The sequence below is a fragment of the Anabrus simplex genome, chromosome 7 (genome assembly GCF_040414725.1).
Source record: "Anabrus simplex isolate iqAnaSimp1 chromosome 7, ASM4041472v1, whole genome shotgun sequence".
In the NCBI taxonomy this organism is placed as follows: domain Eukaryota; kingdom Metazoa; phylum Arthropoda; class Insecta; order Orthoptera; family Tettigoniidae; genus Anabrus; species Anabrus simplex.
This window is the reverse complement of record NC_090271.1, coordinates 240,870,085-241,014,263: the sequence shown is the minus strand read 5'-3', so window position 1 is coordinate 241,014,263 and position 144,179 is coordinate 240,870,085.

Sequence of the window (144,179 nt, the reverse complement as noted above, 5' to 3'; positions counted from 1 at the left end):
ATGGCCTGGAATGACATCAGTAGACGTATACGTTTGAGTGGTGTCTTTAAAAGTAGGAAAGATCACCATATGAAGATAAAGTTGGAATTCAAGAGGACAATTTGGGGCAAATATTCGTTTATAGGAAGGGGAGTTAGGGATTGGAATAACTTACCAAGGGAGATGTTCAATACATTTACAATTTCTTTGCGATCATTTAATAAAAGACTAGGAGAACAACAGATAGAGAATCTTCCACCTGGGCGACTGTCCTAAATGCAGATCAGTAGTGACTGGGTAACAGTAAAAGAGCCCATAAGACTCACGAAAGAAGGAGAAGAAAAGGAAGGAGAAGAAAATGTGTCATACTTTCATAACGGGTGTACACCGGCTATCCCACTCCCTCCCACGCCGTCTCACATCATTATCATCCTCTGGTTTTCTCCACATACTTTCTTTCCATTCTTCAGTTCCGTTCTACTCTACCCTGGTGTCTTTCGTTGCATTTTATTGTATTAGTTTCCATTAATTTCTTCTACCACATTCGTCCCAGATTCGTCTGATGTCCTCTGTGTTACTTTTCACTCACGAACGGTGTGATAGAACATCTTAATTGGAGCACGGCCGACTGGATCGCTCGCTGCACTCGGAGCTAGCTAGAGTGACGCATCAAGTCGGCCATGATTGGAGCTTAATGTTGTCGTCAGCTCCCGCTTGGAGCGCTGTGCCAGCATACAGCGAGCCACCTGGTGACGAACGAGCGTACCACTACAGCTCCAATGGCTGCTATTGCTGCTGCTTATGGTTATTTCATTCTCCCTCTATGGGAGCGAGCCACCAGTCCAACTAGGGACTATTTGGCCGGTGATTTCGGTGGTTTTTGTGTGTTTTATTTATTTTTTGTGAATGTGCTATGGCACACGTATTTTTACTTTGTTGGTGTGGTATGGGTACTGGCGTGTGGATTGTCACAACAAGGCGTCACCCAGTGAGAGTCCCGCATCGCACCAACCCGGTTTTTACCCTGCTATCCCCCGTTTATTGAAATATTTGAATTGCAATTTTTACAAAATATACATTGTATTCATTTGATCTTCTTTTAGAGTTTTTGATAAAAATTCATCATTATTCGTATTATAAATTCACATAATTAATTTCACATTTTCACATAGTAATTTCACTTTTGACTTCTTTCAATGCACTTTTCACTGTGAGTCTCTCTTGATGTTGTTTTTACATTTTTGATATTTGTTCTGTGTAGTTGTTACATTTTGAAGGGGTGTAATGTGTTGTATTGTGTGTGACATATATACCAATGAGATTTACTGTAATATTATCATTCAATTTCAGTTTTTGATTTCTTTTGCTTGCTGTTTTGGTATAATACAATTTTTATAGTTGTGTTTTGTGTTTTTGTTACATTTTATATTCGTGTAGTGTGTTGTTTGTGTGTCTGTGTATAGGGATATAGTTTAGACATTTTTGTGTATTGTGTGTTTGGGTGTTCAGTTTGATTGGTGTATTTATACTTTAGTTGATGGCGGTGGTGTCGCCTTCAGTCAATACTGTGTTTGCCAATGGTAGAATTATTTGTGAGGCCTTTGCCCTATTTTTGCGCCATCTGGAGTGGTTTGTTGTAATATTTAATCGTTGGTTATTTTCGGGCAGTGGCTGGTGTTGGGAGTAGGTAAAACATTTTTAAATTCAAACCCTCGTTATTGCCGAATACAGATGGGTAAGAAGGACTGGTGTCAGACCTGCTCAGTCCCTGAAATGAATAGTTCTTTGGAGCACTTCTTTTAGTCCCTACTCTTCTCCCTCAGTAATAAATTTAGGTCAAGTTTTATGATTTCCTTACTGGTGTTTCGTATTGCAATCAATCTACACAAGTAAATTTACATTTCACTAGAAAGTTCTCTCCGCGCACTTCTGTAGAAGAGTCCCGGGCCAACTTCCTGGTTAGTCTTATTCCAACTCCTACTCCTAGCCCCATCACGTGCCACTCAAATCATATACAAACCTCTCATTGGTCGGTTGGGACTAAAAGAACTACAGCTCCGTAGCTAGTCTCCCGACGCGAAAATGTAAAAGATTATGTCGACACTTACATAAATATATACCAAAATTTATGGTTTCGCAACGTTGGGATGGTAGGAAGGAAGCGATCGTTGCCTTGATTAAGGTACAGCCCCAGCATTTGCCTGATGTGAAAATTGGAAAATGCGGAAAGCCATCTTCAGAGTTGCGGACAGTGGGGTTCGAACCCAGCACCTCCCGAATGCAAGCTGACAGCTACGTGACCCGAACAGCGCAGCCACTCCCTCCGTTTATTATTTATATTCATTATTGAATCCGTTTACCCTCTAGGGTTCGTTTCTCCCCCGGACTCAGGGAGGGACCCTACGTCTAGCGCCCCAAGGACAGCGTCCTGGAGCGTAAGACTTTGGGTCGGGGGTACAACTGGGAAGGATGACCAGTACCTCGCCCAGGCGCCCTCACCTGCTATGCTGAACAGGGGTCTTGTGGGGGATGGGAAGATTGGACGGAAGAGTGAAGGAAGCAGCCTTGCCCGTAAGTTAGATACCATCCCAGCATTAGCCTGGAGAAGTGGGAAACCACGGAAAACTACTTCCAGGATGGCTGAGGTTGGAATAGAACCCCATTTACTCAGTTGACCTCCCGAAGCTGAGTGAACCCCGTCCCAGTCCTTGTACCACGTTCCAAAAACTACGTGGCAGAGCAGGGAATTGAACCCGGGCCTCTGGGGGTGGCAGCTCATTACGCTAACCAGTACACGACAGAGCTAATAGCGCTCTCTGCAATGCGAACACATCAAAGCAGGCAACAGGACTTGGATCAGTGTAATGCCATTAGTGTTAATGTTGCTATTTGCTCCAGTATATTTTTAGTATGTACTCTAAATACCTTGTGAATGACGATAGACTTAAATTTAAAATACTATCACCGGGGGAAGCTTCTATAGCAACTTCTCCAGCATTTTGAAGAAAGATAACTTTCTAAGATCCCTTACACACAGATTTTATTACAAATTTGAACATTGACTTGTTGAGTGTTTTAACTCAATATGAAAGAATATTTTATCTCATCATCATAAGTGTTTTTTAATTTTTATATGTGCCAATTTTTGTAACTTTATACACGCTTTTTACCCGAAGATGTTCCAAATCAGAGGAACGAAACATGTACATTTTTTGTCATTTAACTAGACTTTAAGCTAGAATATGTTTGTGATTGTATAGACTAGCCTTAACCCTTTCAGACCTGAAATAAAACTGGAGGCGTGAATTTTTGTTTGTATGTCAAAAACTAACTAAAATGCTCCTCAATACACATATTGATAGTTTATTTTACAAAATAAAAACTAACATCCGAAAAAAAGGACCCACACAATTGTGCGTATCAAAATTCAAAACCTCGTTGTATCACATACGATGATGTATCTTCAAAATTTACGTTCACTAACCAATGTACACACTTCATTGAATATATTCCGGTATTCAGTAAAGCTTCTAGATTAATATAAACGCAATAAATAAATACTTACTTTTGGCACTACTGCTTCTCGCCATCTCGCCGATCAACTGTGCTTTTTAAACTCTTCTTCCTTCGCCCTGGCGGTCAAGTGCATACTAAAAACAATTGAAATAGACGCCACGTGTCCCGCACAATCACTGCAGTCCGGTCTAGCGCCGAAAAAACATAAAATACGGTCAGGGATAAACAAAATACGAACCCGCACAATTGTGCGTACTCAGTCTGAGCAAGTAAATATTGGAAGGTGGGATTCTTCCTTCAACCCAAACCTTAATTGAGTTTATGCCAATCCGGGATAAACATGAGGTTTATAAGTTGTTCGATGAATAAATGTATGGTTTTAACGAGTCCCTGGTGTTTCACTGTGGTGAAGACTTAGTATTCACTCGCTGTCCTAGGATGCGACTAAGGCATTCAGCTGGGAAGCATGTTTTGTTGACCACAGGGCAGAGCCTGATCCACTTAAGTGTGTCAAGCTCCTCACTTTCACGACCTCCCATGGTCAGCCTTTGTTCCCTTCCTAACCCGGCTGTACTGGGCTCGCGATCCCTCCCTGATATATTAATTCTTGGAGGGCCGATCCTCTTCCTTTTAAGATCGACTTGTACTCCCCCTTAAAACAGGCGCCCTCACTCAGAGACATCTCTCGGAATGTGCCGCGAGTACAAGTGTGTCTCCACAACAATGTATTCTCCAACTGATGTGCCCCCTGGGTGTGTAGGCGACTGTCAGACTGCAACGCCGTCGCTCTGTTTTCCCCCGAGTGCTTTGGCTGCCTCATTACCGTCTGTGACATGCTGCCTTATCTCCTGCAGAAACATTTCAGTTCAGAAGGATCCTATTTACGTACCAGTAAATGAAGAGATCGCATTGCCATTGTAGATATACTGTAGTTAGTGACGTATGCTTTCTTGATTTATTGATGCCAAAATTCCTGTACACAAGAGCTAATTTTACAATAAGGCAAATAAGGAAATACTGACGCAAAATTAAAATACGTGTATATCCTCTGATTATGAGTTGTAATATTTAATAGTCATTAATGAAGTATGAAACACAAAATGGATTTTGAAACACTGTCTAGAAATACACTCAATTCCAAATTTAGAAAAAGAGAAATGAGTACCGGCGCATTAAGTTGGGTTATGTATAACGGAAGCAGTTTTCCTCCACTCCTACATGTACCTTCTGTGTATAAATTTGCCTGATACTTGTACAGTATGAAGGCAGACCATCATAAGTCTCATTTGTCTGTATTTATTTATACACTACCAAATGTACCTGTGCTTCGCTACGGTATTCTACACTGTATACGGATTTATATGTAAATTACTATACACGCAGTGAGTAAGATTACATTAAATTGCATGTCCTTTAGCGTTATCTGAGAAACACCACGAGGAAGACGTTTCTGATGTAAGGTGCGCGTTGGGGTGTTTCGATTATAATGGCAAGCCAATCGAGTTTCTACTATAACGGCAGGCTTATTCCCCTATTGCCATTCACAATGGAGTTGGGGATTTTTCATTATAAAAACAGGCTCTTTTCCTAATGCCAGTCACAGTCGAATTGGGGATATTTGATTATAATCGAGAAATGTAGCTCTCTTTATCGTATGAAATGAAATGGCGTATGGCTTTTAGTGCCGAGAGTGTCCGAGGACAAGTTCGGCTCGCCAGATACAGGTGTTTTGATTTGACTCCCGTAGGTGACCTGCGCGTCGTGATGATGAAAAAATGATGAAGACGACACATACACCCAGCCCCAGTGGAATTAACCAATTATGGTTAAAATTCCCGACCCTGCCGGGGATCGAACCCGGGACCCTGTGACCAAAGGCCAGCACGCTAACCATGTAGCCATGGAGCCGGACCTATTTACGGTATAAGGGATCGAGATACAACACAAGTCATAGAACCAAAGTTGTAGATCTCTATAAATTGAACGGCGATTGCGCTATCTGTTTTGTGATACGACTTACTGTTTAGCCATCAATTACCCAGAAACAAAGGTCTACACTGTCATTAAAAATGACTACATATTTCGAAATTTTTCGGGGCCAAAATGATGCACAATTCAACACCTTGGAGTTTTTCCTCAAAGGAAAAAGAGTTCAGTTCCCATACATACGGAGAAATCAAGGGAGAAAGTAATACAGTTAAGAATGTTGACATTCTTACTGAGGAAGCCGGATAGGACAAATATGTAAATACCAAGTGGATGTACTAGAAAAATGGAATGCCTCTCACTAAATTGTGATGGTATGAGGTATGGATTTAAGAAAGTGGTAACAGAGGGGAAATTTAGGCGCAGGGAATCTTAGGTAATCAAATAAGAAGATGACTCATGGTGTTAAGCATAACGAGGGACGGCAGGTGCAAGTACAGTAATCAAAGTAGAAAACGTAAGTAGAAGAGGAATACAGTAAACATTATAGCAAATGCCAGGAAACACCTTGCGGTGTGAAATAATGGGCCACACTCCGCGGCACTTTGGAAATATTAACAGCTACCCTTAGTACTGTTCGAAGACGATTGTAATCTCCAAAGGTATTCCCCAAATATTCCGCAGATTGGTAACTTGCTGTCTCTCGCCTTCTATACAACGAACAACCACGTGTTTACAGGAATCATGACGAAAATGGCATTATGTTACTTCCCTGCTGCCAAGCAGCTAGAGGCGTTGCCATGGTAACAGGTAGAATCGCTGTCGGTCTGCGAGCGGGTCCGTCAGTCAATGCAGAGCGTGAAACCTACAGAAAATAGTAATTTTCTCAGTCATTTGAAGAGTAAGCGAAATTATGCACATAACAAAAGTTGTTTAAAATGAAGGGAAGTTTCACATATAGTCCACGGATTATACAGAATATCAATACTATAAGTGAACATTGAAAAAAAAAAAAAAAAAAAAAAAAAAACACTTGTCCTGGTCTTCTTATCAACCCCCAGTCTGTTCAGAGATTTTTAAATCATATGCATATCTAAGCCTGTTCCTGGATGAGTATACTCCAAATATGAAGTTTATCCGTTTATCAGTGATGGTGAAACAGACAGACAGACAGACAGACAGACAGACAGACAGACAGACAGACAGACAGACAGACAGACAGACAGACAGACAGACAGACAGACAGACAGACATGAAAGCTAAACTCCACTGATACGGTCTTCAGTTGCCCTAAAGGTGATAAATATCAGAAAAATTGGCAAAATAAACGCAATTACATATAGCGGACCGCCTACAACTTTATTTAGATAGATTTAACTACTTAGAAAACACTATGATTAATTATAGTACGCGATACTTCACAATTAACCACTTGGCGTTCTTTTCAGATATAGTACTTCTGCTATCTGTTACATTGCCCCTCTAGGAAAGGACGATTTACGGCCTCCTAAGGTTCTCTTCAGGGCATCAAGGTATTCTAGTGATTATAGTAAGCTCGATACATAGAACACATTCTCAGTGCATTCTTTAAATGTCAGAAACGAAGATAATAAAATGAAATGTTATCAATCTAATTCAGTTTAAATGTCGTCACTGAAGCTGGAATTCTCTACTTCAGAATCGAAGTTCCCGTTTTTTTTTTTTAAAAAAATTTACACCTGACTGCTACCCAGGTGGCAAATGCCCTGTCAATTGTTTACCTAGTTTTTATTAAATAATTTCAATCCGCCTCTGGGTGTAGTGGTTAGCGTGATTAGCTGCCACCCCCGGAGGCCCGGGTTCGATTCCCGGCTCTGCCACGAAATTTGAAAAGTGGTATGAGGGCTGGAACGGGGTCCACTCAGCCTCGGGAGGTCAATTGAGTAGAGGTGGGTTCGATTCCCACCTCAGCCATCCTGGAAGTGGTTTTCCGTGGTTTCCCACTTCTCCTCCAGGCGAATGCCGGGATGGTACCTAACATAAGGCCACGGCCGCTTCCTTCCCTCTTCCTTGCCTATCCCTTCCACTCTTCCCATCCCTCCACAAGGCCCCTGTTCAGCATAGCAGGTGAGGCCGCCTGGGCGAGGTACTGGTCATTCTCCCCAGTTGTATCCCGGACCAAGAGTCTGAAGCTCCAGGACACTGCCCTTGAGGCGGTAGAGGTGGGATCCCTCGCTGTGTCCGAGGGAAAAGCCGACCCTGGAGGGTAAACAGATGATGATGATGATGATGAATTTCAAAAAAGTTAGAACATTATCGAACACCTGTGTTGATAAATTATTCGTATCTCTAATTCCTCTTTCTATGAATGAATACTGGCCGTAACTAGCGCTGCTGAATTCCAACTTTTTCTTCACATAATGGTATTTCCCACTCTTAGAAACTCTACTGGAGCTTCTTGATCTACTAATGTCATTCTACACCAACTCTCCACCGACAGCTCGCAATATACCGCTTAGTCGTCCAGCTCGTCTCCTTTCTCCATTTCCAAGGAGTTTCCACGTAAAGCACGGATCAGACATCAATAGCAAGGGGTTCTTCTTGTGTTTAGCTTCCAGAGATAGACATATTTATTAACCATACCTTAAATAGTAATTCTGAGCATGGAATAACTAGCTCAATATTATTACAAGTCTAACAATAGGTATATTCACACGTATCTTCTTCTTAATCTGTTTCTTTCCCTCGGAATCAACGAGGGATCTCCCCTCTACCGCCTCAAGGGCAGTGTCTTGGAGCTTCCGACTTTGGGTCGGGGATACAACTTGGGAGGAGGACCAGTACCTCTCCCAGGTGGCCTCACCTGCTATGCTGAACAGGGGCCTTGTGGGGGGATGGTAAGATTGGAAGGGATAGACAAGGAAGAGGGAAGGAAGCGGCCGTGGCCTTAAGTTAGGTACCATCCCGGCATTTGCTTGGAGGAGAAGTGGGAAACTACGGAAAACCACTTCGAGGATGGCTGAGGTGGGAATCGAACCCGCTTCTACTCAGTTGACCTCACAAGGCTGAGTGGATCCCGTTCCAACCCTCGTACAACTTTTTAAATTTCATGACAGAGCCGGGAATCGAACCCGGGCTTCTGGGGGTGGCAGCTAATCACGCTAAACACTACACCACAGAGGCGGACTTCACACGAGCCGATATAGAAATAACGGGCACACTAATGGGAACAACGAAAATGAATACTCTTGTAATATCAGGAAGCCAACATATGCATTAGCCAAATGTCGACATCGCGCGAGCCGAATGAAATATTTTCCGTCCTTCAGAAATCCCATAATCTCTTCAGGGTTTGAAACTAATCGGTTATGAATAGTTTGATAGGTGACCAAATTATCATTGGCTCCATAATGTTAGTGAAGTTAATGAAGCTGGTTTGTGCATTGAAATAAGACTGAATTTACGGAAGCTAGACAAAAATATAGTTCATGCAGAAATTCAGACGGACTCAGCTTTAGGAAGAAAGTGCTTTAATCCAAGAATAGATTTAGCACCTTTGAATACGGGTATACAATTCGTTTTTAAATGGAGGCAATTTCCTCTCAATTTAGCCTTCTCTGTTACAATTAATAAGTCGCCAGCATAAACATTAAAGTTGGGATAAACCTCCCCACTTCAGTGTTTTGGACAGTCGCATGTAGCTTTCCCAATAGTACGCAGACACATAGATGTCAAAGTACAGTACAAGTCCGAGCTATGACTGCACTCAATATGGTTTGCAAGGAAATTCTACAATACCTGCTTTGATTCCATTTGAATAATTCATAAAACCTGGAAAGTGTAACTTCTATTAATAAGATGTGTTAATAGTCCATTTATAATTTCCAATTACTTCATAAATAGTAATTTCGACTGTCGAAGACAGGCTTATGTACTAGTATCATTCAGGCCATGGCCTATAAGAAAATATAGAGTTCTAATAATACTGACTTGAGGAATTCCCCTTTTAATGATTACAGGAACAGATAAAGCTTCACCTGCTCTAATTCTCTGAGTTATACATTCTAGAAACATAGCCATCACCACCACCACTATCACTACTGCTGCTACTACTATTACCACCACCACTACCACTACCACCACCACCACTACTACTACTACTACTACTACTACTACTACTACTACTACTACTACTACTACTACTACTACTACCACCACCACTACCACCACAGAGTAGTCTCTTTACAGAGGTCGTAGCTCACTCGAAATTCAACCAATTTCAAAATGTTCTTCACCTTAGCCCATGCATTTTTGGAGCAGCTGGCTCTTTTTGAGTTTTTGTGGGGAGTGAAGCCGTTCTTGACACCACTGCCACATTAATATAAATGATGTATCGAACGCAATAAGAGATATTAACTTCGACCTTCAACAACTGAGTATGTACGCCAGGGAAAACTCTCTCTTCCTTAAGCCGTATAAAACTCAAACAATCATAATCGGTTCTAAGAAATTTTTAAACATTTCTCCGGTGACATTAGATGCCACTGTAATCCCGTTCGGTAAGGAAGTGAATAACCTAGGTATGACCCTGTCTGAAACTCTTGATTGGCCTACACACGTAAGAAATACATCTAGAAAGATGTACGCGACGCTTCTCACCCTCTGAAACGACATAAGGACAATTAGCACAAGACGTAAAGATAAAACTTCTCCAAATTTTGATACTATCCATACTTGTCTACTGCGACATTGTCCTCGTTGATGCGATCCTTGAACAAACTATGAAACTTCAACGAGCATTGAACTCAGGTCTTCGACTTGTTTTTAACTTGAGTTATGATGCTCACATAACCCCTAGCTACACATTTATTTCCTGGCTGAAACCCGAGAGGCGATGGAAGTTCCAAATACTTACGTTGATATATCGAACTCAGAAGGGAAATCTACCCAAACGTATTTCTGCAAAATTCCATTTATTATCCTCGTTCCATAATTGTAACACAAGATCTGGCAATTCTCTCGCTATTCCCGTCAACCATTCTTGAATTTATAATAGATCCTACGTTGTGGCTGGGTCGCAACTTTGGAATTCACTTCCAGCTGCTGTCAGGAACTCTAACTCAATATTAAAATTTAAGACTGCATGTAGAGATTACCTGTTGAATACCGCTGATTATTTCGTGTGATTGTTTCGTGTGAATGGTGACGTATTATAGGTTATGTGATTGAAGTAATTATTATTAATAGTATTATCATTACAGTGTAAATGTACATATTATTATTGTACCGTGGGTATGCCTCAACTCCGCTCATTCAAAATAAGAGCCTTAATAAACTCGTCTATCTATTAAAAGGTGAAATCGATACTACACGAACTTGGAACTTTAAACAGAAGATGTCACAACTGAAATATTTAGTAATTGTGTTATTGTGAAGTTTCCTAAACTGATTGAATTTATCCTTGTTTTGTTTTGCTATACATCAAGAAGTTTGGACATTTTTCCACAGATTTCCACTCTGGTGCAAGGTGGAAGAACTTATAACTTAAAGAAGTTTCGTATTCCTAGGTTTTCCATAAGTGAATCTATGTTAATTTATTTTTGGGTTGGCAACACTTCTTTTTCTTTCCACCGGTTCTGAATCTGTCCAATCATTAATTTTTGTAATTCATTTTCAACCAATCCCGCATATCTTGTTCACTTTGAATTTGCCAATAAAAATTGAGAGGGTGTGGCCGGAGTAGTCCTGAATTCTCTCGAACCTTCCCTGAGGGTATATAAACTGCGGCTTTTTGGGCTACCTTGTCAATTGATCATCGTCTTTCAGTGTGCGTGTGTTAAGGCAGGAGTCGGTGCGCCTTTTTCTTCGGCCGGCAGAACATCTACAAGGTAATGGCCACATATATTCTCTCTTCTGTAGCTACCTCCGCAGCTGTAAAAATTTCATAAAGTTTTAACTGTAAATCGGGGCTAGAGAGTGAGTTACCCTCTTGGTTTGAGGTGACTACGTTTTCGTAACTGTTTTCTTCCTGTAATGTGTTAATGTGATTTCCATGCGAGCCACCTTCGTAGTTTGGGAATAGCCCATGTTTCATAGGCCAAGAGCCCTGTAGGATTTTATATTTCATTATCTGTAGCGCAGTGTTCGCCTCCATTCAGTTTGTGTTCGGGCCGTTTATTTAACCTGTTCTTTTCTCGCAAATGCCCAATAGGTTGGGTACTAGATACCCCTGCGTAAACATGTTTCAATTTGTAAATAGTGCCTTGAGAGGCCAGAGATTGTCAGATTTTCATGTAATGTTGTCTTGAGTGGGGTAAAGAAACTAAGAGCCTGTTAGCTCTTTTCAAAGTTCTGTAATAGTGAAGGGTGCCTCTGGAAGGCTTGATATTGTAATTTAGGCAGCGAATTCTCTTGAATTAGGGGATTTCTGCCCTTGAATAAATTAGTTCTCATTTTGAATTGTAAACTTGAGCTGGTAGCTCAGAATTTGTAAAACTAGGGGCTTGAAGCCCAAAATTGTTAAAGTTCTGAATCTTCGATTTTTCCAAATCTTGTTTCAAGATTGCTAAATTGTACTTGTCATGTTGTTATTTGTTAATTTTTGAAATTCTAAAGAAATATAACCTTTGTTAAAGTTTTAATTCATTTCTTGATATTGTAGTTAGACCCATTCAAACCCGCACCTTCTTTTACTTCTCTGCGTTCCACAAATACCCCGGAACAATTATTATTATTATGATAATAGTGTAAATGTACACAATATTTAGCCTTTTACTCATGTACATAGATAACTTTTAATGGCCATGGCCATTTTCATTTACTTTATTAAGTATTGTATTTTCTTTATGCATTGCTTATATTTTTAGGTTTGTATCTTACTTTCTCATTATTTTGTCTTTACTTTTACCTTTATTCTCCCGATTTATTTTATTTGTTGAAATTTGTTTTTTTCTTTATTATATGTTGTCCAAATCTGTAATTTTTAGCTTATCTTTGATTTTATAATAGAATAGTACATTTCCTTTATATATGTATTATCTGCAAATTACGTGGTTAACTTTAGGAGAGGGCCACGAACGCTAACTTCGCCACTGCTAAAGTCAAATAGGTAGATAAATAAATAAATAAATAAATAAATAAATAAATAAATAAATAAATAAATAAATAAATAAATAAAAATTATATTTCAGGTGAAAATTCCAACACAGAATCGACCGAGTGTCGAACCTGAGCCGCCCCTACAGAAAGGCACTACCACATCATAAGATCTCCAGAGACAGGAGTGTTTCATATCTTAACGGCGGGAAGATAGAAACAGCCCAGTATGAGGTTTAGTTTGAACACACGCATGGCGATGGTATCCGTGTTTTGTAAATGAGGTTGCAACTCACAGATTGCCCACAAGATAACGTGGCCTTATGAGGTGTTGATCACTGACTCTGTGTTAAAACACGACATTAATTTGCAAGAGCTCCTGTGGAAGTTATGAAGTCCTGCTCCTGCTGCGGGGAATCGATCGAGCATGGACCGCCCGCGAACTGCCCTGGCTTCAGGATTAGCTCTTGTGATTTCAGGTTTTTGGACATGGAACTAAATGTGCTTTGCAGGGCTGAGTGGCTTACATGATAAAGGACTGGTTCCCTCAGCCCAGGATACCAGGTTCGTTCCCGGTTCAGTCCAGTTGTCTAACAACGTACTGAAATACGCCAGCCTGTTGTCAGTGCTGGAACAGTAGCTAGTAATACGAAAGTCAATAATATCATTGATTGAATTTGGATTGTAAATACACTTTGTTCAATATTTGGTAAGATTTTTGGCAATAATAACAATAACATAGGTTCTGTTCGAGCGATGATGCTGGGGATGGCTATGTTTTATTGAAAAAATTAACATCCTTCTCGGTCTTAAGGATGATATAATCTATCTATCTATCTATCTATCTATCTATCTATCTATCTATCTATCTATCTATCTATCTATCTTATGTCTTCCAGTGCCGGGTGTATCCGAGGATTTTGTTCGGCTCGCCTGGTGCGGGTCTTTCTATTGGCCCATAGGCGACCTGTGCGTCTGGATGTGGGATGATGATAATGAGCTAGGGAGAGGGTGGAACTCGGTGCTGGCACATAGCAAAATTCTGTTGAATACTAGCAACAAGGAATCTGCTCAAAGCTTTACGTCCCCATCCGACAGATGTCACCATCAACAGTGTCATATTCCCTCACTCCATATGAACACTGCGGAGAGGTTTTGAATTTAATCCAGGGTTTTGGCACGCAATTTTGTGATTAGAAATTGTATACCACCACCTCCCCTAACCTGCCGGTGAACATTCCGATGGTGAAAATATTTTTACCAACGGGACTCGTACCGGCTAACCACGGTTAGACTATGTATATAGCCTTCAACTCGTTAACGATCATGGCCACCGGACGGGCTGACATAATACAGGTCATAAGGCTCAGGACTGAACAAGAGAAATAATAATAATAATAATAATAATAATAATAATAATAATAATAATAATAATAATAATAATAATGATAATAATAATAATAATGTTATTTGTTTAGTGTCTCTTCAATTGTTACACTTTTTAAGCGATGTCAACGTGTCAGAAATTTTCCCGCAGGAGTTCTTGGACGTGGATGAGTTGTCGTATTTAACCTTTTCCATTCCATGCCCGAGTTAACTTTGATGTGAACATTTGCCCCGCTGACTAAACACGACTTAGTCGATATTAAACATTGCACTCTTCTCTACTTTCGAGTTGTAGTTTTTTTCTTCATCACAAGGCGATATAATCTGAAATGCTCTGTTCAGTCGATTCATAAATCCCCTGGCCGAATTTTGAATTTAAATTTTCTTTCCCTTCTGTCTTTCAAGATGAAAGCACAGAGATGTTTTTTAAAAAAAGCATGAAATAAGATATTATTTTACAAGTTTTAGGGAATGGTAATGAGCCTGAGTTTTATGAGTATAGTAACGATGATTTGCAGTGAATAAAGTTGATGACTGGTAAGTTTTGGCAAAAGCCTTAAGTGAATGCAATTGCTATTGTCTTTCCATGGCAGTTCGGAAGCTGTGTAAATATAAGCTGTTGTTTTTACCTCTTTCAACCATCGTCGAAAAAGACAGAAATATCCGGTATGGGATATACATACTGTAAGGCTGAACAGAAGGAACGACGTTAAACACTCTCAAATGTCACCAACTTAATGCAGGTAAATCCACAAACTTGCGAACCGGAGAAGAATGTCAACGAGGGGTGTTTTCTCTTACAGTCGAATAAGCAGATGCTACCTAGGTCTTTCTGGAAATGTAAGAAAAAAGAAAGCTAAATTAATATTACTTCTCTAGAAACGAGAGATACCCTTTGAAATGAGACGTCTGATCTACCTGCTATTTGATGTGCTCTCTCGTTTACTTACCTCGACCACTCCGCTTTTGATTGGGAGACGGGGGGAAGAACATTCTCGGTTGTCATGGCAACCTTTCAGTCTTCTCTCCGTCAAGGAGGTGAGGTGTGGTAAAGTTTGCAGGAACAGCTGAATAGGCCGTAGCTGCCAAGTGCTACACGAAGTCAGTCAGGAGTTTGGTTAGACTTCTTGCACATCGGGCAGTGAATGACGCGCAATCACAGTACTGTCCGTAGTCTGGTACTACAGGGCGTGTTGTGAGAGTGACCTGTTGTATTTATGAAGCTTCTCAGACGCAATGAAATCATGATATTCATTAACTTATGATACATATCGAAAGTAAAAGTAAATCTTTCATGTTATATTGCAGGTACCTAGTATTTTTTCTTTTTGGTATTAGCTGAAGCCATCTCTTCTCAGTTTCGACTCAGTGTCCGGCTCCATGGCTAAATGGTTAGCGTGCTGGCCCTTGGTCACGAGGGTCCCGGGTTCGATTCCCGGCAGGATCGGGAATTTTAACCTTAATTGGTTAATTTCGCTGGCACTGGGGCTGGGTGTATGTGTCGTCTTCATCATCATTTCATCCTCATCACGACGCGCAGGTCGCCTACGGAGTCAAATCAAAAGACCTGCACCTGGCGAGCCGAACTTGTCCTCGGACACTCCCGGCACTAAAAGCCATACGCCATTCCATTCGACTCAGTCAATTTACAGAACACAAGAATCTCGTTTATCCGGCTCTCATTAATCCGGATCTTCGGTTTATCCGGATAGAAAATAATAAACATTTATTTTTACTTGTACAGTATTTCTTTTACGGCGTCGACTCTTCTTGAATGTCTTTTCCGCCAAGGATAGTTAAGGACAGGAATTGGAAGTAATTCGGTTACCGTCTATCAAATGTACCGTCCCGGGGTTCGCCTGGAATTGAGAATGGGAAACCGTGGAAAACCATTCTCAGGACGGCCGAGGTGGGATTCGAGCCCACGCTCTTCTGAATGCAAGGCACTATTAATTCACTGATGGTGAATTCGAGAATGAAGCCGGCGCTCTATCAGAAGAAACAGTGACTCATGGAGAGGCAACAATGGAGCTGGACAAACTGATGGCCTATTTAGAGTCCTTGACTGAAACCACACCGGAAGAACTGTTGTTAGTAAAACGTCTTCGTCATCGTGCTGCCGCGCTAACGCTATACATATCTAAAGCAGAAAAAACTCGCACATTATTTTAGTGCATAAAACAGAGTCGTAATTGTGAGAAAGGTTTTACAACTTATGTTAATAGACTACATGTACTGTATTTGTGTTTTAGTTTTCCGGATTATCCGGATTTTCGATAATCCGCATCAGCTCCGGTCCCAATTAATCCGGATAAATGGGGTTCTTTTGTAGGCCTACTTAGGTTCTTCTTCTTTTTTTGCTAGTTACTTTACGTCGCACTGACACAGATAGATCTTATGGCGACGATGGGACAGAAAAGGCTAAGGGTGGGAAGAAAGCGTCCCCTTAATTAAGGTACAGCCCCAGCATTTGCCTGGTGTGAAAAGGGGAAACCACGGAAAACCATTTTCAAGGCTGCCGACAGTGGGATTCGACTATCTCCCGAATACTGGATACTGGCCGCACTTAAGCGACTACAGCTATCGAGCTCGGTCTTAGGTTCTTCAGTGTGGCGAAAATAATTTTGAGCAATACATTTATAAACTACAGTACGTGGAAAAGGAAACATATGGTAACAATATTATACCATACTTGACAAGCACACAAATTATTAAAATTATTTTTCGTTAATTATTTAGTAATATTAATTTCGGCAGACTGAAGAACCTAATAGTTTTATATGCGGGACGTATGCATGTTGATGTTGCAAACGTTCAGGGATGATGGAGGACTGGAAATATATCAATTTGAGATAAGGAACCATATTCCGGAAAAGTTCGAGTCAAAAGTTATTAATAATCCAAGTTGTTTAAAGACCGTCCGTTCTTAACAGCAACAGTGTACACTATGGTGCTCAGATATGTACTACCCACATTCCTGGAACACATCGCACTTGCCCTTCATCCAGCATGATGGAGCCCCACCTACCTTTGGACTGAGGGTACGTGAACACCCGGATCAGACACTTCCTGCAAAGTGGGTAGATAGAGGAGGCCCTGTTTCGTGGCCCACTCGTTCACCTGATCTCACCCCACTTGATTTCTTCTTGTGGGGCCATGTGAAAAGCCTTGTGTACGAGACACTTGCCGAGACTAAAGAGGATCTCTTGGCAAGAATTGTCGCTGCCTGCAACGCTGTTCAAACGACACCGGGGATATTCGAACGGGTCCTACAGAACTTTGTGCGACGTTGCACTGATACAGGAAGATGCCATTTCGAACACTTGTTGTAAATGGAGTAGCTTGTGAAACTTGCGCAGGTAAACGGACTTAAATGAGTAGAATTTTGCTTAACTTTTGACTCGATCGTTTCCGGATCATGGTCCCTGATCTCAAATTGATCATCCCTGAGAGTTTGTAACATCATTACGGAAACACCCTTTAAAAGGTACCTAATTAAGAATTTTTTACGTGATGTTTACAAAATCAGGCTATGCACATTCCAACCTTAGTTTAACGAAATCATGGCTCACTGTTAGGGCTTATTGCTCTGGAACCAAAGATCTGGTCAGAATGGTTGAGGTAGCCTATTGTTTGATTCGGAATGTGGAGCATGAAATAAAATGCCACCTGGTAGACCTCAGTCAAATACGAGGAATGGAGGTGGCGGTAGTTAGGAGAGAGTGGGTTTCTGGGATTAAAAAGTGACACATTTGAGAAATATCATTTTGTTCGCGATTAATTAGTCAGAAAGCAAAAGGCATAAGGGGTGGTTAATATGTGTAAAGATACAGCGCTTACATTCACATAACAAAATGATGAGAATTCCGGAAGTTTAACACTGCGAGGAAGGGGTCCAAATGTTGAATTGGGGTTTTTTGAATAAATTGGAGTTTGTTCGTCTAAATCAGTACCACTAGAGGTACGCCAATTTATCGTAGCTTCTAACTGTTTTCAGCGTCCGGCTCCATGGCTAAACGGTTAGCGTGCTGGCCTTTGATCACAGGGGCCCGGGGTTCGATTGCTGGCAGAGTCGGGAATTTTAAACATAATTGGTTAATTTCGCGTACACAGGGGCTGGGTGTATGTGTCGTCTTCATCGCCATTTCGTTCTCATCACGATGCGCAGGTCGCCTACGGGTGTCAAACCAAAAGACCTGGACCTGGCGAGCCGAACTTGTCCTCGGACACTCCCGGCACTGAAAGCCATACGCCATTTCATTTTCATTGTTTTCTGTGTGCAGTTAAAGAAAGAGTTGAGCCTGGTCATTTTCAATAACATTTTGTTTTGATTGAATGTTTGTGTCTACCACTCCCCTCTCCAAACAATTCATATGTGTCAGTTTGTACCTGTCATTGATTAGGAATATGTGCTTACTCATGCTGCATTGCTATTCTTTATTTTTTGTGTTTTTCTTCAGTAACAGCGTACAATAGTCTAATTGTTGCATTAATAATCATACTCGTATCATCGTTGCTAGGCAATGCAAACCCCGTAATTCCACTCAACAGAAAACCATGTCTTGTGAAGGCTTTAACCGAATTGCCTGAAAAGGGAACAGAAGACTCCAATGGTCGAATAATTGGGCTGTCGTTAATCGATGAAAATGCCAGGAATAGTTCTCTGACCAATGCTGAGCGCTCAGTTTTGGGCTGCTTCTGTAAACTTTATTCCGAAGGAGTTACGAGGTTTCCTTTGGCCATCGATGTTTCTAATATATTAGTGTTGTTATTTTGGAATAGGGTAGTGTAGCGGCTTAGCTGCTTGCCTAGCTGCTTGCCTGTCATCCCGGCGCTTGGGTTGGGTAAAAATCCCATGCTGTCAGGAAGGGCATGCGACCTTAAATTATTACAGTTAATAATATTTGGCATCATTATACTTATACTTTGGGAGTCCGACTCATTGGCTGAATGGTCAGCGATGAGTCCTTCGGTTCAGAGGGTCCTGGTTTCAATTTCCGGCCGGGTCGGGGATTTTAATCGCCTTTGATTAATTCTTCTGGCCAGGGGACTGGGTGTTTGTGTTTGTCTCAACACTTTTATCTTAATATGTAGACAACACAACCATCACAGAAATACGCAATAGTGATTACATCCCTCAATATAGGGTTGTCGTCAGGAAGGGCATCTGGCCGTAAAACAGGGGCAAATCCACATGTGCGACAAAGTTCGCACCCGCAACCCAACAGGTGTGGGAAAAGCGATAGAGAAAGAAGAACAAAGATACTCGTACTTCGTGGGGTCAAACAATTGGATTTTTGGGGGTACGCCAACCAACAAATTTGAATAACACTGGTCTAGGCCTAGATATCACTTCCGACCCCACATATGGGGTTCCTCTGAGACCGAGATGATGATGGTTGGCTTAGGGCCAAAGTCACGCAGGGCTCGCAAACGTAAGAACTTCTTAAATGGGTTTATACTGAATGATCAGAGAACCCTATGCCTCATAGAACGGTACCAATTACCATTTTAGGTATCATAGGAAACAGGAACTCGAATGGGATTGAACCTTACCGTCCTTCCTATTCTCAGCTTTCAACTTCACAAGTTATAACCATACGGAATCATAAGCTTACGTAAGAGTACGCGGTGACTGGTACTGAATGTTACGATTCGCGCATGCTCGACCTACTGTAGATAACATCACCCATCCGTCACCAACGTGTGTTTCATTTCGCCGGATTGAGTGCCTCACACGGTTAAGGCTCTGGCTTTCTGAGCCCAACTTGGCAGGTTCGATCCTGGCTCAGTCCGGTGGTACTTGAAGGTGCTCAAATACGCCAGCCCCGTGTCGATAGATTTACCGGCACGTGAAAGAACTGTCGCGGAACAAAATTCTGACACTTCGAAATCTCCGCAACCCGCAAAAGGAGTTAGAGGGACGTAAAACCAGTAACATTATAATTGCCTTTCATTTCACCCAGCGCAGCCTTGCATCGCACGACATTCATGTAAACTAAGAATAAAGAACATAAATTGGTCACCAACAACAAAGAAGAGCATAATTAAACAAGCAGTTAAACTACTCCACAAAATAATATACAAGAAAAAATCCCCTCTTATTTAACAGTTTATTTCCAATGCCTCTCAACCACTCATAACATTGCAACCCGAGCTGCAGCTAAAATAGGCTTACTACTCACCCTCCATCCTTTACAATAATTCATTTTGTTGTTAATACGATTCGAACATGGAATTCGTTGTTCAATTATCTCAAGGACACCACATCGTACTCTGTATTTAAAAAGTCAAATCAGTACCGGTACTTGGACGGATTAAGTTGAGTGCGAAAATGAAAATCCACAGCCTCTTTCCAGTCATTCGACGAGGCGAGGATAGGAATTGTGTCGGCTGCTGTAGCCTGTCATACTCGCCTGGGGCAATGATTAATCAATGACAGATGAAATCCCCTGTGGGTGGGGGCGGTAGAATAACACCCACGGCATCCCCTGCCTGTCGTAAGAGGCGACTAAAAGAAGCCTCAGGGGCTCTGAACTTTGGAGCGTGACTTGGCGACGACGGGGCCCTGAGTTGAGTCCTGCCATTGCTTCCACTTACTTCAAATCAAATCAAAATCTATTTATTTTCAAATGGGGTGTCTACCTCGGTGGCAAATGGTACACTAAAATACATTATTGTCAAGCACTAAATTTTAAATTAACAGGAGACGAAGAAAATTTTCCTAGAATACAATATTATACAATTTACGCTAATAATTTTTTCTATTAAACACACACATCATCCTTAATAAATTTATATTGTTTACAAAATTCTACTTATAATATCTTACAAACATAGTCAACTCATATACAGTACGGTATGTGAAATTACTTCTAATAATACTACACAACTGGTATAAGATTAAAATTAACACTGAATTTATTTACATATTTATATTTTACCCATTTTGGAACCTAAGTAGCATAACGACCTGCTGCGTCTTAACCAGAGCCCCTTTTGCCACCACTTTTCAGAGTTCCTGAAGGGCCTTCACAGCTACCGTAGCGGTCCCAGGGCCCTCGAAGTCCCCACTGTACTTCACACCTACAGGCAGTCCCCTACTTGGGCTGTCCAAACTCCTTAGACCAGGGGATGGAATTAATTTAATCACACACATTTATTATTTACAATATCCTGCACTGGTCGAATGCCCTCTAACATTTAATTTATTATATCTGTTGTTGTTTATTCTCTTCTTGAATATCTATACAGATTTTGGAAAAGGATCAAACACTACCCCTGGTAAACTGTTCCACTCCTTCACGCCCTTCCCAATGAAAGAAAATTTACCCCAATCGCTTCTGCTAAAATTCCTTCTAATTTTGTACTTGTGGTCAGTTCTACCAATATAATTATTTTCCAACCGAAGCCTCTCACGGATATCTCCCCATGCTTCTTCTCCTGTATAGGCTCTATATAATCCTATAAGTCTAGTTTTCTCCCTTCTCTTACTTAAAGTTTCCCACCCAAGTTCCTTTAACATTTCTGATACACTACTCTTTCTCCTGAAATCCCCTGTTACAAACCTTGCTGCTTTCCTCTGCACACCATCTAGTTCTTTTATTAGGTATTCTTGGTGAGGATCCCAAACACTGTTTGCATATTCCAATAATGGACGAACCATACTTAAGTAACTTTTTTCTTTTAATTCTTTGTTGCATCCTTTAAGTAGTCTCATTATGACATGTAACGATCTGTATGCTTTCCCAACAATGTCATCAACATGACCCTTCCGGTGCAAATTACTTTCAAATCTCACACCTAAGTATTTGCACTTGCCATCTTTTGGGATAACTACCTCATCCAAAGTATATTCAAATTCAGTTTTAAAGCTCCTGTTTGTAGATGTTGTAACAGTTGATTTGCCTCCATTAATCTTCATATTATTTTCTTCAACCCATTCTTGGATACTGTCAAGGTTTCTTTGTAATTCTGAACAATCCTCAATGTTATTTATTTCCCTATAAACAATTATATCATCTGTATACAATCTTATTTTCGATGTTATATTGTTCCCTAAATCATTTGCGTATATTAAGAAAAGTAACGGACCGATTATACTACCCTGTGCAATTCCCTTCCAGACTTTCTCTTCCTGTGATATATTATTTCCTACTTTGACTTTCTGAACCCTTGAATTTAGAAATGTTCTTATCCAACGTATAACCCTTACATCCAATCCTATTCCCTCCAATTTCTTTAATAATATTCCATGTTCCACTCTATCAAAGGCTTTGGAAAGATCTATGGCTATGCAATCTAACTGACCTCCTGAATCTAACTGATCTGATATGTCCTGCTGAAATCCCACCAGTTGTGCCTCGCAATAAAATTTCTTTTTAAATCCATACTGGCTCCTCATGAACCAATTTTTATCATCACATATCCCTCTGATGTACTTTGCTATTAAACTCTCCAGTATTTTACAAACTATACTGGTCAGGCTGATTGGTCTGTAGTTCTCTGGTTTCCTTTTATCACCCTTTCCTTTATAAATTGGTATTATTATAGATTCCTTCCATTCCTTTGGTATCACACTATTATTTATGACATAGTCAAAAAGAAATTTTAAATAAGGCACTATATACCACCCCATTGTCTTTAATACCTCCCCAGTAATTTGATCACTTCCTGCTGCTTTTCCTTGCTGAAGCAGTTGGATTTCTCTGAAAATATCTTCATTTGTGAATGAGAAGCTTCTTGTTTCCCTCTGTGTCTCTCCCTCTCTATCTTCTGTTACGGTTTCCAAGTCCTGACAATCTTCTACTGAATCTCGGAATTCCCTACTAAAGAGGTTTGCTTTCTCAGTATCTGTTAAATAGTGTTCACCTCCTTCTCCCACCATTGTAGGAATTTGGATTCCTTTTCCTTTTTGATTCCTAATATATGAATACAGCTTTTTCCATTTCCCTTTGTGGTCATTACCCTCTTGAAGAATGCCATTCATATAATTCTCTTTTGCTTCCTTTTTCACTCTATTCAGTTCCCTCATTAGCTGTTTTCTACTTTCTCTACTCTCCCTACCTTCTTTGATTTTCCTGTTTACTATTCTACATTTTCTTTTTAATTTTCTTATTTCCCTTGTGTAATAAACAGGGTCTGAGGTCATTTTTACCCTTCTTAACAGGTACAAATCTCTTCTCTCCTTCCCAAATGATTCCTTTAAATTTAGCCCAAAATGTATCCACATTATTCCCTTCACTTATCCAACAACTGAATTGTGATTTAAGGTAAGTCCCAAATTCATCAACTTTAGTTTTTCTGTATAATTTCTTGTCTTTTGTGACCCTCTTATTAAGCATTTTTGGTACAAGTCCTACATCCATTATTACAGCCTTATAGTCACCTATTCCTTCAATTACCTCAGTTTTATCAACAATTTCCCATGGTTTAACCAAGAATACATCTAGCAAGTTATTGAGACGAGTTGGTTCTTGTACTACTTGTGTAAATCCTCCCTCCCAAATTAACTTATTTGCCAGTTTCTGTTCATGGGCTTCACTTGCAGCTCCATTCCATTCAACTTCAGGCAAGTTTAGATCTCCCCCAATTATTACCGTATCATTATTGTTTTTATGAGTATAATCTATTATTTTCTCAAATATTTCCATGTCTCTTTCCTCTCTTCCAGGCCTATATGTTCCTATAATTCCCACCTCCTTCATATTATCACAAACTAATTTTATCCCTAATATTTCATCCCTTTCATCAGTAAACCATTCATGCGAACAATAAGTTTCCTTCACCAGAATAAATACCCCTCCTCCCTTTTTATCTCCTCGGTCTCTACGATAGACTGTATACCCTTCTGGAAATACTTCTGTATTACCCACCCCTTCTCTCAACCACGATTCCACTCCTATCACCACATCTGTCTCATAAGATTCCATCAATGTACCGAATTTTAATTGTTTATTTACTACACTCTGACAGTTTACCAAGAGCAATCTCAGACCTCCTTCCTCCCTAAAACTTGACTGTTGCAATTGGGTAACGTTTGATTCATGAGTTGAGAACTTCCCTGGAACCCAGATCCTTGTACATAGATCTTGATTTAAGGGTCTGGGTTTTCTGGCAAGTTTCCCTGAATGTGCCAGTTTAGTGGTATGGGTTTTCTTGTACAAGACTCCTCACTTTCATCTAACCTATCCGACCCCTCTTGGTCAACTCTTGTTCTTTTCCGACTCCGACGCTATTAGGTTTGCGAGGGCTAGGGAGTCTTTGATTTTCACGCCCATCGTGGCCCGTGTCTTCCTTTGGCCGATAACTTCATGTTTCGAAGTGTCGGATCCCTTCCATTTTTCTCTCTGATTAGTGTTATATAGAGGATGGTTGCCTAGTTGTAATTCCTCTTAATACAATAGTCACCACCATCAGTGTGTTGCTAGAATGAAATGTAACAGGGAAAACCAGAGTACCCGGAGAAAAACCTGTCCCGCCTCCGTTTTGTCCAGCACAAACCTCACATGGAGTGACCGGGATCTGAACCACGGAACCCAGCGGTGAGAGGCTGGCGCGCTGCTCCCTGTGCCACGGAGGCTATGTAAGTTGAGTGTAAATACATAAATTATCCTTCCCTATTTCGTTATTTCATGCCGTGTGTTACTGACTTTCGTGATAAATTTATTTTTATTGTCAAATTGGGAAAACGTTTTTCATTGTAGGTTATTTGCATTCTTTATTACTATATAGATTACATAGTAGGCCTACACCGCGTATGTTTAATACCTGCTGCTTGTCCCGCTAACACATTGAAGGTTTTTCGGCGAAGCGAGGATGAGAAAGGGGTAGGAATGGGTAGGTAGAGGCCGCTGCCTTAAGCCTACTCAAAGAAAAAATCTCCCCGAAATTTAATGTGTTAATCCTATTCAAGGTGCTTCGATGCTATTCAGGATAATGTTAAAGGAAGCCAACCATACCAATGTCTTTGTTAGGTAAGCTGTTTCCTTCAGCGTATTTGAAGACTATCCTCTTGAGGACTGCTGGTGTTCGACCATAACAGATATTAGCTATCATAGGAAAATAATTCTTCAACTCACTTTCAATCGTATTGAAACTAGGCTGAACACCTAAACCAAGCTGTTGGGGTTGATGTAACTTAAGTTGGATCTTCAGCGTTGACTCAGAAATCCCACGAATTCTGCTTACTCTCCTTATTTTTGTAGCATTTTTCCTAATAGCTCCAAGGTCATTATTTAATGTTTCATCCGAGTAGAAGTTAATTTCTGTTCTCCTTTCGTAATAACGTGGCATCTGAGAATATAAATAGAAAATTGTTGAAATTATATCCCCTCAGGTTTTAGTAGGGTAGTTGTGCGCAAAATGCACGTCATTATCCGATCTGTTTCAGCACTTATCATTCTTTCTACCAGGTAAAATTATAAATTGTCCGCCTCTGTGGTGTAGTGGTTAGTGTGATTAGCTGCCACCCCCAGAGGTCCGGGCTCGATTCCCGGCTCTGCCACGAAATTTTTGAAAAGTGGTACGAGGCCTGGAACGAGGTCCACTCAACCTCGGGAGGTCAACAGAGTAGAGGTGGGTTCGATTCCCACCTCAGCCATCCTAGAAGTGGTTTTCAGTGGTTTACCACTTCTGCTCCAGGCAAGTGCTGGATGGTACCTCACTTAAGGCCACGACCGCTTCCTTCCCTCTTCCTTGCCTGTCCCATCCAATCTTCCCATCTCTCCGCAAGACCCCTGTTGAGCACGGCAGGTGAGGCGACCTAGGTGAGGTATTGGTGATTCTCCCCAGTTGTATCCCCCGCCCCAAAGTCTGAAGCTCCAGGACACTGCCCTTCAGGCGGCAGAGGTGGGATCCCTCGCTGAGTCCGAGGGAAAAACCGACCCTGGAGGGTAAACAGATTGCGAAGAAGAAGAAAATTATAAATTAAAATCATATATTTCGGCATGTGTAATATTATATAACAAACACAATCTGGTAAAAAATGTAGATTGCCTCGATAAAATAACTGTGAGCAGCTTGGTTCCTTCACCCACATTTGGCCGTGAAGAGAACTCAAATAGCGAGATAACTGCTATGCAGTAGTGTAACAGAACCAAAATACAGGGCGGGAACTGTCAGACTAACTTATCCCTTCAGTTTACGTCGAAACTCTTATGCCTGCGATTACCCGTCGCGCACGATTCTCCACTTTCACATACGTCATATAAACGAACAAGCACTCTCTCCAGCTCGTGGGGAATCATTCATATTTCCTCATCCATCCCTAATGCTCTGCTATTTCTTATATCTCACAATCTGCCTACCATAATAACTATTATTATTATTATTACTATTATTAATATTCTTCTTCTTATTATTACTATTGAACATCATGGTCCTGCAGACAGCAGCTGGATTAATTGAAAAAGATGATGGCTTATCCATACTCCCTCCATTTGCAACGTCTGGGCACCTTTCAGTAGTAATGGTGGAGGAATGGAAAAGTTTGCTCTCTTACGACAAACGTTGGGTGACAGTGACTGGAAACCTAATACCTCAGTGGCAAATCTACCTCCAATTTACAATCTGTGATGTGATAGGTGTTCTGCCAGAGTGCATTCCCCAATCTGTTGTTTTCACATTTACAGCTGTGTGATAAGCCTGTCCGAGGTGTTATTAGGGTCCAGGGTTCACTGGAAGGACGTGGGTATGATTCCTTGTTAGGAAGACGAAAAATGTAAAAACGTGAGGGCACATAGGGCGTTCTCTCAGTCATGTGCGAAATGGGATCGAGGGAAGGGCTAAATACTCACAAGAGAACTGTACCTGACAGACTTCAATGAAAAGCGAGTGAATGATTAACAACAGTAATCTCACCATAAAATAGTAGTATTCATGAAAACAGATCGTTGGCTCGGAACAGTTACCTCACATTGACGTAGGATGACCTTGCATGTGTGCCGATTGCTCTATTTTATAGTAACATGAAAACCTTATACCTTACATGTAATTTTTCCAATACGAATAAAAGCTTTCCACAAACCTATTTTACTAGTACTTAGAGTAAACGTAAACATACAAATTTTAAGGTTTTAATTATTCTGTAACTTGTCTTTTATAATATTATTAGCTAAAATACGGCATAGAGTATAAAGTGTTTGCCATCTATAAACATAATATTAACACAAACGAGCGCAATGCCACACCCTTTTTCCAGAATCGTTCAATTTATAATGCTATGGATGGCCTATGTGCGATCGTGCAGCGATGCTCTAAGTTTTATAGGTCATTCCACATTAAGAAAGCAGTATTGCTCTTATGACCACAGGGTTGCCACATCGAACGGCTCTGCTAAACAGCATCACGGGAAAACTCTGTCATATACTGTATATTGGTGAAACTCAGCACTTAAGTTCAAAATGAAAGAAAGAAGAAACTGAGCTGCAATTAAAAAAAATCTAAGGTACAGGAGTTCTAAAGGGAGCATGGGATGAGGTATTTAGGTTTTTACAGCAACACGGGTAAACTACTGCACATACAAAACCTTAGTATTGAAGTTCAAGGCAAACTGGGAGAAAATAGACAACAGATACGTTTTATAGACTCGAGGTGGGGGATGCAATTATTTGCATGTAATACATTTTGCGTAACGTCGTCTTATCACCCCACAAAAAGAATGCTAACAAATAAATGCGCTTGTGTAAAAGCGGTAAAAGTGTGGCAAAAATAAAATGCGCTTACGAAGCAAAAGCTAAATAACAAAACCAAACACAGATAAAAATCATAGCGAATTTCTGTGTCAGTACAAGTCACGCTGTGATGTGTCGCTGCACACCACAGTATCAGAATCTTCAGTAAGAACTGCTGTACAGTATAATAATATTAGAACACACACAAAAATAAACAGACGACTTTTCTTCGATAAGCTGCCGGCGATTCACAGCGTAACGGATTACGCGTTGCATGTACCAGAGCAACTCAGAAGGAAAATGAAGGAGGGCAACAAAGCGATGGCTGTTCCCGACATTGTGCTTCCTCCCTGCAAATGTATTTATTAAACAGAGTATATTAAGTAGTTATTTTAACAACTCACGGTCAAGAACATGCCTCATCCATTTTCTTTCGTTCATAAAACAATATAAAGTACACTATAATATTCCTTAATCACGGGGAATTATGAGTATCTAAGAAGGGGTGTGTTCACTCCCTGTAGTTCCATAAGAGCAATACTCTTTTTCTAACATGGAATAAGCTATACAGCCATTTTAAGCTTTCGGAGCGTTCGGAAGCAAATAATTTCCTTATCGGCAACGGTGGCACAGAGAAGCGATAGGGTTAGGAAGGGAAAAGTAGTGTCTTTAAATAAATAAAGGTGCTGCCCAAGATTTGCGTGATGCAGAAATTGAAATTCACGGAAAACCATCTTATGGCATCTTATGGAATTCGAACCCACCCAACCTCCACGAATGCAAGCTTAGAGCTATGCAACCAGCTCACTCCGACTCGTTAGATGATTGGTCAGCGTACTGTCCTTCGGCTCAGAGGATCCCGGGTTCGATTCCCGACTGGGTCGGGGATTTTAACCTTCATTGGTTAATTCCAGTGGCCGGGGGGCTGGGTGTTTGTGCTGTCCCCAACATCCCTGCAACTCATACACCACACATAACACTATCTTCCGCCACAATAACACGCAGTTACCTACACATGGCAGATGCCGCCCACCCTCATCGGAGTGTCTGCCTTACAAGGGCCTTACTCGGCTAGAAATAGCCACACGGAATTAAAAAAACTCAGTCTAGCTCTATATCATAGGATGGCAACATCCTTGGTAATCCTCATAAAATACAGTATATATTGATATCACTTCGAAGGGGCTAACTAATTTCCATTGTATCAAACAATGCAAATGTACCTCGTATCTTCGTGCACACAGCGAGGAAGACTGTACAAACAGTAAGAGTGAGAGTGACAAGCCTCGAGCAGAACAAACAAAGTCCCGCATAAGACCTGTCACTTCGGTGATATTCATTTTACAGGAACAAACAGCTGGATTATATTTCCAATGGGATTAAGACTTGTGAGGCTCCAATGGGGACCAAGTATCGTTTGCTGAGCCTGGCATTGTCCCTCTTCTGACACCGATGGTGTAGGGTTTGCGAGGTCTCGGGAGTTTTTCATGTTCACGCTATTCGCAGCACTTTCCTGATATTCTCGATCTTCGAAGAGACGGAACTCGTTCAAATCACCTACAAGTACTGTTTAGAGGATACGGCCTGATAATACCGCCGTGGGGTTAGGGACGCGCAGCTGTGAGCTTGCATCCGGGAGATATTAGGTTCGAATTCCTCTGTCGGCAGCCCTGAAGATGGTTTTCCGTGGTTTCCCATTTTCACACCAGGCAAATGCTGGGGCTGTACCTTAATTAAGGCCACGGCCGCTTCCTTCCCACTCCTAGCCCTTTCCTGTCCCATCGTCGCCATAAGACTTATCTGTGTCGGTGCGACGTCGTAAATCCACTAGCAAAAAAGAACAATACTACAGACAAGAAGTTGGTAGCGTGGTGCCTGAAATGCAGGCAATACAGCATACACCTGCGTACTACAGTTGATAAGTTCGTGGACTGGCGCCTTCTGTTCAAGCATCACGTCCTAGTCTTTGACTTGCCGTTTTGCGACCTTCTCCCGTCCTAGTGACAGGGCGATTTCGGCTTCATCATATCACTCGTTCCGCTTCGGATTTGCCTAACTTTTGGCAGAACTTGAAATTTGTCCATTCCACAAATTACGACATTCTTATGTTCCGCCGCTCTCATTCTACTACTCTTTACAACAGAGACCATAGTTTTGCTTGCACCCTATGTACGCAAATACCTCTTACTAGAACAGCAAAGAACTGTCATGGTACCATTCTGGTGTGTAGTGCACAACAGAAGTAGGCGGCCAGACCACTGCACTATTTATGAAAATTATTCCTTTTTTAAAAGGGACCTCAGGAGCGTCGGTTGGCTACCACGGGGCACTTAACTGAGTCCTGGCATTGCTTCCACTTACTTGTGCCAGGCTCCTCACTTTTATCTATCATATCCGACCTCTCTTTGTCAACTCTTGTTCTTTTCCGACGGTATTACGTATGGAGGGCTAGGGAGTCTTTCATTTTCACGCCGTTCGTGGCCCTTGTCTTTCTTTGGCCGATACCTTCATTTTTCGAAGTGTCAGACCCCTTCCATTTATTTCTCTCTGATAGAGGATGGTTGGCCAGTTGTACTTCCTCTTAATACAATAATCACCACCACCACCACCATCCTCCTGCAAGTCGTCCGTCAGTCACGTGGTAGTTGAACAGTACCAGCTCGTTGTGACCGCTGGACGTAACTTCTGAACCCTCCAAGGCACAAAAGACAGCTGCCTACTTACGTGACATTTTCCGATAGTGTGATAGAACTGTTGAATTATTTTGAATTATACCCACGTTATTAAAATGATGTTACCAGGCGAGTTGGCCATGCGGTTAGGGGCGCGAAGCTGTGAGCTTGCATCCGGGGGATGGCGGGTTTCGAACCCCCGACACAGATAGGTCTTATGGTAAGGATGGGATAGGAATGGGAAGGAAGCGGCCGTGGCCTTAATTAAAGTACAGCCCCAGCATTTGCCTGGTGTGAAAATGGGAGAGCACGGAAAACCATCTTCAGGGTTGCAGACAATGGGGTTCGAACCCACTATCTCCCGATTTGAATATTTCTTAGCTTTGGTGTCTGTTTGTCTGTTTGATTGTGTGAGTTCTTATAACCTGAAAACTACTGAATATATTTCTACCAAACTTGATATTTAGAATCTACCTGTCCTTGAGTAGGTTTTAGAGCCAATATTATTTCTGAATACCTAAATTTACTGGGGGTTTATCCGAAATCGAAAAACATGACTTTGCACTCCATCAAAATATGCACATCCGGAATTAATGGACATCTACAATCCTTAATGGAAATCCATTTCTGAAACTTTTTTCTCGTGTGCATATTTCGACAGGAGGATTAATAAGTGAGATATCATGAACGGTCGGTTTTGCAGGTTAAGTCCAGTGGACATAGCCCAAAATGTGTTGTACGTGGAGCAGATTCCTTATCTATCTATATAATTGAAATCGTAACGTCTGTGTGTGCCTGTACATTGACTATTTTGGTGAAAGTTTCGTACAGCTATCCATTTGAGGGGTAATAATGACCATCTACAAATTTTTGGTGTAGTTTCCTGAAAGTCCTAATTTTTACCCCCTCACCTAAAATCCAGATTGCGGCATAATCTGCCAGACGAGCAAGGAAATTGAAATTTGGCAAAATTATACGTTTTAGCCTGTAACGGACGGAAAACTTCCAAAACTTTAAATTTTTCACTTTTTATCCCCAAAGAATATCGAAATATGGAGACAATTTTAATGATGGTGCAGACCTTCGTTTCGAGGTATTTCGTGGGATAAACGGGAAGTCCTTTCACATAACGGATGGCACAATCACCGTTCAATTTGGAGTGATCTTCAACCCTGTTCTTATGACTTGTCATATCTGTATCCCTTATACGTTAGATTCGTCTCTGTTTCTAGATTTTAAGTAAACTTGGACTTTTTACATGCATAATTCATACCTTCTATCACTTACAGGAAAGATAGAATCATCAAACTCTATACGAACATTGGCCCAGCCAGTACCCACATGTGAGCCAAATGCTAGATCACATAATTTTCCGAAACGTAATGCAATGTAAGATAATATTACACAAATTACACCCTATTAAATATTTCTAACTCAGTCAGAACCCGAGAAAATATCATAGGACCAGCCATTTAGGCCGCTAAATACTGTGTCTTATGGTACAATCCTTTGTCGATATGACGTACCGTTTAGCAGCAGTTAATCTGTAAATGAAGGTCTGCAATATTGTACACATGTATATTCTTTCGTACGTCGATCTATATATATATATATATACACCGGGCGAGTTGGCCGTGCGCGTAGAGGCGCGCGGCTGTGAGCTTGCATCCGGGAGATAGTAGGTTCGAATCCCACTATCGGCAGCCCTGAAAGTGGTTTTCCGTGGTTTCCCATTTTCACACCAGGCAAATGCTGGGGCTGTACCTTAATTAAGGCCACGGCCGCTTCCCTCCAACTCCTAGGCCTTTCCTATCCCATCGTCGCCATAAGACCTATCTGTGTCGGTGCGACGTAAAGCCCCTAGCAAAAAAATTTATATATATATATTATTCATTGATGTCGATTTGTAGCTATCGAGAAAGGGTGTGTCTGCTTTGTCTTTGACTGGCATAGGATTGGGGCCCTTCTCCAACTCCTGTGTAACTGGCATTAGTACAGAGGGCCTACCATTGTAATGAATAATTCACTTCTCAATTTGACTTGCAGAAGGCAAGGGAGCATGCAATTTTGATCAAAACTCCCCTACCCGATTGTGTTTGGCTGTAGGTAAGGGTGCCCGCCATTATAAATAAATGTACCCATCTAAAATGTGACTAGCATTAGGCATTGTGGCCTGCTATTTAATGGAAACTCATCAACTCTGTGTGACTGGCAGTAAACTGGCTAGCAGAAGGAAAAATAGCCTGTCATTATAATGATAACTGCACAACTCAATTTTGACTTAGTAAGGAAGTTGCCTGCCATTATAATAAAAACTCCTAAACTGTAATCTGTCCTGAAGTAGGAAAGGGGCCTGCCATTGTAAGGAAAACACACCAAATTGATTGTGACCGCGCAGTAGGCAATGGGGCCTGCAATTATAATGTAAACTTCCGAACTTGATTGTGAATTTAGTAGGTAAGTGACCCTGCCGTTATTATCACAACTCCGCAACCCACACTTTACATTAGAAACAACGTATAGGGACCTCCCCATGCTATTTCTCGGATGACGCTAAGAGGCATGCAATTTTAAAACAATATTATTTAGTTCACGTACAGTTGTAACCGTCCAGGCTTCTCCAGCCATACTTTTACGCGGTATCACTCGATATCAAGAGTATCCGCCATCGGCAATTATTTATATGACATATTTATTTTAACTTCAATCATTTGTAAATAAGGCTTTTGGAATCATATTGTATATATTCGAACACCATTTATTATTTAAATTATTATATTACGTAGGATAGGAATTCATTATGTATTGTAAATATGGTCAATGTTGAGACAGAGCTGTTGTCATTTCATCTCATACTTGTGTACACGGAAAAGTTATTCTTGAAGCGGGGAAGTTGGATGACTCACTGGGTTAAATTCATGAGCAAAGGTATTAAATAGCGCCCCGCGTACAATGCTAGCCAGCAAACTACATCATCGCCACGCCTATTGGACTTGTCAAGAATGAGGCGAGGGAGATGATAATGCGATTTACGAATCAGATGCTTCGTTATATTGAGATTTGTTTTTGAGCAGTTAACAAGAGTGGGGAGAGCCCGGTGATATATTATCTAGCGCGGAGCAACCCTCGAGATACTTACATCACTACCAGAACGTCAACTACTTTATTGATTTTTGAGACAGCGAGTGGTCGCTACGAGACATAGTTATTTTTCGTACAGTGTGTTGTCGCTTCAACACAGTACTTAGCTGCTGTGATGCTGTCGGATCTGCGTGAGACGAAACACGCTTACGGCTTGTGATATATTCAGTAATTATTCTGGAGGAAGAACTACGTTTAGTTCAAGTCCATGGCATTTGGTACAAGTCTGTATTGTATCAGTAGAATAGCTAATTTGTATTGAGATTTCTACTAACATGGAAAAATTCATATCTCTGAATTTTCTCCTCCTACGATCAACGGTGATCAATTTTCACAACTATATGGACAATGTCTAATTTAAAGACTAGCCAATTAGGAAGTGCTAGTCTAGATAGCCCAAATCACATCACAGAAGGAAGGAAGGATGTCCATGGAGCCAATTCTACAGCAAGAAGAGGGGAGCGAGTAACCACGGAACACAGATGACCTCAACGGAAGTTGCAATTGGTGAGCTTCAATTAGATAAAGCAAGGAACAGTAAATTCATTAACGTAAATTCTAACTTCCCTCCATTCTTAAAGGAACTTTTCCGATTCATCTAATTTTTTTGTATAATCAATTCATTTGTATTTTATATTGCGTTAATTTCCTTTCTTAAGCGATACTTAATGGTTAATTATTTAAAATCCTACCCCTGTGATTTAAGTATATATCTCTATGCTAGTAAATATAAATTTTGCTTTACAGTTTTGTTTAAAACTATAACGCTGGCGCTCAAACATTACATAGAGAAATGGGAAACCATGGAATGATAATTGATTTTATTTGCGTGGCAATTTGCGGGCAAGCCACATATAGTTTATATTTATATTCATGTGTCCCCAGGTATTAACTTTAGTCTCCTCTAATGAGAACCTTAGGAGAGGGAACAGTTACAAAGTGTATACTTCGATATCCGTATACAATGTAGAAACCCGTAGCGAAGCATGGGTACATTTGCTAGTATACAATAATAAAAATAAAATTATGTTCGAGTGATTATGTCGTGGTGTTAATTGAACAAATGAATATATAGAGAATAAGTCCTTAATGATCGTGCAATATGTCTGATAAAAATTATTTAATGAACTGTTTACCATTTAATGAAATGGCCCCAGTACAATGGTAGAAAGAGTAGGAAGAAGAAAATGAGGAATAATATTTTATACTGTAGGCCTATGTTCATTGTTTACGAAATAAGTAGACGAATGATGGATTCTGCATATTTTTGGGGTACGAACCCTCTGTGGGTGGCAACTGTGGGGACATGCATGGTTGTCCCTGTCTGTCAAAAGAGCCGGCTGAAAGGAGGACCCCAAGGTGTTCTTGACCTAGGAGCGTGGAGTTGTGGTGGTGGTGATTATTATTTTAAGAAGAAGTACGGTACATCTAGGCAACCATAATACCGTCGGGGTCGGAGAAGAACAAGAGTTGCGCAAGAGAGGGTGGATAGGATAGATGAAGGTGAGGACTGTTGACTCACGTATTGCTTCCACTTACTTGTGTCAGGCTCCTCACTTTCATCTTTCCTATCTGACACCTCTCATGTTCAACTCCTGTTTTCTTCTTAAGCCGACCGTATTAGGTTTAAGAAGGCAAGGGGGTCTTTCATTCTTCTGCCCTTCGTAGCCCTGCCATTTTTGGCCGATACCTTCATTCTTCCAAGTGTCGTGCCTCTTCATTTTTCATCTGTCCGACTCGTTGACTGAATGGTCAGCGTACTGGCCTTCGGTCAGAGGGTCGCGGGTTCGATACCCGGCCGGGTCGGGGATTTTAACCTTAATTGGTTAATTCCAATGGCCCGGGGGCTGGGTGTTTGTGCTGTCCCCAACATCCCTGCAAATCACACTACACATAACACTATCCTCCACCACAATAACACGCAGTTACCTACAAATGGCAGATGCCGCCCACCCTCATCGGAGGGTCTGGTTTACAAGGGCTGCGCTCGGCTAGAAATAGCCACACGAAATTAAATTTTTCATCTGATTCTTGTTAATAGTGGAATCCATCTGAGTGGTCACACGTGTTAATGCGCCGCGGCTGTCGGGAGCCGCGAACCCCACCGTCAGCTGTCCTGATAATGATTTTCTCTGGGTTTTCTATTTTCACTTCCAGGCAAATGCCCGGGGCACACAGTTTCTATTCGTAGACCACAGACGATTCCTTCCACCTCTTTGCCCAGTTTCATTCACCATCGATCATTTTATTTTCATTAGCCTCTCAACTGAGGTTAGAGTCAGGAAGAGAATCCGGCCGTAAAAATATGGTATATAATTTCACTTCAACTCATCTCCGAGCTCGTACCACCAAATTGGAAGCGATACACGTGCAGTGTTACGAGAGGATGGTTACCCAGTTGTGCTTCCTCTTAAAAATCACCGTCACAGTCTTCGCCGAAAACCGTACGACTTAGTGAGACGTCAAACTAGCAGTAAAAGAAATTCCTAGTATATGTGGCAAGGTAGTAGATCCAGACATGTACATTACTTTGGCTTCTCTCTCCTCTAACAGAGTTTCTATTTACTTGTTCGCTCCAATAAACAGAAGCCATTCTTTCTTCCTTGACAGCAGTACGCACGTGGTTGATCTATAAGACCACTTTTAACTTGAGAGTACGAAGACGTATATTGATGTTTGCTTCCCTATTGTTTATCAGAAATGCATTTATATTTCAGAGAGAGAAGTAACTAACGCTGTATTCTAACGGTGTACATACCCCGTTCAACTATTCCGTTAGCTACTCGTAAGAGTATAAATATTGACCCGGAGACGCGTGAATAATGACATCAGCTGTGCAGAAGGATGCTGAGGAATTTATTAACGGTGATGTATGGCACACAATACATTGTCCTCTTAATTGTAGCAAGAGATGTGTCGTCAGTTGTTCCTAACAGCAGATGGCGCATTAATTATAAGAGATTGTTGTTAAACAACAGATTAATCCACCCTTCATGCTGCTTAAATATTAGCGTCATTAATCTACCCATTGTATGGACTGCTTCATAGAGTTTAGTCACGGAGATTTTCTCAAGGTTCGTACAAATGTAAAATAAAGCTTCGTTCACGGGATCATTAATGTATAAATACAAGGTGTAATAATAATTTACGTAGTAGGACACATATTATGAGAAAGTATTGTTACGACTACAATACTCCATCTGTTTCATTACTCCAGGATGATCTAATAATTGCACACACACATATTTAAACACACGTAATTCTAATCAGTTATGAATTGCCACGCTAATTACAGTCTATTTAAAAATCTCCCTTCTGTACACACAGTAAGAGGTCTAGCCCGCTCATCTACCTGCGCCGTGCGCGTAGAGGCACGCGGCTGTGAGCTTGCATCCGGGAGATAGTAGGTTCGAATCCCACTATCGGCAGCCCTGAAAATGGTTTTCCGTGGTTTCCCATTTTCACACCAGGCAAATGCTGGGGCTGTACCTTAATTAAGGCCACGGCCGCTTCCTTCCAACTCCCAGGCCTTTCCTATCCCATCGTCGCCATAAGACCTATCTGTGTCGGCGCGACGTAAAGCCCCTAGCATCTACCTGCGCACGCTTAAGCCTCACTTTCAATTCCACAAGTCCAGACAATCAACTCATACAGCGGCTGTACGTAGATAGCTGGATTTGAACACAGTGTCACTGGCTATACAACACTCGACGACTGTTCGTTGGCTCGAACTCCAATGATAGTCCGATACTTCACACAATCACATGAAGTGAGCAACAATGAGCAACAGCTCAAAAGTAACCAACAGCAGGACGATACTCACAACAGCGAATATTAACCCACATCCAATTTTCCTCACATTCACGATAGCTGCTTCAATCGCTGATTCACGGCAGTCCTCAATCCACAGAAGTACACATACACAGTACTCCTAAGGCAGTCTTTCGTTCTGTCGCTTCCACTTACACACTCACTGGTCTTTCCGACACTACAACAACCGCTCGCTCGCAGGGGCCATGTATTTATACCTCTCTGTTGGGCGACTAGAGCATTCAGGGTTCGGCTGGAGATCGAACCTTACCGTCGCATCCCAGAAATTGCATTGAGAAACTAGCTGAAGCAATAGAGGAAGGGCCGTGGCATGTCCTCGGGCGGGCTGAGAAGTTCTCCGAGCTGGCTTAGTCATTCCCTTTCAGGCAATACCAAGGGGGCTCCGACAAGGCTGACGGTCGCTTGAGCATGTAACAGTATGTTATATGGATATGGGTTTGGAAAAGCTTTGTTTCCATGTTAGAATTCATTTTATATAACTCTACACAGTACATTAATCACGGGGAACACATAGGAACAGAAAGTATCAGTACACCTCATGAGACTCTTTGTTACAGGAAATGTTAAAAATTCCCTCCGCTAGCATCGATACATGCATAAACGTGCCGTTGAATTGAATCAATGCACCCATCTTCAAACGACTTCAAGTACAGGGTCTTTCACTCAAAGTGGGGCCGGCCGGCGCAGTACAGCGGGTAGGTGGGCGAGTTGGTCAGACGAGCACATAGCAGCTCGCTGAGCTTGGGGCCAAGAGAGCGCCCCAATGAATCGCATGTAAATTACAGGCACACATAATAACGTATAATCAAAGTAAAATAATGGCTCACCTTGTCGCAGAATATGTTGAAAATGTCTTCCACCTGAATCTACACATTTCTGGCTTCATCTTTTCATTCATACGTATTAGTTCATGGGAGTGTTGGCGGCAGTAACTGTAGGCAGGATAATAGGGCCTATAGTCTTTAACCCCAATCACTAGGCAGAGATATAGGAATGACATTCTCGTACGGACAATGAATGCCAGTCTGGATATTTCTAGCAAGACTCAGCAACCGCGCATACGGCTAATGAGTCATTAAGTTTAATTGAGGAATTTGTTTTACAACAGAGTAATTAGTAAACCATTCTGACCAGGGAGATCCTCAGATCTTACGGTTTGCGATTTTTATTTATGGGAAAAATTGAAAAATAAGGTTTACGCAACAGATCCTCACACTGTAGATGAATTCAAATAAAATATCACGAGAGAAACTGAGGCTATCTCGGTAGATGAACTAATGCGTATGAATAAAAATGTCCTTAGATGAAGCCAGAAATTTGTAGATGCAGGTGGAGGACATTTTGAACATCTTCTGTGACAAGAGGAGAAATTATTTTACTTTGATTATGCGTTATGTGTCCTTGTTATTTACATGCGATTCATACGGGCGCTTTCTTGGCCCCAAGCTCAGCGAGTTGCCGTGTGCTCGTCTGACCAACTCGCCCACCTTTTTTTTTTGCTAGGGGCTTTACGTCGCGCCGACACAGATAGGTCTTATGGCGACGATGGGATAGGAAAGGCCTAGGAGTTGGAAGGAAGCGGCCGTGGCCTTAATTAAGGTACAGCCCCAGCATTTGCCTGGTGTGAAAATGGGAAACCACGGAAAAGCATTTTCAGGGCTGCCGATAGTGGGATTCGAACCTACTATCTCCCGGATGCAAGCTCACAGCCGCGCGCCTCTACGCGCACGGCCAACTCGCCCGGTCTCGCCCACCTACCAGCTGCGCTGCGCCGGCCAACCCCAGTTTGAGTGAATGACCCTGTAGAAGAATAATAACCAAGCTGCGAGTTAGCTACTTCGTCTTCCTCTTTTTTTTAATGCAGATTTGTTATTGGTTGTTGGCGGTATACAAGTCTTTATTTACTGCAGTTCGGAACAGTTTACAGGATGAAGTCTGAATCCACGTTCATATACTTTTCAGGATGACCTACCTACCGACCATTTCCCCTGGAGTATAAGATGAAGGAGCATGGTCCATGTGTTCAAGTTACCTTGTTAAAAATATCCTTGTAATATCTAGGCCTTTTAAAATTCTTCTCAGTGTTTGATTGTCGGATTTCTGGTAGACCACTAGTCATGGCTTCAAAACATCAGTAATACCGAACAACTCTTCCAGCTAGCTAAAGAAAAGAGTGCCTTCTCCAAGGTGATCGCCAACGTCTGGAGGACCAGATATGGCACTTGAAGCATGAGAGGAAGAAGAAGGAGAAGACAGATAGAGAATCGAAGAATATCCTGGCCAGACCCATGGTGTACGGGTAGTGAGTCTGTCTCTAACCCAGAGGCCGTGCATTGGACTCCCGGGACCTTAAGACATTTTTAGCTAGTTCTGACGGATAGTTCGAAGTTCTCTAAGTCTACGTGATTACAATTGAAGGGCTCTATGGTGGTGAGGTTGCAGCCCCGGTCTAGGGGGCAAAGAATAAAGAACGAGACGGGTCGCCGAACTGACCGTGCCTCACTTCGTAATTTTCAGCTCCTGGGGCTCAGCAGTGGTCTCTTGTTGTGGAGGTGCGGAGTTTTGCTCTTAATATTCAATTTGGAGTGGCACTTTCTAGCTAGATTAATAGAGACCTGATTAATTCACTGTAAATAACTTTAACTCTCATCAGGCCACAATAATTATCCTTATGGGTATTGAGACATCTCTTATTTATTCAGTATTAACTTTGTAAAACCTGAATTTAAGATTTTTCCTGTGATTTTATTCAATAAGTAAACAGTTCACCCATTCATCAGAAGCACATTTAAAGGTGTGAGTACTGAGTGAGTTGCCCGCGCGGTTAGGGTTGCATGGCTGTGAGCTTACACTCGGGAAATTCCACCATCGGCAGACTTGAAGATGGTTTTTCGTGGTTTCCCCATGTTCACACCTGCCAAATGCTGAGGGATGTACCTTAATTAAAGCAATGGCCTGTATCTTCCCATCCTAGCCCCTTTCCTAGCCTCGCGTCACCCGACACCTTCGATGTGTTAGTGCGAAGTTATGCCACTCGCTAAAAAATACGAAAAAAGAGGGTAAAAATAAGGCCAATAATCGGAACTGGTTTCCCGAATCATTGGACACGATGTGAGATACGTTGTTTGGGTTATCGGTCTATAGATGGTTTGATGCATTCATCATGCCACGCTATCCTGTGTTAAACTTTTAATTTTTATATATCGTGCATCTATTCTAATCTATTTTCTATATTCATAGCTTGTTCTACCCCTACTGTTTTTAGCACCTGCACTCCCCTGGACAAGTCTTCGGCATCTCAGAATGTGTCTTGTTAAACTATCTCTTCTGACCCCAAATCGTTCTCTTTTCAGCATCTCTTCATCTGTAGTAGTATAGCAAGAGGGTTCTAAACCACCTCGTCAGCATTTTTGTGGTGAGTCAGCACCCAAGGTCATTGACCGCGGCCAAGTCATTTACCCCATGACGTCATGACTACGTGACCGTGATGTCACGGCCAGTGCTATTGTTTGTAAACAAAGCCACGTGCTTTTGACAGCTGTCATCTTGACAGACCCTAACCTCACCTTTTTGGACAAGAGAACGTCGCTAACCTCACTGCTGCCATCTTGACAGGTCCTAACCTTACTTTTTGTGAATAAGTGAACGCTGATAACCTCACTGCTGCTATCTTAATCACGCGGGCGCGGAATTTGAATAAGTAACAGCTGTCTTTTGACAGGTCCTAATCACGTGCACTTATTTTCGTGCGGAATTTTGAACGTGGCTAACCTCACTGATGACTTCGGGTGCTGACTCACAAAAAATGCTGACGAAGTGGTTTAGAACCCCCTTGCTATACTACTAATCTGCGATCCGATACCCCATCTGAGCTACGGCATTCTTGTGTATCACCGCATTTTAAAATCTTGCATTCTACCTTATTCACTTCCACACCATACACAGAAACCTAAAAACATATTTCTGATACACTTATTGATGTCTGATGTTAGGAAATTTATTTTCTTGAGAAAGGCCTTCATTTCTTGTTCTAGTCCGAATTTTTAATGTCATCCTTCCATCATTAGTAAATTCTGTACTCATGTAACAATACTGTATTCATCTTCCTCCTTTAAGACTTCATTCCTAATCGAATATTTCCTGCATCACGTAACCTTATTCGGTGCTCTCTATTAATTTTGGTTTGAATTTTATTTATTTTCATCTTGAACTCCTTGAGTTAACAAAATTCAGCAATTTCATCACATCTTCTGTGCACTCAGAAAAAATACGATAAAAACAGCATCGGAAAAGTGCATGGTTTTGAATGTATTTCCTTCACGTGTGATTCCTTTTTTATTTCGTTCACTGCTTGTAACGGAGGCTTATAAACTTTAATTTGAAATACTTAAATTCACTTGAATTTTTTATATTTAATTGGAACTTTGTATTCGTGGCTTCCACTCTTTATTTTCAAATTTTTAAAGTCGCAACAAGCAATTAAAAACTTGTTCCTTCGTTTCTGTTGTTTAGATACCCCCAAATGCCACTACTGTGGTTGATACACTGTTTTAAAGCACCAACATGTTCCCGTTAAATTCAGTTACGGTCCCGTGATCAATTATTGACTGTTACTGAAATCAAACTCCAGCCCGAGGCAGTAAATGGCCCATGGCTGAGCCTGTGCTTGCTCGTATTGTATCTCCCTGGTAACCCACACATCTCAGACTAGCCCCTGGGGAGTTACAAGCCTCTCAGCAGGATTTACAGCAGCTCGTTACATGTGACCGGCAGAACAAAGAGCAGAATTCCCCAGATCTTTACAGTGCTAAGAGGAAACTAGAACGGGTAATCACAGTGGCGTCCTGCAGAATGGTATAGACTCGCTTGGGTTTCGACTTGTCAGGGAATATTATGCGACGCCTGCACTCGGGCAAGCATTTCATAATTGGCCGATGTTATCTCTGAGTATATCACTGCTTAAAGAAATAACACCGCGCAGTTAACAGAAGACAGCCAAATGTGGCAGCTCAATATCATGGAAAAATGCCTACAGATATAAAGATACTTCTGTTACTTACAAATTAAATTATATTAAGTGGCAGAGGGAAATTGAAGGCATGGAAATACGTTTAACGAAAGGTGAGGTAATGAAAATCAGTTGAGAAAACGGAAAAGTAAAGGATGCTAGGTGTAATGGAAAAGTTCTTAAAGAAGTGCATGCTTTTGAATACCTAGGAAGTAAGGTATCTGGGAAAAGAAACATCAAGTAAAATATTTCGGAGAGGATAGGAAATTGCTCCAAATTTTATCACTGTGTATTAGAGATAATTAAAATTTGTAAATTACCTACCAAAGCAAAAATCGTGATATACCAATCATGTTATTTGCCAATATTAACCTATGGAGTTGATTACAAGTGAGAGAGATGCGCTTTCTGCGAGGGATCTTGAGTTAAACGAGGTACAAGATAAGAAATGAAACAATGCGAAACAAGCAACAGATCAATCCCCTAAAAGAAACTATGGAGAGAAATAGGCTGAAGTGGTTCGGTCAAGTCAAAAGAATGGGACAAGAAATATTTCCAAGAAGAGCTCTGGAATTGGCAGGATCTGGAAGAAGACCAATTGGAAGACCGAGAACAAGATCGTGGGATCAGGTGGAAGATGACGTAAATAAGAGAGAACTACAATGGGAGAGAGAAATGAACGATAGACCGTGGAAGAAGTGAAGATTGGGAGAAGTTCTGTGAATGACCTGAATAAGCAGAAACGTTTCAGGAAGAAGAAGAAGAGTAGAGTCCTGGTGTAATTGGCACCGTTTCTGTTCTTTTATTTTAATGAGCTTCACTGTAGTCAATATTATTATGAAGGTTATTTACAGGAAAGAATCGTTCTTTAGTAGGTTTATAAAATTAAATTTAATCACATTTCATGAAGGTCACGAACAAACTGTAATTTTTTTCAGCCTTGACACGTTTGCCAACTTACACCATCCACGGGGAAAGTTCGCACAATTTCAACTATAAATTACTTAAAAAACTCAGTTCATTGCACCGTGAATTAAAATATTTTGACATTTCTGCAGTAAAAGTGTCACTAAATCACATGAAAGTCCAATTTAACACCGCGTATGCATTTTAAATGGACCCACATCGAACACTGGATACACTGAATCCATTCTCCACTCAAGTTTCTTGAAAAATCCACGCAAATCAAGCAAAATATTTCATACTCACTTTCATTATCATCGTCATGATTGTGATGACGATTTTCTAAATCTCGCTTCTGTTTGTGGTTTCTGGAAAAAATCTTTCTTTGGTTCGACTTTTGTTCTCGTTTGCTTTAGTATTTTGGCTTTCGCTTGAGGCTTCCTTCACAGGATCCCTGTACTTCTCTTCCTTCTATTATTCCTTGTGTTCTTCATGGGTGGAGCGTCAGCCAATGGTCGGATATATTTAGGTGTGGGAGGTATATTTGATGAACACAGCTGTTGTTGCGAACCGAAAGGACCAGGAGTTTCCGTAAAGAAGGAGCAGTTTGGACACCTTCAGTAGATGTGGGAAGTGAATTGGAAAGGTCAGACTTTTCAGTACAAGTGGGTTGAATACATAGGATATCTTCAGGTGTGAGAGATGCATTTTAAGAACATGGTTGTTTATAAATATGAACGGTGAGGTTAGTTGGCTCAGTGACTCCACTTACCCCGAAATAATTGTTCCCATTTCCAACTTACCCCGTTATAATTGTTCTCTTGTATCTCAATTAACACCAATATAAACCTAAAACAGCTCAGACGTGCTGATACAAGACTTCACTCAACGCAGACAGCAAAACCAAGCATTTCTCAAGACCGGTCTGCTGTGAACTGTATTTTTCAAAGGGAATACTCGCAGGTTCTCCGGGACTACAAAAGCGAATTGTAAGAAGAAGACTGCTCCAAACAAACTAGGAACTTGTGAGAATAATAATTATTTTGTATTCTTTCTTATGTAAAATTTGCATGTTCTCATTACACTTGTATTGGTTCTTAAGCGACAGGATTGACCTTGTATGTTTTGTCTTATGTCATAGGCTTAAATGACCTGTTTAAATGCAAATGATGATGATGATGACGATGTACATTATACATTGTACCATTGTACAGCAGAACCATTAAAGTTTCATATGCTGGGTCTAGTAGATCAGTGTGTGTCTTCATCCACAGAGATTATGTCACAGGTCGTAAAGGTCAATGGTGGACGAAGGTCCCTCAATCAGCCTCGGTACCTGAGATCGAAATGGAAGAGGAAACTAATGAAGAAAGGAGGCCATCGCCGAATCTGACCGCAGAGAGCCAGTGGAAAGAACGGTATATTTTATACCAACATGTGACAGTGAAAAATGCCTAATATGAAGCCAGTCTATCAAATCAAAAAAGTATAATGTAGAACGCCCCTATAAACATTAGCAATATAGGGGATGATCGAATAAAAATTGTTGAAGATAAGTTTAAAACACTATTTTCAGAAGCTCAATGAACAGGATAACTCAAACACAGTAGAACAGTGTGAACATTCCCATTTCGAAAGCCTGCAATCGGTTTAACTGGCAAAGCCTCTAGTGTCGATCTTTTGACACCTTAAAGCAGCATTTACTCGTATAAATAATAAATAATAAGGTGTCCTATCCAAACGTAGACGCCAACAACCAAGACACTGTCTCCAGTTAGGCCGGCAGGCAATCATTAGACATCCTGAACAGGAACGAACATCCACTGGGGTCAAAAGTTCTTTCGCATCCCTCATCCAGTCAAGAGCTACCCATCCAAATGATAAGCACGCTTCGTGTTGCTTACCTTCGGACATCTCATGGAATCTGGTGTTCGAACATGACTACGGTGTTGACCTCCCAGATTATGTAGTTCAACACAAATGATAAAGAGGCAAGAAATTGTGAAAATAGCGAAGGACGAAGCTTAACACGCACTTAACCACTGTTCACAGCGACTATCAGCACGTAAAGATGCAGCAATACTAATATAGGCTTCCTTCTTCATATCTGTTACCTCCCGAAAACGTGTAACACTAACGGAATTGCAGGTTCTTCCTGCAAGACTTATTTGTTAATAAAACCTTGTTTTCATTTTATATATAATAAAACAAAAGTCGTCCTTTGTTCTTAGTACGTTCAGAAAAACACCACGAAGAATTTCCCGCGATTTGCTTCGCAAGTGACATAAAACTGAACTAATATAGTAGCTCTTGGCCCTTATACATCCGTTGGGTGGTTTTTGAAGTATCGCGATGAGAGTGCGAGTGCTGTTACGTAGTTGTTTTATTCAGATATGTAGAGACCAACAGTTTGTTGCTAGTCAGAAGTCAAGGAATAAGGCAGTGGAAATATTTAATTTGTGTGTGTATTTTTGTATGAGATTACCTTGTAACTATTATTGTTATAGACTACTTGTATTGGAACATTGTGGAGATTTTGGGTCATTTTCTGAGTGATTGCGTTGTAATTATGATACAATTCACGTAATAGAATACTGAAAGTAATTTTCCACAAACTTCGTATTCATATTTGTTGTGTTTGGTTTTAATTATTATGTTACACTACTTGCCTATGATTTACAATTGTCAATTATCTTGTAAAATACATCACCACATTGATATTCACACACAACTTCAACATGTCCACCGAGCGAGTGGCTACACGGTTGGTTTGCATTCGGAAGTTAGCACCGAGCTCGATAGCTGCAGTCGCTTAAGTGCGGCCAGTATCCAGTAATCGGGAGATAGTGGGTTCGAGCCCCACTGTCGGCAGCCCTGAAGATGGTTTTCCGTGGTTTCCCATTTTCACACCAGGCAAATGCCGGGGCTGTACCTTAATTAAGGCCACGGCCGCTTCCTTCCACTTCCTAGGCCTTTCCTATCCCATCTTCGCCATAAGACATATCTGTGTCGGTTCGACCTAAACCAAATAGCGGAAGTTAGTGGATACGCTGATGTCAGAGAAATTGCTGCCATAGATCCATGCTTTGAGCGAAGAGAAGAGATAGTGACAAAGGATCTCTCTGCCCTTGGAGACTACTTCCGAAGATGGAGACTTTAACCAGGCACATATGATGATGATGATGATGATGATGATGATGCTTGTTGTTTAAAGGTCATCGGCCCCGCAGGCACATATAAGACAGTAATTGCCTGTTTTCACCTTAGGAATGAAATGGCGATAAGGGAACTTGCATTTTACTTTGGTAACACAAGCTCCTCCGCCACAAGATATATCCCGTTCGGGTGTAGCCCTGGACAGATCACTGTCATTCACAGGACATCTACGATTGAATGCTGCGAAAATTAAAACCAGAAACGACATCCTGCGGAACTTATGGTTGGGGTGCCAGGGCAATTACTCTCCGCAGCTCAGCTTTAGGTCTAGTTTATCCTGTCACTGAGTGTTGTACACCGGCGTGAATAAACGATCCTCACGCAAGATTAAGTGTAGCGCAACTGAACAACACTATGCGCATGATTACAGGAACAATTAATTATGTCATCCCCTACGCAATGGCTCCCTGTTTTCATCCATATTACTCCACCTCGTTCGCGACAATTCAACGCACTAATATAGAGAAAATATCTCAAGATACAAACAAACAAACAAACAAACAAACAAACAAACAAACAAACAAACAAAAAACAAAGTAACAAAGAAACAAACCGTGACAATTATGAACTTGGATATCCCACCTAATCAATACTATAAATAAATAAATAAATAAATAAATAAATAAATAAATAAATAAATAAATAAATAAATAAATAAATAAATAAATAAATAAATCAAGAATTGATTAGGTGAGAATTACCATTTCATAATTGTGATTGTTTGAGCTATCAACACGGCCTAATGAAGCTAATAAACTACGAAACATACAAGCAAACAAACAAGCATGCAAACAATCAAACAAACAAAAACCAGCAAACAACAAACAGACTAACAAGCAAGCAAACAAACAAGTAAACAAACAAGCAAACAAATAGACTAATACGCAAGCAAACAAACATACTATAAAGAAAAAACAAACACACAAAGAAAGAAATAAGCAAACAAACAAGCAAACCAACAAGCAAGCAGACAAACAGCAAGCAAACAATCAAACATACACAAACAAACAAGCAAGCAAATAAACAAGCCAGCAAGCAATCAAGCAAACAAACAAACATACAAACAAAAACACACAAACAAACAACCATACAAACGAACAAGCACACAAACAAACAATCAAACAAGTACCTATTTTGGTTATGTGCACCGATTACACTCAAGATATCCGTCTGGTTATACGGCGGAGTATCTTGTAGCTAACAAATTCAAACTGGCCTCGTGAATGGAAATTGTTTGCCCCTCTAGAAAAATCAGAAAAGCTATGCATAACAGAGAGGATGCTTTGGTTTGTTCAGTCTAGAAAAATCTGGTCGCAACTCAATCAAATTCGGACGAATCAGAGTGTATGTAAAGATCTCCTGTACAAGTAGATATAAAGACCTTAATCATACTGCGAGAGCGGCACTGAAAACCAGACTGTCAGGCTCATGCCTCAAGAATGCTCGTGAAGATCTTATAAAGGGGAACCAAGATATATTTTCCTCGAGACACAACATATATATCTAATATCGATGTACAATTATAATTAATTTTCGTATGTGCCATACGGTAAATAAATAAATAAATAAATAAATAAATAAATAAATAAATAAATAAATAAATAAATAAATAAATAAATAAATAAATAATGTTATTGGCTTTACGTCCCACTAACTACTTTTAAGGTTTTCGGAGACGCTGAGGTGGCGGAATTTTATCCCGCAGGAGTTCTTTTACGTGCCAGTAAATCCACCGACATGAGGCTGACGTATTTGAGCACCTTCAAATACCGCCGGACTGAGCCAAAATCGAACCTGCCTTGTTGGGGCCAGAAGGCCAGTGCCTCAACAGTCTGAGACACTAAGCCCGGCTAAATGTCCTCATTTTTATTTCTTGTTTCACTGTATTTCCTTTTTAATATAGGTTTTAAATCGTGATTTTGTTGTACAAAATTTCTAGTAATAATTGTTTTGTTCTGTTGTTGTTATATAAGTTATGGGTTAATATCACTTTATTGTCACACTACTATGTACGTAAGTATTGCCACCTCGTTATCTCAAAATTGCAAAGTATTTGTTAATAATAATAATAATAATAATAATAATAATAATAATAATAATAATAATAATAATAATAATAATAATAATAATAATAATAATAATAATAATAATTGTTACCGAGTTTTAGCGGTAGGTAGAGGTGAAAGAAGGTGCGGGCGTGAATGGATCTCAAGCTACGAAAATATAGTGCATGTAAACAAAATTTAAAATTTAATAAGGTTATATTTTCTTTTCAAAATAAATAAGTAACAAGCATGGCAGTTACAGAGTAGCAAGTCAAAAAAGGTAGTTACAATATTTACAGAAGTTGGGCTTCGAGCCCCGAATTCACAATGCTTGGGCAATCAGCTCAGTTTTATCCCAAACACAATTTTAACAGAGGGGCAGAAAACCCCATTCATACCTAGGAGCCCTTGCTCCAAATTACACTGAAGAACCTCCTCGAGGCATACAACATACAATTTTTAAAAGAGCCACACGCTCTCCAATTTAAGCCTCTCCCAGGCCACACTAAACTCCACCTTCAAGCTGTCCTCAACGGACATAACACAGGGGTAAAATACCCAATCTACTGAGGTCTATTAAACGAAAAGAATGTTAATTAAATGACCTCTAAAATAACAATTTGAGAGGAGGCGAACTTGCACTCCTAATACACTTTGTTTTTAAGACCTATTTTGGCTCTTAGACCACTGATGCAAGGGCTAATCCCATACTACAGAGGTGACTTAAGAAAGGAACAATAGTTTTACGTTATCGAAGAATAGGTTGTGAAAAATAAGTTCACCTCAAAACAATATGAGTGGGAGCTCGAGAGGGTTAGCACTCTCTATCCCATTATGTAGCTTTACAAGAGAATAGAAGAAAAGAGTAGTTACATTTTAGGAAAAGGTTACATGATGGAAAACGCTTCGAACCCGACGCGAGAGTTAAACTGCCGACCAAGCAAGAAAAGAAGTTATTAATAGGCCATTACCTGGTAGTAGATCGCTGCCGAGGAAAGAGGCGCTTCCCGCCTCCTGCTATGTACTAAATACACTGAAAGATGGAACAGAAGTGGCCCGGAGACCCTAAAATCAGCAGTTTAAATACTCTCGCAGAAAATTCTAGGCGTTAGGGGAAAGAAAACACCCTGCCACAAAGATTTTATTGCGTAGGACCCCGCAACAGATTCAAGTTGGGGAAAGATACACCAGATTGGTCAGAAATTCATTGAAGAAATTCGTGATTGGATACATTCAAAACAAGGGGAAGAAAGGGGGTAAATATTGCCAACTTAAACAATGACAGAAAGAAATTTAACAAAGAACAAACTCCTGAAATTAAATTTTCTCCAACAAAATAGTTCTTTGACTCCGCACTAGGTTGCACTATTGTTGATCTTCAGTAGTGTCCTCTAGAAGAGAAAGTTCACACTTCTTAATACAAGCAAAACAAAAGTACGTCGAAAATGACACAGTTCACAAACTCAAAAATTTCCAGGTAGTGACATCTTCTGAGAAATTTGGAAATTAAGACCGTAGATAAAGTTCAGACTTCCTCCAGAAGAGGAGTTTTAACTGGCGCAACTTTTAAATAAACGGTGTGGAGGTGTACCGCCCGGTACAGACCTCCCCCCCCCCAAAAGTTCCTCCACGGGGTAACACAGAAGGACATAAACTTTTGTTTGAAAATAAGTTCCAAGTTTTGATGTTGATATTAAGATAACTTGCAGAAGTATTTGAGAAATTTCTTAATTCGGTTCCAAAATTTTGTTGTTGCAGGTGAAGTAAAGTCTTTATGTTTATAGAAGTTGAATTTCTGAAGATAAGCTTTTAATACTTAAAAGTGAAGGAAAAATTTGCAATGTCCACCAAATATTGCTGTTGAATTCCCAAGTGTAGTTATCTCTTATAGTAACTGTCCATGTAGTTGATGTTGATGAAGTTGGATGGCCAGAACGGCCGTTGCAGCTTGCGTCCAAAAGGAGGCCGCTCGGACCCCTTAAGTACCCTGAGATACCGCTCGCCCGCACTATGAGGGGAGCAGAGGTGTTGAAACACGCCGCGCCCGCGGTGAACATATACAGGCTGCGGGCCAGTAGCAGGTCGTGCGCCGCACATCCGCCTTGGCCGGGAGGAGAGCTCCGGCTCGCCGTGCACATGTCGGCCTCGCTGGAGAGGAGGGGGCCCATCCCCCTCCCCAGTTGCTGCATGGCGCTGCGTGGCTGCGGGGGCACTGAAACATTAAAGCTAGGCGGCAGAATTGTGTTGGACCATCGTCTTCATTGAGGGTACAGGCATTATGGAGAGGTTGAGGGGCCAGCGGCGTGTAGATATCCATGGCATTAAATATTATGAAGCCACAGTGTAAGGTGGAGCAGGAGACGGGAGCGTGGTAATGGCCGTGGCAAGGACAGAATGGCAGTTTAACGGGTCGGGACAGGTTTTACAAAAATGCTTACATCTGAAACAAAATATTATAGGTAGTGCAGAATGCCTTAAAAGTGAAACTCAAAAAAAAATATAACCTTCATATCCTTTCAAAATAATATGAAGCAAGTTAACACAGAAATTACACCGGTTTCACCTGGGACAGGTGAACTCTAAATATCCTCTCGGTGGCTGGATTACTTAACAATAAGGTAACCGGCGTAAGAAAATCGAGAATGATACAAGGCCCATGAAATCTGGGGGCAAGCTTGCCCGCGGGAACAAAATTTTTGACCATAACCTGGTCACCTACCTTCAAAGGGGTGGGTCTCCGTCCACGATCATACCTTTCCCTAACCTTTTCATGAGACACTTTAAGATTGGCTTTAGCCTTCTTCCAAAGATCTTTAATGTTGTCCGGATCTATTGTCTCGGGCAAAATGTCACTCAGAGACCAGAGGTTAGAGAGCGGCGAGTTGGGAACAAACTTGAACATCAAAGAAGCTGGAGTAAACTTGTGAGATTCATGAACCGCCGAATTCAAAGCAAAAGCTAACCAATGCAGGGACGTGTCCCACCTGGAAGAATCTTCATGATGATAAGCAATGAGAGCGGACCTGAGATTACGGTTAACCCGTTCAGCCAGAGATGGTTGCGGGTAATAAGCAGAAGTAGTTACATGAGATATTGATAAGTCAAAACAGAATTTACGAAATAAATTAGATGTAAAAGCCTTAGCATTATCAGATACAATATATTGACACGGACCAAAAGAAGCAAAAATAGAATTTAAGCAGGTAATGGTGGACTGAGCGGTAGCCAGCTTAGTCGGAAATAACCAGGAAAATCTAGTAAAACCATCTACACATACAAAGATGAACTTGTTGGCATTCCCCTTTGACTGGGGGAAGGGTCCCACATAATCAATATACAGGCGTTCCATGGGGCGCGACGCTTGATGAGAAGACAAAAGGCCTACCTTAGTGGACATGGTTGGTTTACTAAGCAAACAAGATTTACAGGCTTTTACAAGTTCACGAATTTCACCGTCCATACCTTTCCAGATGAACCTTTCACGAATCTTTTCACGGGTTTTAAAGATTCCAAGATGCCCCCCCAATGGGGTCTCATGATAGTATTTGAAGATCATAGGCACGAGAACAGCTGGAACGACAACTTTCATCATCTTGTCATGCCTCGAAGGGCAACATAAAACACCATTCCTCAGAACATAAGGGACGACATGTTCCCCAGAAGAAAGGGTTTCCATTATCGGAGCCAGCGTAGGATCTTCACGTTGGTATTTCTCGATATCCCTAAAGAGCATGGGAGCATCGGTTAAGATGGCATTAACCTCGGATAGTATGGACTCGGAAGGTGATGAACTGTCGACCGGTTCATGGGTCTCGACGTCGTTAGAAAACATACGGCTGAGTCCATCAGCAATAACATTTTCGGTACCTCTGATATGCCTGACATTGAATTGGAAGGCAGAAATACGGATGGCCCAACGGGCTATACGACCAGTACGACGCGGCCTACCTAAGACCCAGCTTAAGGCTTGGTTATCTGTCTCCAGGTCGAATTTGACATGTTCCAGATAGAGACGGAACTTTTCTAAGGCAAATAAAACTGCCAAACCTTCGAGCTCATAGATGGAATACTTGGCTTCTTGAGCTGACAATGTCCTAGATGCATAGGCGATGGGTCGCCTCCCTAGTTCAGTCTCTTGAAGAAGGACTGCAGCTACGGCTGACGACGACGCGTCCGTTTGGACGATGAATTTCTTCGAGAAATCAGGCATAGCAAGTACAGGGGCATTACAGAGAGCTAATTTAAGATCTTCGAAAGCGGCTTGTTGAGAAGGTCCCCACTCGAATTTGATGCCTTTCCTACGAAGAAGGTTTAAGGGCGCCGCTCTATTAGCAAAGTTAGGAATGAACTTTCTGAAGAAATTCACCATACCAATAAACCTGGCGATGCCTTTAATGTCCTTGGGAGGTTTAAAATCACGGATGGCCTGTGTTCTAGAATGATCGACTGCTACACCATCGGGTGACACAATATGCCCTAGGAAAGACATAGAGGGCTTAGCGAAGGCAACCTTGGACAACTTAACAGTTAACCCAGCCTTACGAAGGCGATCGAGAACTTCTCGCAGATGATCTAGGTGTTCTTCGAAAGTTTCTGAAAATACTACGACATCATCTAAGTAGTGATATAAGTACTCGAATTTGATGTCGGAGAAGACCCTATCTAGTAGCCTAGTGAGCACAGCTGCTCCCGTAGGGAGCCCGAAAGGCACGCGGTTGTATTCATATAAATTCCAGTCCGTGGCAAACGCTGTAAGGTGTTTAGACTCTTCGGCAAGGGGAATTTGATTATAGGCCTGATTCAAGTCCAAGATGGTGAAGAACTTGGCCTTACGAAACCATGAAAAACAAGAATGAAGGTCAGGAAGGGGCACAGATTGCAACACCACCTTCCGATTGAGAGCCCTGTAATCAATGACAGGCCTGAAGCCTCCTTGGGGTTTCGGTACTAGAAAAATAGGCGAAGAATACGCTGACTTAGAGGGCCTAATAATACCGTCCTTCAACATCTGATCGATGATTTCCTTCAGAGCCTTCATTTTAGGTGGAGATAGCCTATATGGTGGAAAACGGACAGGAATCGAATCCGTGACCTCAATTTTGTATTCAATAAGGTCAGTAACACCAAGAGTATCCGAGAACACCTCGGGAAACGACTGACACAATTTACGAATACTATCAGCCTGCTCCTCAGGTAGATGTCTAAGGTCTAACAACATCTCATCCTGGGTAGGCGAAATAGATGAACATGATACAGAATTACACTTTAACAAGGGAATATTACAATTGGACGCAAATTTGAATGTGCACGACCTAGACTGGAGATCGAGCACAAGACCAGTGTGAGAAATAAAGTCCGCTCCCAGTATGATGGGGCAAGACAAGTGCTTAGCCACAAACAGTTTAATTTTCCATGTAAATTTAAAAATACGAATTTTGACCAGTACGGAACCTAGAATTTCTAATGGAGATGAATTAGCCGAAACATATTGAATAGGAGAAGAGTCATAGACAGGTAGTTTACAAACAGATTTCAATTTCGAGTACCATTCAGCCGAAATAATGGAACAAACACTGCCTGAATCTAATAGAGCTGTTATAGGCTCGTTATTTAACTCAATCTTAAGAAAAGGAACAGGTGCGGGGGTATCCGCCGCAATCCTAAGACATTCTTTAGGGCATTCAAAAGATGAATTTGAAGGCTGATCGTTCTCTGCATTTACAACCTGTTTACTAGGGGCTGAGTCTCGGGAAGATGTATTAGTCGACTCAGCCGAAGCCACTAGTCACTTTTTATTATTAGCATAGCTGGAATTTGCACCAGAAGTTGAGCAGGAGGGGGTGCTATTTGAGTTTGGGCAATTCTTGGCGATATGTGAGAAGGCCCCGCACTTAAAACAGCCTTGTGATGACCCGGCTCCATTCCTTGTCCCACTTGACTTGATCAGTGGACACTTGTCGCGCAGATGGTCAGGCGACCCGCAAGCATAACATTTACGGGGATTGACTGGTCGGCGAGGTGGAGGCCGAGTGTTACTAAAGGAAGGCGGGGGTTCTTTCGCGACACGCAAAGAATCGGCGTATCTAACTCCTTCCGCTGAAACGGCCAATGCTTCAAGTTCAGAGAAAGTTTGCGGGCACGCCGCGAAACACAAATATGACCTATAGGGAGGTGAAATTCCCTCTACAATAGCCTGTACAATCTGATCTTCAGGAAAATGAAGGGCAAACACCCTAGTATAAAACTTAATGTCCTGTATGAAATCAGCCAAGTTTTCATCCAACCTCTGTACTCGATAATAGTATTTCTGAATCAGAGATGACCTCGCGCGGGCAGGAATGAAATTTGCAAGCAAGTGTGCGTGAAAATCTTCAATAGATGACTGTTCAGCAATGGCTCTTACTATTTTATCTGAGAGAACACCAATAGCATGCGGATAGATAATTTGCAAAATCTGACAAGGGGAAAGAGAAAACACAAGGGCGTGATCCTGAAATTCAACTAAAAATCTTAAAAATGAAATAACTTCACTGGTGGTGTTGACAGAAAACTTAGAGATACCTCTTAGCAACATTGCCAATGGATGAGGCAAGCTACTAAACCCGGGTGACATAGTAGGTAAAGGTTTCAATGGCAAAGAAGTTAATTCAGAACGGATGTTACCCAACGATGCACGGCGTTCAGACTCGTTGTCCAATGGGGCAGAGATAGTTTGAGCAGTGGGGGTTTTCTTATTTACTTCTCCCTTAGGAGACTCTTCCTCGCTACCTACATTCACTATGGTGGGTAGATCAGATTTGGGAGGAATTTCCCCAGTTAACAATAGAGTGACTTTACTAGACAATTCAGAAATAGTTTCAAGGAGCGTATTAGCTTCCTTCCTCTGAACGTCATTCACCTTTAGAGACAACAGATCATTAACTCTATTTGAAAAGTGATATAGTCTGCCTTGCACACGCTTAATTTGATTAGGAGACGGATCATTTTCATCAAAAAAACTAACTACAGATGCTAGCCCAGTAATATTCTCGACGATCGTGGAAAGAGAGTCATCAATTTCTTTCTCTCCCAAATTGGGGATGGAAATGGGCAAATCAAGGGACTCTCTAAGCTTGTTAGTGTCTATTGCAACCGTGCCTCCAGATTGAACGTTTCTGATAGTTAACTCGTATATCAACTCCTCTTTGCGCAAATAGTTAAGGAGGAGAACATCGCGAGGGCCGGGCATGGTGACAGAACGATTTTGAAAAACTCACAAATGCCAGCAACTGAGAAAATGGTTAGAGTTTGAATTAAAGCAATGTTTAACCGTCAAGAGGGGCAAAATTGAGACCCATTCAACCACGCTCTGCTACCACTTGTTACCGAGTTTTAGCGGTAGGTAGAGGTGAAAGAAGGTGCGGGCATGAATGGATCTCAAGCTACGAAAATATAGTGCATGTAAACAAAATTTAAAATTTAATAAGGTTATATTTTCTTTTCAAAATAAATAAGTAACAAGCATGGCAGTTACAGAGTAGCAAGTCAAAAAAGGTAGTTACAATATTTACAGAAGTTGGGCTTCGAGCCCCGAATTCACAATGCTTGGGCAATCAGCTCAGTTTTATCCCAAACACAATTTTAACAGAGGGGCAGAAAACCCCATTCATACCTAGGAGCCCTTGCTCCAAATTACACTGAAAAACCTCCTCGAGGCATACAACATACAATTTTTAAAAGAGCCACACGCTCTCCAATTTAAGCCTCTCCCAGGCCACACTAAACTCCACCTTCAAGCTGTCCTCAACGGACATAACACAGGGGTAAAATACCCAATCTACTGAGGTCTATTAAACGAAAAGAATGTTAATTAAATGACCTCTAAAATAACAATTTGAGAGGAGGCGAACTTGCACTCCTAATACACTTTGTTTTTAAGACCTATTTTGGCTCTTAGACCACTGATGCAAGGGCTAATCCCATACTACAGAGGTGACTTAAGAAAGGAACAATAGTTTTACGTTATCGAAGAATAGGTTGTGAAAAATAAGTTCACCTCAAAACAATATGAGTGGGAGCTCGAGAGGGTTAGCACTCTCTATCCCATTATGTAGCTTTACAAGAGAATAGAAGAAAAGAGTAGTTACATTTTAGGAAAAGGTTACATGATGGAAAACGCTTCGAACCCGCCGCGAGAGTTAAACTGCCGACCAAGCAAGAAAAGAAGTTATTAATAGGCCATTACCTGGTAGTAGATCGCTGCCGAGGAAAGAGGCGCTTCCCGCCTCCTGCTATGTACTAAATACACTGAAAGATGGAACAGAAGTGGCCCGGAGACCCTAAAATCAGCAGTTTAAATACTCTCGCAGAAAATTCTAGGCGTTAGGGGAAAGAAAACACCCTGCCACAAAGATTTTATTGCGTAGGACCCCGCAACAGATTCAAGTTGGGGAAAGATACACCAGATTGGTCAGAAATTCATTGAAGAAATTCGTGATTGGATACATTCAAAACAAGGGGAAGAAAGGGGGTAAATATTGCCAACTTAAACAATGACAGAAAGAAATTTAACAAAGAACAAACTCCTGAAATTAAATTTTCTCCAACAAAATAGTTCTTTGACTCCGCACTAGGTTGCACTATTGTTGATCTTCAGTAGTGTCCTCTAGAAGAGAAAGTTCACACTTCTTAATACAAGCAAAACAAAAGTACGTCGAAAATGACACAGTTCACAAACTCAAAAATTTCCAGGTAGTGACATCTTCTGAGAAATTTGGAAATTAAGACCGTAGATAAAGTTCAGACTTCCTCCAGAAGAGGAGTTTTAACTGGCGCAACTTTTAAATAAACGGTGTGGAGGTGTACCGCCCGGTACAATAATAATAATAATAATAATAATAATAATAATAATAATAATAATAATAATAATAATAATAATAATAATAATAATAATCCTTACAGGAAATCTACTCTAAGATAGCGAAGATCACGGACACAATGCGGAAACGCAGAGCTCGTTTCTACGGTCACTTAGGATGGATGAATGGAAAAAATGCAGTTTTAACAATTTCGGCTCAAAACAAAAAACAACAATTCCGTGCTACGTTAATATCAATAAAGACCTCGAAGAAATGGGCTTACGACTATATGACGCGTACAAACGAGACCTTTTCAGAATAAGCATTGTGACTTTTGGGACTTTCCTATATGGGAAATGGACATCTGGTAAAAAGTGATCGGACGAACGCCGTCAATCGAAAATAGAATAAAAGACAGAAAGTACCTCGTATAAGGAAACTTATTGTGGTCACTAGTTGGCCAATTAGTGACTAATAATAATAATAATAATAATAATAATAATAATAATAATAATAATAATAATAATAATAATAATAATAATAATAAGAGTTATGGAGTTATCCGTGGAATGCTGAGACTTTCCTAGCTGTCTGACTAAATTTTACAAATATTATAAATCTGCATTTTACTTGAAAAATCTGAATATCTGCATTTAAAATGGAAATTATGAAAATTAACATTCATTAAATAAAATACACACTTGTTGAACCTTGTACTCACACTTACTTGTTACCTGCTTACTTACACATACATTATTTGAAGGGCGCCAGCTGTCACTCAGTACAGCAATAATAGAATGAGACTCTTGACTATCTCTATGGTGTGGGGTAATAAGCTTACTTTTAACAACATACCATATAAGTTCTGGGAAAAGGAGATTGGCGTTCGGTTTCCCCATTAATTTTGAGGTTAAGATATTTTACTGTCAATGAAATGAAACTATGAATTCGTTTGATAGAACAATATATATTCTTTAAATAATATATCTAAAAAATAGTGAGTCTTGTTGCGATAAAACAGATGAGAATATGAAATTATGACATTGCAACTGAAAGAAACTAGGCATGAATTTGAATTCTTCTTGACCGGACATTTAACAATTTATACGAAATATTTCCCTCACTGATTCACTTGACTGTACCTTCAACACTTTTAGTGTAATTACGACGTATTCCTTTGATCTGGTGTTTACTGTAGATGTGTCACGCCTAACTTGGTGATACATCCTTGTGACTGCTTCTTCTCCATATCATCTGACTTCTTTGTAAGTCAATATGGTATGACCTCTTGGCAGGTCCAGGGTTGCCCTCTCTGACTCCATGGTAAGACCTTGCGTCCGTGTCTTCCACTAAGTGACGGACCAACCATTTGGTCTCACTCTCTCAATGACCAATAATTAATGGCTCATCATCTCTCGTTCACACTCGTTCACTGACCAACTAAGGCCTCTTGATCTAGTAGACTTCTTCACTGTACTGCATCCGTATAACTAATGACTGACGCTACAATATGCATCCACCTTATATAGACGTTGGTTGACACAGCTACGTAATCTCCAGAATTAACAATGACATACTCCCACCTACGCGACAGATATTACAGACAGTGGTGAAACCGCCGCCGGCTCGGCTGAGTCCGTGAGCGCATTGCTAAATAAATACGATGACGTCGCCATGGCGCGGCGATGACTTGGCAGAATCGCCACTAATCTTGCACAATGTCCCAACGTCACACCCAATCTCTGATATATACAACAATTCTCACTGTACAGGTATTGAGTGTTACTCTACACCTACGTATATATGCATACATCTAAGTACAATCTTGCAAGCAACAGGCAATTGCAAAATCGAATTAAATAAGACTGATAATTACAATAATAGTAACAATATCACAGATAACATAATAATAATACTGACATAATAATAATAATAATAATAATAATAATAATAATAATAATAATAATAATAATAATAATAATAATAATAAAATACAGATAAAATCATACAATAATAAAAATACAGATATCATCTTGTAACGGGATTTGAACCGTTACAATTCGCCTCCCTCATAAATAAATCGAAGAACAAAGAATCGATTGATTTATGAACAAAATTATATATATATATATATATATATATATATATATATATAACACTGACACATATAAACACTTTAAATGAGTATACAACAATAATTTTCTTTTTCAGCATCCATACATTTTATAACACATCACATATATGAGAATTTTTCTCGCACATTGTCATTGCAAAATCGAATTAAATAAGACTGATAATTACAATAATAGTAACAATATCACAGATAACATAATAATAATACTGACATAATAATAATAATAATAATAATAATAATAATAATAATAATAATAATAATAATAATAATAATAATAATAATAATAATAATAAAATACAGATAAAATCATACAATAATAAAAATACAGATATCATCTTGTAACGGGATAACTGTTCAGTGTCCCATTCTCTTTTTCTCTCATACAAATCACAAGAGTACAGCACTCAATTTAACACATACAAATAATTTTAAATGATTACACTACATTCTTCCTTTTTTTTAACATATCAAAACTTTTTGTGAAATATCACTTATATGAGAACTGTTCTCGCATATTGTTATCGCAGATAACTGTCCAATGTCCTGTTCTCCGTTTTGTTTGTCACACATTACATGACAATGTAGCACTTATTCTTCCAATACACCAATACGACACTTGGTTCACACGCAAATTCGCAGATGTTAGTTTTATTTTGCCAGTTTCTCACAAAAATTAATCATCTTAATCTTATCTCAATAAATCTCCCGTGACGTACTTCTTTAAGTTCTTAATGTTGTAAGTACCGACAATCTTCCCTTCCTGATCTTTTAAGGAATATGCACACTTCCCGATACGGCTCACAATAGTGAAATACCCCTGATACAAAAGAAAGAATTTAGACATATTTCCCGCCTCTGCAGATGATGAAATGGAAATCTGAGTAGCACTCTGTCACTCAAAATGAATCAATTTTGCCCTTGTAAACTTACATATCTCAAAAAATCACATCATACTTGGCAACAATAATTAAAAGAATCAATACTATGGCTACAAGATGGTTCAATTATTCCGTAATCCAGCATAATGTTTATCTGTGCTTAGACGTCACTAGCATTTTTAAGTTGAATGGGGTACTTACCTCCCACAAACGATCAATGGTCATTTACTACAAATTTATGTTCATACACGTGTTCTTCCTCACTTACCACTAAATACATCACGATGCTTACCTAACATCGAACACAATTACTCCTCCTGTAATTCACTCAAATTACCTCACGTCACTGCCTCATACCGACGATCCCTCAGATCCTGGTCGTTATAGACACGTAACATACCTCAACACATTTCCTCTCACTAGGAACACCTTCACTTACCTCTCATATATCTTTAAAGAACATACGTTACCAACACACTTACCTCAGACCATCATAATTAACACGTACTACTTTGCTAGTTTCCTCCCAGAACAAACACACACTACCTAAATTAAAGTCTACTCTACTTCCATGATTTGCAACCAAGTCAGCTCCTAAAACAACTGAATACACAAGTTCTGGTACAACAAGGCGTGGTTGAAACTTACATATATCTTCAATTGACTGGTACCGCTATCTTATTTACTCACTATGACTTACCCAACGGCTGTTATAATATCTTATAGTACCTTCACTTACCTTCTTCATATCACAATTTCCATCATCGGAGTTACTATCTCACTACTTACATCATATTCTCAGTATTATAAGTACTTACATCACTTACCAGAACACTTCTTACGTCTAACTTACTGCTACCATTAATTACTGCATGATCTACGACTACGGCACTACTTAAATATCTCACTTAACATTACTTAGGTCACAATCACACTATACTCTTAAATCTACTTTCACTACATAACTACTTATAATAAATACCAGTTCATCTTCTACCTTCGGCCTGTTCACTTACCGGTAACTTACCCGATTCCCTGTGAATCTGAAATTCTCTGACTCGATAACGACACCTGGATAACATTCATATTAAGACTATCATAGTCTCTCTGATAACTTAAATCCATACGCCTCCCATCTTCCGATTCTCTCTGATTACTCTTCTGACCCCTACCACCATCGACACAACTATTAATCCTCTGCGGATCATGATCACTACTTCTCTGATACACGGCTAACATTTCCCCCCCTCTCTCTGCTATACTACTTTCCGCAGACATCATGCGCTCTCTCTCTCGTTCGCGCCCTTCCACACATTCCTTCCAAAGCCTATCAATGAACACTTTAAACTCTCCTAAATTAGACATATTATCCCAGTATACTCGAAACCATATTTTACTTTCACCGATAAAAACATTATCGACAATATTTCCAGCACGTATTCCCATTCAATATCATTATTCCTCAGCTTACTAGCAAATCTTGTCTCAACTACTTTTACAAATTCTATAGAATTAAACTGTTTTCCAGAAAACTCGGTTAAATCACGATCCCTACTGAACAAACCACTCGCTATTACCACTTCTCTCGCCGTCTCACCTGTACCTTTCTGCCGTATCACTCCCTGGCAGTTCTCAACTTCTTCTTCTTCTTCCTCTGCTCTCTCAGAATTCTCTTCCACTATTCTCAATTCTTCCTCTCTTTCTCTTACCTGCTGTGATAGCGTTTCCTGTTCGTTCCGTAGTTCTGTGACCTCCACAAGTTTGCTTTCAATTTGTTCAATTCTACTAATCTGTTCCCTCGTATCTTCTCTAACTGCATTGCAAATCCTGTCCAATCCTTCCTCGACTACGTCATGAATTTCTTCCCGATTACTAGAACTTTTATCACTTAATTCTACGATATTCTCTGTACATATTTCTTTGACTTGCTCGGTCTGAATATGAATATTGCTCCGATTCAACTTCATTTCACCTTCTTTACGGTCAACACAGTCTTTGTTTAACTTATTTTCTAACTTAGATATTTGACTAGTTACCTCTACTATCTTAGTATCTATTTTAGAATTTAGTGATTCACTTAACCCATCTATTTTCTCATTGGTCACATTAAAATTTTCTTTATTACTGCCAATTAACTCTTCCATTTGCTTCTTATTATTTTCACTACTACTAATTACTTGTTCCATTTTACTACTTAGAGAGTTAATCTGTTTATTACAATTTTCATTATTGGTACAAAAAAATTCTTTCATCTCTTTCATCTCTTTCTTATTGTTTTCATTATTAGTACTAATTAATTCTTTCATCTCTTTATTATTTTCCTCCATGCGTTTCTGACTATTTTCACTACTACTACTAAAAAATTCTTTCATTCCTTTCATCTCTATCTTACTATTTTCACTCAGTTTTTTACAGTTTTCATTACTGATCTCGGTAAATTTGGACATCATTAAATTTATAAAATCTTGGTTCATTCCCCCCGCGATCTCCTTTTGGGTTTCAGTGTGCTTCTCGATTTCTGCACTTTTCTGAATTACCCCAGAAGCTTCCATCGTCTTCACCTGCTCCCTATTCTGAATTTCACCTTGGATGTCCGCAGAAGCAATGACCTCGTCCTCACATGACTTGTTATTGTCTTCCTTGTCCATCTTTGGTTCACTAGTGATAGTACGCGATCTCAAATTAATTTCCCTCTTCAAATCCCTTGACATATCCCCAAAATACAAATATATATCACAAAATTATAGTCCTGAAATTTACCGGTAATAATTCCGTTGGCTTAAATGTGCATACTCTTCCCAAATGAACCTATGATATGCTGTCATTCAGAACAGATTCTGAATTTATTCGAGTCCCACGTTGCGTCGACACTTTGAGACTTTCCTAGCTGTCTGACTAAATTTTACAAATATTATAAATCTGCATTTTACTTGAAAAATCTGAATATCTGCATTTAAAATGGAAATTATGAAAATTAACATTCATTAAATAAAATACACACTTGTTGAACCTTGTACTCACACTTACTTGTTACCTGCTTACTTACACATACATTATTTGAAGGGCGCCAGCTGTCACTCAGTACAGCAATAATAGAATGAGACTCTTGACTATCTCTAGGGTGTGGGGTAATAAGCTTACTTTTAACAACATACCATATAAGTTCTGGGAAAAGGAGATTGGCGTTCGGTTTCCCCATTAATTTTGAGGTTAAGATATTTTGCTGTCAATGAAATGAAACTATGAATTCGTTTGATAGAACAATATATTTTTTAAATAATATATCTAAAAAATAGTGAGTCTTGTTGCGATAAAACAGATGAGAATATGAAATTATGACATTGCAACTGAAAGAAACTAGGCATGAATTTGAATTCTTCTTGACCGGACATTTAACAATTTATACGAAATATTTCCCTCACTGATTCACTTGACTGTACCTTCAACACTTTTAGTGTAATTACGACGTATCCCTTTGATCTGGTGTTTACTGTAGATGTGTCACGCCTAACTTGGTGATACATCCTTGTGACTGCTTCTTCTCCATATCATCTGACTTCTTTGTAAGTCAATATGGTATGACCTCTTGGCAGGTCCAGGGTTGCCCTCTCTGACTCCATGGTAAGCCCTTGCGTCCGTGTCTTCCACTAAGTGACGGACCAACCATTTGGTCTCACTCTCTCAATGACCAATAATTAATGGCTCATCATCTCTCGTTCACACTCGTTCACTGACCAACTAAGGCCTCTTGATCTAGTAGACTTCTTCACTGTACTGCATCCGTATAACTAATGACTGACGCTACAATATGCATCCACCTTATATAGACGTTGGTTGACACAGCTACGTAATCTCCAGAATTAACAATGACATACTCCCACCTACGCGACAGATATTACAGACAGTGGTGAAACCGCCGCCGGCTCGGCTGAGTCCGTGAGCGCATTGCTAAATAAATACGATGACGTCGCCATGGCGCGGCGATGACTTGGCAGAATCGCCACTAATCTTGCACAATGTCCCAACGTCACACCCAATCTCTGATATATACAACAATTCTCACTGTACAGGTATTGAGTGTTACTCTACACCTACGTATATATGCATACATCTAAGTACAATCTTGCAAGCAACAGGCAATTGCAAAATCGAATTAAATAAGACTGATAATTACAATAATAGTAACAATATCACAGATAACATAATAATAATACTGACATAATAATAATAATAATAATAATAATAATAATAAAATACAGATAAAATCATACAATAATAAAAATACAGATATCATCTTGTAACGGGATTTGAACCGTTACAATGCAGAGGTGAAAGAAGGTGCGGGCTGGAATGGGTCTAACTACAAGTCCGAAAGATGAATTAAAATTTCAATAAAGGTTATATTTACAATAGACAACAAGGTTTAACAAATTTTCACTAGTTGAAATAACAATGAAAAATCGGGCACAAATATAACTTTACAAACGAAAGCACAAGTTAAGGGATCTTTACAAATTCTGGGCTTCGAGCCCCAAGTTTATAATTCTTGAGCCCTCAGCTCACAACCACAAATTACCAAAGGGCAGAAAACCCCTCATTACATGGAGCACTTGCTCCCACCTAGTAATGTCAAGCCTCCTAGAGGCACCTTTCAAAACACCATAAAGAGCTGACCCGCTCTCAATGTTTCAAGCCTATTAAAGGCAATACAATGCTTTACAATCACTTGCCATCGAGGCGAAACTTACAGGAATTAAACAGGGGTATCTTGTACCCAGCCTACAGGGCCTTAAAGGAAAAATAATAGGTTAATTAAATGGCCCAATATACCAATATGAATGGAGGTGTAGCTTGCGCTCCTACATGAAACCTTATAAAACCTAAGGGGCACTAGGCCGCTGACACAGGGGCTATTCCCAAACTAGGGAGGTGACTCGTATAAGAAAATTTTAATACATTAAGAGTAGAAAATCGGTTGTCACCTAAACTAAAAATGAAGGGAAACTCGAGAGGGTGAAGTACTCTCTATCCCCGATCTACAGTTAAAGTAATAAGAAACTTTTACATAAGCCGGAACTAAGTTACATTGTTAGAAAGGTAGGTTACATTAAAAAGGATTCGGACCTTCCCCGAGGGCTAAACTGCTGAGCTAGCAAGAAATAAAGATGTTAAAAGGCCATTACCTTGTAGAAGAGCTGCTGGCGGATGAAACAGGCGCTTCCCGCCTCCTGCTGTACTTCCATACAGTAAGCTAGATGTTGTGCGAGTGGCGGAGAGCCATGAAAATCAGCAGTTTTTATACTCTCGGGGATGATTCGAGACCTTTCATGAATGATTAAGAGACACCCACAGTCGTTTATTGGGTAGCTTACAGTTACACATCAACATTGGGGAAGAAAGACGCCATTGGCTGAAAATTATTGACAGAAATTTACGATTGGCTAATTTCAAAACTGGTGGAAAGAAAGATTAATATTGCCAACCCACAAATGAAAGAACAACATTTAGCAAAAAACAAACTTATGAATACAAAATATCTTCAAGAAAAGTTCCTTCACTTCGCACCTGGGTGCATGATCATAGTTTTTGGTAGAAACATCTCTGAGAGAATGTTCACACTTCTTGATAATTAGTAAACAAAAACAATTCGAAATTAACACAGTGACATCTTCTGATAAACGGTTGAATTAATTCAGTTTTAAAGTTCAGAGTTTCAGCTGTAGAGGAGTACTTTAAGGCGGAAAATTCAAATGTGTGGCGTATAGGTGTACCAACCGGTACAATATTAATAATAATAATAATAATAATAATAATAATAATAATGGGAAAATGTTTTCCAAATCATAGACTGACTCAGATAAACAATATTTAATTACTATTTATGGTAAGGTGGTTATTTGAAGTATATTCCAACTTAATTGAAACGGAGACCCACGACTGAGCAGTGTTCAATTTCCCGCTCTGAAATACATTTCAAACTTCGCACACTTAAATTTTTCACTGACATTCAATATTTCAAGATATAGAGATACTGTAATTCCAATGGTTGACCGCTTTGACCCTCACTCAACACTATTGATGTTAACAACTCTTTCGCGATCAATCTGCTTAGACGCACATTATGCTGTCTTGTCGGTTTTTCACACCATGTTTTATTTCTGTAAACGCTTTTCCCAGTTTGAAGCAGAAGTGAATATTGGTGCGCTGCTCGTAATATTCAGTATCTCAACAACAACAACAACAACAACAACAACAACAACAACAACAACAACAACAACACATACAAACTAACAACTCCAGAGCGATTAATGTTTCAGAAACACGCATCAACCCAACAGAACTACTATGTTTACCAACTCTTTCACAGTTTTCGCATCTCGTGAATGGAATGAAATTCCTGAGAATATCAGGGCTATAAAAAGGGAAATTCATTCGAATCTGCTGTTCGGGGGTTCGTATGAAAATGAATTTCTAATTACTAACCGTACTAATTAAAGTATTTCTCTTTTATGTCCTCCTAATGTAACTCGCTGACTCTTGTTCAATTCACGTATAATTATGATTCAAATAGGCGTGGTTTTTTTATTATACTTTTAGCTTAATTCGTTATAAACAGTTATTAATTACGTACTTAACTGCTTATTTTATATAGTCTTTTAATTATCATTATCTCTACTTTACACTCTTGTATGTATACTAGAACAATTACTATTAAACTCATGCTTAATCACAACTCAAATAACTTTATGTTTTCTAACATTTTTGTCCGCCTCTGTGGTGTAGTGGTTAGTGTGCTTAGCTGCCACCCCCGGAGGTCCGTGTTCGATTCCGGGCTATGCCACGAAATTTGAAAAGTGGTAGCAGGGCTGGAACGGGGTCCACTCAGCCTCGGGAGGTCAACTAAGTAGAGGTGGGTTCGAATCCTACCTCAGTCATCCTGTAAGTGGTTTTCCGTGGTTTCTCACCTCTCCTCCAGGCAAATGCCGGGATGGTACCTAACTTAAGACCACGGCCGCTTCCTTCCGTCTTCCTTGTCTATCCTTTCCAATCTTACCATCCCCCGCAAGGCCCCTGTTCACTATAACAGGTGAGGCCGCCTGGGCGAGGTACTGGTCATCCTCCCTAGTTGTATCCCCGACCCAGAGTCTGAAGCTCCAGGACACTGCCCTTGAGGCGGTAGAGGTGGGATCCCTCACTGAGTCTGAGGGAAAAGCCAACTCCGGAGGGTAATCAGATTAAGAAAGAAAGAAGAAGAACATTTTTGCTTTAGTTAAGTATAAATAATGTAGTCATTAATTACTTACTCAATAGTTACTTATTTTATATTATTAACTAATATAAAAAATAAAATTGTTTAGCAGGTAAGACACATTAATACACGCAGTTCCTGTCTATGTATACTCTATATAAATGTTCGTTTAATAATATCAGTCTCTATATAATTTTAATGTAGGCATGTGCATACATACTGTAGTCGAGAAGAACTTTGTAAATAGTGTATTTTTTTGCTAGTTGCTTTACGTTGGACAGACACAGATAGGTCTTATGGCGACAATGGGACAGGAAAAGCCTAGGAATGGAAAGGAAGCGGCCGTGACCTTAATTAAGGTACAGCCGCAACATTTGCCTGGTGTAGAATGGGAAACCACGGAAAACCATCTTCAGGGCTGCCGACAGTGGGGGTCAAACCCACTATCTCCCGGATGCGAGCTTACAGCTGCGCGCTCCTAACCGCACAGCTAACCCGCCCGGTAAAATAGTGCATTAAACTGGTTAGATGTAAGGGATGTTCACCTGGTTATAATCTTACCAGTATCAATCAATCAATCAATCAATCAATCAATCAATCAATCAATCAATCAATCAATCAATCAATCAATCAATCAATCAATCAATCAATCAATCAATCAATCAATCAATCAATCAATCAATCAATCAATCAATCAATCAATCAATCAATCAATCAATCAATCAATCAATCAATCAATCAATCAATCAATCAATCAATCAATCAATCAATCAATCAATCAATCAATCAATCAATCAATCAATCAATCAATCAATCAATCAATCAATCAATCAATCAATCAAATAACTTTGGGCATCACTATACAGTAACTTTGACGCATACAACCAAGACTTCGCATTTGCGGGGTATTTTTCATATCTGGAGTTTTGCAGAAAGCCTCGTCATACGTTCAGATACCACAGCAACACATGTTTATCAGACAGAATTCATGTGCATATTAATAATAACGTTACGATAACGCCAACGACAACAAAAGTAGCAAGAACAACAACATGTTAATGTGGCGAGAATGCAAAACTTTATTGGACGAGTTTTTGTTCCTCCGAAACTATTACAAAGCATGGCGGAAAGAAAATAGCATGTAATGTTAAAGAGCGATCGCAGTACACGCATATTTTAAGGAGTGAAAAAGCGCTGCTCTTTTCTCGTCTGCCTGCGGCAGAGCAAAATTAAATCGCTTCTCCCTCGCTGCTCATTACCGTCCTCTGAGAGAAGAAAAGGTATTGACTCGTCGAGATGTGAGTTCAGATTATCAGCACAGTGCTCCTGTCGCTTCGGAATACCTTACACTTGGAAACGTTCCCTAGCGGGGACTGTTTAATTCCCCCGAAGAATACAAGTTGCTTTTCAACATTCTTAATAACGGATCTGGACTTAACAAAACAAGTATAAATTAAATTTTTCTCTATAATAGAATTGATGAATGTCAAAATTAAAGCGCTGAATCTGAATTTGGCTTACTTTTAAAACAATTTGGTGATGGCGCAGAAGAGTTCGAGTCCACTGTTGAGTGTCTGGTTTAATGCGTAATTGCTGATAACATTGGATGAAACATGGTCGAGGATGAGGATGAAGCCACAGAGACTCATGCAAGGATAACATTAAATATATAAGAGACGTGAGAAAGATACTTGTTCCATAGTGGAGATGAAGAAAAAATTAAATTATTGTAGAAGTACAAATGTGTATCAAAGTGCTTTCACAACACGAATTTTCGTACCTATTTTATTTAAAGTGAAGAGGAAATTAACGTTATGTATATTTATTTTAAACTAACAGAAGTTTCACTGCACTCTATGAATATACTCTACACTATTTGTTTTATACGTATGGGCCGATGACCTAGATATTAGGTACATTTTAAATACAAGCATCATACGTAGTGCAGTCATCAAGTTCAAGGATTGACCACCTAGTGTCGCTGTGATGAACTACAGCATACAGTGACTCTATATGGGTTTTTTTGGTTAGTTGCTTTACGTCGCACCGACACAGGCAGGTCTTATGGCGACGATGGGAAAGGAAAGGCCTAGGAATGGGAAGGAAGCGGCCGTGGCCTTAATTAAGGTACAGCCCCAACATTTGCCTGGTGTGAAAATGGGAAACCACGGAAAACCATCTTCAGGGCTGCCGACATTGGGGTTCGAACCCACTGTCTCCCGGATGCGAGCTCACAGATGTGCGCTCCTAACCGCACGGCCAACTCGCCCGGGGCTCTATATGTACAGTGTGACCAAGTTCAGTCCAGCCGCCATGTTCTAGCCATGTACTCAATTAGCTGATAGATGAAGGAGAGCAATATTATTATTGTTCCAATAAAGAATAGACTAGGTCCAAGATTTAAGATGTTATTTATTTTGCTTTTTCTGTATGTATATAGGCATATCAGTATTTGTTATATTCAGAGTCTCACTACCTGACACAAGACTTAAAAATGTAGATTAATACGTGGTATAGGCATACAAGTCACAATTATTGAAGAGGTTAAAAATTCTTAGTTGGTGACTGGGCCTATAATAACATTCATATTATAATACATGTGGTATAAAATAGTATAGTCACTGTCTTGAATAATGCATGTGATGACTGTAATGTTAGCCTACATTTAAATTTAGAATAATTAACATTACCATATTCCAGGTTACATGGTATTACATATGGGAATATACAAGACAGTATTATCAAACTATACATACAAATGTATTTTTCATATATGACTTATCAGTATGTATATAATCTTAACACACGCAGTAGATAGGAAATAATATGATTAGTTAACCGATGGGTAGACAAAATGGATACCTAGCTCCATATTTATGTTAACATAATATACTGGACCATTTTACTCGTGGTACTTATGGAAATACTAATGAAACCTACTACTCTTTAGTGATGAAAACATGGAACTACCATGGTCCCCGGATTTTTGTATTGTGCTATTCTAATGATGGCTACGGTTTGATCCCCGCAATGAGGAATTAAATATTACTATCACTATACAACAGGCATATAGTTTGAGAAAATACTACTTGTTGCTTGGTGAAAACAAGCAGTTATCCCGGTCCCGGAGTACTTGTATTCAGGACTGAATTATCGACCACCCGCGGTTCGATCTTCGTGATGTGTGATTAATTTTGTGCCCCGGTTCGGTTAATACTGGATGATATCCGCTGTATTTTAAACATTCTGTTTGCTAACTATCGGTTTTGCTAATACATTGTTATTACTGTTATCATTACCTTCTTCTTTTTCTACCGCTCTTCCCACAACTGTGGGCTGTGGGTGGAAGCTGCGTCACACATGAGGATTTGGTCCTGTTTAACGGCCGGATAGCCTTCCTGACGCAAATCCTATATGGAGGGATGTAATCACTATTGCGTGTTTCTGTGGTGATTTGTAGTGTGGTATGTTGTCTAAATATGATGATGAGGGTGTTGGGACAAACATAAGAACACAGTCCCCAAGCCCGAGCTATTAAAATATCACACCCGGTCAGGAATCTAATCCGGGACAGTCTGAACCGAAGCGCAGTACGCTGACCATTCAACCACGGAGTTGGATTATTATTTTTATCATTATAATGTATGAGAAAACTCAACTTGATGCTAGGCGGCACTTATAATCACGTGCTTTAAGAGATGAATAGCCATAAAAGTTTGAATTCAAGAATATATCAATCATAATATCTCATTCAGTTAAAATGAACGAACCTTACAGTAAATGATCGGGAGTGACCTTTCCTGTAACTTTTGTTGTGTACAGACTTGAGATAAAACAGACATTTTTGGGGATATTTGAAAATTTGTGAAAAATAAATATAATCGTGAAAATCTCTGTTATTTTTCCTTACACGGCAAAATCGCAAAAAACGTAAAAATCGGAAATTATATTCTAAACGACTTTCGTTATGTACAGGTTTCCGATACGGAGAATATTAACGGAGAAATATGATATTTACTGTCTTGGCCTCAATACAATTACTATCCTCAATACAATTACTATTATTATATTGTTACCATTATAATGCATGAGACAACTTTACTCGTTGCTGGGAGCGTCTTATAACGTGCTATTTCTAGAGCTGAAAACAAGCAATTGTCTAATTTCATTTTAAAACCCTTTCCGGATCTGTTTATAACAGCCTGGCGTAATTTTCTTCAAAACTCAGACCTCAGATATACGTAAATTCATACATATTTCGTAACTAAGAATACTAAATAATTTTCCGTGTTTAATAAAAACATATTTTCGGTTGTATTAAGGTTAAAACATGTAGCACGTACTTCGCTGAAATTGCGTAAAGAGTGATCTTACCCTGTGCGGAATACATACGTTTAAATCAGTTGACGGGACATTTGGCTAAAACATGGCGGGGTCAATCAGAGTGAAGCACTCGTTGGCCACTCTGTACATACAGAGTCACTGTACTACAGTGGATAGATTGCAACACAAAATGGTGCTATGACAGTTCTTCGCTAGTCCCAACAGAAGACAGTTGCGTTAGCAGAACTATGGTGCATACAGTGTAAGTACGAGTAGAACTGTTGTCTCTGTTGTGCAAGGTAGTTGAATGCCAGTGGCGAAACTTCAGAAGGTTGTAGTTTGAGCAACGGAAAACTTTCAAGTTTTGCCAAAAATTAGGCAAATCCACTGGCGACACGTTTGAGGTGGCAGAAACTGAAGTCGCCCGTATACTAAGACAGGAAGAATCCACGAAAAAAGCTGGTGAAAAGGCTAGATGATGGTTGAACTGTAGGCGCCTGCCTACTCACTTACTGAGTGCACTTCACTAGTGTACGCTGTGCTGCCTAAACTGTAGGCGCCAATCTACGAATTTTCTGACTGTACCGTAGTAGTACAACTTCATTAGGTTTACTGTTAAAGTTAATTTAATTACAACTAACTGTGTCAGAAGAAAAACAATTATGAGTTTGAAATTTACTTCAGAGTAAGAAATTAAACACCGGTCAGTCGTGTGCCTCAGTTTAATTGAATTGTAATTTAATTTAATGGTTTATACTCGGAGAACAGCTGTGAGCGTTCATACAGAAAGTGTTTCCCCAAAAGAGTTTGCTTTTTGCGAATATCAGACACTTCTGAATAACTGATATTTTGTAAATCCACAAAGGTGTGGGCTATTGGGCTGCCTGTGCGTTAGTCTTGATGTCCTAAATTACTTCACCAGACGATAGATAAACTAATAAACGTTGAATATGTCACGGGAGATGACGTATATATTATTATAGTGCATTTCACTTGTCATAGGCTTGTCATCCCTGTGGATGGGGTACGTAAAACAAATCGCGAAAATCAACCTGTCGTAAAAGACGACTTGGAGATGTTACCCACAGGGAGTGTCAATTAGTGATAGTGATTATTGTTTTGATGATGATGATGATGCTTGTTGTTTAAAGGGGCCTGACATCGAGGTCATCGGCACCTAATGGTACGAAATGAAATAAAAAAAGTTCAAATTCATCCATTGACCAAAATAAAATAAGAAATGTCATGAAGAATGAATGGATGGACATGAACCCAACAAAATACAAAAACAAACAAACAAAAAAACAGTGGATCAGACTCAAAAAAAGATCGTAAATAATAGTATTACTGACCAAGGGACCACTTATAAAGCACAATGATGCTTGATGCCTACAGGGTGCAAAATCCACGTCTAAGGCTCCACAGAATGGTACATGTCGCGAGTAAAGTAGAACCATGGTATTTGTCATGTTGGGGGCCTAATCAAAAGTAGCGAAGACTCACGGTGTTCCACACAAGATGGTACTACTCACAAGTGTTGTACTTCGTATAGGTAACGCAAACCTATGGTGTTTCTCACGCAATGGCGCTACTCATAGCCAACGCAAACCGATGAGTTTCCTCACCTAGGTGTACTAACCACACTATCCCGTGGTGTTCCTCACATAGTGGGTACTAATCGCAGGCAACGCAGACCCACGGTGTCGCTCATATAGTGGTACAACTCACAGGCAGCGCCCAGAACCGCGGTGTTGCTCACATGGGTACGACGCACGGGTACTGGGAAACCCTAGGCCAGGCGCTTGGCTGCTACTAATCACAAACCTATTTCGTACCGAATATAGTGGTACTACTCGCAAGTACAGGCAACCTATGGTGTTCCCCGCGTGATGGTACGAATCAAAAGTAGTTTCATGGTTCTACTTCAACCATCCATTGGTCGCCCCTTTTAGTCGCCTCTCACGACAGGCAGGGGATAGCGTGGGTGTATTATTCGTCTGCGTCCCCCACCCACAGGGGGTAAAGAGAGAGAGAAAAAAGAAGAAAGGAGGGATCCGTCACTTCGAAAGATGAAGTTACGGACGAAGAAAGACAAGGGCCGCGAAGGGCGTGAAAATGAAAGACTCCCTAGGCCTCGAATGCTCTAATACCGTCGGGGTCAGAAAAGAACAAGAGTTGACCAAGGGAGGTCGGACAGGATAGACGAAAGTTAGGAGCGCGGCACAAGTAAGTGGAAGCAATGCCAGGACTCGGCTAAGGGCCCCGTGGTCGCCAACCCACACTCCCAAGTTGAGAGCCCCTTGGGCCCCTTTTAGTCGTCTCTTACGACAGGCAGGGGATACCGTGGGTGTATTCTTCATCTGCGACCCCCACCCACAGGGGGTGATTATTGTTTTAAGATGAATTAAAACTTGACAACCATCCTCTGTTAACACTACTTAGAGGAAACATCAAAGAAAGAATGAAAGTATCGACAAAAGAAAACGAAAGGCTTCGAAGGGCGTGAAAATGGACGAGTTCTTAGGCCTCGCAAAATGTTTACCGTCGAGGTCAGAAGAGGACAAGAGTTCGCTGAGGGAGGTCTGATAGGAAAAACTGTGGAACCGTCACAAGTGGAATAAATACAACACTCAGCTAGAGATCACATGATCATAATGCAAGCTGAGAGCCTCTGGGAAACTTAAGACAAGATGGGTATACAGTGGATGTATTTTAGCGCTCTCACCCATAGGGGTTTTGTGACCAGAGGACCCCTAGCTGGGCCCGACGTTGTTTAGAACGTTTTCTCATTCTACTATTTCATAGCCGACATGCTTTGGTCAACACCAATCATATACAGAGTTTTCCTAGTGCGAGGGAATCTTTCATTTTCACGTCCTTTCTTTCGTCGATAACTTAATCCCTCCTTTTCTGATGTAGAATGTGTTTTTCCCTCAGGATCTAATTAGTCAAATATGACACCCGGGCATTGTTTACTCTACCGTGGTTATGGTCACCATAACCCATAGGTAAGTATAACTTCAGAGCCTATTTGCATTTTAGATGCTTCATTGTTAAGTTGTACATTTTAAAAACTGTTAGACCGAGCCCGGTAGCTACAGGCGCTTAAGTGCGGCCAGTATACAGTATTCGGGAGATAGTGTGTTCGAACCCAACTGAATATGGCTTTCAATGAAATGAAATGAAATGTCGTATGGCTTTTAGTGCCGGGATATCCCAGAACGGGTTCGGCTCGCCAGATGCAGGTCTTTCTACTTGACTCCCGTAGGCGACCTGCGCGTCGTGATGAGGATGAAATGATGATGAAGACAACACATACACCCAGCCCCCGTGCCATTGGAATTAACCAATTAAGGTTAAAATCCCCAACCCGGCCGGGAATCGAACCCGGGACCCTCTGAACCGAAGGCTAGTACGCTGACCGTTCAGCCAACGAGTCGGACATGGCTTTCAATGATTTTCCATTTTCACACCAGGAAAATGTTTGGTCTGTAACTTAATTAAGGCCAAGGTCGCTTCATTCCCACTCCTATCCCATCGTCACCATAAGACCCATAACTTGTAATAAATAATAAAAACTGTTAGGGAAAATTATTATTATCTTCTTCTTCCTGTAACTTTTTTGCAAGTTTTTTCACAGACTAATTATTTAAAACCGAAACAATGACATGTACAGCAACAGTTCTAGGTCGTATTGTTCTTCCCTATAAGATACACATCTATACTAAATTTCACTTCATTATCTTGAAAACGCTGGCAGTTACTAAGGAAACGGATTTGAAAATCCAAAGTTTCTGGAAACGAGCAACCAAGTTACCAATGTGTAGGAAAACGTCGGTGACAGTCCTGCACGTTTTTGGTCATAACGTCAAAAGTATGATACGTATCAAAGAAATTGTTGCAGTGATTTGAAGAGGAAGGATCAATAAACGTAGAAAAAATACATTGAAAATTGGCAAATATTTATCCTTATAGGTGTAGGTCCCCCCTTAAACAAAAAACATCATTAAGCATCGGCATCACCTCAACCATCAAAATCAACGACATAAAGAAAATAGAACGGCAGATACACAGGAAGATATTTGCACCCAAGATTAAAGACAGTATCTAGATGCGTAAAAGCTCAGAAGAACTGTATTCCATGAATGAGCGATTCTCCTCAGTTGAACGGAAGAGGCATATGAAATTTTACGGACACACAGCACGAATGGACGACTCGCGATTGACCAAAAGAATCTTGTTCATGATTAACGGAACTCGACAAATCAAATTAGACTGGTTGGTAGACACTCAAAACGACCTTGCAGAAAATAATATTGACTCACTGGCAACTACACGAACCACATTCAGACAGACAATTAATTCACATAAGTTCACCCAACAGCCAGGAACTTGAACTCAAAAATGCTGGGATACAAGAGAGGAAACAAATTTTGGGAAGATAAGAACAAAAATAACCAGTGCTAAACAGTGGTTCTACGCTCTCCTTAGAGGGCAAAACGCACTATAAAATAATAATAATAATAATAATAATAATAATAATAATAATAATAATAATAATAATAATAATAATAATAATAATAATAATAATAATAATAATAATCGTAAATAAAACTTTATTAAGGAATACTTGTTATTTAAATTTCAAACAATGGACAGTTTTCAACACAGGCATTCATCTTAGAAAGCACTACAGTTCTTTTCTTACTGACTGCAGTTCGGTCACAAGCAGGTGATATTTGTTTTGAAGATATGTTTATTACATTTTCCATGCAACATGCTTGCTTTTTTGTCGCTGCCTGATGGGAAAGACTTACAGCATGCACGTTTTCTAGTTTTTGTTCTTGTTACTAATACTGATACACTAGACACATTTTTAGGACTTTAGACGCTCCTGATCATTCTCTAAGAATCATCCGTTCTTGGGAATTGCGTTGTTGATGCAATGTTCTGCTGCCAGTGACTTTCCATATTCCTCCAAGAATATTCTCCTCCTTGTCAGTTTGCTTGCACTTCAATCAGTCGACCGAAGTCCACTAGAGGTTTTTATTATAAACAAGCTGATGCACCCGTGCTTCGCTACGGAATTTTCATTCTATACAGAAATCTAGGTTAGGTAGTGCACACGTTGTGTGTAAGACGTATAAAATTGCATAGCTCTACACGTTACCTCCAGAAAAGCGACCATTTTTCTCATGTGCGAAGACTGGGTTGGGGAGTTTGCAACATTTTGGCAGGCCCACTTGCCTACTGCCAATCACAATCAAGTGGGGCAGTTTTCATTATAATGGCAGACACTATCCACCTGCCTTTTTACATCCTCAGAAAGAGTGTCTTTGTAAGTTTTTCCCAATTGAAGTCGGCATACTGTAGGTCATTACAATGACGTCAGTAGGAACGTCGCGATTAAAAGCAATGCCATCATTTGAAATACTCGATCAAATGAAAAACCGCACATTTTCTCAGTTTTAACGAACAGTACTACGGTGCAGATCTAATTGCCTAAAATTCCAGAGCTTGAATAATCAGGCCGCAGACAGCGGAGAACACTCCTCTGCCATTATTCCGTTAAGTGTGCACACTGCTCATTCCAATCAGCGCTTCAGAGCTGGAATGATATGATATGATGAACCAGTGTGTTACGTACCAGTAGCGTCAGAAAATTTATGAACCAGTAGAATGGCATGCTAAAGAAGAAAGTTATCTAACCCCCCAGTTACTTTCCGCCAATATTCAGGCATGCTGTTTACGCAGCAGTAATGCCATATATCGGAGAGAAGAGGGAAGAGTAGAGACAAAGCACATCACAAAAACAATGGTCAATGTAATGTTATTGTTGATGAATTCTATCAACTTCGACATTGTTGGACTTCACATTTAGTTTTCTTCCGACTTTGTGATATTAGGGCATCTAATATAAAATGAGTCGTTTCTTCTTTCTTTCCTTCTTTCTTTCTTGCTTGACTCTCTCTAATCATATTCTTCAAGTGATCTTTCTTTTACGGTTTTTCCTGACTTCTATAATAATCTGCACTATCTTCCTTGTCGATATGGACCGGTGACCATGCGTTTTTACACCTCAAGACAATCATGACAAAAGTTATCGCCAGTTAACACGATTGAACAATATTTCCATGTCAGCAATTCTCGGCGTAAATATGGACTAAGCAACAAAAGTCTAAATTCATGTCAATTTGTGAATTCTCTTATCTTTCTTTAAAAAAATTGCTTTTCGTCGCATCGACGCAGACAGGTTTTATGGTGACGATGAGATAGGAAAGGCCTAGTAATGGGAAGGAAGCGGCCGTGGCCTTAATTAAGGTACAGACCCAGCAATTGCTTGGTGTGAAGATGGAAAACCACAGAAAATCATCTTCAGTGCTGCCGACAGTGGGATTCGAACCCACTATCTCCCGTATGCAAGGTCACAGCTGCGGGCCCCTAACCGTACAGCCAACTCGCCCGGTGATTCTCTTATCATAAGCGTCCCCTTGTGTGGGTGTGGACGGTAGAATAGCACTCAAGGTGTCCCCTGCCTGTCGTAAGAGGCGACTAAAAGTGCCCCCAGGGGATCTGAACTTGGGAGGGTGGGATGGCAACCACGGGGCCTTAGCTGAGTCCTGGCATTGTTTCCACTTACTTGTATCAGCTCTTCACTTTTATCTATCTTATTGGACCTCCCTTGGTTAACAGTTTTTCTGTTATGACCGCGACAGTATTACGTATGAAGGCCTAGGAAGTCTCATATTCACGCCCTTCGTGGCCCTTATCATTCTTAGCCGATACCTTCATTTTTCGATATGCCGGACCACTTGTATTTTCTCTCTAATTAGTTTTATATAGAGGATGGTTGCCCAGTTGTACTTCCTCTTAAAACAATAATCCCCACCACCTCTCTTATCATAGTCAGTACGATAAAATTGAATTAGACATAAATGATCGGAAATTGTATTCTCTATAACTCTTGTTATGCAGTAATTTTCGATAGGATCAATAACATAGGTATTTAAAAATTAAATTTTAGTCGTCTTCTCCTAAACTAACATTTCATTGAGAGCGAATAAAATTATTTATAGCCTAAACTGTAGATATTATTCCCGACTTTATATAGCGATTTTAATTAAATTCAATTCACCCATTTTCTCGTGGCTCGGCGTTGATATGAATTTAGCAACAAAAATCTAAATTCATGAATATCTCTGTCATTATAGCCTGTACGGTAAAAATGTATAAACCGGGCGAGTTGGACGTGCGGTCAGGGGGCGCATCTGCGAGCTCGCATCCGGGAGATAGTGGGTGCAAACCCCTCTGTCGGCAGCCCTGAAAATGGTTTTCCGTGGTTTCCCATTTTCACACCAGGTAAATGCTGGGGCGGTACCTTAATTAAGGCCACGGCCGCTTCCTTCCTATTCCTAGGCTTTTCCTGTCCCTTTATCGCCATTCGGTGCGACCTACAGCAAGTAGCAAAAAAAAAAAATGTATAAGACATAAATGATCGGAAATTTAATTCTATATAACTTTAGTTATGTAATATTTATCCATGGGACCACTAATAATATAAATATTTGAGATTTAAATTTTAGGCCTTCCCCTAAACTACCATTTCACTCAGCGTGAAACTTATGGCCTAGAATGTAGTGCTCATTCCCCGACTTTATATACCGATTTTTATTAAATTCTCTTCAGTCATTTTCTCGTGATGCACAGACAGACAGACGGACAGACAGACAGACAGACAGACAGACAGACAGACAGACAGACAGACAGACAGACAGACAGACAGACAGACAGACAGACAGACAGACAGACAGACAGACAGACAGACAGACAGACAGACAGACAGACATTAAGTAAAATTAAAAAGCGTGGACATGCCCGATACAGAAATACCATTCTTTTTAAATTCTGAGTACTGTACTGACAAAACTCTTATTTTATACAGTATTTATAGATTCAGAAACATCAATATAATTGACCCCTTACTGGTTTTTCGTTTGCATCCTCGGTATAATTTATGTACCTGATAGTTGAACAAGTGTTTCTACAGTCCCAATATCATATTTGGCTTCTTATCAGCCTTGTCACTGATTTACTCATTAAGTTGGAGAGTGGTCGTAAGTACAATGTTCTTGTATCTTTTAAGCATCTAATTGACCACAGTAGTTTCATTTGTGAAGTAAAATGATTTTGTACAGGCTGTCGTAACTGTCATTGAAACACTCGCTCCGGATGCATCACTGACATGATCTTCCAACTCATCATCATTCAATCCTCACTGACTGTAGTGTCTCAATTCAAACGGAGCAGAAACAAAACCAAAAACATTGAAATGGTTGAGAACTGCTAATCACACTTCTATAAAAAGAAAAAGAGAGAGAGTAGCAAGAAACAACCTCATTTTTGTAAATGTCTAGAGGCTTAGTTGATTACTGAGAGTAAGTTGGAATGACAAAAATCATTATACACATTAAATATAACAAAATATAGTTTAGTATTTTCATAAGACTGCAAATATTCGATAATACAGTATTCATATTTTCGATTATTATAATGACCCTAACGTTACACATGTAACTGTATGTATGTATGTATGTATGTATGTATGTATGTATGTATGTATGTTTGTTTGTTTGTTTAGTCCTCAGCCCTAAGGCTGGTTGGATCCTCAACAGCTCCGCCATCACCTGTCATAGATGGCCTAGGCATACTAGGGAAATAATAATAATTTCGTGTGGCTATTTCTAGCCGAGTGCAGCCCTTGTAAGGCAGACCCTCCAGTGAGGGTGGGCGGCATCTGCCATGCGTAGGTAACTGCGTGTTATTGTGGTGGAGGATAGTGTTATGTGTGGTGTGTGAGTTGCAGGGATGTTGGGGACAGCACAAACACCCAGCCCCCGGGCCATTGGAATTAACCAATGAAGGTTAAAATCCCCGACCCGGCCGGGAATCGAACCCGGGACCCTCTGAACCGAAGGCCAGTACGCTGACCATTCAGCCAACGAGTCGGACACTAGGGAAATGAGGAGTGAGGTAGTTTCCCGTTGCTTTCCTCACCGAGCCATAAGTTGCTATTACATATCAGTCTGTCAAGCCCACTGAAATACATGCACCAACTGATCCTATGAGCAATATTTTCACACCATTCATAGCAGGGACTGGCTGCAGAAGGAATGGCATTAATAGCATCACTCATACCTCAGTCACTTTCATTTTGTCAAAGCCAAGGATAAAGCTGAGACAGATCAATGAAAGTAACAAGATTGCTCTAGCCCATACCAGAAGACATAGTGCACTGTAAACACAAGGTCCCGCCAGCAAAGGCATACTCATGTAACTATTACAGTTTAAGACCATAGTTCTTCTGCTTTGGGCGTATATGTACGCATAAAACGGGCACTCCCGAGCTCACTGAGGATCGGCTCCTCTGAGTCGGAGAGAGTATGTCCGAGCACCAGATCTAATGGCACTTCACTTTTCCTTAAGACAGCTTCAGCAGTTCTTTTCCATGTTGCCTTAGGACGTCCTCTTCCTCTCTTCGGCTCTTCGATGACAAGAGCTTTTGGTCTTCATTTATTCATCTGACTCACTTCGGACCCAGCGGAGCTGGTTTTCCTCGATCTTGTCGCTGATGAGCACAATTTAAACTTATTTTAAACACCAAGTTTCATAAACATATATTGGTTATTTTAACAACGAGAAACGGAATGTCATATTTCGGGTCATACAGACCGGAACAGAACAGCAGGGTTTAAAAGTATGACTGTTCTGGCATGAAAAGTATGCCTTATCACGTTAAAGTCCTTGAACTACCTTTATATAACATACGTACATATATTATAATTATAGACCGTTATGCCTTTCAACGTTCAGTCTGCAAGCCCCTGTGAATATACTAAACGGCGCCACAATCCTATATTTGTAACTAGTGCTGTGGCCTCATTTAGTTCTTTATATTGTTAGAAACTGAGTCTAACCATCGTCGTCTTGGTCTCCCTCTGCTTCTCTTACCCTCCATAACTCAGTCCATTATTCTTTTTTTTTTTTGCTAGGGGCTTTACGTCGCACCGACACAGATAGGTCTTATGGCGACAAACGGACAGGAGAGACCCAGGCCTAGGAGTTGGAAGGAAGCGGCCGTGGCCTTAATTAAGGTACAGCCCCAGCATTTGCCTGGTGTGAAAATGGGAAACCACGGAAAACCATTTTCAGGGCTGCCGATAGTGGGATTCGAACCTACTATCTCACGGATGCAAGCTCACAGCCGCGCGCCTCTACGCGCACGGCCTACCCGCCCGGTAGTCCATTATTCTCCCAGGTAACCTATCCTCTTCCATTCGCCTCAATGACCCCACCACCGAAGCCGGTTTATGCGTATAGCTTCATCCATCCAGTTCATTCATCTTTATATGATGATGAAAATATTTATTATACTTATTATAATCCTCCGAAAACTCATTTAGTTTTATTAAATCGAGAAACAGGTGAAAATTCCTAATGAAGTGGTTGTCCACTTAACAGTCGTAACCGACGTCTCTCAAGCTGTGAGCACCCTGGTGTGTACAGGTTTGTAAACCAATGAAAACGTCCTATTAATTTCCCCCTTTCATATTGGTAGCCTGAAAATAGTGCGTTATTCCGTCATAAAATGAACCAGAGTATTAAGTCTGCTAATCGTTTATCTCATCATGGTCAGTCCTCTATCTAGACTATACCAATTATGATAATTGCTTTTCGTTATCGTGTTAGATTTTGGTAGGTATTTATCTCTTCTCTACTCCGATTGCTTTGATCATGGTGCTTGCCGCTATTTCCCTCGGGCTCTACGGCCATACTCAAAGGACAGCACTCCCGGTCTATGTTCCAGTCCTATTTCATTGGGAATGTTATCGTTCCATAATTGCTTAAAGCTTACCAATTACAGTGGACGCCTCCTAAACCAGTCTATTCGGGACTGAACCCTTGTTCGGATAACAAAATAGTGGCTTGAAACGATGTATAAATTAAAAAGACTTATCGAGCAATTTATAGTAGACTACTATACTTCAATTTAAGGCATTTTACCGTCTTTTAAACAAATTTTGAAACATGTAAGTTTTGTAAGGTTTATTTAGCTGCAGTAAAATACAATATTTCTACAAAGAATAAAACATGAAGAATCAATCTAAGGGTACTTGTGTGAAGGAACTCTGGCCCATGTCTCTAAAATGCAAGTGTTCCTTCTGCCGTAAGGTTTCCATATTTACGTAACTAATATTTAATTCCACCCATTACATACTGATTCTCCCTCCTATGACATGCAACAAAAATACATGAATGAATGATTATTCATCATCATCATCTGTTTACCCTCCAGGGTCGGCTTTTCCCTCGGACACAGCGAGGGATCCCACCTCTACCTCCTCAAGGGCAGTGTCCTGAAGCTTCAGACTCTTGGTCGGGGATACAACTGGGGAGAATGACCAGTACCTCGCCCAGGCGGCCTCACCTGCTATGCTGAACAGGGGCCTTGTGGAGGGATGGGAAGATTGGAAGGGATAGGGAAGGAAGAGGGAAGGAAGCGGCCGTGGCCTTACGTTAGGTACCATCCCGGCATTCGCCTGGAGGAGAAGGGGAAACCACGGAAAACCACGTCCAGGATGGCTGAGATAGGAATCGAACCCACCTCTACTCAGTTGGCCTCCCGAGGCTGAGTGGACCCCGTTCCAGCCCTCATACCACTTTTCAAATTTCGTGTCAGAGCCGGGAATCGAACCCGGGCCTCCGGGGGTGGCAGCTAATCACGCTAACCACTACACCACAGAGGCGGACATGATTATTCATTCGGGATAAAATGAAGTATGGATCGGAAATAGCCTTCGTTAATGAAATTTGCCAAACATCTAAGGCCATCGGCACCTGATGGTTAAGGATAACGTCACAATTGCGTAGAGTGCTTCTAGAAGAACAGCTGTTGAATCCAAAGGGAAGGAATGCGCTGTGTTTTAACCTCCAATATTACGATTTATTTGCAAAATAATTTTTAATGAATAATGGAATATAATATGTTGTACTAAATGTGAAATTTCACTTAAGGCTCTTATTAGGGTATTTTTCTCTCACGGATAATGGCATTGTTGTTAAATGCTAGAATGCTCTCTACTCAGTCTAGTCTAATAGTTCAGCAGTATGTCCACCTACGGATTATAAATACATTGTTTATCTAAAAGTCAACATTTCTTAAAATGAAATTCTTGTCATGCTGAAATTTAAACTGGCTTTATAATGGAGCATGCCAGTTTACTCGATTTCAGTGTCAATATCATCTTCCTCTGCTAAAGAGTCGACAGATCCAGGTCCAGATTCCACAGCCTAACTTGCACCGACACAGGCAGGTTTTATGGCGACGATGGGTTAGGAAAGGGCTAGGAGTGGGAAGGAAGCGACCGTGACCTTAATTACAGCCGCAGCTTTTGCCAAGTGTGAAAATGGGAAACCACGGAAAACCATGCTCAGAGCTGCCGACAATTAAATTCGAACCCACTATCTCCCTAATGCAAGTTCACAGCTAAGTGATCCAAACCCCATCGCCACTTGCTCGGTCCAATGTAATGTGAATACTGACTGGACCTTAAGGAGGGAGTATCGTATCACTAGCAGTACGTACATGGTGTTGACGGGCCGATAGCCAGCGATATCACTGACACCTGTTTGTCTGAAGTAGTAGGACACAGCAAACAGCGCTCTGGTACGGGACTTTTAACACGTAAAAGCCGAGTATCTGGCAATCACTGCGTTGATGGGGTGATAGTACCTACTTGTTAATATGTCTATCTTCATTGGGATTAAGACATAAACGGGATTGTAAATAAAAGTTACAGATCCCTTCACATGGTTTAGAGGGTATTTAGGGTTTGTAGTAAGAATGCAAAGGAGACGGCATGTAAGTCTCTGGCAAGACCCCAACTAGTACGGTTCCAGTGTATGAGACCAACACCAGGATTAATTGATTCGAGAGCTGGAAAAAATCCAAAGAAAACCAGCTCTATTTGTTCTGGGTGATTTCTGACAAAAAGTATCGTTACGAAAATGTTGCAAAGTTTGGACTGGGAAGACTTGGGAGAAAGGAGACGAGCTGCTCGACTAAGTGATATGTTCCAAGCTGTCATTCGAGAGATGGCGTGGAATGACATTATTAGACGAACAGAATAAGTTTGAGTGGTGATGTTTTGAAAGTAGAAAGGATCACAATATGAAGATAAAGTTGGAATTCAAGAGGATAAATTGGGGCAAATATTCGTTTATAGGAAGAGGCATAAGGGATTGGAATAATTTACCAAGGGATTTTTGCAATTATTTGAAAAATCTTGCTAGACAACAGATAGGGAATTTGCCACCTGGGCTACTGCCCTAAATGCAGATCAGTGGTGATTGGTTGAAAATGGCGACAGTGTGAGGGAAGCAGAAGTGACCAACTCTTACAAATAGTGTAATTACGAGTGTATTAATAGGGATTACCGTGGGCATCTTTAGACAGATTGTCGAGTATAACATTCCTTCTCGACTGATGTAAGTGAAATAACTGACAATTATTAGTTAAACTAGTAAACCTGTGTACATTAAAAACAAAGGAAGCTTAATAATGATTATTTGAAAAGAATGCAAGGAAGAGCTAGGTACGGCTTTCAAGGTACAGTGAGTAACTCGTAAGACGTGGTACCACAAGAAATATGTAAACACTTTCAATAGAAACACCTAGTGGAACTGTGAAAAGTGCATAAAAGAGAACAACAAGAGTGTGCCAAATTGACGCTCTGGAGATAAAACTAATCCATCTCTAGATAATATATTTACATTATTAAAAAGAATTAATGACACAAGTTCGACGCATGACAGAATAACGGAAAAGAGTCTGATCTGGGGAACTCTCTTGAGCTCTGTCATAAGAAGTTAGATGGCACTGCACACTAAATCACAAACGAGGAGGACAACTTGACTGAATGCTTTGACCATATCGAGAAACTGGCCCAGGAAAATCTCAATTTAAAGGAGTAAGTCAGGTTATTAATGAAAGGGTTTTTGTGCCTGAGTGTCCGAGGACATGTTCGGTTCGCCAGGTGCAGGTCTTTTGATTTGACGCCCGCAGGCGGTCTGCGCGTCGTGATGAGGATGAAATAATGATGAGGACGACACGTACACCCAGCCCCCGTGCCAGCGAAATTAACCAATGATGGTTAAAATTCCCGACCCTGCCGGGAATCGAAACCGGTACCCCTGTGACCAAAGGCCAGCACGCTGAAAAATTAGCCATGGAGCCGGACGTGAGATTATTAGAAAACCATGTTCGGGGATTCGTAAAAATACTCTGGAAGGGGCACCATTGAAATTCATTGGGTGGTGAAAGTAGGTTAGACGTTGAAGGAAAGTCGCTAATGATGAACGCCTGCCATTGCCTTCCAAAATTCCTGAAACATAAATATGCACATTTCATAGTGAAATTTGTGCGAATAACTGACAAGACCCACCTCATGGAATGACGGAGAGTCTAGAGGAACATTTCCACGAGACACGCAAACCTTGCAGTTGACAACATAGTGTACGTGCATGGGAGTTTGTCTCCCCAGAGAAGAAAGCTCCTAGCACAGGCACGAAACATCTGCAGCGAGAAGAAATACGCGTTCATATGGGTAACGCAAGGAATCATTGAAGTGCGTAAAAATGTAATATTTATTAATAATACAGATGACTTAAAGGCTTCTTTAGTCGTTCTGCTCGGTTGTGGAATGAACTCCCACCGCAGATAAAAGAACTACCTGCAGAAAATTTTTGTAAAGACGTAAAAAGGATGTGTATATAACGAAACCCTCTGTACAAAACATAATTTACCTACTGTGTGAATGTTCAGTATGAGTGTGAGGATGGATGGAAGTTATGGGATCCTGAGTGATTGAGACGGTAAATGGGTATGAGTGAGCCGGCCTACCTAAAATATATGTGGGGTTTCTAGAGAGAGAGAGAGAGAGAGAGAGAGAGAGAGACTCTATATGTGTGTGTGTGTGTGTGTGGGTGGGTGTGTCGAATTACTTGAATGTTGAACAGGTCTTGTGAGTATTATGTAAATATGCCTATGTAAATACGGTAACTGTATATAAGAACACTATGTAGTATGTAATTGTATATTTGTATATTATAATTTTAAGTGGTAATGGAGGCACTGTCCGCCTCTGTGGTGTAGTGGTTAGCGTGATTAGCTGCCACCCCCGAAGGTCCGGGTTCGATTCCCGCCTCTGCCACGAAATTTGAAAAGTGGTACGAGGGCTGGAACGGGGCCCACTCAGCCTCGGGAGGTCAACTGAGTAGAGGTGGGTTCGATTCCCACCTCAGCCATCCTCGAAGTGGTTTTCCGTGGTTTCCCACTTCACCTCCAGGCGAATGCCGGGATGGTACCTAACTTAAGGCCACGGCCGCTTCCTTCACTGTTCCTTGTCTATCCCTTCCAATCTTCCCATCCCCCTACAAGGCCCCTGTTCACCATAGCAGGTGAGGCCGCCTGGGCGAGGTACTGGTCATACTCCCCAGTTGTATCCCCCGACCAAGAGTCTGAAGCTCCAGGACACTGCCCTTGAGGCGGTAGAGGTGGGATCCCTCGCTGAGTCCGAGGGAAAAACCGAACCTGGAGGGTAAACAGATGATGATGATGATGAATGGAGGCACTTTTGTGTATGTGGGGTTATGCCCTTTCTCCATTCACCATCCCTAAATTGTAACTACAATTAGTGGAAAATAATAATAATAATAATAATAATAATAATAATAATAATAATAATAATAATAATAATAATAATAAATGTGATGAATGCATTTGTGCTTTCTGTTTATTACCAGAATGTGCCAGTTTCTACTGTTGGAACGTGGTACGAATATTCATTATAATGATTTCCTAGTTTTAACAGAAACATGGTTCGATTAAAGTGTTTACGATACTGAGATCCGTAATGAGAAGAACTGACTGTACCAGGGAGCGCTGGTGGTATCCTGACAGCAGTAAAGGAGATATTAACCGTTTTGGAAACAGAAGAATAATTAACAATGTTATTTGTTTTACGTCCCACTAACTACTCTTTTACGGTTTTCGGAGACGCCGAGGTGCCGGAATTTAGTTCCGCAGGAGTTCTTTTACGTGCCAGTAAATCTACCGACACGAGGCTGACGTATTTGAGCACCTTCAAATACCACCGGACTGAGCCCGGATCGAACCTGCCAAGTTGGGGCCAGAAGGCCAGCGCCTTAACCGTCTGAGCCACTCAGCCCGGCCGGAAACAGAAGAGGACTCAAATAGTTTCAAAAGCATATTTGCACAATTAAAAATACAAGAATAGACGTGTTTATTGTTCATCTTCCTCTCAGCTGCAAGTATATTCAGAATATTCGAGTGGCTAGAGTCATATTACGAGATTCATGATAATAATGTAATAATTGCTGGCGGTTTTAATATACCGTCAATTAGTAACAGCAGTAATTATCTAAATGCAAACTCAACAAAGTCGAGAACGATTGTTTATAAATCTACATAATTTGATCTCATGTAATTCCGTGCAAAACAGTAACAGTAAAAACGTTAGACCTAGTTTTAGCCAGTCATATGACAACAAAAGTAAAAATGCACCTTTACTACCCGAAGACGCACACCACCCCACTCTGGACACAGAAGTGCGAGCCACTTCTATGAATGAAATTACTACCTGAGAGTCAACTGTGAAGCGCTGGTATTATCTCGAAGTCTTGATACTTTTGAAAGATAACTTGTGGAAATAATAAACCACTTTTCCCTTTGCGAAAATAAACTGTTTATAAATGAGCCGCTGAAAGCCAAAGTGGTATAACTAATTTTTTCCCATTTCTGAGAAAGGTTTTGCGTTTCATTAATTGTAAATTCTTGCTTTACAATAATTCGTGATTCATTTTGTGAAATAATAAAATTATGTTTGCTAAAGACATTTTAGTAATTCGTACCTTAAATTCCTTTTTATAGTCCCTGGAAATTAGGATACCACTTTTCCTATCAGCAATTTACTCAGAGTGAAATGTAAAGTGGTAAAGTCAAGAGTTGTACCACTCTTATCGTAATGATTTTGGTGAAGTTGAATCCAAAGGGCAGGAATGCGCTGTGTTTTATCCTCCAATATTACAATTTATCTGCAAAATAATTTTTAATGGAAAATAATGTTACAGTAAATGTGAAATGCACTTAGGGTATTTTTCTCTCACGGATAATGGCATTGTTGTTAAATGCTAGAATGCTACATACTCAGTCTAGTCTAATAGTTCAGCAGTATGTCCACCTACGGATTATAAATACATTGTTTATATAAAAGTTAACATTTCTTAAAATAAAATTTAAACTGGCTTTAAAATGGAGCATGTCAGTTTACTACATTTCAGTGTCAACATCATATTCCTCTGTTAAAGAGTCGATAGATCCAGGTCCAGATTCCACATCCTAACGTGCAGTTGTCGGTTGTTTGAAGAAAATATGGTGGACCGGAGGGATGTATAGGAGAAGGGTCATCACGTCTCTCTTTTACCTCGGTGGCAGGTCATACTGCATTGTTGAGAGGGATGAGTTGAACACCAGACAAGCGAGGACGGCCACGAGATCGATTTAAACTTGTAATATCCAAAGTTTTTATAGGGATTCCATGTATAAAACGAAATGGAGACAATCTTTTGGAAACGAAACCATCGAACATGAAGCCTTTTGAACTTTTGATTTGGCATGGTCTTCTTTCAAAATGTTACACTTCTCTTTAGATCCTTTGTTGAGTTACAGTCATTAAGGGCCATTCTACAAATGGTAAAGGGTTGTTTTCTCCTCGCCCTCTAGTGACATTACACCAATCATCCGGGGTGAAAATTTGAGCAGTTCCTGATTTTGTCTCAATTAAACAGTAAAGAATTGCTTTCTTCTTGACTTTAGGTGACGTTACATCAATCTTCCGGGGTGAAAATTTGAGCAGTTCCGGATTTTGTCTCAATAACTCCGAAATCTCGATAGTTTGGTAGAAAGGAGTGTTCCGATAACAATAACTTATGGTTAACCACTTGGATTTCATTTCTTGAATCCTTTACAATTTATATTCAAATTAACACACTTCCGTTTTAAAGACAATATCTGCTTTCTAACAGCCGGGTATTACAATTCTAAAGGAAGGAAACAATGTTGATACGTACGGGCATAGTTGCACGGACTTTTTGATTTTAGTGCGTAAATAAACACGTAAAGCAGCACAGAATAACACGACCACGTGGCCTTGGCGCTTGACTTATTCCACTATTCCCACGAACGCACTTCACTCTGGAGGGATAGCAACAATGCATATAGCGATCTCAAGCGGCTCCTATGGAATTTATCGTTATATCACTTCTCCACAAGAAGGTTCCTATGCATTGTGAGTGCACTGAATGGTATAACTCAAAAATTAATATTTCCTGACTTGCACAGTTTGACTCTCAGCGTCTCAAATATGTCTGCCATTCATGGCTATCCATCAACGACTGCTAATTTCAAATGGCAACCAGCCATAAGACACAGCCTTCACGGTTGCTAGATAATATTGTCTGACCATCCATCCATACCTTACATCACAGTCCACACTATTGTTATGGTTACAGTTTCGTCACACATTTTGTCATGTCCCGTTACACAGATTTTTGGATAACCCGCAGCCTAAAGACATATTTATGTCAATATGCAAAGCGATTCTCATACATCGTATAGTTTAAAACATCCTAACATCGAAATTCTGTCCACGGGTCAAGGAGATACCGACTGGAGCTATTTGTAAAAATGCAGTGATCTGGACAACGCAGTGTACTTATTTTACTGAAAACTATACGCGATATTAATCAAATCGGTTCATAAAATAATGCCCCGAAAGAAAAGGAAGTACCCTGTATGGTTTACGGATTGTGCAATTCAAAGATTGAAAAAGAAAGAATATTACAGAAAACGAAAACTCTTTTCGGATTACTTCAACAGTTAGTTTAGGACAATAAGGTCCGAAATCAAATCAGCAATTAAATCAGTTAATGAAAAGCATATTGAATCTATAAAACTGGGTGTAACTAACAATACAAAAACTTTCTGGGCGCATGTTGCGAATAAAACAGAATAAAAATTGTGACACATTTTGCTGCGACAATAAAACATTCAACAATGACCAAGAGATATCTGAGGCATTTGCGACGTATTTTGAATCGGTTTATTGTCCTAAAAATGTCAATACTGTATTGCTAACGATCCATCAGTCACTACGGATACAAAGCGCTTTGACAACATTACCTTACAGGAGATTAAAGTAAGCCATCAGCTGGTCCAGATGTGCCATGCGTAATTAAGGGCTGTACAGACGTATCTTTTTCATTTTTATATACAACTTATCTGTCAAAACAGCCACATTTTCATCTATCTCGAAAATAAGTCTGGTATATCCAATTTTAAAATCAGACAGTTAATTGTTAATAAATAATTATTGGCCGATATATTGCACCCGCCCCCTACCTAACTGGCACCGGCATGGAATCTACAGGGCCGCACACGGGTCAAGAAGTATGAAATAAATAGGCGCTGAACTAAAGTAAGCTTAGAGGCGTACAGGGGAGGAGAAGCGGGGCATATAACTAAAAATGAGAACACATTCGAATTAAAATATTTAACTCACAAACCGGTTTATTGAACCTTAATGATGATGGGAAATGACGCATGAAATAACCCTAATGAATTACATTAAAATTTACAAATGTTTGTTGTAGTTTGTTTGGTGGACGTCTGTCCGTTATACGTGATAGAAACGAGTACGTTTACCGCGAAGCGATGTATCGTGACATATAGCGAATGGTAATTTTATCATAACACTGAGGCTATTTATCACTAACACATAAAACTAACATGCGTCCGACAACACGTCTGAGCAATCCCTATTCTAATAAAGACCTATATTTCCCAATGAAATGACGTAAAAATAAAATACACACATATGATACAACACCGGGGTTCGAAACCGACCCTCGCTATCCTGGACATCGCCAAGCTGATGGGCAGAACCACCACTGACCTTATGTACAACCACACATGACATAAAAAACACATAAATGGTACATGATATGCAAGAAAATTACATAAAAGGCACTTTGATCTTTCTTCTGACGCTGTAGGCCTCCAATGCCTACGTTGAGCATCAAACTGACAACCTCTTGCGATGAAGGCAGGGTCCTGTAATCCCTATCTAATTATACTCGTACAATTAACAACGATTCATTGGCAAACATTACCATTATCGGCCGGGTCGCTTGTTAATTATTACACTGCTCTGCTGTGTTATGTAAATCACATTATTTCGCCGTTCAGAGAAGCCAACTTCCCTTTAACAGCCATGTCCCTCCTTCCTCCGCTTACGGGACATTCAAACAAAAAAAAAAAAGAAACACACTGGGCCAAGGCCAGACGGCGGTTGACCGCCCTAAGGGTCAACACCCACATAACATTCCCTTTCCAAAGGGAACCGTAACATTTCACTCGGAAGTACATCTCCAATAAACTCCGGTCTTAGAAGACTCGCGCAAATCACTTTGAATAAAACACATATCTACCCAACAGTATCATGTCATTTTTACAACGCGACTCCCGTATCATAATGGTAATCTTTGCCCGATTGTTATTATTATTATTATTATTATTATTATTATTATTATTATTATTATTATTGCCGTCCTACATAGCTTACCCGCTACCTTACTTATACATGGTCATCGCGCGGAATCTATGCAGCAATTACAACACAATTAAGCACTCGCGCGGCAATTAACATCTGATTACTGACTGCTAATTAATCGATGGTCGGCACATGGCTACTTTATCGTCACACGGCAATACATTCATTAATTAATTAATATTCACACGAATCGATATTTGACACACGTATTATGATCACTTCCTGGTAAATTTAATCACATAATCAATTTAATCTTATCACTCCCTATCTAAGTATTTCAAAGGGTGGAGTTTTTGTTGTGGCTGTCAGTTCGGCCGCTGAGCCTCGTAGCTGCGTCACTTACGTACTGTAGTACTTATCGTTTTACATACCATACACTTATCAAATTAATGAATACTCTAATAACTACTCTCACTGCACTCCCATAAACTAATTATTCCTGGTCTTCTGACGCAAATAAACAAACAGAATCTCCCAAGAAAGAAATAATCGAATGAATCTCTATCCCATGCAAAGCTAGAGTATTATATTCCCTAAATTATTTACACTCAATTACTCAGACCTGTTGTCGGTTTCCTAAACTAAGAATTAATAACTACGCGCCCATTCCGGCGCTCTATTTCAACAGGACTACATCTTTAATCTCTTATAGCGTCAGTTTACAATAAATATTCCCATCCCTTCTATGCATGCCAGATATTAGAACTTTGTACTCATCTCTATCACATGATGATGACACCTTCGTCAACTCAGGAGGTCCATCCTGAGCTTACTCCTCCTCCATGGGCACCACGGTGATTACTTCATTTTCCATTCCATCTTGGAGTTGAAGATCCATTGTTCGATGCTGGTGGAGCCCTTGGCAGCTAATCCTGTACACACACAACGGCACTGTTTAATTCACACTTCGGTTAACAGCGTTCACTGTGAACGTCCAGTCACGATCTCGTAAGCTATTACGTAGTCCGCGGTTCAGTACCGAATCTCGTCTATCTCTCGGTTTTCCTATTCAGTCTGCTGCTACGTCAAATTATTATACTATCGTAATGATAATAATATTACTTTACACATCACGGTTTCCTAAAAAGTTAACACAGCCGTCACAGAGATCAAAACTATACACTGTTTATGCGAACTGTATTATTTCACTTAAAATAGGAGTTAACTTCACTTGAACAAAGAACTAACGGGGGCTTAACCGAGCATAGCTTCGCCGTCGATAAGCCGCTAACCCCGACTGACGCTTGTCCCTTACTGCAGTAGTTTTTACAAGGGAGCGATACCCCTTCCACTAATTTGCGTAGCGCCTATTCCCGGCATACTCGAGGTAAAATAGTACGGGTAATCGGTGACCAGTATCTAGTTGATGCGATTGAGACATAACCACTCAATTATCCTTCGGTGAATCTCTTTAAATTAATTAAAATCTGTTCTGCTTCCCCCACCATGCGTGGTGAACTCCCTTTCTCGAGGAGGTGTCGTGAGAATAAACAGATGGCCCAGTACTTTTCCACGCAGAAACCACACAGTATTGTTTCTTCTTCTAAAAGTTATCACGGAAGAGGACATTAAACACTCTAAATAAATGTCCCAGTGACATTTATCCCTTTTAAATCGGGAGATGACCCCCCTAATTCGAGTTTCATTAATTTTCCAGATCGTAGGTAATTAAGTTGGCCAGTCCGAGTCCAAGATGGCTCCTATATTTCGTTTCGAAAAAGTTAGTTTCCCCTCACTCTGTGAGTCTTGAGGAGGGATGTCTTCTCTCGAGTGATGTCACAGGGAATCCCCATTCATAACCCCTCCCGGGTCTAAGTTGGCTTGGCTTCATCTGCGGGGCCCCCGCTACACAAAGGATAATACTGCGCAATAAGTCGCAGACAAAGAAATCTCGTAGAATAATTTTAAAAGACACAATTTATCTATCTCAATGGTATAAATATTAATTAGTTTCGGTATGACCTCTATTAATGATATGAATATTAATCATTTTCAGCATTCTTTCCCTTTAATAGTATTGCGTGCGTAATTACGGAGATCGATATCAACCAAAAGTCCTTGGATCATGCCCCTGTCGAGTTCAATATATATCATGAGCGATAGCTAATATTTTTGAATTCATTTTATACTATAAAATTTCCATTCACGTGAGACCTTTAATATCTGACAAATCAACGCGGCTTCCTCTGTAAAAAACATGGTTAACTTTACTGTTTCAGTTTACACAGAACTAGACAAGGGAGGACAGATGGGTGTTGTATTCACAGACTTTCAGATGGCATTTGACTACGATGTGCTCTAGAACAACTCCAAACTTTCGGATTCTCCGACTCGCTTATACGCCTTTTTCAGTTCATATTTAAATAACAGGAAACAATATGTACTATTTCACAAGAAAAAGTCTGCAGAATTTGCAGTGAATTCGTGAATAGTTCAGGGGTCTAACCTAGGACCTCTGGTATAAGTAGTTTTCATACATGATTTACGCAAAGAATAAAATATTCGACTTGCTTGTTACATGCTGATGATTTCAAGGTATATACTCATAGAAGAGTAGTGATCCCTCCTCAAACAGACCTAAACAGTGTAATGGAAGGAACAACAGAAAACATATTAGATTTAAGTATAGCAAAATGTGTTTCAATGTCTTGACGAGAAATATAATCTCTTTAGTTTTCCATTACAAATTAGGTTGGAGCCCCCCTGAAAGCCGTGAATTAAAATAAAGATTTCGGGGTGTTGCTAGATAGAGAACTAAAGTTCACTCCCCTTGCACAGAAAATAGTCGCCGGCTCAAAAAATGAGACACTCAGATTCGTTATCAGGAACCACCAGACCATTTAAATACAAACATGCATGCATCCATCTGTACAATACACTAGTCAAAACGAAATTAGAATATGCAAGCGTCGTGTGGTGTTCTAGATGCAAAATATATGTCTCAATGATTAAAAAAACACCAAATAAATTTTAAAAATCTACATTACAACAAAACGACCAACTATCCGCACTTCGTACTGAATCAGGAACGTCTGCTAAATTTGGGATTATAGTGTCTAGAAACGTGAAGAAAAGTAAATGCTAGGAAACTCCTTTTCAAAATTTTAAACAATTCAATTGAGTATTTAGAACTCTTTTCTCATTTAAAATTCCGTGTACTACGTATACATTCAAGGAATAACGTCAAGTTTGCAAACAAAAGAAGTAAGTACGATATAGGCCCACATAAATAACCGCTGAACTGACTAAACAATATCTTCAACAGAGCTATTCGTAGAATTAGCGACTTAGATTTAAGTAGCTCATTGGCTAAATTTTTAGTAGAATATCTCACCACTTCCAAAGACAAACTCAATTTTAAAAATTGTAAATTTATAAATATTTTATACCATTACTTCAATTTGCTTAGCCTAGCTTTTATTAGAATTATACCGTTTTGTTTTTCACTTTTTAGTTTTAATATTTATCTTCACTTTTACTAAATATACTAGTTATATAAATCTTAATTTAGAATTAGGTTAGCAAATATGTCGTACGTACGACGCTGTTTCTGGTGTAAAACTTTCAATTATTATGTTATTATATTTTAATTATAGTTTATATAAGGCTAAATTATCCTTTATTAAATGTTAAATATGATTAATATATGATTTACCTGTAAATATGTAGTATAAAATTGTATAACCTCAAATACGTATTGTTTAACCTCAGAATCTAGAGAGTCGAAAGTGGTAGAAAATTCCATATTGTTCATGTGTTGGACTTATTGTACTATAATTTGGTATATATGAAGGGTTCTGGAAACTTACTGTAAAGTTTTATTATCCAGATACATGTAGAGACATTACGAATGTTGTAGATTTTTTCATGGGTTTTTGTAAATAGCGGAGGAACGTTTGAGTACCCATTCGACTAACTTGTCGATCGATTTTTCGAGTGTGTTCCATTAGAGTGTTGTAAGAACTCTTCCAGAAGTCGATCATTCTAGATGGTTGAACGAGTAGTATGAATATCTAGCTGTCAGTCAGTGAAGTCAGTTCTAAGTTCGCAGTTCTTAGTTCTTGGGACTCAGGCAAGTGATGGACTGGGAGTGACTGTTGGGCTCCGAGGTGGAGTCTGAGTATTGGGCTCAAGTGAGTGAGGCGGTGAATTCAAGAGAGAGTATGTTACAGTGCGCGCATCAGTGGTATTTTTTTCCTAGTTGCTTTACGTCGCACCGACACAGATAGGTCTTATGGCGACGATGGGACAGGAAAGGGCTAGGAGTGGGAAGGAAGCGGCCGTGGCCTTAATTATGGTACAGCCCCAGCATTTGCCTGGTGTGAAAATGGTAAACGACGGAAAACCGTTTTCAGGGCTGCCGACAGTGGGACTCGAACCTACTATCTCCCGAATACTGGATACTGACCGCACTTAAGCGACTGCAGCTATCGAGCTCGGTCATCAGTGTTGTTGATATCTGTACTGGTCAGAATCGACTTCAGGGTACTCCGCTATTGAGTGTCATTTGCGACTGTGTATAATTATGTGTTGTGACGTACAGTGTAAATAAAGTAATTTATATAAGCAAGTGAACGTGTTCTCGTGTGATATTTATTTATTTACGTAAAATAAAATCACGACGTAGAACGATAAATATTGTTCTGTGTAAACATGACGCCACAGCAATCAGGTTGTAAAATCCAGTAGTGTAAGAATTAATAAATAAAAATGAAATGGCTGGAGAAATATCAGAGCTACCAACAAAATAAATATGGCCTTTTGTGTTTAGCAAACTGAATTTTAGGTAGGTTACACATGCTGGGGGTAATTTGGTGGAAAAACCATTTTGCCATTATTTCGGTTCTTAGCGGAAAGAACATGCGCAAGTATAGTAAACAACTACACATGAATGTCCGCCATTCAGAAAAGTTAATTATTGAAATATTACAAACAAAGCGGCGCAGAAGGTCAGAATCATGGGAATAATAATTTACTAAATGTTCAATATGATTGCCCCCAATGAGAAAACGCCACTGCAGGTGTTCCTTCATGTTCCGCGAACGTTTCATATTATTTTTTATATCATGACTGGCGTTAGGGAACGGCACTCAGCACCTATTCGTTAACGAAAATGGTGACTAACCCTTATCTTCATAGTGCAATCTTTTGCTTGAAGGTAACCTCATTCGTCAAAATCCATTGGATTTAAGTTAAGGGATCAGGGAGCCCGTTACACTGTTCTCCTTCGGGAAATATACTGTGGTAAGTTGGTAAGGGGCTAGAAGTGCGCCGTCTTGCATGAACTCTCACTGTTTTGATCTACATGCGTCGAAATTGGCCATCAGGAAACTTTTGACAAGCCGTGACCTTTCCATTTCACTACGGACACGACTACTCCGGTGCTACGTTTTCAGCATTCTGTTATATGGCGTTGAGGCATGGACACTAACTGAGACCATGTGCAAGAGATTGCAAGCATTTGAAATGTGGACGTACCGAAGGATTCTGAAGATACCTTGGACAGCTAAAATGACCAATATAGACGTTTTGCACCGTATGAACAAAGAACCAGACATTCTCACTACCATCAAGAGAAGGAAACTAGAATAGTTTGGTCATATGATGCGGAACTCAAAATACCACCTTCTGCAAGTAATACTCCAAGGGAAAATTAATGGAAAACGTGGTCCGGGGAGAAGTAGGACATCATAGCTCGGCAACTTGAGCCACTGGTTTGGGGTGACAAAGCTTAATCTGTTCAGAACAGCTATGAACAAACAACAGATCATACTACTGATCGCCAAAGTTCTGCGAGGACATGGCACATGAAGAAGAAGAAGAAGAATCCCCAACATTTCGAGAAAATTCTCAATGTTGACAGTATCCTCAAAAAGTAAGGGCCGAAGACTCTGTCTTTACACAAACCACACTTGTTGTGGGTTGTCGACGGACGAGTAGCGTATATTTTATAGGTATACTTCTAGGTTCGCATAAAAGTTAGCTTCATCTGAGAACATAACTTTTGATAGAAACTCTTCATCGCTTTCCAACTGTACCGGCAACCAATCACACATTTCAACACGACGGTCTGCCGTATGCTGCACCACCTGCAACTTTTCTAGGATTCGCTGAGTACTTGTTAAAGGAACGCCAAGTTCCTGGCTGGATCGGCGAAATTATTCCTTTATATTCGCTTCTACCTACCGCACTACCGTTTTCTTTACCTCTCTCGACGTGCTTAGACATTCAGATCTGGGCGCATTTACCACACTTACTGCCCTCTTGATATTTCCAAACAGTCTACTCACAATGCTTTGTGACACAGGCTGTCTTTTAGGATGCATCTCATTTAATTGTGCAGCAACAACTCTCTGAGAGTATCCCTCTCTTTCTCCGAGCGGAATAACGCTCTTAAGCTATTCAATGGTCATAACTGTTTAACTACAACACATAATATGAACTATTATGCACAATATACAGTGTGGTCGGAAACAAAATGAACCGGGTTTATGGGCTTTAGAATAGAATAGAATAGAACACACCCATCCCCCAGTTCCGGATCACCTGGAACTGGGAGGAAGTAATCATTTATTGTAATCGAAAATGTGTTTTGAGATATGAATTATTCTCCCTAGTACAACATTAACGATTACAATTAAACTTATTTACTATTTCAGACTAATTTCTAAATTGTAGTTTTTTCTTTAAAGTTTATTTATTTTGTCGTAGACGTTAAAAGAGTCATATAGTCTAGGACAAACATGTATCTAAGTTTTATTAGTGCTTAACTGTCTCATTAGTCTTTATAGAGTTATCCTACAATTACAGCATACATTCTGAATGAACTGAATGAATGAAAGAATGAACGAGTAACTATATGAATTGGTGAGTGAATGATTTCATGATTGAATTGCGCTCGTGCATGAATGAATGAATAAACACTCTTCACACCCAGTCACGGATAGCCACCAACAGGGGAGAGAGCGTTCATGATTGAGTGGATGAATGATATAAAATATATGATATAAAATATAAAATTAAAAATAAAACATAAAAAAATCTTTTATTTATATGGGCTGTAGAGGGTTGGTTTTACTGGTAAATATTTAGATAACATAATTCAACATTTCACACCATTCTCATTTTATCGGCTCCTGAAGTTAACCAATCGTATGAATTCAATTGGGCTTTGCGAGGTGATCGTGGCATGAGAGCACTAGTCAGAGAATAGAACTTCGTTCGGGGAAGGATTTGAATGAGGACCTCCGAGTTGACAAGATCGCACCATGACAAGTACGTTACGGTAACACCGTGTGTTTGGGTTTATGTTGATTTCAGTGTATGCCTCTCAAACCGGTCTTAAGCTTTGTGCAGATTTATCAACACTGCTGTGCAAAGCCCAATTCGACTTCACCCGGGAAGCGATCTGATTGGTCAACCTCAGCAGCTCTTAAAGTGACAACGGCGCGAGATATCAGATCATTTTATTTGTCAGTATGACCAACCCTATAACGCACATATACCCATTTCACTTCGTTCCCAACCACTCTCTAGTTGTTTTTCCTATGATGCGAGCCTCTTTTTCCCTTTAGTGTACTCAACATATTTTCCTTGGGTACAAGCCTTGTCTGAGTCTGCGAATCATGATATAGCTCATTCGTAGTCATAATTAATACAAAGAGAGCGGGTATCCACCAACATTACGGATTTCCTTTTTCATTTTTAAACTTGGCAATACAAAATTCAAAACACAGCTATATTTTGATACAGTATTTCCTGTGAATTACTTCCCTTGCAGTCCAGTGTTAGCCGCTTCCGACTGCTGTTTGCTGCTCCCAGCTGTGTGCAAGTCCTGTTTGCAGTAATGTTAGCTCAAGCTTGTGCAGTCACAAGGAGTAATGACGTGCTATTCATCTGTGAGAGGTGTTCATTAGTGGCTGTGAAGGGAGAATATTTGGAAAGCACTCACCTGCTGTTGATACGAAAGTTCATTATTCAATGCTAAACTGGTTAAGTCCCTAGATCTAGAGAACACTGTGTCCACAAACTGATGAACTGTTCTTAATGAGTCTCGCCAGGAGGTCACAAATTCATATTGTGAATATGGGTCCTCAAATCAGTCTATTTTTATTTAATTATTTATTAATATTGCAAAAATGACAGGTGACTACAATGATCCACAATACTACAAGAAGATATAAATTACTAGCGTAGTGCTGTTATGAACAAAGGGAATGAAATAAAAATATTACATAGAATGATTGTCCGCCTCTGTGGTGTAGTGGTTAGCGTGATTAGCTGCCACCCCCGGAGGTCCGGGTTCGATTCCCGGCTCTGCCACGAAAATTTGAAAAGTGGTACGAGGGCTGGAACGGGGTCCACTCAGCCTCGGGAGGTCAACTGAGTAGAAGTGGGTTCGATTCCCACCTCAGCCATCCTCGAAGTGGTTTTCCGTGGTTTCCCACTTCTCCTCCAGGCGAATGCCGGGATGGTACCTAACTTAAGGCCACGGCCGCTTCCTTCCCTCTTCCTAGTCTATCCCTTCCAATCTTCCCATCCCTCCACAAGGCCCCTGTTCAGCATAGCAGGTGAGGCCGCCTGGGCGAGGTACTGGTCATTCTCCCCAGCTGTATCCCCCGACCAAGAGTCTAAAGCTCCAGGACACTGCCCTTGAGGCGGTAGAGGTGGGATCCCTCGCTGAGTCCGAGGGAAAAGCCGAACTTGGAGGGTAAACAGATGATGATGATGATGACATAGAATGATTTCTGATCAGTGGCACACTGAGTGCGTTAAGATGAGCATGACTGAAGATGATGTCTCAACATCCTGATTGATTCCCTTTAGTGTTTCGAGGGCAACGACATCGATGCCATCTTTGTTAATTCTCTCTCTGTTACAGAAATCGACAAAGAAAGGAGAAATCCCGTCCCCTGCTCTGACCATAAGTCCCGCAAAACGAATCGAATCGAATCGAATCGAATCGAATCGAATCGAATCAATCAATCAATCAATCAATCAATCAATCAATCAATGATGTTTGTACCCTATCTTAATCCACTGAGATTAATATTATACTGAGCAGTCCTTGAAGTCCTACAGTGTTGTCGCATATAATTAGGGTGTCATCTCCAATTCTAATATTGTTTCTGACGACTCCATTTACTTTCACACCTAAAGTAACTAACTAACTAAATAAATAAATTGAGGAAGAACGATGGACTGCATAACAAGATGAGATGCCTTTAGTAAAAGAAGGCTGACCGTCTTTGACCACGTAAAAACAGTCTGACCGAGAGGATTTTGACACAAATTTGGGAGCGCAAAGATACAAAGAAGTGGCCGAGCAGGACAACAGAGCAAGATGTGCTGGCGATAAACAGAAAGTCAAGGACTGTAGGGTACCTGAGGATGATATCAGTCCTATGAAACGACTGTGATCAGAGAAAAGAAGAGACGCTCATATCAAGAGAATGAAGGACATTTGGGCAAGAATTCGAGAACATAGTTAGAAACGAAATAAACCTGGTCCAAAGAGGCCATAACGATTCTAAAGAAATGCGTGCATCTCAGTTTCAATTTTTGCTCGAGATGTGGACGAAAAACAGACACACAGAATTAAAATCCTTGAACCGACAGGAAACGAACCTAGGGCCTTGGAATAAGAGACAGGAAAGCTACCTCTACACCACAGAGCTGCTGTTGCTGCTTCTGCTAATAATAATGTAAAATGAAAATCCACAGCCTGTTTCCAGTCATTCGACCGGGCCAGGGATGGAATGAATGAAGGCCCTATCTAGCGGCGAGGATATAAATTGTGCCGGCTGCCGAAGCCTGTCGCACTCTTCTGGGGCAATGATTAATGGTTGACAGATGAAATGAAATGATATTGGAGAGTGTTTATGGAATTAAATATAACAGGGAAAACCGGAGTACCCGGAGAAAATCCTGCCCCGTCTCCGCTTTGTCCAGCACAAATCTCACAAGGGGTGACCGGGATTTGAACCACGGAACCTAGTGGTGAGAGGCCGCGTTTCTGCCTGAGTCACGGAGGCTCTTTTATGCTAATAAACTAATAATAATAATAATAATAATAATAATAATAATAATAATAATAATAATAATAATAATAATAATAATAATAATAATAATAATAATAATAATAATAATAATAATAATAATCAACTTAGAACTATACGCCTACACTCAAAATACATCAAGCGTAATCGGTAAAAGAAGGATAACGTTTTACGCTCACCTCTTCAGATTGCCAGCTGTAATAATCTGTAATAAAGATTTGTTATCCTACTTCAGAAGTCTCAAAACAATTCCTCCCTGATAGGTGGATATCGATACGGATCTTTTAAAGTATAGAATCACAGAAACAGACATTAAACTCCGAGCACCACACACACACACACACACACACACACACACACACACACACACACACACACACACACACACACACACACACACACACACACACACACACACACACACACACACACTTAGACAGGTTCATTGAGAAGAAGTTCCAACTCGACTGAATCATTTCCATTCTGATGCATGGAAGAAAGCACACTCCGAAAGGATGAAAACCTGGTGGGCCCGCAAGAAGGCAAAGAGTTGAGATCTCGCGGTCCTTAGTGGCCCTAATTATGAATAATAATAATAATAATAATAATAATAATAATAATAATAATAATAATAATAATAATAAATTGCCTAGCATTTGCAGATGACTTTGCCATACTTTCAGAAAGCCTTACACATGCAGCAATGCAAGTCAATCTCCTTGAAAAGACAGCCAACATGGCAGGTTTGAGAATCTCTGCCGAGAAAACAAAATTTTTGACGAATATAAAAAGTGCCCCAAAGTTTTTAGTAACGGATATTGGTCAAATAGAAAAGGTAAAGAAATTCAAATATTAGGGTGAGACAATTCAAGAAAATGGTTTAGAAAAATCTGCTATAGAGGAGAGGATACAAAAGATGGAAAGAGCTTACGGTATAACTAAGAATACTTATAACAAAAATTGCTTATCAAGAAAACTTAAAATAAAGCACTACAACACAGTAGTGAAACCAGAATGCCTTTATGCCAGCGAATGTCTAGCACTGAACTACAAGCTCGATAAATTAGAAATATTAGAAAGTAGAATTATAAGGAAAATATTAGGTCCTCTAAGAATTGCAGAGTTTTGGAAATTAAGAAGTAACAATGAAATTTACCAGAACATAGAAAACATATCAGAAACAATAAGAAAAAGGAGATTGCTATTTCTTGGACACATTTACAGAATGGATGACAATAGACTAACTATACGAATCTTCAAGTAACTTTGGGAAAAGAAATCAACTACCACCTGGATTCAAGAAGTCAAGAAAGACCTGGAAAGGAACAACATACGAGAAGAAGAATTATTGGAAAGAAAGATTTTTAGGAAGAAAGTCTTACAAATGGAAGGATTCCAAGAGAGGAAGGAAAAGAAAACAGGCGCAAAGTGGACTGAGGACAGGAAAAAGAAGCACAGTGAAACAATGAAGGAATAGTGGAAGAAAAGGAAAGAAGTAAGGAGGAAGAATTGAAATTGTAACGTGGTCCTTAGAAGGCTGGAACGCAAGAAGAAATAATAATAATAATAATAATAATAATAATAATAATAATAATAATAATAATAATAATAATAAATACAAGGTGCAGAATGTCTTTTAAATTCTCATAATTCATAAACCTTATCATGGATATTTATGGATCTTTCGATTTATCAGAAACCATTTCCTCCCCTGTGGGCACAGTCAAGGGATGCATCATCTGTACCCCTGCGTTTTGTAAGAGGCTGCCAAGAGGAGGAAAAACAAAGAATTTGTGCTCGCTCTCTCGCGTTTACGCCCAGAAACACATTCATGACTTTCCGCGTAGCAGCTAAAATGTATGAGACGAAGATTTTCTCTCTCCAGTTACACTTCCACCACCACCACTTTTACATGCCCACCTCGTACGATAAAATGAAACGAAATCGCGTATGGCTTTTAGTGCCGGAGTGTCCGAGGACAAGTTTGGCTCGCTAGATGCAGGTCTTATTTTTTGACCCCTGTGGGCAACCTGCGCGTCGACCTCGTACGATGTGGAGTGTCGAATGGACATTTTCCCGCCCATATAACATCCGACCATGGTATCTCTGCCGAGTTTGGAATCGGAAGTCCGACACCGTTCCACTGATCCATAGAGGGAACTAGAAAGTTGATGACGATCCGATCTCTAAGTATTTACATTTACTCAAGAACTACGTAACTCTCTATATGAATTCCCACGTTCCTTATGTCTAAGATATCGAGACAACGAATTTTGCAGTTCTCAATTTATGCAGAGCGACGGCAAGAAGTTCAGTCTTTAGCGGAAACGGGAAGGGGGCATAACTTAAAAACTCTTTTTTAGAAGTCAGTCTGCATCCAGATGCGGTTCGGGTTAGAGTACGCTAACAAAGTGACTTCATTAGCAGCCCACGCTAATTGGTCTGGGGAGTAAGCAACCGTGAAATTGACAGGATTCCAGTCTCCTTTTGGTGGCGTCAGACTTGGTTCTACCAACAATAAAGTAATACCGTATGTTCACCAATTTTATAAATACGTCACTTTATTTTAAGACAAGTCTTCCTTACAGATGCTGTGTATTAACGCAACTAATTAATTTTTCTTTTTCCTAGTTGCTTTACCCCGCACCGACACGGATAGGTCTTATGGTGACGATGGGACAGGAAATAGCTAGGAGTGGGAAGGAAGCGGCCGTGGCCTTAATTAAGGTTACAGCCCTAGCATTTGCCCGGTGTGAAAATGGGAAACCACGGAAAACCATTATCAGGGCTGCCGACAGTGGGGTTCGAACCTACTATCTCCAGAATACTGGATACTGGACGCACTTAAGCGACTGCAGATATCGAGCTCGGTACTAATTAATTAAGGTGAACACTAAAATCTTCCAAATATGCAAACTAGTATGATCTTAAAAACTTGTTTTTGCTGGCTTTTTTCCCAATTTTATTGGGTTGGTACTTAGTAGATATTTATTTTCTAGCAGTAAAGTTCCAAAGTCGCGATGTAGTCGAAAAATACGCAGGGTGTTATGATAATAGAATTGAATATTATATCAACAAACGATTCAAAATACATCACAAATGGAAATGGAATTGCATTTGTTTTCCTGCAGTTTGGTAACTATTTGAACTTGCTGCCAGTTATTGATATCGATTCGTAATTTTATATTTCATTCCTAACTCCGAAATAATTAATCTACTGTCGTAGGATAAAAAAACATGACGTGTCACACTATCAGGAGCGTAAATGCTCGGAGTTCCAACCATAATTAACCATGAGAGAAACACGGAGTTTCCAAATTAATTTCAGGCCACGGCTGTTAGTGATTAAGAGAACTCTGACGGCACAACGGTACGTCTCGGACATCCTGCGTCCTCATGTGTTACCTCACATGCGAGAGTATTGTGATGCCATTTTTCAACAGGACGATGCTCGTCCACACACATTTGGTCTGAGAAATACTTCTTCTTATATAAATTTTGGAGTTCTAATAAAATGCTTTAACAGACAAATTCATTTGAATTTTTGAATGATTTTAAAATGACCACAGACAGTGTTCCATTGACATTTTATCATGATTTTATCAAATGTTTTCTATTTTCACATTATGTATACCAATATTTTAATTAATAAGGTTACAAGGCTAATTTTCTACCTTGTTTTTTAGTATTATGTGTAATATTTTTAAGATTGTATTACGGCTGAAGATGCCCTAAAAACTGCGAAACATGTCCCGAAATTGTTATGTGTTAGTATGTATTTGTAACCACATATAAGTGGACAAAATGTATTGAATAGGTGGATGAAAATACCTTCATTGGTATTTGCCTGGAGGAGAAGTGGGAAGCCACGTAAAGCCACTTCGAGGACGTCTGAGGAGGGAATCGAAACCCCCTCTACTCACTTTTTCTAGCTTCTTTTCTAATATTATGTGTAATATTTTTAAGATTGCATTACGGCTGAAGATGCCCTAAAAAGGGCGAAACATGTCCCGTAGGTGTTAATACGGATTAATCATGAGGTTTATAACATGTAAAATGCCGGGTTGGTAAGAATACTTACGGCCACGCCCGCTTCCTTCCTTCTTCTTTACCTACCCCTTCCAATCTTCCCATCCCCACACAAAAGGCTCCTGTTTATCATAGCAGGTGAGGCCAGCCGGGCGAGGTACTGGCCCTCTTTCCCAGTTGTATCCACAAACCCAATGTTTCACGCTCTGCACTTAAGGCGGTAAAGGTGCGATCCGTCGCTGAGTCCGACGGAAAAAGAACCCTGAATGGTAAACGGATTAAGAAAGAAAGAAAGAAAGAAAGAAAGAAAAACCGGGAGGAGAAAAGCTGTAAAATTACAAAGAACAAGTTAAATAACAGAATAAATCTTTAACAAGAGATTCGTAAAAGTTGATAAGCCCCAAATAATCCTAAATAATTGTTATAATATAGTTGTTTTTAACATGAGGTACAGTTATATACAGCAATCAAATATATGGGAAGTTACCAGGTTTTTCACTAAAACACGCCTGTATAACAGTTTTGTCACATCATGCGCCCGGCCTTGCACACTTTGTGTGTGCGATATATCTGGCTCCGTTTAACGCGTACTGTCTTTAAAGTTGGAGTGCTCACTGTAGGTATTATGTCTGTTGCTTACAATTTTCTCTCAGCCACATAATAAACAAATACATTATACATACCCTTATATTTTGTGAGGAACTCAGAACGGCTGGTGAACTTCAGAAGACGCGGTACATTCTCCTGAAATAGCAACATTAATAACGAAGTTTATCTTAAAAGGGTTTCGGAGTTGTTGAAATCAAAGGCCATACTTTACACTCGGGCGTCTCCTGTAATGATGTACCTCCTTGCGCCGTGTATCTCGAGGTTGACGGCCGCCTCTGATCCTTATCCAGAGCTAGGCGTCGCGCTATTTTCTCCCTCACGCCTCGTGAAAGACGCCGCTGAGTCACGATGGCTGAGACGTCTTTCATCTGATATCAAATTCATTTTCATACATCTACGACAATGTATAGGGTATACAAAAATCCCGTTCAGTAAATATAATAACTAGGATTCGGATGTTCAAGAAATGTCAAATTCTTTCCCCGTCTTCCGTTTTTGCTATTTGTTGCAATTAAGTATGAACTGAAGGTTTCTGAGCATGGTAGCTTTGTTTTATAGGGCATATAAAGTCATATTTTACCATTTTGTTATTGTTTACCCATATTTCGGTCAATAATAATAAGATAATATTATTGTTTTTAAGTCCCACTAAATACTTTGACGTATTTCGGAGACGCCGATGTGCCGGAATTTAGTCCCACAGGATTTCTTTTACGTGCCAGTAAATCTACTGACACGAAGTTAAAGTATTTTAGCACCTTCAAATACCATCAGACTGAGTCAGGATCGAACCTGACAAATTGGGGTCAGAAAGACAGCGCTTCAACCCTCTGAGCCACTCAACCCGGCATTTTTCGGTCATTTTAGTTGTTGAAGTTCATGGTTTTCTCAGAAAAAGGTACTGTACTTTGAATGTGCTGTCCTATGTTTCTTAAATAAATGTGTTTGTGGCATTGTGAAGCTCGGGCCTCAAAGCTGAATGGTTGACGTTAATTGTATTACGTCTGAGATTACACCACTAGTTTTTTAAATACATTCCTTTATAGTGAGACTTGCAATGTGAGTATTTACGTCCACTGTAATGTTAAAGGACAAGAAAATACCATGAGGGCGTACCTTCTTATCTGTCTTAGAACTTGTGGCTTATGAACACTTCAAGTAGCAGGTGTGTTCTAATATAGTTGTTCTTTAACATTTCTTCTCCTTCTTAATCTGTTTACCCTCCAGGGTTGGTTTTTCCCTCGGACTCAGCAAAGGATCCCACCTCTACCGCCTCAAGGGCAGTGTCCTGGAGCTTCAGACTCTGGGTCGGAGATACAACTGGGGAGGATGACCAGTACCTCGCTCAGGCGGTCTCACCTGCCATGTTGAACAGGGGCCTTGCAGGGGGATGGGAAGATTGGAAGGGATAGACAAGGAGGAGGGAAGGAAGCGGCCGTGACCTTAAATTAGGTACCATCCCGTCATTTGCCTGGAGGAAAAATGGGAAACCACGGAATACCGCTTCCAGGATGGCTGAGGTGGGAATCGAACCCACCTCTACTAAGTTGACCTCCAGAAGCTGAGTGGACCCCGTTTCAGCCCTCGTATCACTTTTCAAATTTCGTGGCAGAGCCGGGAACCGAACCCGGGGGTGGCAGCTTATCACACTAACCACTACACCACAGAGGCGGACTTTAACATTTCTTACCATTTGTAAAAGTAAATCTCATGGATCACAAACCCCTTCTTTGAAACCGAACATGACTGCCTTCCCTTGAGGAAGACCAAGTAGACGTAGTATTTTGGCACAGAGAGAAAGTAAAAAATAAATAGACGTTTGATATGGATGAAGAATCAAATGGAGTAGCGTGTTTAGCTCCAGGAAGTTCTATGAATGTAACACAACCTCACGTGTTCGACTTTAGTGTCCATGACATCCCCGATACCCTACAATTTCTAGAAAGGAAAAATTGCGTTTAATGCCTTTCATAACAACATACCTGTGTGAGTGTAGCTTTCCTGCTCTCAAACAAACGAAAATGAAGTACAGAAACAGAGCTAAAGCAGAGGTTGATATGTGATTCGAGTGACTACGTTTGTAAAACACTCGGTCTTTGAAAAGCAGCACCATCCGTTCCATCGATCCAACAACCACAACACGTGATTGTTCAAGTAAGTTTCCAGGTGGTCCGCCTCTGTGGTATAGTGGTTAGTGTGATTAGCTGTCACCCCTGGAGGCCTGGGTTCGATTCCCGGCTCTGTCACGAAATTTGAAAAAGTTGTTTGAGGGCTGGAACGGGGTCACTCAGCCTTGGGAGGTCAACTGAGTAGAGGTGGGTTCAATTGGCACCTCAGCCATCTTTGCAGTGGTTTTCCGTGGTTTCTCACTTCTCCTCCAGGTAAATGCCGGGATGGTACCTAACTTAAGGCCACAGCTGCTTCTTTCTATCATCCTTGTCTCTCCCTTCCAATCATCCGCCCCCTCCCCGCAAGGCCCCTGTTCAGCATTGCAAGTGAGGCCGCCTGATTGAGGTACTGGTCTTCCTCCCCAGTTGTATCCCCGATCCAGAGTTTGAAGCTCCAGGACACTGCCCTTGAGGCGGTAGAGGTGGGATCCCTCGCTGAGTCCGAGGGAAAAACCAATCCTGGAGGATAAACAGATAAAAAAGAAGAAGAAGTTTCCAGATGCAGACTGTTGTAATTATTAGCTAAGTGCCACAGTATTTTATATTGTTTGGATGCGTAAAATATTTGTGTACCGTAAATGAAGTTAAATTAAACTTTCAATGAAAGTAAATATTACTCCTAAACTATACGAATAAAATCAAACTTGGTATCATTAAAAGATTCTGTTCCTTGTTCTGTGGCTAAGGGGTCCATGAACATGCATGCCCAGGGGACCTCAGAGACTAAAGGTTTGAGAAACCCTTCTATAAACATATCCCATATGAGTTTTAAATTTTTATTCACCATTTTCTACTAATCAGAATTACGTTTAAAATCTCCCCCCTGCGTCTGTTACAACGCTATATTATTGTCTTCCTTTCAGTGGCATATAGTCTATTTATTACTGTGGAAAAAACAACTTCGTCATAAATCACAGCAATTTATCTATAGGAGCTCATATGGGATTATCAGCACCACAATTCCTATACGGCTGTTATCAGTTGCGGACAAATAACGTCGTTGATTTACTCAGGTTGGTTTTCACAGCCTTCTAAGTAATTCCGAAAGAGAGATTTTCAGTCTTAAACAAGACTTCATCACTTACACCGAAGGAATGGATTTCTCAGTAAAGATCAAATATTCAACACGGACTAACACCGTGAAAACTCGCGGTAGACAACCTTGTTATTATAACAATAAGTGTTGTAACTGAAAGTAATGACGTCATTTAACTCGTGTAGAATGAACTGGCCTCACGTAGAAAAAAATCATGGCCACGCTGCTGCGTTTGACTGACTACTTCCTCTCTGCAAATCCCACTGTACACAATCGCACACAATGATTCACTTCTTTGTCAATGGCCTCGCTACTGTGAGAGTCGACGTTAAATCCTGCTCGTTCTCAGTTATTACCTGCACTTCTGCTCGAGAGAAGACTGGCATTCAATGCAGCATGGATTACTGGGCTCTGGAACGAATAATTTAGGAAGAACGAACTAAAATATGTACTTACGAAGTCAGTTATTCTACATTATTTAATTTTCAGTAATTTATTTTAATTATGCCTTCATTATTTTCTCAGTCCTTTTTCCACTGCTGACGGGCTGAGTGGCTCGCACGGTTGAGGCGCTGGCCTTCTGACCCCTACTTGGCAGGTTCGATCCTGACTCAGTCCGGTGGTATTTGAAGGTGCTCAAGTACATCAGTCTCGTGTCGATAGATTTACTCGCACGTAAAAGAACTCCTACGGGACAAAATTCCGGCACCTCCGCGTCTCCGAAAATCTTCAAAGGTAGTTAGTGGGACGCAAAAATATTATTATTATTATTATTATTATTATTATTATTATTATTATTATTATTATTAGTGTCTTCTACTGCGTTTTTTCCCATCTTTGTGGAGTCACGAATGGGAACTGTGGACTAGACCCTGATTTTCCCCTGTGGGTCGTGGCGGTAGAATTCATCGACTGTATTCACCTGCCTATCGTAAGAGGTGACTAGGACCCTAGGGCTCTTACCATGGAAGCATCGGTTGTGACGACGGGTCCCTTCGCTGAGTCCTGTTATTCTTTCCACTTCCTCGTGCCAGGCTGCTCTCCGTCGTCTATATTATCCGACCTCCCTTCGTCTACTGTTCCTCTTTTTCGATCTCGGTAGTATTACGTATCGAGGCCTAGGGAGTCTTTCATTTTCGCCCGCTTTGTGGCTCTTGTCTTTCTTTGGCCGATACCTTCATTTCTCGAAGTGTCAGACCTTTTCCATTTTTCCCTCTAATTATTGTTAGTAGGGGATGATTGCTCAGTTGCATTTCCTCTTAAAACAATAATCACCAACACTACCATTCATGGTTGGATGCCCTTCCTGACTCTAACTCTGTTCGCTACTGCGGTGCTTGTTCGCAGTGTGGTGTACTGTGTGTCTATGTATGAAGATGACTGCACTGGTACAAACACAAACTTCTAGTCCCCGAGCCATGCGAATTTACAAGGCATTGTAAAATTCCCCATCCCAGCAGGGCTTGAACCTCGATCCTCTGAACGGAAAGTGTCGACGCTGATTATTCAGCAAAAGAATTGGACATTTCCTACTTTTCGGTCATTTATTTTGATATATTCTCAAGTGTCCGCCTCTGTGGTGTAGTGGTTAGCGTGATTAGCTGCCACCCCGGGAGGCCCGGGTTCGATTCCCGGCTCTGCCACGAAATTTGAAAAGTGGTACGAGGGCTGGAACGGGGTCCACTCAGCCTCGGGAGGTCAACTGAGTAGAGGTAGGTTCGATTCCCACCTCAGCCATCCTGGAAGTGGTTTTCCGTGGTTTCCCACTTCTCCTCCAGGCAAATGCCGGGATGGTACCTAACTTAAGGCCACGGCCGCTTCCTTCCCTCTTCCTTGCCTGTTCCATCCAATCTTCCCATCCCTCCACAAGGCCCCTGTTCAGCATAGCAGGTGAGGCGGCCTGGGCGAGGTACTGGTCATCCTCCCCAGTTGTATCCCCGACCCAGAGTCTGAAGCTCCAGGACACTGCCCTTGAGGTGGTAGAGGTGGGATCCCTCGCTGAGTCCGAGGGAAAAACCGACCCTGGAGGGAAAACAGATTAAGAAGAATATATTCTCAAGTAATTTTTATCTGTTGTGTGCCATTATCTAGTCACATTCATTCCTTTTCGTTAAGTAATCAACGTATCTGAATATGATGGGAGTTAGGAATGAACGTGAATAGTAAAAATCTCAGAAGTATCCGAGCTTTTCAAGGTACAAGAATGTACTAGCAGAATTGTAATGTTCATTTGCACTTATGAATCTGCGTGTGATCACCGTCGTTTACTATAATGGGAAATGACCGGGAGAGTTGGCCGTGTGGTTAGGTGCGTGCTGCTGTGAGCTTGTATCCGGGAGATAGTGGGTTCGAATCCCACTGTCGGAAGCCCTGAAGATGGTTTTCCGTGGTTTCCCACTTTCTGACTTTAATTAAAGCCACGGCCACTAGCTTCCAACTCCTAGCCCTTTCCTATCCCATCGTCGCCATACGACCTAACTGTGTCGGTGCGACGTAAAGCCACTAGAAAAAAATATAATGGGATATGAAGTAAATATGTAAGTCCACTCGCTCAAAAAGAGAATGGGCACATGTCCATAGCATTTAATATTTTATCAGTCTTAATTTTAATTATTATCCAAATTTGATTGGCCTCCTATATAGATGTAAACCTACAAACAACATTTTAGACGTTCCTAAGAAAATTTTTACCGGTACGTAACTTACACAATACAATGCGCTCATTCACTTACCAACATCCCCCTTGCTAAATTATTCCAATCCCTCACATTTACCCCAGTTAATCCTCTTGAATTCCAACTTATCTTCATGTTACGATCGTTTCTTATTAAAAAAAACTCCATTCATGCTTATTCGTCTGGATGATTCTGATTAAGAAAATATCGATATTATATTTTCGAATTACTGCTATAAAGTAAATTTAAAGCAATGTTTGCTTATTTTGTGATATGTGCACAATTACAGTAAAAATAGCCAACGGCCGTAGCCGTGTTGAAACACCGGATCCCGTGAGATCTCCGAAGTAAAGCAACATTGGGCGTGGTCAGGAGTTGGATGGGTTGCCACGCGCTGTTGGTGGGGGGTAAGGGAATGGAGGAGCGGAAAGGAACTGGCCACCCTACCGCACGTAAACTCCGGCTCAGGAACACCTCTGCGGAGGTTCGGACCTGCCTTCGGGCAGAACAACCCTTACCTTACCTACAGTAAAAATCGAGATCATCTGGAAATATTGACGGATGAGGGAAAAGAGATCTCTCAATCTGACAGAATTATCTTACCAGCAAGAGTGAATATTATCGGATGTAACCACGTAGAATGAAGAAGATAATAATAATTTCGTGTGGCTATAGTAAGGCAGACCCTCCGACGAGGGTGGGCAGCATCTGCGTACGTAACTGCGTGTTGTTGTGGTAGAGGATAGTGTTTATGAAGAAGATAAGGAGTAGGTATTTCTTATTAATCTGAAACACATATTGCCCACTCCATTGCTCTTGGTAATCTATATCACAAATATTATCCATTCTGTGACTCTTGCTTGCAAAGTGTAGTAAATATGAAATGTTGTCATTGAGAAAGCTGGATTTACTTCAACAACAGTTTAAAAGCTAAAATTCTTTCAAACATTTTCATGCTTGCCATTTTGAAAACGACCACCCTGTGCTATAAAAGTCAATGGTAGTAAAACCTAACTGATACATCGTTGCTGGATTAATAAACCTAAACCTTCGAACCCCACTGTCGGCAGCCCTGAAAATGGTTTTCCGTGGTTTCCCATTTTCACACCAGGCAAATGCTGGGGCTGTACCTTAATTAAGGCCACGGCCGCTTCGTTCTCACTCCTAGCCCTTTCCTGTCCCATCGTCGCCATAAGACCTATCTGTGTCGGTGCGACGTAAAGCAACTAGCAAAAAAAAAAAAAAAAAAAGAAAGAAAACTAAACCATAAGTAATTAGTTCTCTTGATTAATATATTTTCTTTTACAGTCTGTACGAAAAAGTACAGTTGTCTTAACAGTTGAAAAAAATAATGATACGAAAATTTCAATTACAGTGTATTTTATGGATTTACGAAAACAGAACTGCTATATGTCTTACTTACCCCGGGGTCTTGTTAACTGAACTGCCTTGTAAGTATATCGTATGACTAGGCCCTCTATCCTTAAACAAGCCTGTTCCTAAAACTACTGAGAGGGAAGCTCGTCTTGAATAAAATGCACCTTTAGCACAACATACGGTATGATACAGAAGTACCATCCGATTTTAGACAGGATGTTGTTATATCTATTCCCAAGCAAGTACAGTAGGTGCTGAAAAGTGTGAAAACTACCACACCATTAATTTAGTATCTCACACTTTATATTTTTTACAACTTGCTTTGCGTCGCACCGACGCAGATAGGTCTTATGACGACAATGGGACAGGAAAGGGTTAGGAGTAGAAAGGAAGCGACCGTGTCCTTAATTAAGGTACAGTACAGCATTTGCCTGGTGTGAAAGTGGGAAACCACAGGCTGCTAGTAGTGGGGTTCGAACCCTACTATCTCCCGAATACTGGATACTGGCCGCACTTAAGCGACTGTAGTTATCGAGCTCCGTACTTGCAAAATTGTAACACGTATTATTTACAGTAGAATGGAACGACAAATTGAAGCAGAGTTGTGAGAAGATTCGGTAAGTTTCAGAAGAAATGTACCGGGTTCGATAGCTGCAGTCGCTTAAGTGCAGCCAGTATCCAGTATTCGGGAGATAGTAGGTTCGAACCCCACTATCGGCAGTCCTGAAAATGGTTTTCCGTGGTTTCCCATTTTCACACCAGGCAAATGCTGGGGCTGTACCTTAATTAAGGCCACGGCCGCTTCCTTCCCAATCCTACCCATTTCCTGCCCCATCGTCGCCATAAGACCTATCTGTGTCGGTGCGACTTGAAGCCACTAGCAAAAAAAGAAAAAAAAAAGGAAGAAATGTAGGCATACGTGAAGTAATCCTGACTTTCTGTCTGATCTTAGAGGTTCGAATTAAGAAGGACAAGCTCACGAACATGGCGTTCATAGATCTAGGAAAGGCATTGGATAATTTTGATTGTACGAAGCTATTTGAGTTTCTGAAGTTGATCGGGATCAGATACCGAGAAAGAAGAATTATCTACAATCTGTATAAAAATCAGTCTGCAGTGTTGAGAATCGAGGACTATGAAAAAGAAGCAGCAATCCGTAAAGGATTGAGGCAGGGATGCTCTTTGTCCCTTCTGTTTTTCAGAGTTTTTGTAGAACAGGTAGTAAAAAAAAAAAAAAAAAAAACAGGAATTTGGAAGGAGAATCCTCGGGACAGAGTCAGCCGAACGTATAACTAAGCATTCCGTCCCTGTCTGTTAGTGCGTGCCTCGTGATGTAGAGTGATAGACTCTTGCTTCGTCTTGGACTGAGAACTGCAACATCTCCGCTGTAAGATGCAGAAGAACGCTGACGACGTGACTCTTCAAAATCTGCATGTCATCTTGATGGCTAGCAGTTGTCGTCTCAGGTGGAGTGGAGCTGACGATTGTCTGATAGAAAAATGCAATGAGCTAATCATCCGTTTTTATCAATAATCAAAACGTGGAGAAGAAATAATTTTGACGCTTCGAAAAATGAAGGCACCGGAAAAAGATTCGGAAAGGTTAAGAAGAGTGTGAAATGCTCCAGAGGACTCAGGGTCGGAAGATAACTCGAACAGGAATTATGAAAGTGAGGAGGGCTCGCTGTTATGCCAGGAACTACTCATTGTTTACTTCCGCTACCCGACCATCCACCTCTGTCGCCAGGTACTGTAGAGCGCTAAACCTATGACTGCTCAGTTATTCGATGGTTCCTTGGTAATGACGTCACTAGCACCTGATCAACACGTATTCAATTCTCCTCCTACTGTTTTTGCTTTGTAGCACTCACGATTTCTTTTCTAAAAACCCATCTTGTCCTGATCGTAATGCGAGTACTCTACCCACTGCGTTATACACACACCAGGCCACCTAGCGTAAGTTCAAGAAGTAATATAAGTAAATTGACCCAGTTAGATGCCCTGTGGTTACTAATCGTGATCCCCTGTCTCCTACTGCAATGGGCCCCAGGGATTCCTTCCGTTGTACCAAGAGTCTCGGTAGCCTGTACAGAGACGTCTTTGCGTTAATCAACTCTGCAACACAACACTACCCAATGCATTTCAAGGCCTCTTACATAAACTGTCTCCACATGTCTTCCCGCTAATGAGGGGGAGGGATGATAAATTGTCCTCACTTTGTTCACAATCTGTGAGTTACGTAAGGTGATCTTTACCCTGTAAACATTCCATCACAATTGTCTTGAGGATAAGACGGTTACATGAGGCGTTTTTTTTTATCAAGATCGCTGAAATCACGACGTACTTTGTTCTACTGTTATTAGCATAAATGAACTTCAGTTAGAGCCCACAGTGATTTCAGGGGATACTTTGTTTCCAATCCCACATGAGTCTTTCACAATCTTGTCTTTTGGTTTCCTTAACAGTTTTTGCATTTCACTTCCATACAAATTCGCGAAAAAAGCCTTGCTAGGCTATGGAATGCTCCTTATGTCCATAGTTCCAATTTAAAATAATACTCACTCAGCATGTTAGATCCAACCATTCAGTTCAGTGGGTGCTTGGTTCAAAATCGCGACAATCATTCATAAAGTATCATTTTTAATACTTTCTGTACTTTGGATGGTATAATGGTGCCTATCTTAAGGCAACTCCTAGACTAAGTTAAACAAAGGCACTGGTTTAGTGTGTTACACCAAAGCATGAATTCAAATGATGGCTTGTTCCAATCCCATGCTAGTCATTCAGCATGTTTTTCGTCTTATTGCTTTTAATTTCAACAGTATAAAAAGTGATGAGTTTCAAAAAAATACAGGTGTACGTCAAGATGATGGTCTCCCCCTTTTACTGTTTAACTGTGCTCTTGAATGAATTGTCAGGGAGTGGAGAAAAGCAGGTGCACCATGTCATCGAGTAGGATCAAAAATTAAGGGTATTCATATACAGTCATAGGAAAAAGTATACGTACACCTTAAACATTAAGCAATGTTGTCGTTTGTAGTTAACGTATTGCCCACAGGCTGCTAGAAATTTCACTACTGTTCTATATTTCGGTATTTCGCGAAAGATGAATATAACTACGTACCGGAAATAACAATAGTACTTTAGAAATATTTGTTTTAACAAACGTGTCATCCAATAAGTTCGAAATATAGATGCATAAAAAGTATTCGTACAGATGGTTTATTTCACATCAAAGTCATTGATAACATCCCTTGCAACGCAGGTAAGCAGTAAAGGTCACGTCTTGTACCAAGTCAGTTGTGCTTCAGCCGTTCTAAACAACAAGTGATACACTGAATCAATAAGATGGGTGGTAAAATGAAAGAAACAACAGAAGAAGAGAGAAGAATTGTAATCCGGGCTCATAATTCCTGTAAATCTCTCTCAGAAATATCGAAACTTATGAAGAGACCAAGATCCACAATTCAGGGAATTATTGACAGGTATGGTGAGAGAAAATCTATCAAAAATGCACGGAGATATGGACGTCCATGCAATCTAAAAGACTAATCCTCAGGAAAGTTAAGAATAATAGAATCAGTGCTGCAAAACTGAGGTCTGAACTAGGAAATGATTTAAAACTTAATATCTGTGCTTCCACAATTCAAAAGTCATTAAATACGAATGGGCATCATTGTAGGAATGCCAGGCAAAAACGTCGAATAACCCCAGCAAATAGGAAGAAAAGACTACAATATGCTACAGACTATAAACATGCTTCTCTAGAATTCTGGGATTGAGTTATATTTACGGATGAAAGTAAATTAACTGTTTTTCAAGAATATGGCAAAAATGTGTGGAGGAAAACGAACAAAGAACTCGAAGAAAAAATCTGCTTCCTTCAGTGAAGCATGGTGGAGGTTGTTTAATGGTTTGGGGGTGCACGAGATCAGCTGAAGTAGGTTCGTTAGAATTCATAGATGGAAAGATGGACCGTAAATACTATATTGAAGTTTTGAAGAGACATCTAGTATCTAGTGCCGAAAAAATGGGACGTCTGCGTAATTCTGTATTGATACAGGATAATGATCCAAAGCATACGGCCCTTGATAGACGATTGTGGATTTTATACAACACACCCAAATATATGGTAACACCCCCCAATCCCCGCATCTGAATCCGATTGAACATTTGTGGGATTATCTTAAAGAGAGACTGAGCAAAAGAAATATTTCATCAAAGCCAGTTTTTAAAATGACTCTTTTGGAAGAATGGGGTGAGATTGAGCCCACCTTCACCTCCAAGATAGTTCATTCAATGCCTAGGCGGCTTGAGGCCATTGTAAAATCAAAATGATTTCCAACAAAATACTAAATGTGCACAAAAATCAGCGGGGAATGAAAGTAAAATCGGACTGTACGAATAGTTTTTATGAGTATGAAATCATGATATTTTCATTTATTTATGTATTAATGACAGAGACGTCTATCAATTGTATGTTTTATGATGTACATATATTTACATAGTGTACATAAAGCTAAACTATTGATGTTATACAACGTACATGACAATAATACTGAAACAGAAATACTTTACTTAGTACAATTATTGTCTGACGCACAGAAACAAATTTCTATACTGCAAGAGCAAGCAGCAAAAATAGGACTTAAAATCTCATACGAAAAATCTAAATTTATGACAAAGTCAGAACTGCTCCACCTGAACTTACCATTAACATGAATAAAATTGCTAGAGTAAAGGAATTTAAGTACTTAGGTGAATGGATCACTGAAAATGGAAAATAAAATAAATCAGTAGCTTCAAGAATTCAGAAAATGGAAATTGATTGTCAACACACAAATAATGTCTATAACAACAATGCTTGTCCTGCAACAGTAAAATTCGTCATTACTTAACCGTGATCAAGCCTGAAGCTCTTTATGCTTACATAATACCGGGACGTATTCAGGTTTTAAGCCATTTGGAAAGAATGAATAACAACAGACTTACTTATCAAATACACACATTTTTGCAAATCAAATGTAAAAGATCAAAATAGTATAAGCAAGTAGAGAAAGACCTCACTGAATTCGGATCACCAAATCTGCAGGATAGAAATGTAATCAGGAAAATTGTTCACACAAGGGGTTTTGAGGAAGACAAGAATAAACCAACACGACGTACTTGGTCGGACGAACAGAAATTACAACAATAGGTAGAAATGAAGGACTATTGGGGAAGGAGGAAAGCTTAACAAATGTTTATTTTGTGTGGTTCTAAGTGAGCCATTCGCGCAGAAGAATAGTGCAATGATTTCTTTCTGAAGACTAATGAACGTTCTGTATCAGTGCGTAACTTAAAATAGCAAGGACCTAATTTCTGTCTAAAGGGAGAAGCGAGATAATGAGCGCCTCTACACTTTGATCGAAGGACGAGGAGGAAGAATAAAAGTAACACTCAAGAAAGGAAATTACCATTACAGGTAGGAAAATTAATGACTCCCTACGGCACACAAGTCTAATAGTATCGAAGTGGGAAGAAAATAGACCTGGCCAAGGGAGATCGGAGAAAAATATGAAAGATAGGAATTCGGACAAGTGTGGAAAAAATGAAAAGCTCAGCTTTGGTTACGAAGTTCTGACGAATCGGGATATCCTGAGAGCCAGTTAAAATAATACCGGGCGAGTTGGCCGTGCGTGTAGAGGCGCGCGGCTGTGAGCTTGCATCCGGGAGATAGTAGGTTCGAATCCCACTATCGGCAGCCCTGAAAATGGTTTTCCGCGGTTTCCCATTTTCACACCAGGCAAATGCTGGGGCTGTACCTTAATTAAGGCCACGAACGCTTCCTTCCAACTCCTAGGCCTTTGCTATCCCATCGTCGCCATAAGACCTATCTGTGTCGGTGCTACGTAAAGCCCCTAGCGAAAAAAAAAAGTTAAAATAATCTCACTATAATTGCACTGTTATTTCAAACTTGCAGTGAATATGTAAAACTGATGACTGCAACCTTGAAGTCCACAAAGGAAACAAGTTGATAAGAATGACGACAGATAGACTATGTTTCCTGACATAGCGTCACACTGTTTCTTCTGGTGACGAATTTTTAGCGTCGTACAGTGTACTCAGTGCAATCCGAAAAACAGCTGCCTGTGACACAGACGTAATGAACCCTTCTATGTCATGACACCATTCTCAAAAAATAGCTGACCGAGTTCGATAGCTGCAGTCGCTTAAGTGCGGCCAGTATCCAGTAATCGGGAGATAGTAGGTTCGAACCCCACTGTCGGTAGCCCTGAAGATGGTTTTCCGTGGTTTCCCATTTTCACACCAGACAAATTCTGGGGCTGTACCTTAATAAAGGGCACGGTCGCTTCCTTCCCATTCATAGGCCTTCCCTATCCCATCGTCGCCATAAGACATATCTGTGTCGGTGCGACGTAAAGCAAACAGAAAAAAAAAAGTAATATCAAAGGAATATTTCTCGAGTTTGAAGAGTGCGATATCGTCTTCTTCTAGTGCCTTGTCTGTTATGGACCTTCAGGTTCTTCATCCCAGATATCCATGATTGCCCTGCAGTTCTCTTCCTAGAGATATTCCTAACCCTCCAGAAGGCGCGCGCTGCATACCAACACTATTTTTTTAAACAGTAAAATTTCCCGTTTGTGAAAATCAAATAATCATAAATATGTCATTCAGCAAATGAAACTCAACACGATAACGATTCATTGATTTGCATCTAACGAATCGGTTTCGAGAGACGTCTGTATGGAATTTAGAGTCAACAAATGTAGGATTCAGTTCATCAAAAGGGGGAGACTGACTCAAGGCCTACGAAACTACCACGTATAAAGCAATCCGTTCTCTAGAGTGTAATTAGATGAGGCCTCTATGATAAAAAAGCCTTCTCTATGTCTCTCAGTCATGGCCATCCATCAATACTTCACATCACAGCCTATACGGTTGCTAGGTAACATCCCGTCACACACTTTGTATCCCTAGTTTCAGAAGATCCCCAGCCATAAGGTATATTCATCTCAAAACTGTGTTAACGTCTGGCGTCAATGGGTTACGACACGCATTCCTATCTACAAAATGTCACTGTAAAATTTGTCACAAATGGAACATAATCATTGCTTTTACTTAAATGAAGTGACAAATCTGAGGTAAATTAACAAATACCGTCGTTATTAGATAAATATGAATACATATTTAAGGCCTGTAGACAGGACTACTTTATGTCGTATTACGCTGCTGGTGCCGTCTTGACGTCCAGGGCTAGCACCGAGGAATGGAGTGCTATGTCTGCGGATTCTCATTATCTTTGTGTATATGACTAGAGTGACCAGTTCAAACAGCAAAATGGAGGTAAACAGCATTCACAATGTTATTTCGTTCTTCAGTGAGGCAAATGACCATGTTATAGTGATGTGGCTGGAACTCTACGGAAAACAACTAAGGACGCATTCAAAAACTTGGTGCTGCACATTACAGAGAAATATCGTAAGTATCACAAAATTGATTTCTGTTGAAAGAAAAAGAGCATGATCCCTGGTCCAATAAATATTTTTTATTTTTGTTCGAACGAAAATAGCATGATCCTTGAACCAATAAATCACTACAATTCAGGAAATGATGTCATTGACAACTGAAGAAATGAAACGAAAGCAATGAACTTTAGTGAACACAGACATCACACACGAAATTGTTGAAAGTGTAAGACAAACAAAAGACATGCGTGTGTTACTGTGAGCGTAGTAAGAGAAGTACTTGTAAAGTAGTAAAGTAGGTATACATAATATTCTCCAAAAATAAAATATTTCTTACTTTACCGCAGATTTTAGACTTCAACTTTGTAAAAGCAATTATTATATTCCATTTGTGACAAATTTTACAGTGACATTTCGTAGATAGGAATGCGCGATGTAACCGCGTCAATGTGCAACGGTACCGTAGAGTCCCGCTTATCCGACTAGCGGCACGTTGGATCAGCAGGAGTGTCGGTTGATAGGGAATGAGAAGAAACAATATCGTGAATGTTTACACTTGGGCACTGTAAAATACGATTGAAATTTTAAGCATAAAAATGTTGATACCGATTTAAGTTAGTTTGTAATGGACTTCTGTTTGTTTTCGGACTGTCATTTATACGCCTCCATGTCACAGTAGTTCTGGAGACTTTTTCTTCTTTCTCCACGTATTTCAATGCTGGTTCAATGGATTTGAACCCATTATAGGCTGCTTATTTTGGTACCATCTTCATCAATTACGTTTTCTCCCTCTTCTCTTTCTTGTTTACTGTCTGGTAATAATTTCAAAAGTGTATTCATCGGTCGTTTAAAACTGGTCTTCAAGGCACAACTGTAGAGTCCGTCCCATAATCTTAGTAACACGAGGCATCACTATGTGGCACACGCGAAGTGACTGTCATTTGTTTAATTAGGTTTCCATTAGTAGCACTCAGGTAAGTAGAAGAGCACAAGGTCAGTGTAGGAAGGTCTTGTAACGATACCACAATTCTTTGCGGTGACGGTGACGCTATTATGTGGGCGAGCACGATGTGATAATGTGAAATATATTTGCAATTTTTAAATAAAGTGAGATACTGCTTTCGTTATTACATTGAAATTATTCCTGAAGAATCATTATATGAACAATTTTTTATTTATGGCTTCCATTATGTGTTTTCTTATGACATCATTTTGATGAAACGCAGTTTGAACAGAAGAGGGTAGATAGACGGAAACACTCAAGTGGAATTACACCCCGAAAATGTTCCTAATCCACCCAAAATCCTTTACATGTTCTAGGAAACCTCCTAAACAAAGATTTTTTTAAAGCGACAAAGTTAATATGAAATGTATAATAATATTAATAGCGTTTCCTTTTTCGAGTTAACTGCCCAAGGGAGGTCGTTAAGGAAAAATTAAAGTAAGGAGCCTGTCACAAGTAAGTGTAAGAAATGCCAGGACTCACCTAAGGTCCCCGCGCTCCGAAGTTAATAGACCCTGGGGCCTCTTTTACTCACCTCTTACGACAGACAAGAGATACCGTGCGTGTTATTCTACCGTCCTAACCCAAAGGGGATAAAGACAAAGTGGTTCGTACGTATCTGCAACCATTGTTATACCACTCCTATAAAAGTGACAAGTGATTCAAATGATAAGTGTAGCCCAATGTTCACATAATGCTTAAGTATCCTTCTTCTTCTTCTTCTTCTTCTTCTGATGATGATGATGATGTTGATGATGATGAAGAGGACGAGGAAAACGAGGAGGAGTATTACCTTGAATTTTGTTCTTGCCAAAAGCCAACTGAAGACTGTAGCCCTATAAATTCGTCATCATCATCATCATCATCATCTGTTTACCCTCCAGGTTCGGCTTTTCCCTCGGACTCGGCAAGGGATCCCACCTCTACCGCCTCAAGGGCAGTGTCCTGGAGCTTCAGACTCTTGGTCGGGGGATACAACTGGGGAGAATGACCAGTACTTCGCCCAGGCGGCCTCACCTGCTAAGCTGAACAGGGGCCTGGTGGAGGGTTGGGAAGATTGGAAGGGATAGGCAAGGAGGAGGGAATGAAGCGGCCGTGGCCTTAAGTTAGGTACTATCCCGGCATTCGCCTGGAGGAGAAGTGGGAAACCACGGAAAACCACTTCGAGGATGGCTGAGGTGGGAATCGAACCCACCTCTACTCAGTTGACTTCACGAGGCTGAGTGGACCCCGTGCCAGCCCTCGTACCACTTTTCAAATTTCGTGGCAGAGCCGGGAATCGAACCCGGACCTCCGGGGGTGGCAGCTAATCACGCTAACCACTACACCACAGAGGCGGACAGCCCTATAAATTACGATCACCATACTACAGATGTCGACTTTGCACTATATTTGAGGGCGGTAGAATACATCCACGGATCCCCTGCCTGTCGCAAGAGGTGACTGAAAGGGACGCAAACGGAGGTACCGTACATATTTCTGTGTTTCTGTCAATGAGATTACGTATTTCGACAGATGATACTGAACAGAATCACAGCAAGACCAAGTTTTATGAAAGAAAAAGTGCATACACGAGCACTCCTGCTGATTTTTGTTTCTCAAAAAATGAAATTCAGGTTCAGTTAATTACCTTCCTATTCAAATATCTGTGAATGTATTCATGTCATTTACGTGTTATATAGTTATATATACATGAACAATAGATGCCCAATTAAATTCTACATGAAAAATACTTGTTTGGTTTTATTTTAATGCTTCTTACTTAAATCTTGACAACGGCCATAGCCGTGTTGAAACACCGGATCCCGTGAGATCTCCGAAGTTAAGCAACATTGGGCGTGGTCAGGAGTTGGATGGGTTGCCACGCGCTGTTGGTGGGGGGTAAGGGAATGGAGGAGCGGAAAGGAACTGGCCACCCTACCGCACGTAAACTCCTGCTCAGGAACACCTCTGCGCAGGTTCGGACCTGCCTTCGGGCAGAATAACCCTTACCTACCTTACTTAAATCCTCTAAATTCGAATACAGTTACATTTACTTACACTCACTTAAAGACTCAACATGGCGGCTCCATAAGTATTTTACCATTCTTGTCTTGACCTCCGCAGACTGGTATAGCACTGCTGACAACTTTTTCTTGTTGGTTTGATATGGCTGCCTTATTTGTTTCTTGCCGTGCGGAGAGTATGCGCCGCGGCCATAGAATAAAGTATTTTGAAGGGAGTGTGGCCCAGAAGAGGGCCACTGGCCTCATGACAGAGACTGGCCTTGATGTGCAAAAATACTTTACAGCTACTAACTGACCTTTTTTCTCTTGCATTAAGCCCCGGCATAAAAGGAGGAATCGAGAAAGTGTAAGGTTATCGTCCGACGCCATGACATTTTCAAATTTTGCGGGCCCCTTTAGCCTTTTTAACACACTTTTATTAGCTTGACTTGTAGGCTATCTATCTGTGTAACGAAATATTCAACATCATTTTGACCAACTTAGAGACATTCGATTAACTTGAAAAGTTGCACATGTATCAAAGGACGATGGCAATACAATAGTATGATAAATTTATCCTGATATCCTGACCAGGATCACCAGGATAAAATAAAATGATTTTTAATTTATTAATCTTCACATACTGTTGGGCAGGCAAACCGCTGATCAGACTTGTCTTGCGGTCGGTTTGCTTATTTTCCTCTATTTCCTAATTTTCTTTTTTTGCTGCCATATGAAGATGATGTTGGTCTGCGTGTAATCCTTATCTCTAACAATACAGTGATAAAACCTTTCATTTTCTTCAGAGTAACAGCCCACCACTGCTTTACGCGGGAATTCGGCTTCAATTGTTGTTTTGACCTCAAGAATTGAGTAGCATATCTATTAGTTTCTGTCACCATTAGCTGCCACAGAGCCTGAGTAAAGAAGAGATGAGTTTCGCGTTTCAAGGCGGGACATGCTCTCACTTGGGAACAAAATTGAAAAATGAAACTACAACACACACACACAAAAAAAGGAGATTGGCAAAGTAAAAACAAAATTAATAGAAAAAGTAGCAGAACTCTCAAACGATGAAGTGATAGAGAAAAAGAACAAAATTACAGCATATGCGGCAATATGAAACTGAATATCGAGCCTCACAATCGCAACAAGACAGAGCAACTCGCGTACAGCAAATGCGCCAACATTTAAACTGAACATCGAGTCTCACAATCAGAACAAGAAAGAGCAGCTCGCTTACAGCATATGCGCCAACATGAAACTGAATATCGAACCTCACAAGCACAAGACAGAGCAGCTCGCGTACAGCAAATGCGCCAACATGAAACTGAATATCGAACCTCACAATCAGAACAAGAAAGAGCAGCTCGCTTACAGCAAATGCGCCAACATGAAACTGAATATCGAGCCTCACAATCAGAATAAGAAAGAGCAGCTCGCTTACAGCAAATGTGCCAACATGAAACTGAATATCGAACCTCACAAGCACAACAAGACAGAGCAGCTCGCCTACACCATATGCGCCAACATTAAACTGAATATCGAGCCTCTCAATCACAACAAGAAAGAGCAGCTCGCTTACAGTAAATGCGCCAACATGAAACTGAATATCGAACCTCACAAGCACAACAAGACAGAGCAGCTCGCCTACACCATATGCGCCAACATGAAACTGAATATCGAGCCTCACAATCACAACAAGAAAGAGCAGCTCGCTTACAGTAAATGCGCCAACATGAAACTGAATATCGAACCTCACAAGCACAACAAGACAGAGCAGCTCGCCTACACCATATGCGCCAACATTAAACTGAATATCGAGCCTCTCAATCACAACAAGAAAGAGCAGCTCGCTTACAGCAAATGCGCCAACATGAAACTGAATATCGAGCCTCACAAGCACAACAAGACAGAGCAGCTCGCTTACAGCTAATGCGCCAACATGAAACTGAATATCGAGCCTCACAATCAGAACAAGACAGAGCAGCTCGCTTATAGCATATGCGCCAACATTAAACTGAATATCGAGCCTCTCAATCACAACAAGAAAGAGCAGCTCGCTTATAGCATATGCGCCAATATGAAGCTGAATATCGAGCCTCACAAGCACAACAAGACAGAGCAGCTCGCTTACAGCTAATGCGCCAACATGAAACTGAATATCGAGCCTCACAATCAGAACAAGACAGAGCAGCTCGCTTACAGCATATGCGCCAACATTAAACTGAATATCGAGCCTCTCAATCACAACAAGAAAGAGCAGCTCGCTTATAGCATATGCGCCAATATGAAGCTGAATATCGAGCCTCACAATCAGAACAAGAAAGAGCAGCTCGCTTACAGTAAATGCGCCAACATGAAACTGAATATCGAACCTCACAAGCACAACAAGACAGAGCAGCTCGCCTACACCATATGCGCCAACATTAAACTGAATATCGAGCCTCTCAATCACAACAAGAAAGAGCAGCTCGCTTATAGCATATGCGCCAATATGAAGCTGAATATCGAGCCTCACAATCACAAGACAGAGCAGCTTGCTTACAGCATAATGTATGCGTCTGCATATGACGGAAGCTAGAGAATTGTGTAGGGCAAGTAAAACGACTTTTATGCAGGCAATTAACACATTTTCAGATAAGATCTGTTGAATTTGCACTAACGTTGTTATCTGTATCTTTAACAAAATCATTCGTGTGGTCTAAAGGGTGCAAAAGCAAGGTAAAATGAAAAATATTGTATTACTGAATGTGAAAATTTAAACGAGATTTTAAAGAATTTCTAAGCGTACAACAAGCAAACAAATGTTCAGTTTACAATAGTCTATATTGATATTGAAGTTCTTGGTATACCTGAATTTGTGGAGTCAGAAGCTCGAACTCGACAGATTACTCAAGGAGTATCAATTCCAAAAATGCCTACTTCACAACAACCTATACAACAAATCATTCCCGGTGCAGACGTCGGTGATGGCATCTATTGGTCTCATGCAACCCAAGGTCAAAGATGAAATACACGTTTCACGGAACCTTAAGAAATTACCCTCAAGACAACCGAGAATATCGTCAATGTAGCTCATGAACTGAAAGAAGAAGAAATTGCCTGGTATTTTTTATCCCCATACGGAAAAAACGGAGTTAATGAGTCAAAGCCCGTAAACATAACACCACTTGATTACTTTCAGTGCAGAATGTTTGGAAGTGACACTAGATTTCAACGTAAGGATTATCTCCTTTATGCCTTATCGTTCTTTGAATATTATTGAGTGAAAAAGTACTATATCAGCATGTGGGAAAATAATTTGTAATCAACAAGGATCTGTGGAAGATATTCATCTTTATGTTAAAAAATTGAGAGCATCTGCAGTTTATTGGAGATTAGCTTTGAAAATGAACTTTAGCCCAAATCAGATGTTTCGGACCTTCAACATACTTTGCAAATTTAGCTCAAATGATCTGAACTGGTTAGATCAACGAAAGGTGACGCATATCCATCTTATTCCTCACATGGTGGTACTAATCGCAAGTAATGTCGACCTATGATGTTTCTCACGTAATGGTACTAATTACAATTAGTCTCATGGTTCTAATTTCATCATTCCTTTGTCGCCCTTTTTAGTCGCCTCTTATGACAGGTAGGGGATACGTAGGTGTATTCTTCGTCTACGTCCCCCACTCACAGGGGTCAATATGTTTTAACTTGTAGGTCCCAATCCCGAACATGCCAGTATACCCGGGACATGTCCTAGTATTTTCCATATCGTCTCGGTGTCCCGGCAACGTCCGAATTCGTACGGGGATTTTGTCTTCATTCTTAATTTTGTTACATAAAATGGTTGGTACCACTGAACGAGTTTATGCTATTCCTACGAAACAAAATACGAAATGTCATATGACAGAACGAATATTTTAGCAGCTATCCCGTGGAATCTCGAAAGGAAAATTTCGTGAGGCTACCGAAATTAAGAGACACAGGAACAATATAAATTTAGAAGAGGGATATAAAATCAGGAATTATCGTACATAGATTATGAGATGCATACTACAACATAAACAAGCAGGACGAACCGTAAGTTATGTAACAGCACGGGAAATTCTCACCACCTGGCTGTGACACATAACGTTACAGAATTCTCAGGAGACGGCCAGGGGCTTACGTCAGCCAGAGAGGGTAGGATATAAGGCCAAGGTCAGTAACTATTCTCGTAGTGTGATTGCTACCTGGGAGACTGATTACCTCGGATCGAGTAGGGGTATTGTTTCCTTGACAAAAAATACTGCAATATATTCGAAACGTCGGCTAATGGTACGGAAAGTACAGGAAACAGCAATACGGTTCAACACGGAAGAAGAACTAAATAACTGTACACAATGTGGAAGCTTCACTTCTAAGTTACTAAACATCGTATTCGTGTTATTGAAAATGGTGCTCTTTCACTAAAATAAACTTCTTCCGAAACCATCAGTACTGGGAAAGAGAAGTGAACTTTGCTGCAAAGGAAAGCACATTCGTTTACCATTTTCATCAATCTTTAATAACTCCGATACATTTTAAAATAATAATAATAATAATAATAATAATAATAATAATAATAATAATAATAATAATAATAATAAACCGCTAGAGCTCGAGTTGAAATGTTAAAGGAAATTGCCGAACAAACTGGTCTGCAGATATCCTTTGAGAAAAAAAACAACCAAACCCCATGGCACTACAGCCCTTGAAGGGCCTTGGCCTACCAAGCGACCGCTGCTCAGACCGAAGGCCTGCAGATTACGAGGTGTCGTGTGGTCAGCACGACGAATCCTCTCGGCCGTTATTCTTGCCTTCCTAGACCGGGTCAGCTATCTCACCGTCAGATAGCTCCTCAATTCTAATCACGTAGGCTGAGTGGACCTCGAACCAGCCCTCAGGTCCAGGTAAAAATCCCTGACCTGGCCGGGAATCGAACCCGGGGCCTCCGGGTAAGAGGCAGGCACGCTACCCCTACACCACGGGGCCGGCAACCTTTGAGAAAACAGAAGTAATAACTCACTGGCATGGCCAAGGGGGTGCGAAGTTAAGGCTCCAAGCCCTCTCGTACATTTAACTACATACTAATCAGAATCTTAAATAAAATAGTGAGATACTTAAAATAGTTAAAACTACATACATTAATAGAATTGAAAATAAATTTAAATAAATTACTAAATTAATATTAAAAAACTCTTAAAAATGACTAATCCTCAGGCACGCACACATTCATACTTCAACCATTCAGTCAGCCGTCCTCAGCACGTAGTCTCTCGGCAGGTTACCTTAAATCGTGATAAAATAAAGCTAGTTTCTCTGACCTGAGCTGGCAGGGAATTCCATAACCTGGCGACAGTCACCACAAATTATCTATTAATTTTATTTGTGCGGTGCAGTGGAATAGAAATAATGAATCTAGAACGTTTATTTAAGTTGTGAAATGATGATAAAAAGATTAATTTTGAAGAAATATACAGTGGCTGACTTTCAGCTAACACTTTAAACACCAACGTTAAAGTGTGTAGCTGCCGACGTTTATCGGATATCAGCCATGAGACAGCCTGATAGTATGGGGTGATATGAACATCGTACTCGATATTGCAAATAAATCGCAAGCAGGAATTCAGTGCTCGTTGAAGTTTGTGTTTCTTCTCTCGTCGTGTCAACTAAAACGACGTCACAATAATCAAGAATAGGGAGAATGAGTGTCTGTATGAGTTTGGCCTGTAGCTCAGATGGAAATACATTCCTCTACCGTTTAAGAGGGTGAAGCACTCCAAAAATCTTTTCACGTATTTCTTTCGTGTAATCAGAACAATCAACTGTTTCATTCATCATTGTACCGAGATTTTTAACCGTTCTACTGTAGGGAATAATGTTACCATTCGGTAGGATAGGCAGGATTGCGACATTGTTTGAGCAGGTCAGTAATTTTCGTGATCCAATTATGATTGCCTGAGATTTTGTGCAGTTTAGTGTAAGAGAGTTTCGTTGAGCATATATATTGAGTCGTCGGACGTCATTGTTAATACCTTGTCTTGCAGTGTCGATATATTTGAAGACCGTCAGCATAGAGGTGGTATGTGTTATTTCCTGTCACAGATGGTATGTCATTGATATAAATACAGAAAATTAGGGGCCCAGGAATACTGCCCTGTGGGACAACACTAAGTTTCATTTTCCATTTAGAGGCCATGTCGTTTACTGTTACACGGTGTTCACGAATACTCAAATAAAAACCAAAAACCTTAAGCGCAGCCAGGTCGAAATTTAGCAGTTTCATTTTCTTTATCATAATCGTAATTACTATAGTGTCAAAGGTGCTGCTGAAGTCAAGAAGGATAAGTATAGTGAGCAGTCGTTTATTCATAGAGTTTCTTATCTCTTCAGTAACCTTCCAAAGTGCTGTCGCGGTACTGTGAACCTTCTTAAATCCTTATTGTAAAGGGTCCAAAATAGCATTTTTATTTTGGTATTCTACAACTTGCTCGTAACTTATACTAAACGTACAAAAGCTTTAGAAAGCGCAGGGAGTATATACACTGACTGACAGAGCAAATGCAACACCAAGAAGGAGTGGTTCGAAAGGGATGAAAGTTGGGGAAAAAACAGAGACGGCACGGACGAATAATTGATGTTTATTTCAAACCGATATGCAGGTTACACAATGCGCACGGCATCGACTCAGTAGGATGTAGGACCACCGCGAGCGGCGATGCACGCAGGAACACGTCGAGGTACAGAGTCAATAAGAGTGCGGATGGTGTCCTGAGGGATGGTTCTCCATTCTCTGTCAACCATTTGCCACAGTTGGTCGTCCGTACGAGGCTGGAGCAGAGTTTGCAAACGGCGTCCAATGAGATCCCACACGTGTTCGATTGGTGAGAGATCCGGAGAGTACGGTGGCCACGGAAGCATCTGTACACCTCGTAGAGCCTGTTGGGAGATGCGAGCAGTGTGTGGGCGGGCATTATCCTGCTGAAACAGAGCATTGGGCAGCCCCTGAAGGTATGGGAGTGCCACCGGCCGCAGCACATGCTGCACGTAGCGGTGGGCATTTAACGTGCCTTGAATACGCACTAGAGGTGACGTGGAATCATACGCAATAGCGCCCCAAACCATGATGCCGCGTTGTCTAGCGGTAGGGCGCTCCACAGTTACTGCCGGATTTGACCTTTCTCCACGCCGACGCCACACTCGTCTGCGGTGACTATCACTGACATAACAGAAGCGTGACTCATCGGAGAACACGACGTTCCGCCATTACCTCATCCAAGTCGCTCTAGCCCGGCACCATGCCAGGCGTGCACGTCTATGCTGTGGAGTCAATGGTAGTCTTCTGAGCGGACGCCGGGAGTGCAGGCCTCCTTCAACCAATCGACGGGAAATTGTTCTGGTCGATAGTGGAACAGCCAGGGTGTGTTGCACATGCTGAAGAATGGCGGTTGACGTGGCGTGCGGGGCTGCTACCGCTTGGCGGCGGATGCGCCGATCCTCGCGTGCTGACGTCACTCGGGCTGCGCCTGGACCCCTCGCACGTGCCACATGTCCCTGCGCCAACCATCTTCGCCACAGGCGCTGCACCGTGGACACATCCCTATGGGTATCGGCTGCGATTTGACGAAGCGACCAACCTGCCCTTCTCAGCCCGATCACCATACCCCTCGTAAAGTCGTCTGTCTGCTGGAAATGCCTCCGTTGACGGCGGCCTGGCATTCTTAGCTATGCACGTGTCCTGTAGCACACGACAACACGTTCTACAATGACTGTCGGCTGAGAAATCACGGTACGAAGTGGGCCATTCGCCAACGCCGTGTCCCATTTATCGTTCGCTACGTGCGCAGCACAGCGGCGCATTTCACATCATGAGCATACCTCAGTGACGTCAGTCTACCCTGCAATTGGCATAAAGTTCTGACCACTCCTTCTTGGTGTTGCATTTGCTCTGTCAGTCAGTGTACATAGGATGCTAGTCAGAGGGTGATTGTAGGTCTAAACTCTTAGGTACCGCTATATATTGGCTGATTTTCAGACAATAGGGGAAGTTCCATTTAATTAACAGTAGTTCAGTATGTGCGTAAGTAGTATAGGCAGGGCATAATTTTACGGTATGTATAAAAGTAATAGAAATATCATCTACACCTGTAGACTTTGATTTAATGGAATACAAAGCTTTCTTTCCTGATTTTCTCTAACACTGTGAAATGTGAATGGTGGATTGGATGGAGGGAAAGCGGTAAGTCGGTGCAGTTAATTGGGGTAGATTGAATATTTATTCTACTAAAGTAATCGTTCAGTTCGTCAAGTGGAATGTCAGGAGTTGTCTGTCTCTGTTGATGTTTTCCTATTCTCAGAGCTCTAAGTTGGTCCTATGCGCGATTAGAATTTAAGTTGTCAGCTAAATTCCGGAAATATATATATATATTTATTTTTGATTAACTGATCTTGTGCGATTTCTTAAGATGCGGTAAGATTCGAAGTCTGTGTCATCTAGGGTTTGTTTATAATGTCGAAATAACGAGTCGCGGTGGGCCATCATTCTCTTGGCTTCATCATTCAGCCATGAACAAGAAGGGCGAGAACCAGTATTCGACGCACGCGCACGTGTGTGTGTCTGTGTGTATTTCTTTGACGCATTATTTGTATAAAATGTCACTTCTTTATTGCTTATCACATGACCATTATTATAATAATATTACCGTATTTATTCTAAACCAGAATATTGCATCTTTACTTAAACTGTTTATTCTTGCATTCATTTCACTTGCACTCGGAATGTATGAAACGCTGCTGTTATGTTGGGATGGGAGTAAAAGAGGTAGCCGGGGGGTGGGGGACTTGTCGTCGAAGGAGACCAGAACCCCAAGAGTTTTAACGAATGTACTTTTATTAAGCATTTTACATATAATGTATATTAATATTAGCTTCCGGAGTCCGACTCATTGGCTGAATGATCAGTGTTGAGGCCTTCGGTTCAGGGGGTCCCGGGTTCGATTCCCGGCCGGATCGGGGATTTTAATCGCGGCTAATTAATTCTTCTGGCTCGAGAACTGGGCGTTTGTCCCAACACTTTCCTCTTCATCATATCAGATAACACACTACACTAACAACCACCAAAGAAACACACAACAGTGATTACATCACTCCATATAGGGTTGGCGTCGGGAAGGACATCCAGCCGCAAAACAGGGCCAAATCCACACGTGCGGCAGAGTTCGTACCCGCGATCTCACAGATGTGGGAAAATCGGGGCAAGAGGAGAAATAGAAGAAGATTACTATTAGCTTCCGGAATCCGCACGAATCCACCAATCTTACTTGGGTCCAAGGACACTCATTTTATTCTACACCATCTAAACTCTGGAAGTTTGGACACCTATCAAAATACTATTCTGGATGAATGCCCCCCCACCAAAAAAACTGAAATCCTGGCTACGCTACTGTAAATGACTAACATCAAAGAGGCCCCACCAAAACTCCATACAAAATACGGGGACATCACCCGAGTAGACAAATTCAAGTACCTGGGTGAGATCATCATGAAACATGGACTGGACAAAGAAGTACTTCAGGAGCGAGTACGCAAACTGGAAATAGCCTACCAAACATCCCGCACAATCTACAACAAAAAATGCCTTTTCCAAAACATCAGGATACGTCACTATGAAACAGTTCTGAAGCCAGTAGTTCTATATGCAGCCGAAACCCTGTCTCTAAATGCCAACAAAGGACTCCTTGAAGAACTGGAGAAAAAAATAGCGCAAAATTGTGAGAGGAATATTGGGCTCAAAGTGCAGAAATGGAATCCATCAAAAGAGATCCAACGAGGAAGTCTACAGCAAAATAGAGAAAATTACCGACACAATCCGAAAAAGACGGGCACGATTTTATGGTCATCTGAAAAGAATGGGCAGAAAAATGTTAACTAAAGAGATCTTTCACTTTTTTGATTCAAACCCCAAAACCACAATTCCCTGGTTTAGAAATATCAGAGAAGACCTGCAGATGCTACATATCTCAGCTGAACGCGCTTAACAGAGATCGCTTCCGCAAGAAAATATTGACGAACGGGCTAAACCGAGACGAGCAACCGAAGAGAAGACACGGTGCCCCTTGGACAGAGGAGCGTAAGCGTAAGCAGGCCCACTCACAAAGAATGAGGGAAATTTGGGCTCTAAAGAAGTCCAAGTTCAGTGTCAAATGCAACAAAACCTTTAATGGCCCCAGCGAATTATATAATAATAATAATAATAATAATAATAATAATAATAATAATAATAATAATAATAATAATAATAGTAATAATAATAATGGGGATTTACTGGTTACCTCCATCGGGCGCGTCCCATTGGAATTGGGGAAGCTCGCTGGCTCTGCCGCCAGCAGTGTCAGAGGGTAGTAGGGAAATAAAATACCACCGTGAAAATGAAACTGGTCCCTTGCCAGGGTTACGGCGAAGACTGGTAAATGACCAGAAGCCAGAATACATCTTGAGGCAACCTCTAGGGCTAACAACCCTAGTTGTAAAAAGATGGGTATCCGTCCAAAGCAAAGTCAAGTCAAAAAGCATGATGGCACAACATTTCAAGAAACATACCCCAGGGGGTAAATCTTCGGATAAATCCCTCATCGTGAACGCCACGGCGCACGAGTCTCGTTCGGATTCTGGGGGAGACTCGACATCATGCAAGAGACGAGTCGGAGCGTCTCGGTGTACCCCGAAGATTCAAAAACTCAGGCCAAAATCTAAAACGTTTCTAGGAACTTTCAACATAAATTCACTTACAAAAACTGGCAAGCTGAAAACCCTCACCAAAGCTCTTAACGAAAATCAGATATCCATAATGGCCCTACAGGAAACAAGGTACCCAGATGAAGAGATTTTTGAATCCGAAGACTACCGATTTTTCAAGAGCAAAGCGCAAAGAGGAATCCTCAATGGAGCTGTGATGCTTGGAACCGTGTTTGCTGTTAGAACCAAGATCCTTAAATCGGTTGCAAATTTCGAACCTGTGAATGACAGATTGTGTATACTCACAATTAAATGCGCGAACAAAACCTACGCCCTAGTTAACGCACATGCTCCTACAAACGATAAGAACAAGTCTGATCCAGACGAAGTTGATAATTTCTGGGACCTACTGGATGAAAAATTAAACAAAATCCCCAAACACCATGTCAAGCTTCTTTTGGGACTTCAATGCCCAACTAGGTCGTGAACAGAAGTACAAGAAAGTTATAGGAAATTACCCTGCTCACAAAAGAACCAATCGCAACGGCAATAGACTAGTGTCCATTTGCGAAAATCACAACCTGCAGGTCATGTCGACCCACTTTCGCCATCTACCCAGAAAGCAACTGACTTGGCGTTCTCCCGTCCAAGCCCTCGGAGAGTTCCAAATTGATCATGTTGCAATCTCCAGGAGAAACAGCCCTGAGATTATGAATGTCAAGGTAAAGAAAGGCATCAATGTGGCCTCAGATCATTATATGTCTCTTATCAAATTCAAACCAATTCCCGCAAACACAAGGAAGACAACCAAACAGATCACACGCTTCCACAATGATAAACTTCGGCAAAGGGTCGAGGAGTTCCAGGAGAAGGCTAGACCAAATGACTGTGACTTTAACAATGCCAAAAGTCTCCTTGTTGAGGCCGCCAAAGACGTTGCAGAAATCAAGAGAAGCAGAAAGCATGCCTGGTGGAATGGTACCTGCGAATCAGTCCTCCAAGAAAGACTCAATGCGTGGAAACAGTACTACTCTACGAAATCAGAAAATGATTGGAAAACCTACAAAACCCAACGTGCCCAAGCAGCTACGGTGTTCAGAACTGAGAAACGAAAATACGAGAAGCAGAGAGTACTACAGAGCCTTCAAACGCAAACTCACTGGCTATAAACCACCATCTCTATGCTTTGAGCGAAAGGACGGCACACTGGCCGACGTCAAATGAAGAAAATTGCAGCATTCTGGCAGATTACTTCAAGAATTTACTTAATTGCTCTAAACCGCAAAGCGCCATTGAGACCAAGGAACCCTTACTCAGGTATCCAGATTCCAGACCACCCGACAGAGATGAAATCAAGCGTCACATTGCCCGTCTCAAAAATAACAAAGCGCCGGGGGAAGACTCAGTAGTAGCAGAACTATGGAAATATGTCCCAGAGGAATCACTTGATATCTTGCAAAAGCAAATAGAAGAAATTTGGAACAAGGAGACCCTACTCGAAGATTGGAAAATAGCTTTGATCCATCCATTACACAAAAAAGGCAGCATGAAAACATCAACAACTACAGAGGAATATCTTTGATACCCGTGACTTACAAAATTCTATCACTTGCCATCCTGGAGCGTTTGGAATCACAAGTCGAACATCAAATAGGTGAATACCAAGGAGGGTTCAGAAAAGATCGCTCAACGGCTGAACAGATCCAAAATCTCAAAACGATCATCAGATATTGTACACTAAGGTCCAAGCAGTATGTGTCTGTCTTTGTGGACTTTAAGAAAGCGTACGACTCCATTGACCGGGAAGTCCTACTAAACATCTTAAATGAATTTGGAGTTGATTTGAAACTGCTGGCATTAATTAGAGCCACCCTGACCGATACAAAATCCAAGGTGAAGTTCCACGGATGTCTCTCGCATTCCTTTGACATCAAAACAGGAGTCCGACAAGGTGATGGGCTATCCCCGATACTCTTCAACTGTGTTCTTGAAAAGATCATCAGAACCTGGCGGGTGAGATTACAGGAAACCAACTACAGTCCATTGAGAATAGGAACCAAATCCAAGGGGATCGCAACAGACTGCTTAGCATTTGCCGATGATATTGCTGTTCTCTCAAACGACATAGAAACCACTAGAGCTCAAGTTGAAATTTTAAAGGAAATTGCCGAACAAACTGGTTTGCAGATATCGTATGAGAAAACAGAAGTAACGACTAACATCAAAGAGGCTCCACCAAAACTCCATACAAAATACGGGGACATCACCCGAGTAGACAAATTCAAATACCTGGGTGAGATCATCATGAAAAATGGACTGGACAAAGAAGCACTTCAGGAGCGAGTATGCAAACTGGAAATAGCCTACCAAACATCCCGCACAATCTACAACAAAAAATGCCTTTCCCAAAACACCAAGATACGTCGCTATGAAACAGTTCTGAAGCCAGTAGTTCTATATGCAGCCGAAACCCTGTCTCTAAATGCCAACAAAAGACTCCTTGGAGAACTGAAGAAAAGAGAACGCAAAATTGTGGGAGGAATCTTGGGATCAAAGTACAGAAATGGAATCCATCAAAAGAGATCCAACAAGGAAGTATACAGCAAAATAGAGAAAATTACCAACACAATTAGGAAAAGACGGGTACGATTTTACGGTCATCTGAAAAGAATGGACGGAAGAAAATTAACTAAAGAAATCTTTCACTTTTTTTATTCAAACCCCAAAACCACAATTCCCTGGTTTAGAAATACCAAAGAAGACCTGCAAATGCTCCATATCTCAGCTGAACGCGCTTAACAGAGATCGCTTCCGCAAGAAAATATTGACGAACGGGCTAAACCGAGACGAGCAACCGAAGAGAAGACACGGTGCCCCTTGGACAGAGGAGCGTAAGCGTAAGCAGGCCCACTCACAAAGAATGAGGGAAATTTGGGCTCTAAAGAAGTCAAGTTCAGTGTCAAATGCAACAAGGCTTTGATGGCCCCAGCGAATTATATAATAATAATAATAATAATAATAATAATAATAATAATAATAATAATAATAATAATAATAATAATAATAATAATGATGTATTGATTATATTAAGAACGTTGCCTACACAGAAACACACTTTCCTTCTCTTTGTTTTTCCGCTCTTTCCTTCTTTCTTTCTTTCTTTACAGCTTGCTGCGTTACATCACGCCAACACAGATAGGTCTTATCAGTAAGTTCATGCGCTGTCTTTATTCTTATTTTCCCTTTCTGGAGTATTTGCTCCAGTAAACGCTTATTTCTGGATATTGTTTCTGTATGTTATCCTTTCGTGTACAGTGAACTGGGTATTGTCAGATTATTTTAAGCCTTCTCTGATTCTGTCATTATATCTGGTGTATCTGTGGTTCGGACGGAATTTCTTACAGTACAGACAATATCTTGTTGGTCTATCTAGTTGAATCTAAGCGTCTTATATGTGCGTGGAACTTCAGGTGCCGCTTTCTGATGACACCAACATGCTCCTGACCTTTCACTGGCGATCACAGTTTTTCCTGGGTCGTAATATTCTCCGTATGAATCGGCGTTCTCAGATATTTCTGGTCTAGTCCTAGGGTCTCTGCAGCGTGTAATACTATTGGCCTGATGACTATCGTACAGTAAGAAGTGTTGTCATTTCTGCTGATAGTCCTGTATGTTACCTCCAAATTAAGAGCCCTTGCTTTATAATTGCATATTTTTCTGTGATATTTTCTAAGTGATTTCTCCGTTGAAATTCGTTTAATAGACCCGATTTGAGCTTCAAGGATGGTAGGACTTGTGTTTGACATGAATTCTGTCTTTTCCAAGGAGATCTGATTTCTACGCAATTCTTGAGGCTTTATGTTTTGAGTGCGTGCCGTGTCAGGGTTTGTTGAGAGTAAGGCTAAGTCGTCTGCGAATGCCAAACAATCCATCTCAACTTCTTTCCTCTTGCCTTTTTCTAGATTTATAGCCTGGTCTGGCGCAGCCCGCTACTTGAGTCATTTTCTTATGACTCCCTGTAATACTAAGTTGAATTACATAGGTAAAACTCCGTCTTGCTGGGCACAGAGCCTTAATTTGGAAAGGTCCTGAGATCACAACCATAAATATATTTCACTTTGGAGCCAGTGTCGCTGAGTGTTTTCTTGATCAGGTTGGTGTCACTGAGATGAATTGTGACACTCTGGATGCTGTTTAAGTCCGATTTCAACCTCGATCGGTATGGGCTTGAGAAGGGGTGAACAAGGATATGTCCAAAGTGACCGATATTTATGTTGAGTCGAGAGTTATCGTGGTCCCTAGCCAGATTGGTGACAGTCCCGGCAAGAGTCGGAGTCGTGTACATCATATCTATTGCGCGAGGCGCAAATACATAGTTATAACTTATTGGTATGAAAGGATCAAATACTTCCCTGACAATCTGGGCTGCCACTAGTTTAACGTGAAATTATATTCACGCCCCAGACGAAGAATGTATCTGCCGTCTCTACGGAATGACGTGTCTTAGGTACCACCTGATGAACTGTGCTGAACAAACACAATGCACCAGCACACTTGCCAAAGACTGGTATAAACAACAACAACAACAACAACAACAACAACAACAACAACAACAACAACAACGAAGTGATGTACCAAAAGAAAATAATGACAAATTGTAACTTTTAACACATATGTACACATTGTGTTTAATTTCAATAAATAATCTCGAACTAAAAAAATTAAACACATAACAATAACTGTAAATTTATAAAAGAGCTCCTGAAGCATCAGTGAACGTCACAATAAAGAAATATTGAAAAAAAAATCACTTCAGTCTGTTAATAAAAATCTTAAAATAAAACATTCATAGAAGGTGCTTATTTATTTATTTATTTATTTATTTATTTATTTCTAAAGATTGCAATCCTTATCTTAATCATCGTTATCTGATCGATTAGATTAGTATTTTGCCTCTTTCTACCACTACGAGCGTTAATGTGAGTTAATGCAGAGTTTCACTTAAGCCCTTATAACTACATTTGGTGTGGAAATATTTCAAAAAAATAAAAATACCTGAGAATATTGAACCAAGGAACATATTCAAGAAATAATTATATAAATAAGTTAATTTGGCTAGGAATTGAATGAGAGAGAAAACGAGTATATAATTTCGTGTGGCTATTTCTAGCCGAGTGCAGCCCTTGTAAGGCAGACCCTCCGATGAGGGTGGGCGACATCTGTCATATGTAGGTAACTGCGTGTTTTTGTGGTGGAGGTTAGTGTTGTGTGTGGTGTGTGAGTTGCAGGGATGTTGGGGACAGCACAAACACCCAGCCCCCGAGCCACTGGAATTAACCAATTAAGGTTGAAATCTCCAACCCGGCCGGGAATCGAATCCGGGACCCTCTGAACCGAAGGCCAGTACGCTGACCATTCAGCCAACGACTCGGACAGAAAACGAATAAAGAAGCAAGATATTTTAGTTTCTCCCGGAACTACATTTAGGCCGGAAGTAATTTTTAGTTTGATAGAGCTATCGAAGACTCACAATCTGAAACCTTTCCGGGCTCTTTAGCCCTTCAACGTTCGGCAGAATTGAGGAAATTGCTTAATTTTACGTTTTCTATAGTATGGGGATCCCTACTTTGCTGAGAAATGTTTTCAACACTGCAAAGTATTCATGCACATGCTAAGATATCGTCTGTCAACGACGGACATCACAGCTGATATTATATATTTTTTGATTCATGAAAGCTTTCTCTCAAGAAAGAAATGAAAAAACCAAAGGTGTTTATTTTGGATGACACTTCACGTCCTAGTGTCCTAGGCAGGAGTTGTACACATTTGTGAGGTCTTGTTTAGGCACTTCACTTCCTGTATTAATTCGGCCTTCTACCATAGATTGTGTTGGTTCAAGATAACACTCAGTCACGTGTAAGATCATTACACTGTGCTGCCTTATCAGGCCACGACTTTGGACTCTTGACGAAGAAAGTTCTTGTATCCAAAGGAACTACACCTAGTTCCTCGGTAATGTCGTGTGTATTGTACCACGTTGCAGCTAAAGTCAAGGACGATACAATGACTTGCAATCTATTTTCATCAATGATAATTGCTTTACAACTCTCGTTCTTAGCTGCTTCATTACAGATAACAAGAGCACACGAATCTTATCTTATATTTTATATTAGTGATATAAATTATGTCCTCTGGCTACGCTCTGGCAGTCATCATGGCCTCTTCACAAGTGTTGTCTCATGAAGAGTGGTCAAGTGCCGTTGAGAAAAAGCTTGGAACTAATGACTTCAAGATTCTCGAAGTGTCAATCAGCAAATTGGGGGGAGATTTCAGTGGACTCCTAGGAGAACATCTCAAGGTACGTTCATCCCCCTTAGTAGAGGAGGAAATACCGTTCATGTTTAGCCCTCAACCTATAAGGTTGTATTTGTAGAACTTGAGTAAGTCAATGAACAGTCAAGCTATTGTGACTGCATATTTATTAATTTAATGCATGATTCACTTTACATTTTACAGAATTCTTTAGATGTAGCTTCTCTTCAGGATAAACTACAGAGGTCTCTTAAATTTAAAACCGAATGTGTTAGAACTTTAAAAATATTTTATTTTCAAAAAGTAAAATTATAATTCTTCTAAATCTGTTAATCTCATTGTGGTTCATTTTCTAGAAGAAAACCTTTTCTTTTAAGAAGAAGTAAAAGGCCCCTCCGCTTATGCTTTACGGTTTCGAATATCATGCTTTATTGATAATAATTTATATACAATTTTGAAGGACTCGTATTAACCAGTCTCATAACACAGAAAACACAGAATAACTTTTTTCACAACCCATGAAGGGCATAATATTAAGGTACGGTTTCTATATTTTTGAAATATTTTGGAATACAAGTTTAAACCATTCGCAACACATCGTACGAAACGCACGATAGTGAGGTAGTTGTGGACTAAATTTCAAGGAGGTGTAATAGTTACAAACATACTGAATATAATATTTATCCTAATTGGTAACGTGAATCTTAAAATGTGAAGTCCAGTCTGGAGCAACTATCAGAATTTTTATAGGGAATTAGTTATTATAATTTTCAACACGTAGGACACTAAGGTTCACTAGGAACCTATGACAGAACAGAATGCATTACACTTGGGAATATTCTTGTCGTTTAGATGTTCACAACCTCAGAAGTGAACAATTACCAACTCTAAAGGTATTTCGTTTGTTGGGCTTTAAATGATTCCTGTTTCTATTTCTATAGTTTTGCCATTGAAATTGTTCACTTCTCTCAAATGTACTTCAAGCCAGTCTGTTGTATGGTTTCAAAATCAATTTCTCATACAATAATAAATGAAACTTCATTTATCTCTCAAAAGTGCTTGTATCAGTAAAGTCGCTGAGACTCCACAGTTGTCTGATATGAGTTTCCCTTCATTGAGTTACAATTAATTGGCCATTCATCCTTTCATAGGACAGAAAACTGTCAGTGTCGAAATAATATGAAGTTCTTTTGTTTCATTCTTGGGCATAAATATGCAACCTTTACATTTAACTTCGTACGTAGCTGATGGGTAACATGATACGCCAAGAACTTACCTGAACAATAGATGTGGTTTTACGATCACTAGCAAAATGACTTAACCAACATTCGGAAGAATAAGTCATGATATAAGTCACCGATGAAATACCTGAGATAAACGACTTGTTATTACACTCTTGAATTAACGTATTTTCATACTTCTTCCGTAATTTAAAACATAAATGCGTAGTTAGTAACACACTGCAAACTATTCTCACATATATTTTGAAATATTCACTTCTAAATAAATACTCGCACCTTATTGTCAACATCAATACCATTGAGGCTGAGCAAAAGTCACTTGGTTTTCAATTGAACTGGTCTGGGTGGTGGAAATAATGAGAGTAGGTAATTACTCAACCATCGTTCTACAGGATGTACCAAAATTCGACGGCAGAAATTTAGGAATGGATTCCTCCCATAGAGAGAAGAAAAAGAGTTTATGACATCATGGGTCCGGAAACGTATTTTAGTAATAATTTACATGTCCTCATGCAATCATTCAATCGTTTCATCAACAGAGGTTCGCCATTAACATCTGGGCAGGCATTGTTGGTGATTCCTTGTTGGGACCCTACGTTCTTCCGAATTGGCTTACTGGACAGAACTACACGAATTTCTTGCGTACTGCATTGCCTGATTACTTGGAAGACATGCCACTTGCATCCGGTCGGCAAAAGTTTTTCATGCAAGATAATGCTCCCGCACATCTCAGTCTGCTGCCTGGAGGTACCTGAATACCCATTTTCCTGAGTGCTGGATAGGTTGAGGAGGACCGATTGCTTGGCCACCACCACGCTCTCCTGACTTGAAACCTGACTTTTACCTGTAGGGAAACGTTAAGTCTCTCGTGTATGCGACTCCTCTTTCTGATGAAGCAACTTTATATGAGCGCATTGTGACAACCTCTCAGGCA